We start from the raw sequence: 144,179 nt of genomic DNA on the forward strand, positions 1-144,179 counted from the left end.
ACCAGATAGATAATATTGTGGGGAAGGCGAAACAGAGACTGCGCTTTGCTGCCAGAACACTTAGAAGATGCGACAAACCCGCTAAAGAGACAGCCTATATTACACTTGCCCGTCCTTTGCTGAAATATTGCTGGGAGGTGTGGGATCCTTATCAGGTACGACTGACGGAGGACATCGAAAAAGTGCAAGGAAGGGCAGATCGTTTAGTGTTATCGTGCAATAGGGGCGAGAGTGTCACTGATTTGATACGCGAGTTGGGGTGGCAGTCACTGAAACATAGGCGGTTTTCTTTGCGGCGAGATCTATTTACGAAATTTCAATCACCAATTTTTTCTCCCGAACGCGAAAATATTTTGTTGACACCCACCTACGCAGGGAGAAATGATCATCATAATAAAATAAGTCAAATCAGAGCTCGAACGGAAAGATTTAGGTGTTCCTTTTTCCCACGCGCTATTCGAGAGTGGAATGGTAGAGAAATAGTATGAAAATGTTTCGATGAACCCTCTCCCAGTCACTTAAGTGTGAACTGCAGAGTAACCTTGTAGACGTAGATGTAGACCAAATCATAGAGATTTCATAACAACTTTCAAACATACACTGATAATAATTGCTGAGGTAATGATAAATGACGTAAAGTAATTTGTGACCTCATAAAGACCAAGTTTGACGCGTTGAGAAGTTCTTTTCGTCACTAAAGGGCAGTTTTCTGCTTCTTGGACGCCATATTGATATGAGGTGATTTGGTAGAAAATGCCAATAGATGGAAGATGCCACAATGTTGATATTTCCGCCAATATCCAATGGATGGTGAAACTATTCATTACCCTTTGTTATTGAGAGGGTACTGTCTGCGCGAAGAAGAAAGGTGACCGCATTTATCCATTAAAGACAAAGTAATCGGAGAACGTATTGAGTTAAATAGTGGTAAGTATGCAGCTTATCGTTCTGTTCTTGTTAATACTAACGATTTTAGATGTTTGCGTTTTGACCGTGATTATAATGGGTGTATGGAGACCGCACTGTGTGGCTTCCAGATAGTAGCATTAGTCATTTCTAATGGAGGTTATGTTGAAGAAAATGTAGGTTGCATCTCCCCGTATAAAACGGGTGAAGTACCTAGTGTGTAAAGCTTTAATTTACCTTTAGGGTAGCCTACCATGAATCATCAATACGGGAGAAAAATAAATAGAGCTTCATAGTCAGAAGCTTATCTCTACTGGCTGTAAAGATATCATAATAGGAAGATGACCTTGTGGGATGTATCGAATTTCTACCCAATACCATACAAAAACCTGAAATGAAGAATGGAATGCAAAATTTTCAGTAAAGATCGACCAGGCCCTGCGGTTAAAAACATTATCATAAAATCAATAGTGGAGTCAAGTTTGTAGTTACTACAGGCGCTAGAATTCTAGCAACAACAAAATACTAATCTTAATTTATAATGGAAACTTCTTCAGAACATCTTGATGATGAAAATGAAAGCAAACTTGTGGACTATATCCGACGATTGCAAGATACTGGATATTCACCTTCTCTAAAATTACTTCGGCAGTTGAGATAACCATTTGCAGAGAAAAATGGAATACCTAACGTATTCAATAATTTAAGTATAATGGCAGTCTATGACCGGCTGAACATATTCTTGCAAAGGAATGCGCAGGGTTTATCCCTCGTAAGAGGGTTGGGAACGTGTCAAAAAAAGATAAAGAACGATTTTTCCGTCTCCTGACATACCATCCAGAAGAACAAGTCGTTTCAACAGCGTGTGACAAATTAGACCACGGACGAGTGTAGGCTTCAGCTGAACAACGGATCCAGAGAAGAGTCAGCAGTGAAAGGTTCCAAATACGTTCAACGTGTAATGTCTGTAGAAAAAGGTGAAACCATAACCGCAATTCCTTGCTGCAATGCCGAAGGAAAATTCCTTGCACCCTACTGCATATTTATAGCGAAAAGGAAGAACCTCAATTTGAAGACAGTATGACTCCACTTTCCCAAATCGAAATGAATAACAGATTTGCATACATGAATACGGATGTGTTTAGAAATGGTTCAACAATAACTTTCTGAGGTGGCTAAATCATTGATGTAGCACCATCCTAAGTATTTCATTCATGTTTTTATGCTCCCCAAGTCTGTTAACAAAATGAATTTGTAACTGATGGGTTCCTTTAATAATTCGTATTACTAATTGCAAAATGCATATTTAATTGCACACGTTGCCTACGGTCAAGTTTGAAATTGAATTAGCTGTTGACTTCGATCTTTGAGAAGCTATATTTTTCCCATTTATTTGGCACAGCGGTTTAGCAGAGAGAGAGTAGGCGGAGGGACACGAGCTTTTAAGTGGTCTTCCGGGACGGCGCAGCAACCACCCTTGCTGGTTAACACGACTGGAGACAATGCGCCGTGCGGCTGGAAAGTGCTCCTGCGAAGTCACGTTGCCTACGTGGAGCAGTGTCTCTTTTACTTGACGCTGGACCCGCAAGACACGGCGTCTCAACGGCGTCTCTGGAACGCAGTTGGGCAGACGGTTAGCTTCTGCCCGAGCCCCCACCCACAAAATAAACGAAGAGCCTCACTACTGCTGGCACTTTGTCGAAATCTTGGAATTTCATTGGGGCGGTGGTCGCAATCTCGGCAAAACTTGGCTAGCCTTCAAACATCCGATTCCAACCACATCAGAAATTTAGGCCAAAATCCACCCAACACCAGAAGCAAATTTCCCATAATGACAAGATTTAGGACTTACCATATTCCTTAAAGCCAACACCAAACCTATACATACATCACAACTCCAACACAACATCATCAGCTAAACACTTAAAATTAGGGTCCATCCATTCCATCGTTTGGCTACCGTCATCGTGAGACATATGGCGGGGATCAAATCTGATCCGATCCTTCGCATACAGGGGTAAGCGACCCATCAGACCACCTAGAGACTGGACAGCTCTCGGAATCATTACCGTCATTGGTGGATGGCTTGTTGCTTTTCCAAAACTTGGGACAGAAGTTAGTGGTTCAATTTAGAAGCACTCTGCCCCCTGCCTCCAGAGACAACGTACTTGCTGACATCCTCGCGGACCGCATGCGCGAAGATGGCCCAGTACGCCACTAACTGCAGCTCACATTTTCACATTTGGTGAGATTCGGCAAGCAATGCGTTTCCGTGAGTTGTTCCGTCAACTGATGGGCGCACTTAGCTGTTTGATTTGCTGGATGCACCTTGCGTCAGTAAACAGCATTTGTTCTTCTGAGTTCACTTCTGATTAACACTTTCTGGTATGCTTTTCACATTCACTATTGGCGATATTCATTAAGCGATCCTAAAATTGGTACCGAGTTCGGAAGTATACATAACTGTTCCCTACCTTGGCATTGATTGCTATCTTGTTGAAGGTCTCCCACTTGAATGCGTGTTAAGGGAAACAAACAGCGTCTTTTATAAGTGTGCATTTTCATTTAATAATTAGATGCCTCCCTTAACTAAAATTTGCTGTCGTTTAGTGGTTGACATGTGTAATTCACACATGACTATTAACTTGTAAAGGTTGGCGTACCCCTGTCAAATTCAGACTTAATAAGATGTTATCAGCTGCGCAACTGTTTATCACCATTCAAAAGTGAATTCGCATGACTACATAGGGATATTAACTCAGTTTTACGATCATGGGGACTTTAATTTTGCATTTCAGGGGTACGCCCGCCACACAACCACAAACAATCCACCTAGCAACTTCATTCCTTTGAGGAATCTGGCAAACTATTGCTGATTCTGTAAGGCCACAGATTACACTGTTCTGGAGTCAGTCTTCTAGATTTTGCAGCTGAGAATCACATTATTCTCTTCTGCCTACATATCTATGCTATCCAATAACTATAACCCGTAGATCAGGCCTTCTTCAAGCTCTTAAAAATATTTTGGCAACAGGCTATCAACAGTTGTGTTCACAACCGTCCAGGCCGCAAAGTCGCTCGTCTGTAGTTTGGAAAACTGTTGAGTTCTGCAAGGAATGTTGCTGCAGCTGTGAATAATGTCATTCCTGCATTTTGAGCCTGTGAGATTTATCCATATCACACATCTAAAATCCCAGACCACGCATTTGCAGCACCCAACATAACAACTGGCAATACAGTTGATACACAATTGGAAATGCAGCAAATGTAACACCGACATGCAATGTAGAGCAATGTAGTAATTTTCCTGTACCATACACAAGCCATGTTTCAATGCCTACTTCTATCCCACCACCAACTACACTGAAAGCAGCGGAAGCTATATGCAGTGCAGGACTATCCATAAGTCTTGAAGGACAATTTAATAAATGCTCTTTTGATGACATAAGTCCTGTTCCTAAAGCTTCGGCATGTAGGCCAACCAACGCAAATTTGGCAGGTTATAACGAGCAGTCCCAAAAGAAGACAAAGCACAAAAAAGGTCAAAACGCCGTATTCTGCTAAGGAAGAAGTAGAGACTGCCAAGCAATTCATCTTCAAGCAGTGAGAAATCTTCGCATCTGAGTAACACAAGAAGAGAGAATGGCAGCGATGATGGTATTTGTCTTCCCAGTAAGTGTTCCTTTTATGACAAAATGGACCTAAGCGTGACTGGACCCAATACACCAGATGTAAGAAGTAGTTACATGAGGACTGTAGAAATTGGAGTGACTATTGAAATATTTTTAAAACAAGGATCAAATCAAATGGTTCAAATGGCTCTGAGCACTATGGGACTTAACTTCTGAGGTCATTAGTCCCCTATAACTTAGAACTACTTAAACCTAACTAACATAAGGACATCATACACATCCATGCCCGAGGCAGGATTCGAACCTGCGACCGTAGCGGTCGTGCGGTTCCAGACTGTAGCGCATAGAACCGCTCGGTCACCCCGGTCGGCAAAACATGCATCACATAGCACTGAACAGCAAATGAAAGTATTAATGTAGCAATAACCAATTGCAAACTGACAGACTGTTCTTGTTTGTATTTCTCATGTCGTTGTTGTTGTGGTCTTCAGTTCTGAGACTGGTTTGATGCAGCTCTCCATGCTACTCTATCCTGTGCAAGCTTCTTCAGCTCCCAGTACCTACTGCAACCTACATCCTTCTGAATCTGCTTAGTGTATTCATCTCTTGGTCTCCCTCTACGATTTTTACCCTCCACGCTGCCCTCCAATATTAAACTGGTGATCCCTTGATGCCTCAGAACATGTCCTACCAACCGATCCCTTCTTCTAGTCAAGTTGTGCCACAAACTTCTCTTCTCCCCAATCCTATTATCCTATTCAATACCACCTCATTAGTTATATGATCTACCCATCTAATCTTCAGCATTCTTCTGTAGCACCACGTTTCGAAAGCTTCTATTCTCTTCTTGTCTAAAATATTTATCGTCCACGTTTCACTTCCATACATGGCTACACTCCATACAAATACTTTCAGAAACGACTTCCTGACACTTAGGTCTATACTAGATGTTAACAAATTTCTCTTCTTCGGAAACGCTTTCCTTGCCATTTCCAGTCTACATTGTATGTCCTCTCTACTCCGACCATCATCAGTTATTTTGCTCCCCAAATAGCAAAACCCCTTTCCTACATTAAGCATCTCATTTCCTAATCTAATTCCCTCTGCAACACCCTACTTAATTCGACTACTTTCCATTATTCTCGTTTTGCTTTTGTTGATCTTCATCTTATATCCTCCTTTCAAGACACTATCCATTCCGTTCAACTGCTCTTCCAAGTCTTTTGCTGTCTCTGACAGAATTACAATGTCATCGGCGAACCTCAAACTTTTCATTTCTTCTCCATGGATTTTAATTCCTACTCCGAATTTTTCTTTTGTTTCCTTTATTGTTTGCTCAATATACAGACTGAATAACATCGGGGAGAGGCTACAACCCTGTCTTACTCCCTTCCCAACCACTGCTTCCCTTTCATCTCCCTCGACTCTTATAACTGCCATCTGGTTTCTGTACAAATTGTAAATAGCCTTTCGCTCCCTGTATTTCACCCCTGCCACCTTCAGAATTTGAAAGAGAGTATTCCAGTCAACATTGTCAAAAGCTTTCTCTAAGTCTACAAATGCTAGAAATGTAGATTTGCCTTTCCTTAATCTATCTTCTAAGATAAGTCGTAGGATCAGTATTGCCTCACGTGTTCCAATATTTCTACGGAATCCAAACTGATCTTCCCCGAGGTTGGCTTCTACCAGTGTTTTCATTCGTCTGTAAAGAATTCGCGTTAGTATTTTGCAGCTGTGACTTACTAAACTGATAGTTCGGTAATTTTCACATCTGTCAACACCTGCTTTCTTTGGGATTGGAATTATTATATTCTTCTTGAAGTCTGAGGGTATTTCGCCTGTCTCATACATCTTGCTCACCAGATGGTAGAGTTTTGTCAGGACTGGCTCTCCAAGGCTGTCAGTAGTTCTAATGGAATGTTGTCTACTCCCGGGGCCTTGTTTCGACTCAGGTCTTTCAGTGCTCTGTCAAACTCTTCACGCAGTATCTTATCTCCCATTTCATCTTCATCTACATCCTCTTCCATTTCAATAATATTGTCCTCAAGTACATCACTCTTGTATAGACCCTCTATATACTCCTTCCACCTTTCTGCTTTCCCTTCTTTGCTTAGAACTGAGTTGCCACTGAGCTCTTGATATTCATACAAGTCGTTCTCTTATCTCCAAAGGTCTCTTTAATTTTCCTGTAGGCGGTATCTATCTTACCCCTAGTGAGATAGGCCTCTACATCCTTACATTTATCCTCTAGCCATCCCTGCCTAGCCATTTTGCACTTCCTGTCGATCTCATTTTTGAGACATTTGTATTCCTTTTTGCCTGCTTCATTTACTGCATTTTTATATTTTCTCCTTTCATCAATTAAATTCAATATTTCTTCTGTTACCCAAGGATTTCTACCATCCCTCGTCTTTTTACCTACTTGGTCCTCTGCTGCCTTCACTACTTCATCCCTCAAAGCTACCCATTCTTCTTTTACTGTATTTCATTCCCCCATTCCTGTCAGTTGTTCCCTTAGGCTATCCCTGAAACTCTGTACAACCTCTGGTGCGTTCAGTTTATCGAGGTCCCATCTCCTTTTTTGCAGTTTCTTCAGTTTTAATCTACAGTTCATAAACAATGTGGTCGGAGTCCACATCTGCCCCTGGAAATGTCTTACAGTTTAAAACCTGGTTCCTAGATCTCTGTATTACCATTATATAATCTATCTGAAACCTGTCAGTATCTCCAGGCTTCTTCCATGTATACAACCTTCTTTCATGATTCTTGAACTAAGTGTTAGCTATGATTAAGTTGTGCTCTGTGCAAAATTCTACCAGGCGGCTTCCTCTTTCATTTCTTACCCCCATCCATATTCACCTACTACGTATCCTTCTCTCCCTTTTCCTACAACCGAATTCCAGTCACCCATGACTATTAAATTTTCGTCTTCCTTCACTCTCTGAATAATTTCTTTTATTTCATCATACATTTGTTCAATGTCTTCGTCATCTGCAGAGCTAGTTGGCATATTAAACTGTATTACTGTAGTAGGCGTGGGCTTCGTGTCTATCTTGGCTACAATAATGCATTCACTATGCTGTTTCTATTAGCTTACCCGCACTCCAAATTTTTTATTCATTATTAAACCTACTCCTGCATTACCCCTATTTGATTTTGTATTTATTACCCTGTATTCACCTGACCAAAAGTCTTGTTCTTCCTGCCACCGAACTTCACTAATTTCCACTATATCTACCTTTAACCTATCCATTTCCCATTTTAAATTTTCGAACCTACCTGCCCGATTCAGCGATCTGACGTTCCACGCTGCGATCCGTAGAACGCCAGTTTTCCTTCTCCTGATATTTCTCATAGTCAAAATAAATTAGTTTTGCTGAGTTATACTTAACTGCTTTGCAAAATTTGTTTGTTTTACACAGATGCATCTTCCCCAGTACAGTGGCATCTTACGCAGACATCAATGGAAAAATGCCAGCTGAGCAATGCTTCCAGTATCACAGTGTATCTATCATTTATTCATATATTTGCTGTTTATACTTCCAGTGCACTTAAATACAGGATCACGCTACAACACAAACGGAATTTCAAGTTTTTTGGATGGGTGGTTCAACCGTTACGGAAGAAAACTCCTGAACTATGGTGTCTTCCCCCGACGTAACCTTAAGTTTGGCAACCATTATTTTTCTTAATCAAATAAGAGTACTAGTTGCATTTTTATTTTGGATCAGCAAGATCTGTATCATCCAACAAGTCAATTTTCCAGTGAGCATCGAAACAGCATTGATAAACAAGGTACAGTAGAATAAACGATATGAAAAAGAAAATAGCAAGAAACATCATCAAACCAAGCATAGTAAAATAAATGACGTATAATAACTCGTCCACAAACATCATCAAAACATTACAGTAAAATAAATGATGTAGTATAGTAACTCGCCCATAATTTAAGAAAGTAACTTGTGCGACATGAACTTACGAGTTTGTTACGTGGGAGTTAACAGAGAAACTGGTGAGACATGTGAAGAAGCAGTGCAGAGCGATAAACAGATTGCACAGTGTAAGTTTAAATTATAATCTGAAGATATCAACAACAAAAACAAAAACTATCTTTTTAGGAAAGATGACTAATTTCCAGTATCTGGGATAGGATAAGTTTTGAAGAAGAGGAAGACAAAAATAAGAAAATTAACTCCTGTTAACATATATGTGGCTTGATAAATGGAACAAGAAGAAGTAAAACCAGAAGAGAAACCCAACTAAAATTCTGTAAGTCATAGCACTACTCACAGTACTGTATGGAGCAGAAAGTTGGACATTTAAGGTTAAAAGACTTACGACAATTTGAAACATCAGAAATTAAGTTCCTTAGATCTGTGATAAGTTTCACGAGGGAAGACATAAGAAAAGACCTAGGAGTAAAGCCATTAAATGGAAAAGTAATCCTAACGAAGGACTGGAAAGAGTAGATACTGCATATTTCACTTCAGAGAATCCCTCGACAAACGATTGAATATAATCCCATTGGAAGAGGGAATGTGAGAAACTCTAATTAGAGATGGTGTGGCCGGTACAGGCCATAAGACTTAACTGGGTTCGCAGAAGAAGAAGAAGAAGATGATGATGATGATGAAGAAAGAAGATGGGGGTTTTATAACTTATTATTTCAGTACCATACTAGAACGCATTCTACTATCAGAAGAACAAAGTGAAGTTGCATCACAGGTTCTTGTTCTAAGTTATTGCTGTCAGACCTTTATTTTTGTCATATAAATATCCACGAACTTCACCAAAAACTAGAATTCGTGGATTCAAAAAAGAAGCTTAAGGCAAACAGATCACTCTGTATCGTTGACACGAAGACAGTAAATATCCGAAATTAGTGTTCAAATCAGCAATAAAAACGACGAGGGTAGTCGTCGAAACATCATGACTCGAAGATCAATCACTGATTCTAATCTGGCTGGATGCCCAAATTTCACCTACTAGACATTGCATTGACGTGATTGTGGTGTCACTTTGTTCGTCAGCTCTTAGAGTAGTATCGAAATATAACGAAACGTTCGTAGTAAGAATGATTCTTCGGTATCTGTGAAGTCAAATGAAAACACAAGACGGCTAGTAACAAATGTCAATGATCTTTCACCGTTTTAAAGTATTTTTCCATTGGAATCAGAACCTAAAGCGACAGATTCTGAACGTATCGCTTTAAAAATAAGAGAACAGATGCGTCGAACACGCCATTGTAAAACAACAGTTTCTTTTCGAATTACGTGTTTCATGATGTATTTGCATAACATAAACAAACGATGTTCATCCAAACTTACGCTCTCCAAATTCTGTTGGGATATATTTGGCTGTAAATGTTCAATCATAATATAAGGCAGTAGATTGGAATCGTAGTATCAATCCTTGGATTTGCCTAAAGATATTTATGGAAACAGTGGGAACTTTTCGCTAGTATCTAAACCCAGACCCTACCGAAAATAGACTGTACTGCTGCTTTACATTTCCTGCATTAACATAAGCACAACTGCCAATCATTTCACTTAGTTACATTACAATTACGTTACAGCTGCTAATTCATTCGCTGTTATAACGCTTTCGCCAGCGTTACCTGTCCTAAATGCGAATTACCCGTTACTGTTAACCTACTGATTCTACACTACTGGCCATTAAAATTGCTACACCAAGAAGAAATACAGATGATAAACGGGTATTCATTGGACAAATATTTTATACCAGAACTGACATGTAATTAATTACATTTTCACTCAATTTGGGTGCATAGATCCTGAGAAATCAGTACCCAGAACAACCACCTCTGGCCGTAATAACGGCCTTGATACGCCTGGGCATTGAGTCAAACAGAGCTTGGATGGCGTGTACAGGTACAGCTGCCAATGCAGCTTCAACACGATACCACACTTCATCAAGAGTAGTGACTGGCGTATTGTGACGAGCCAGTTGTTCGGCCACCATTGACCAGACGTTTTCAATTTGGGAGAGGTCTGGAGAATGTGCTGGCCAGGGCAGCAGTCGAACATTTTCTGTATCCAGAAAGGCCCGGACATGACCTACAACATGCGGTCGTGCATTATCCTGCTGAAATGTAGGGTTTAGCAGGGATCGAATGAAGGGTAGAGCCACGGGTCGTAACACATCTGACATGTAACGTCCACTGTTCAAAGTGCTGTCAATGCGAACAAGAGGTAACCGAGACGTATAACTAATGGCACCCCATACCATCACGCCGGGTGATACGCCAGTATGGCGACGACGAATACACGCTTCCAATGTGCGTTCACCGCGATGTCGCCAAACACGGATGCGACCATCATGATGCTGTAAAAAGAACCTGGATTCGTCCGAAAAAATGACGTTTTGCCATTCGTGCACACAGGTTCGTCGTAGAGTGCACCATCGCAGGAGCTCCTGTCTGTGATGCAGCGTCAAGGGTAACCGCAGCCATGGTCTCCGAGCTGATAGTCCATGCTGCTGCTAACGGCCGGCCGGAGTGGCCGTGCGGCTCTAGGCGCTACAGTCTGGAGCCGAGAGACCGCTACGGTCGCAGGTTCGAATCCTGCCTCGGGCATGGATGTGTGTGATGTCCTTAGGTTAGTTAGGTTTAAATAGTTCTAAGTTCTAGGCGACTGATGACCTCAGAAGTTAAGTCGCATAGTGCTCAGAGCCACTTGAACCATTTTGCTGCTAACGTCGTCGAACCGTCCGTGCAGATGGTTGTTGTCTTGCAAACGTCCCCTTCTGTTGACTCAGGGATCGAGACGTGGCTGCACGATCCGTTACAGCCATGCGGATAAGATGCCTGTCATCTCGACTGCTAGTGATACGAGGTCGTTGGGATCCAGCACGGCGTTCCGTATTACCCCCCTGAACCCGCCGATTCCATATTCTGCTAACAGTCATTGGATCTCGATCAACGCGAGCGGCAGTGTCGCGATACGATAAACCACAATCGCGATAGGCTACAATCCGACCTTTATCAAAGTCGGAAACGTGATGGTACGCATTTCTCCTCCTTACACGAGGCATCACAACAACTTTTCACCAGGAAAGGCCGCTCAACTGCTGTTTGTGTGTGAGAAATCCGTTGGAAACTTTCCTTATGTCAGCACGTTGTAGGTGTCGCCACCGGCGCCAACCTTGTGTGAATGCTCTGGTAAGCTAATCATTTGCATATCACAGCATCTTCCTCCTGTCGGTTAAATTTCGTGTCTGTAACACGTCATCTTCGTGGTGTAGCAATTTTAATGGGCAGTAGTGTAAAATAACTGTAGCAATTACAGATTAGCCTTTCTGTACGTAGTAAATAAATGCGTTACTGAACTAATTCGGGTTTGTCATACTTGACGCTGGAATTAAAACCGATATTTCCATCTATAATCTGTCCATAACTCAGCTGCCGACGGAAAAACAATTTTCTTGTTATTCCTTAATCAATTAAGCAACAGTATGAAATGTACGAGGACATGCTGGAAAGTAATATCTCCGAATATTTTATGTGAAAACTGTTAAAGGTTTTTAGGTAAAAGAAACGTTATTAGCATCCTACATATTTATTCTTCATGTCCACATATTTATTTGTGCATATTGTCACCCTGGTGACGAACACATTTCTGCCAACAAGCAACCAGTTTGTTGATACAGTCGCTGTAAAATGTTTGAATTTGTTGGTGGAACCACAACCTCATCTCTGCTTCCACCTCTTCAGCACTACCAAAGCGAAGTGCAGGAAGCTGTTCTTTCAGTTTTGGAAACAGATGAAAATCGGATGGTGCCAAGTCGGAGGGTAAGGAGGATGATCGATAACAATGAACCCAAGGCGTCTGATTGTTGCAGATGTTACAGCGCTCATGTGTGATCTGGCATTGTCACGCTGAAGGAGAGGGTGCTCCGCGTGTAGACGACCTCTCCGAATCCGAAATTCGATTACAGCACGCTGTGTCTCACGCACCGCTAGGTTACACGCTACAATTAGCAGCCGTCTACATGCAGATGGCTGCAAATGTGAAGACATAAAGAATAAAGGTGTGGAAAGATAATAACATCTGTTTTATTGAAAATGTTTTAAAGGTTTTCACATTAAAAAATCAGAGGCATTACTTTCCAGCACGTCCTCTTTTAAAAGATAAACATTTGCCTTCAGTCATAATGTTGGTTTTAACAAAAAAAAAAGTACGTTTCGAGCATGGACGTCCATCTTCAGTGGATTAAGGTACTGGACATCAAGGCGAGCCTTCAGCGCTCAACATGCACCTTGTTATATTATACAAGGGTGGTCCATTGATCGTGACCGGGCCAAATATCTCACGAAATAAGCATAAACGAAAAAACTACAAAGAACGAAACTTGTCTAGCTTGAAGGGGGAAACCAGATGGCGCTATGGTTGGGCCGCTGGATGGCGCTGCCATAGGTCAAACCGATATCAACTGCGATTTTTCAAATACGAACCACCATTTTTTATTACATATTCGTGTAGTACGTAAAGAAATATGAATGTTGTAGCTGGACCACTTTTTTCGCTTTGTGCTAGATGGTGCTGTAATAGTCACAAACGTATAAGTACGTGGAATCAGCCGGCCGCGGTGGTCTCGCGGTTCTAGGCGCGCAGTCCGGAACCGTGCGACTGCTACGGTCGCAGGTTCGAATTCTGCCTCGGGCATGGATGTGAGTGATGTCCTTAGGTTAGTTAGGTTTAAGTAGTTCTAAGTTCTAGGGGACTGATGACCACAGCTGTTAAGTCCCATAGTGCTCAGAGCCATTTGAACCATTTTTACGTGGAATCACTTAACATGCCGCCAGTGCGAACGGTATTTGCTTCGTGATACATTATCCGTGTTAAAATAGACCGTTTACCAACTGCGGAAAGGGTCGATATCGTGTTGATGAATGGCTATTGTGATCAAAATGCCCAACGGGCGTGTGCTATGTATCCTGGACGACATCATCCAAGTGTCCGGACCGTTCGCCTGATAGTTACGTTACTGGAAACAGGAAATGTTCAGCCACATGTGAAACGTCAGCCACGACCTGCAACAAATGATGATGCCCAAGTAGGTGTTTTAGCTGCCGTCGCGGCTAATCCGCACATCACTAGCAGACACATTGCGCGAGAATCGGGAATCTCAAAAACGTCGGTGTTGAGAATGTTACACCAACATTGATTGCGCCCGTACCATATTTCTATGCACCAGGAATTGCATGGCGACGACTTTGAACGTTGTGTACAGTTCTGCCACTGGACACAAGAGAAATTACGGGACGGTGACAGATTTTTTGCACGCCTTCTATTTAGCGACGAAGCGTCATTCAACAGCGGTAACGTAAACCGGCATAATATGCCCTATTGGGCAACGGAAAATCCACGATGGCTGCGACAAGTGGAACATCAGCGACCTTGGGTTAATGTATGGTGCGGCATTATGGGAGGAAGGATAATTGGCCCCCATTTTATCGATGGCAATCTAAATGGTGCGATGTATGCTGATTTCCTACGCACTGTTCTACCGATGTTACTACAAGATGTTTCACTGCATGACAGAATAGCGATGTACTTCCAACATGATGGATGTCCGGCACATAGCTCGCGTGCGGTTGAAGCGGTATTGAATAACATATTTCATGACCATACCATGGCCCGCACGTTCACCGGATCTGACGTCCCCGGATTTCTTTCTGTGGGGAAAGTTGAAAGATATTTGCTATCGTGATCCACCGACAACGCCTGACAACATGCGTCAGCGCATTGTCAATGCATGTGCGAACATTACGGAAGGCGAACTACTCGCTGTTGAGAGGAATGTCGTTACACATATTGCCAAATGCATTGAGGTTGACGGATATCATTTTGAGCATTTGTTGCATTTATGTGGTATTTACAGGTAATCACGCTGTAACAGCATGCGTTCTGAGAAATGATAAGTCCACAAAGGTATATGTATCACATTGGAACAACCGAAATAAAATGTTCAAACGTACCTACGTTCTGCATTTTATTTTTAAAAAACCTACGTGTTACCAATGTTCGTCTAAAATTGTGAGCCATATGTTTGTGACTATTACAGCGCCATTTATCACAAAGCGAAGAAAGTGGTCCAACTAAAACATTCATATTTCTTTACGCACCACACGAATATGGTTAACGCACGTGCCTAATAAGCAGGAGATTCCATGTTCAAATCCCGTTCCGGGGCACATTTTCGCTCGTCGCCGCTGATGCTGCGCTAAGTCCTCATTCAGCTGATATCAGTAGTGTTTCCCTTTCCTTCCTCCCCCTCCCCCTCCTCCTATGGTTTATATAATAAGTAATCGATCATCTGTAACTTTCTGTGTCAGCCCGCACCATTGCTCGGAGACTAGAAACAGCTGGCCTAGGGAGTTCCTATTCCATCCGTAGGCTGCTGTCAACACCGCAACACAAACGGCTGCGTTTGTAGTGACACCGTGAGTGGGGAGCATGGTGTGCTAATGAATGAAGTCGCGTTTTGCCCAGTTCTGAACGACCGCATGTGACCACAGTGCCGGCCGGAGTGGCCGAGCGGTTGTAGGCGCTGCAGTGTGGAACCGCGCGACCGCTACGGTCGCAGGTTCGAATCCTGCCTTGAGCATGGATGTGTGTGATGTCCTTAGGTTAGTTAGGTTTAAGTGGTTCTAAGTTCTAGGGGACTGATGACTGTAGATGTCCTGTCCCATAGTGCTCAGAGCCATTTGAACGATTTGACCACAGTTGGCGTCATGGCGTGAGGAGCCATTGGGTATAACTTCAGGTGACAGATGGTAATGATTGAGGGAACTCTGACGAGACAACGGTACGTCACGGACATCTTCCATCGTGATGTGTCACTGCTAATGTGACAATATGGTGGTGCCACTTTCCAGCACGACACCAGTAATCCATACGTAGGACTTGTCTCTAAGAAATGACTGCGTGCAGTTGAGGTACTACTGTGACTAGTAAGATCGTTAGGTGTGTGATCAATAGAACAAGTGTGCGACCAGCTCGAACGACACCTCTCTCCCAGTGTCAGTACCCAGGGTATGAAGGACCAGATACAGTTGTTGGCCAGCTTGCTCCAGGAGAGGATACAACGGCCTTATGACACCCTTCCGGAGCGAGTCAGTGCGTGCGTCCAGGACAGAGGGAGTGCATCGTCACGTTCGTAAGTAGGCTCATACTATCTAAGTTTTTCGAAATCTGACTCTATATTGTAATCACAAAAATAACAACACATACCCTCTCAACTGTTGAAGTTACATTTCGTTTGCTCCTGCCCTTTAGTTTTCTCCTTTAAGTTTTTTGTCAGGCAAGGGAAGCATACCTGGAGAAAGTTGTGGAGAAACTTATTGAGGCTGTTTTCAGGGCTAGATGTGGTGAGAGACACGGTACTAAAGTGATGTCTCCTGGGAGTGAATAATTTGCCGTCCGGTGTGCTCGCGTTTTGCGTGACTTATAGGGTGAGAGGAGAGGAGTGTGCTGACCGAGGCGGCGCCGGCGAGCACCCTGACGGCCATGAAGAGGTAGACGTCGGCGCGCGCGGCCAGCGGGCTGAGCAGCGTGAGCACGCCGCTGAGGAAGACGCCGGGCCCGCACACGTGGCGGCCGCCGTACCGCTCCGCCAGGTAGCCGCCCGGCAGCTGCATCGCCACGTAGCCGTAGTAGTAGGACGACAGCACGTAGCCCTGCATCGTCTCGTCCCACGCGAACTCGCCCTCCTGCGTCACAGCAAACAGAGGCAGCTCCAGAGGAAATCCTCAAAGTGCAGGACAGTTGTAATCAAAGAGCACCTACTGTCGGCTGTAATTATCGTATGACAGCGAAGTTAATGACATGTGGCAGTGCAGTGGGTCTAATATCTCTGGCAGACGCACGTCCACGAAGCTCTCTTCAGTTGAGTGATTAGTATCGAATTAATTTAGTTAATATTACATTTTAGACTAGTGCATTTACTTCTTCGCTAGGCTACCTATTGAGGGTTTCGCTTTTCTGTGCGCATTTAGATAGAAAAGAAAGTATTTCGTAAAGGCCAATAACCGTTAGTTTCATTTACATTTTAGGCGTAAATTTCGAGCAAGTGTAGATCTTTATTTTTTTGACAAGACTTAGCGGTTCAAAGTTAAATTAAATCGTGTCTTTCATATAGAGTTTAGGTAAGCAATTAAAACTTTCGAAGGTAAGTTTAAAAGTTTGTTTACATTAGCGTTTAGTTACGTGTTAGTACGTACTACGAAACTTCAGTGCTCTTGTGCCAAGTTATTCTCTGCTTTCCTATACATTTTTTGTAAATTTTTGCATAAATTTTTCTATCAAACCATGTGTGACAAATGTGGTGGTTGCCGCAGCAATCTGAAGGAGGGAGTGTTCTGTGAAAACTGTAGGTTATGGTTTCATTGGGTTGAATGTAGCGGCGAGGAAACGGGGGTAGTTAATGAGGCTCTTCCATGGCAATGTGGATTGTATAGAAAGGACAGAAAAATCGCTGAACGGAGGCAAAAATTTGTGCCCTTAAGGCTGAATTAGAAAACGTGAATTTTTAATTACGTAGGCTACGGGGAGAAAAGGAGACGGGGTGCTAGGAAAAGGTAGCAAGCAAAGGGCGAAAATGGGAAAGTGTTGAAAAACTTTAGAAATTCAGCTAGTAAATCGGTTTGGCTTGCTATCTGAAGTAGTAGAGGAAAGGCCTCATCAAGATGTAGTTGAATCTAGGTTGAAGCAGAATATTAGCTTAAAGGAAAAAGACAGGTCGGGATAAAATCGGAGTAGGAAAAGATGAATTCTGCTTCTAGGTAGCAGTCATGGGAGGTGTGTTGGTCAGCAGCTTCAGGAGAAATTAGGTCACAAGTTCTGTAAAACCAAGTGCTAGACTTAGCCAGGTGACTGAGAACTTGCACTACTGGCCATTAAAATTGCTACACCAAGAAGAAATGCAGATGATAAAAGGGGATTCATTGAACAAATATACTAGAACTGACATGTGATTACATTTTCACGCAATTTGGGTGCACAGATCCTGAGAAATCAGTACCCAGAACAACCATCGCTGGCCGTAATAACGGCATTGATACGCCTGGGCATTGAGTCAAACAGCGTGTACAGGTACAGCTGCCCATGCAGCTTCAGCACGATACCACAGTTCATCAAGAGTAGTGACTGGCGTATTGTGATGAGCCAATTGCTCGGCCACCATTGACCAGACGTTTTCAATTGGTGAGAGATCTGGAGAATGTGCTGGCCAGGGCAGCAGTCGAACATTTTCTGTATTCAGAAAGGCCGGTACAGGACCTGCAACATAACGGTCGTGCATTATCCTTCTGAAATGTAGGGTTTCGCAGGGATCGAATGAAGGGTAGAGCCACGGGTCGTAACACAACAACGTTTCACCAGGCAACGCCGGTCAACTGCTGGTTGTGTATGAGAAATCGGTTGGAAACTTTCCTCATGTCAATACGTTGTAGGTGTCGCCACCGACGCCAACCTTGTTTGAATGCTCTGAAAAGCTAATCATTTGCATATCACAGCATCTTCTTCCTGTCGGTTAAATTTAGCGTCTGTAGCACGTCACCTTCGTGGTGTAGCAATTTTAATGACCAGTAGTGTGTTAAAAGCTTCCATTAACACATATCATGACTTTAGCGTATTTGAGGTTCACATTTTAAGAGACACTATTCTGAAAAACAAGACCACTCGTTATATTATTATTATTATTATTATTATTATTATTATTATTATTATTTGGAGACCTTCAAAACAACTCTATTTTAGTTAGAGTTCCAGCAATCAATAGCTTTCTCAAAGTCACTGACAACATTACAACTACACACCACAGTTGGGATACAAATGATTTTTAGTTTGTGTCCTGAAGTAATTATGTGAACAGTGTAGTCGAGAGTTAATTGTACCAAAAGAGCAGAGAGTAGCTCTCTTTTATCTGACAGCACGTTTTATAAATCAAGGCCAATACAACATTGGTAGGAATTATCGTATTTTCCATTAAAAAGTCTTGTTTCAAATGTTACAGTTTTTCGTACATGAGGGTTCAAAGTAATTTTGTATTATGTAAAAGACCTCTTTCCACCTGGAAGATATTCATCCTCCCCCGCCACCGCTTTCTCACGCTGTTTATTTGACCCACTATTATATGTCATTTAGCAGCATGATTTTGATTTTCTGCTCCTTCTCAGCAAACTCAGTGTTCCAACGCAATTGCTGAAATCTCCGTCATATGGAATTCAAATGGCGAAAAATATGAAAATGAAGTAGTCCAGCAACACAGAAACGTTTACTCGGACTGACAGCAGCCTGAAGATCTTGCAGATCTATATAAACAGCAGTTGAAGTTGCTGAAGTTTGTCGTTAAAGAGCGCCTGGAATGGAGTCTAGAAAAGGTAATAGGTAACTGGACACATAAATTGCCTTGTGGGCGTTTCTTCTGTAGGCAAAGCAATGAAAACTTCAAATACTAAAGTGATGTAACAAGTGGAAGTGTGTTTCTTTCTTCTGGAGACTTTTCGACTACGTAGCCAACAAAGGACAATGTGAAACGCTGTGATTTCGAGGGATACTTCTGATATCTAATATCTCATGGCATTCCGTATGCAATAAGATATCCTCTGGTATAAACAAATATCGTTATAAATGTTATCAAAGTTGCATTATTTCCCGTATAGGAAAGATATCACGACACTCAGTAAAAACTGGCAGCCCAAATGTTATTATTAAGTGTACGAAGTCAGGTTTCAGTTACGTAGAGTTATTACACTTGATACTTAAGAAAACTCTCAGTGTATAATTTAATGTGCGACGTGAAGACACAGACTTTCACTTATAACGGAAATTAAATCCAGTATTTTACACGTAAAACGGCTAAATAATTTCACTTTTTTTAGACACAGCCTCTACACAAGGTTTAATTTTGGGTAAGAGTATCAAGATCTGATAACGCTGAAATGACGCTATCGCAGGAATGTAGCAAGTACTCGATACAAACAGCTGTGTCATTACGAGAACCTTTTGTGAACAAGAGAAGCAGGTCAATCTATGCGTTTCCATTAGGAAAAAAGGAAACTGAATCGAACAATAAGAAATAATTGGAGAGCGTAAAAGACGAGGTAGAGCTGGTTTGCGACTCAGGGCACCACTTATGGAAGAGCTGCAGGAACGTCTTGGTTTGGATTTTCCAGCTTTTTTAAAACATGTTTACCTTTCAACCATCAACTGCAAAAGACAGTTTTAAGCTAAAACATGATTACTCCGTAAGAATCATTTCGTCAGAGTAAAAATTTTCCTGGCGAATTAATGCCAGAGCAAAAACATCGACAGTAAGCTAATATAAAACGTACCAACGTAGTCTTAAAGTGTTACCTACTTGACTTTGTGAGTCTTCCGTATCCCCACCTCCTGGACATGTTCCTTCCGGGGCAGTGAAGTTACTTTCCATTACCAAAAGCTTCTCTTCATTAGCATTTTCGTCCGTTTTCACCATTGCAACAATGGCTACAGAAAGATTGGCTTTCATGGTGAACTGGAGAGAAATGGCGCAGAATCCCATTATGGCAAGAATATATCTTGCAGGGACACATTCGAAAATTTCTGAAAACAAAGATGAATACAGTTCAGTTCAGTTTATAGGGTAGTGGGTCTAAAACAGAAGTATGAGTAATAAATTATGCTGAATAACAAGACGGATGAACTTTATCATAAACGATTTTGAAGGTTTTATAAAAATGATCAAATACGTGATAGTTTGTCGCATCTGTGGTAAACGAGTAAAATTCTAGATGGTAGCGTCAGTTTTTAAAGCTATTAAAGAATAATACCGTCTGAGGTGTTTGACCTGGATCCGACGGTAGTGGGGTGCCTAATGGCTCGTTGTGTACTCCGTCTAAATGTGCCTATGTGGCTAGTTTAAATAAATGAATGTAATGCGGCTGTCAGATTAATGTTACTCGATGATCCCTCTGAAAACGTAACCGCTCACATTAATCACAACAGTATTCACTAAATGCTCCTTGATGAAAAGGCATTGGTTCGATCCTTGTTGCAGGATGAACAGCGGTCCTGAGACCGTGAATTAATTCCAGATATGTAAGATGGGGTGCAACAAGCAATTATTTTGGTTGTTCATACTAAAGAATTTAAGAACATAAGAAGCATTCAAAAATCATACACATTCTCAATGAATTTGTATTGACACAGAATTTAGGTTGAACCAATGTGGATTTTTTCGGCTGTAATTCACAATGAAATACCTGGTAGAGAGTTCATCGAACCACCTTCAAGCTACTTCTCTACCGTTCCATTCTCCACGAGCGCTCGCGAAAAAACGAACACTTAAATCTTTCCGCGTGAACTCTGATTTCTCTTGTTTTTTACGCTATTTATTTCTATGTAGGTGGGCACAATCAAAATATTTTCGCATTCGGAGTAAGTTAGTGATTGAAATTTCGTGAAAAGATCCTGCCATAACGAAAAAGTCTTTCTTCTAACGATTGCTACCCCAACTTACGTATTATATATGTGATACTATCTCCTCTATTTTCCAGTAATAAAAACAAACTGCCCTTCCTGAAATTTCTTGATGTCCTCCGTCAATACTTTCTGATGCAGATCCCGTACAGAGCAGTAATGTTCCAGAAGAGGGCAGACAAGCATAGTCAAGGTAGTCCCTTTAGTAGACCAGTTGGATCTTCTAACAAATGAGTGACACAGACATCGTGCTTGAGCCGACGGTTGTTCTTCGCTTGTCACGAGAATTTCACGTCATCGGATTAAATCTTCACCTGGTGACGGCCATCTGCCGCACGTAAAAGCCCGAAGCCACGTCACATCTTCTGCGACTTCTATTAGTGATAATAAAATAAATTCGAACAAACGCTATGTTGAGGTTAATGCTGTTATCGGTTTATATTTCGTCACCATACAGTACACATCTACGTATTCACGTTAGTTATTCTTAAATACGTGGCATTGTCTGTAGAATGTGGTGGTAAATAAATCAACTTGAAGTAGCTGTGAAGATAAAATATTACAGGAGCTATCAATATTTCTGAAAGTAAATAGATATGAGAAACATTGTCATTATAGCGTCATAGTTATTTGATACGACGATTGCTGACTTTGAAGAGGGAAATGACTGTAATGGTGAATATCATCACAATACTACCAGTGGTACCAGCATCTCTGATCGCTGAAATACTCGACGGAATATGGTTTCATGTGACTGCTTTTAAAGAATATTGTTAACTCTACTGAAAAGCAAATGAAAACAATTCATCTACTCATAACTGAAAATACTTACAAATTTAAAATCATTTAATTTCAATTTGATTGGCTGCGCAAATATCCAGTGTGTCGAGGTGAGCCCTCTATTATGCAAAATCGCTAATTGTCTAGGCAACGCGATAATCAACTGTTGAATTACAACTTTCATGCGTATTTCTAACAAGAAGTCTTAATACGCTAGCGCCTTTATGTTCTCTGAAGGAGAGGAACCTGCAAACTGAAGAACATAACAATTTTGTGGTGAACACGTAGCTGTATATGGTCAACATTTTTTTAAATATTTTCCATGGAACGAAGTATGTGAACGCTACGTAACTTAACACACTACAGCTTTCAGAGCACAAGCCGTGATGAGAGGAGCGCACAGCATCCCGTCGAGCGTGGGAGAAATAAAAGAAACAACTGTGCCAGATTCTTGCTACGCGCGGGGAGTGTACCTTGATGCTGACACATGGTCTGCTACGGCGACAATTACGTCATAGTGCGTGGACAACGGACAAGGCGTCGGAAGCAGAGGCTCATCCTTTTAGGAGAAGGATGTGCAGGGAGTGGACGACCGGCAGAAGTGCACGCTTGAACATAAATTCAGACGCTATCCACGCCTGCAGGTGGGCTGTTGTAAATAACCACGAACGGCACCTGTGCGATGTCCTCAATACGTTGTGTCAGTCATCGACAGGGCAATGTCTGTGGTGCTATGGGAGCATTATTCGGAGCCTAGTGAATTCGAATGTGGTTAAGTTGTTGTTCTTCGTATGGTGGCTGCTTACGTAACCACGGTCGCCGATGTGTTTGATGTTAAAAAAAAAAAAAATGGCGCTAAGCACTATGGGACTTGACGTCTGAGGTCATCAGTCCCCTAGACTTAGAACCACTTAAACCTAACCAACCTAAGGACATCACACACATCCATGCCCGAGGCAGGATTCGAATCTGCGACTGTAGCAGCAGCGCGGTTCCGGACTGAAGCACCTAGAACCGCTCGGTCACAACGTCCGGCTGATGTTTCAAGATGCACCGTATCGAAGATTTATACCGCATGCAGGAAAAGCGAAAGAAGACATTCCACTACGTCACAACGAGAACTAAAGTGTCCTTTGAGCGACTGTGACAGACGTTCATTTACCAGGTTTATGAAAAAAATAAGAGGACGACAACCGCAAAATTCGCTGCAGAACTGAATGTCGCACTCGTGAACCCTGTCAGCACCCAACCAACGCGAAGGGACCTCGATAAACAGGCGATTGCAGAGCGAGCTGTAATTCAAAAACCACTAATCGATGAAACAATTGCCCACAACCAGAAAATGTGAGGCAGAAGCCATAAAACCTGGACGATGGAGCAATAGAAGAACGTCATTTGGTCGGATGAGTTGTGTTTCAGACTGTTTACAACTTCTGGCTGATGATATGGGTAGCCATATAGTGATATTCCATGGGCCCCCTTATTACTCTGCGGCGTCGCATTACTGCCAAGGATTATGTGACCGTTTTGAACGATCAGGTCCCTCCCATGGTAAAATGGTGATGCTGTGTTTGAAGAAGACCAGGCCCCCGTTCATCGTCCAGGACTGGTTTTGTGAGCACGAATATGAATTGTCACATCTCCTCTCGGTACCACGATCATCAGATCACAATATTATTGAGCCTTTGTGGTCCACTTTTGAGAGAAGAGTGTGTGATCATCATCCACCTCCATCCTCGTTATCTGAAATTTCCACTGTTTTGCAGGGATAACGGTATAAGATTGCCTTGATAACCATACAGGACCTGTATTTATCCATTCCGAGGCGACTGGAGGATGCTTTACCAGCGAGTTTCTACATCATATTAGCCATAGCAACGAGTTTTTGGTGTTTCCATATTTTTGTCCAGTCTTTGTATGACACGTCTCCTCTTTAATACTGCCCGTCTATATAAGCTCCCTCTTGTTCCAACACCAAAAGCGTAGGCCTTTTTTTGGCAGTTAGCTTCAGAGCGTAACCTGTAGCAGCTTCTTCCGTGCTGTCAAACCAACTGGTATTGTAACAAGCTTCTTCCTCAGGAGTGACAGATGAATTTGTGTCTGAAAGTTTCCTGGTAAGGCTGATTTTACACAAGGCTTGGCGACCATTCTCTACTCCGCCGAGTTTCAACGTAACGGGCTCGCTCCTACTTCCTATCCCAAGAAGGAAACCGTCCCGATATGCAATTCATAGGCCACGAGTCGCCAAACGTGCACCATACTGTTTCTGCTATCTCTCTCGGTCACATTGTTGACTAACATAAAGCTATATCCACAAATAAATAACACTGTCTTGCTACCACACGATACATTCGTATCATTACAAATAACGGGGAACATAGCCCTGTCTGGTCGTACTGATGTATGTCTTACGCTGTTCCCGTAAATTGCTTCAGACGACCACCGGGATGTTTCCTCCGTCATGCTATGGACGTTGCCTTTTCCGAACTTTTGCCTAAGATGTCCAGTGATCTGTCTATAACGACGTTAACGACGCTGACCTCGCTTTCGAGTCGAGTGAGGTATCGTAGCCATCAGCGCTCGTCAAAGAATGACACTGGTGTTGTTCACAGTGACTGCTGTCCTAGATTTATAGCGCTTTTCCGTTTACATTTAGTTCATGTGTTGCGACAGAGTTTACGGCAACAGCTCTACCCATTATTTGCAAAGTTTTAGGTTATCTTTTCCCATTGAAATTGTTGCAGAGATTATGGATTTTTAATAACCAGTCTGGTGTTTGTTGACTGTCCATAACACATACCACAGTACGATATAGATTTTTTCATTTTTCCTGTACTTCCTTTTACCCTTGTTTTCTGCTTACTGTTCTAGGTACAATGGAAGATTTATTTTAAGATGAGTTTTGTAAGTTTATTTCTTGGGGTAATTTTGATTCCGTTTACGTCATAATTTTGCTATTAACGAAACTGTTATTTTTATTTTTTCTGATGCTGCGTGTTCCCGCGTGTATTAACATGTTATCCAAAATTATTTTCCGTGAACAGAAGCCCGTGAAATGCTAATTTTGAATAAAATTTTAAATCGATGTACACGGAATTTTGGAAATGTAGTGCTGAGAGGTATGTGTTGAGTTGAAGAAACATACCGATATGGCCGCGCGGTTCTGGCGCTGCAGTCTGGAACCGCGAGACCGCTACGGTCGCAGGTTCGAATCCTGCCTCGGGCATGGATGTGTGTGATGTCCTTAGGTTAGTTAGGTTTAACTAGTTCTAAGTTATAGGGGACTAATGACCTCAGCAGTTGAGTCCCACAGTGCTCAGAGCCAAACATACCGATAGGTCGACAGAGAAAAACACCAAGTAGTCTGGAGCGAAGACAGAAGGTGATTGTTGTGTGCTTGAGTACAATCATACTGTGTTAATGGCAGATGATCAATAATCGTTTGATCGATGGTACGTTTTTATGATTTTCGTCGTGTATCGTGGACAAGAAACTAATGATCATACGCGTTACTTCCTTTTCTCATACGCAACTACCACTTGGCACTATGATGGCAGATCACCAAGCCGTGTAAATACTGTACGGATGTACTTTTTATTGTAGATAGCACGGAATGTTTAGTGGGTATCGCGAATATTAAACCGAAAATATAGTATGCCATTTCCCATCGTAAAATGTTATTCAACGTATTAATATTTAATCACTATGTAATTAATGTGAATGTACGGTGATAACTGTGCACAGTACTTACTGTTTGTGTGTATGGCGTATTGTCAAAACAAACTACAAATATATTAATGTACTTTCTTATTATGGAATGTGGTACTGAGTGGTGAACGAACGGCAAACCGTAAATTCAGAACTTTGGCTATTAACGGCTAACAAATGTTATGACGTTGCATATACACGGCACAGTCACATTAATGTTAGCACCGCCTATGTTCAGCGTAAAAGTGCAATAGCCACTCACATACGGCAGGTGGCAGCGCTAGGGTGCTAATTGTAATGGAAGACACTGATATGTCGCGAAAAATGCACATCGGATCAAAAAAGTTATAATTTCAATTAGTTTGTCTCCGAGGGGGGACTTCCAATGATACCACACTCGACCCGCCACGCCACCGCGTGTGTTGATAGCGCACGACAACTTTGAAATCTCTAAGGGGAACCCCCCTTTTTAATGTAGATTACGATTCCACCGCAAAATCTACAAAAGTTTTGTCTCAAGCATATTCTTCGTTTCGCCTGTGGTTATGGAGATTGGCACCATGAAGTTCTTGATACAGTGGCTCTTGGTATGGATGATACTTATGACGATGCAGGATTGTGGCAGTACTATCTACGGACATACCGGAATCGCTGCCATCAGACAAAAAGGCGTTCACAAGCTTGTAAAAAAAGGAACGATAGCGTGCTATGTATGGAAAATGCCCGACATACAAGACAACAGCAGCCTCAACATTTCTCCAGCATTTTCTTTAAATCAATGTCATTTCAAGTTTTTCTTCTGTGGTTGCAATTCATTGTCCACTTGCACGTCCGTTCTTTAAATGACAGATAGGTGTGTAGGCAATAAACACTGTGCAAGTATTGTAATGTTTAGAACCCCTGTCTGTTCTACGTTTGGATGGTACGTGAGCGCGGGTCGCAGTGCACTGCCCGATACGTCGTAGTTCGTTATACACCCACGGTGACGTGTAGAGTAGTCCCCTGTTCGACATATCGGAGGAATACAACGTTGCGAATGGGGTTTCCAATTAGAAGTTATGAAATGCTGGCCTGTCCTACCCTCGTAGCATAGAGGCGGTGTCCTATGTGGCATTGGATATTCAAATGCCGTTGAGTAGCGCGTGAAAGGTGAACATATATTGGTGGACTGGACTTTTATTTGCGGATAGTTTCAGAATGAGTGGAAATGAAATGAGCGTATGGCATCGTTGGCCAGGAGGCCCCATCTGGGGAAGCTCGGCCGCGAAGTGCAAGTCTTATTTCAGTCGACGCCGCATTGAGCGACTTGGGCGCCGGTTATGAGGATGAAATCATGATAAGGACAAAACCACACCCAGTCCCCGTGCGGAGAAAGTGGAAATTTCATGTTACGAGAGCGAAGCAGTCGCGTGTGACATCTTTGGAATAGTCGACTTACGACTGTGACAGTAGTATCTCTGAACTTAGTGTATCTTTGGGTCATTTGTAGAGCGTCAAGCATAGAGTAAGCTGGCAGAACTTGTAGCGTAATGGTTATTGGAGGAAGATTTTTGCTGAAAAACGTGGTTAGGAATTATTAATCTAATGGAAGGACTTGCAGACGCAACATTTACGGAACCGAAAAAATGGATTTGCATTATGGATATGTTTTTAAGGTAATAATTTTTTTGTTGGTGCGTACTGATAATGTTATCAATTCTTGGAACAGAACAGTCCACGTTCCCACCTCCGTTTAGATCATTTCAGTTTAATTCATTTCAATTTGCATAATCGTTAAATCGTTGCCTTGCAAGACTTTTATAAAGAAAGTAAAGATTTTGGTTTTCTGTGAGTTTCATGTTCTTGTGAAATAAGTTTAATGTGTCATTATAATGAATGGACTAGTATTTTCATTTCAAGTAAGAAATTTTTTGTGGAAAAATCATCCCAATCTTTCTCCCAGTAGTTTAATTTTACTTAGCATATTTTAGCTGGCACGATTTCTTCGTACTGTGCTGTTACTGCTGATTCTGCTGTAATTTTGTTGGTTCTTTCGTTTGTCACCTCACTTTTATATTGCGCAAATTCTAAGCATTTTTTTGTAATACAGATTTTTAATGGGTCAGTGAGCAGTGTGTGCTTCATAGTGTTGCTACGTAATTTCAGTGTTGCAGTTTATCTGGCCAGCGCAAAGTTTGATTTTGGTAGTGGTTTTTTAGTAACAGTTTTGATTTAATTTCCAACACAGTGAACGCCAGTTAGTTTTGTCTTTATGTAAATGTGTGCACTGAGACACGCTGTTTGCAGTATTAGGCTAATATCAGTTCAACCTTTTTATAACATAGGACAGTACATTCAAATTTGAGTAGAAAGCAGGCAACATTTTAATGTTCATGAACGAACGAACGATCGGGTCAGAGCAAATAACTTTCAGTTGTCTGTCACTGCTTCGGGCTGTCGGCTGGCTCTTTTGGAAAGCACACAGATAATTTTTTTTCTCCTTTTTGCTACAGCTCAAAGCTCAGCGCATGTTTTATGTACTAATAATTTCATGTTTATTTCTCTACAGCTATGTTTTGTGTAATTTTTACGTGTGAAATTTTCTATATTTTCATGTTATTGGCGTGTATCGAATATTCATTACGTGTGGCAGATATTCGGTACGTGCAACGAAGTTCCATTACGTGTAAAAATTTGGCTACTGGAATACATTTTTAATGGGTCAGTGAGCAGTGTGTGCTTCATAGTGTTGCTGCCAGGAAGTTTCAATTTGACTACTCTTAGGCAATAGTTACGTCACGTTTTCAGTTGCTGCATTTTTTAGAAATTTATTCTGAGCGATAAATCGTATTACAGTTTTTTGGTAACGGGTGTCAATCTCAATTTGTTACAACAATGACTGCCAGACGCGCTTAGCACAGTCACGTACAGCAACAGAACCCGAAGCAACACAACGAAAGCATGTCATTTAACCCATTTAATAACGAACAGTTACTGTTTAGCATCTATATAGTAACCGACACGGAACGTGATCTGATTACGCCAAGTACACCTAAAATAGAATAAATTTCCGAAACGATAATTGTCAGACTGAACAAGAATCGCTAGGCGATAGGTCGGCAATTTATGGTATGCAAACCGATACGCAAACAGTGAAGAACACAGATACGGATATGCAGTTGAATAACACAGATTCAAGTTTTGCATCGTTAGTTTCGTAGATCGGACTATGTCACGATGTCGGACAATACGAATTCAGTTCAAAACGTGACATTGATGTTTCAAATGCTTCTGGCGCAGCTGAAACAGTCGCAAGTTGTCTGCGACAAGAATGAACAAGAGAACAGATCAAACAGTGACAAGGACAATGACCAGTGTAAACAGACACGAGAAAAGATGCAAAGCTTGTCAGGCGAACTCAGGGAATAAATAAGGAAAGATTTTCAACCAATGTTTGACAGTATTACTTACCAATAACAAGTTTTAGAAACCGACATTGAACAAACTAAAAACACACAAATAACTGACCACGGAGAAATATCGCTAAAATTACTGAGATCCCAACGAAATAGTTACCGAGGTCTAAGAGCACACCGCATTATTACAAGAAAATGTCAAATAAACTACTAAAAAATTAAAAACCTTCACTTACGATCAGAAGTATAGAAAGAACAAATAAGTAACATCTCCGAACAAATAGATTAACTACGCCCAAAATTGACAAATATGTCTGCTAACCGATGACACAGTGCCTGTGCACTTCGCGAGCACAGTCGAATACCAATGTTTGAAACATTTCAAGGAAAATCAGATAAAAATCAATAAACAACAAAAGAATGACATTGCAACAATACAATCATAACCTTCGCGTACTGAAGAAAAACTGAACAATACCGTAGACAAGAGTTTATTCGGAGACACAGGTCCATGCTATGAAAACCTAGACAACAATAGTAACTTACGGCGTTTGGGAGATTGCCAATGTGAACAGTTTCACATGTCAAGACTTGACAGAGAATTGAGTTGACTTTGCGCAACCGTGAAAACGATGCGCCAAGGCGCAAAGATACATTCGATTATAAACACATCCTCACTGTACAAGAGTTCATCCTGGGGCGCGGCTTGATCAATTTATCTATGCATTACCAACAGATTGGCCCTTGAACACAAGCTAGAATTTATGTGTGGATACCTAGAAAATGAATCATCAGTCAGAATGCTTATAAGAGATTTTTAACTTTATACTGGTCTACATCAAAGCAGGGTAGAATCAGACACAGTATAATCGTGTTGAACAACTTTGAACAATCAGAATTCTCAAGTTCAGTACACTATTTGGAGGACTTGGTACGGCGAAACCAACACCTGTGCCATCTGCTCGGCCCAGCTGAGTTCATTAGAATTTGCCTCACGAAAATACCTACCCATTTACGTCAAATAGTCTTGGCAAGCAGGTGTAAGGACAAATTAGAAAAATATTTGAACCATTTGCAAGAGTTGTAACTAGACAGTGCTCGTGCTCTAACAGGAAAATCAGCTGATCACAAGGTTGATAATTACGATTGCTCATAGTCACTACTTGAAAACAGGAACAACGGTGGATCATATAATTAATTTCATGGTAAAAAAAATCACAGACATCAGCCTTAAGACACGCAGGTCTGGCACCAAAACAACTACAAAAACAGGCGCAATTTCGGAAGCCACGATTCGAATTATTATTCCAGAAGTAAACATAGTTTTGGGAACAGTCATAAATATAGTAACAACCACAATAATAATGACAGACATTCATTCAATCAACAGTGTAATCAGGTGGGTCAAAACAACACTTGGCATAACCATTAAAGTACAGGCAACAAGAAATATCAGAAGAACAGTCAGCAAACCAAGTCTATATAGTAGAAATCTGAGAGATCGTCACCACAACGGCAGGTAGAGATAGTCGAAGTTAGATCACCGACACCCAATGACAGTCAGCGACAGGGTAAAGAGAATAAACAATGACTTCAGGTCCTGGCAACAGAAGGCAGAAGACAGTAAACAGAAGACTCTGCTGCCATAACTGTTCGACGATATTAGCGCATGCTGCTCCAGGAAAACGAAGCTGGGCAAAACAAACTGCACAGCCTGTAACTAACATTTGCATTGCTAATAATAATTTTACCGCAATGACAGGTAACGCAATATCAGTTATCAGAGGGTCAGCATACGAGATGCATTCAAGTTCTAAGGCCTCCGATTTTTTTTCTCCAGACTGGAAAGAGATAGAAACATGCGCAAGGTTTTAAAATGAGGCCGCGTTCATTGTCAATACGTCCCAGAGATGGCAGCACCATACGGCAGATGGAATTTTACCGCCAGCGGCGAGAATGAGAACTGTGTTAAATACTTAAAATGGCGACGATTTCCATACTTGAACAGCGTGCAATCATTCGTTTTCTGAATTTGCGTGGTGTGAAACCAATTGAAATACATCGACAGTTGAAGGAGATATGTGGTGATAGAGTTATGGATGTGTCGAAAGTGCATTCGTAGGTGCAACAGTTCAATGAAGGCAGAACATCGTGTGACAACAAACCGAAACAACCTCGGGCTCACACAAGCCGGTCTGACGACATGATCGAGAAAGTGGAGAGAATTGTTTTGGGGGATCGCCAAATGACTGTTGAACAGATCGCCTCCAGAGTTGGCATTTCTGTGGGTTCTGTGCACACAATGCTGCATGACGACCTGAAAATGCGAAAAGTGTCATCCAGGTGGGTGCCACGAATGCTGACGGACGACCACATGGCTGCCCGTGTGGCATGTTGCCAAGCAATGTTGACGCGCAACGACAGCATGAATGGGACTTTCTTTTCGTCGGTTGTGACAATGGATGAGATGTGGATGCCATTTTTCAATCCAGAAACAAAGCACCAGTCAGCTCAATGGAAGCACACAGATCCACCGCCACCAAAAAAATTTTGGGTAACCTCCAGTGCTGAAAAAATGATGGTGTCCATGTTCTGGGACAGCGAGGGCGTAATCCTTACCCATTGCGATCCAAAGGGCACTACGGTAACAGGTGCATCCTACGAAAATGTTTTGAAGAACAAATTCCTTTCTGCACTGCAACAAAAACGTCCGGGAAGGGCTGCGCATGTGCTGTTTTACCAAGACAACGCACCTGCTCATCGAGCTAACGTTACGCAACAGTTTCTTCGTGATAACAACTTTGAAGTGATTCCTCATGCTCCCTACTCACCTGACCTGGCTCCTAGTGACTTTTGGATTTTTCCAACAATGACAGACACTCTCCGTGGCCGCACATTCACCAGCCGTGCTGCTATTGCCTCAGCGATTTGCCAGTGGTCAAAACAGACTCCTAAAGAAGCCTTCGCCGGAGGGCGATTACGTCGAGAAGTAACGCCAGTTTCATCGATTTCGGGTGAGTAGTTAATTAGAAAAAAAATCGGAGACCTTAGAACTTGAATGCACCTCATATTATAAATGCACAAAAACAACACTTTTCCCAACACTACCTCTAGAGGAAATTACATTGAAGGTGCCATTTCGAGAAAAACTGCTGATGTTGAACAGGAGACCTTTCTGGAATCTACTTATCAGGGATATAATTTTGTATGAACTTTCTCATTGTGCCTTAGGTTTCTACTCAAATAACTTTAGGTGTCAGTTTCTTTAATCAATAAAAAGCGACAATGAACTTTAATGATGCAGAAATTAATCTAACAATTTTGGGTCAACATGTCGTTTTAAAATTTGAAGATTGGTTAAGTTCACAAGAAGAAGAGATCATCCGCCTATGTTTCCTGTATAATGATGCTCATCCGATTCTGTTGACAGTAATACAGCTTATCGTTGTATAAACAACGACAGTTACGATCGGGTAATCAATTTATGTACACTAATCAAGCGGAAGATCGAGTAAACAGAGAATTGTGATGAACAAATCAGTAAAGAACTTAGCGAAATTTTACGAGAATATGTAGTAGCGACTACACATAGATGCGGCTCCATCAGGGGATTTCAATACCAGTTTCAAGATAGAGAGCACAAGAAATTCTGTGTCAGACCTTATGTGATACCGGTTCATTACCGAGAAAAGGCGTAGTCTGAGATACAGTCGATGTTAGAAAACTGTGTTATTGAGCCATCTGTTGATTGCACATTGTTAAAAAAAAGAGTTGGTTAAATTAGATTGGTCCTGGACTCATGTCAGGTCAGTTGTATCATTCTTCTGGAAACAGACAGACCCCATACACTTGATGAATTGTTACAACATTTCTATGGCATAAAAGTATTGTCTTCTGCAGATTTATACTCCAGTTTTTGGCAATTAGAGTTACATCCTGACTGCAGGAAATACACAGCCTTTGTATGCTTTGCAACATTTTACCAGTTCTGTAAATTGTCTTTTGGTTTAAATATTTCATCAGCAGCATTTATTCATGGACTAAACATTATTCTTCTAGACCATCTAAAGGGACATCACCACATACATCGATGATATTTTGATAGCAGAACCAAGTTGGTCAACAGATTAGAAAATCTTAGAAAACTTGTTGGACATTTTTTTGGATTCTGGTTTGACAGTAAACTTAGAAAAATCACATTTCATTAAGACAAGTGTAAAATTTTTAGGCCATATCATTTCACCAGATGATATTGCACGTGACCCTGAAAAACTAGAAGCAATCAGAGCAATCCCACTACCTACAACTAAAAGAAATGTCAGACGATTTTTAGGGGTAGTAAATTTTTACCATAGATTTTTAAATTGAAAATTTTGATTACACCAACATCATGTTGTTTGATAGGCAAAAACACCTTTGGACACTGAAATGATCAAGCACAATTAGAGTTCAGTACACTGAAAGAGGCACTGCTCACTACACCTATCTTAGGTCATCTTGACCTCTCAAAAGATTTCTGCTTATCTACAGATTCTTCCAAAATAGGACTCAGAGCTCATCTTTTCCAAGAGCACATTGAGAATGGAATCATTGTCCTTGTAAGAGAATAATCTCGCTATCTTTTACATTCCAGGAAAAGACAACATCATTGTTCATGTTTTATCTTGTACCCCAATTGGTTTAGCTGATAACAACACAGATATTTTGCAGGACTCTAATTTTAGCTTGCATTCTCTACAAAAAGTAGCTTTCGAAAATTTTATCTCAAATTCATTACTCGATATAGCAGAGGAACAAAATAAAGATTCCATTTGGAATGATGTTAAAGAAAAATGGGAAGCCACGAGAAATGCAGCTATCAGACAGTTTATTTGGTCAGAAACAGTATACTCGTTAAATGTAGCACTGTAAATGGTCCACTCTGGGTGATGTGTATTTCAGAGGAATTTCTCAAAAAGTTGATATGGTACTCGCACTTAAGATACACACATTTCGGATTATGAAAGACCACATGCTATTTTAAAAACATTGAGAAAAGACTATGAATAGCGCCTGCAAAGTGTAAACTCTGTCAGAAAGCCAAACCTTCTAACATCTCACACAGTTCCCCACTGTTTCCAATCATACCATCCAAGCTAAAACAATTACCAGGCTTAGATTTACTGGGACCGCTAGTCAGATCCAGAAACGTTTTTTCTTACATTTTCGTCGCAGTGGAGTTGACGTCTGAATTTGTATCACCCGTTTTCGTAAGGCTACAGCTAAAACAGTGCCCAAAGCTTTCATTAAGAACTTTTACACCATGTAAGACATGTTGACAAGAACATGTCAGATAACAGTCCTCAGTTACAACACAGTGTCTGGCTATGTAAATTGATGTTATAAAAGATGGGGCCAATATTTATTTAATTACATTCTCCGCATTCAGACGCATCAGAACTTATAATGAAAGAGATTAACAAGTTGTGCAGACTCAACTTCTTTGCCATCAATCTTAGTGTTAAGGGGATACGGAATCGGATTTTGGGTTAAAAAATCGAATTTTTTTTATTGGCGTATTATATTCTGCCATGTTTCCTCTTTAAAATGACGTATCATACATAGCTCTACTACAATTATAACTATTTTATTTTTATATATTTGTGAGATCGGGTATTGCGCTTTAGTTATACACGTCTCTCGTGGCTGACCATGAACTTTTTGGCAGTACCTTTAAAGTGACATGAATTCAAATATCCCGGTTTCCAGCGACTATTTATACACTAGTTTCCCGAAAATGTTTCTCTCTGGTTTCCTCAAGTTACTCTTTGACTTTGTGGCGGGACTGTTTTGTAAACAGTGTGATATAAGAAAGTAGTTGTTGTTGAGTTATTTCGTATTTAGTGCTTCATTTTTCGCAGTGAAAATGCCTAGAGCTAAAGCAAAAGTATTTGAAAAGCATGTGAACTGGCAAAAGAAAAGAAATAATGATTCATTAGCAAAGCAAAGCAGTTCATCATCATCACTGTTGGAAAATGTGAATCCACTTATTACTGATTTGCCGAACGAACTTACACCAAATGAAAACAGTGCTTCTCATAAAAAACTAAGAGATTTGGAAGAGAAATATAATTTACTTGATAGAGGGAATGAAGTTTTTGAACTCATTGATACGAATATATTGTGTGAAGCTCTTGAAAACAGTTTGTGCTGCAAAAAATGTCATGGAAACGTTTCTCTGAAAGTAGAATCCCATGTTGGCCTGGCTGCCCAGTTTAATTTAATATGCAGTGTTTGTAAATACAGCTGTAAGTTTCCAAGTTCGGTTTCAGTAACTGTAAATAATGGATACAAGAAAACTGAACTTTATAGTGTAAATATTAGGTTAGTTTATGGATTGCGAGCAATTGGTAAGGGCAAAGCAACTGGTGATATGCTATGTGGTGTTCTAAATCTTCCAAGTGCACCTTCAAAGTTTGAAGCTTACAATTATGTACTAGGATCTGCAGTTGAAGATGTAGCACAGAAGTCAATGCAGGTTGCTGTGGAAGAAGCAGTGGAAGAAAATGACGGCAGTCGTGACCTCACAGTGGCGTTTGATGGCACGTGGCAGAAAAGGGGCCACACCTCCAACAATGGTGTTGTAACAGCAACTAGTGTTGATACTGGCAAGGTTATTGATGTTGCAATAATGTCTAAATACTGTAGGTGCACAGGCAGGCTGAAAAATGAACACAGTGATGACTGTATTGCTAATTATTATGGTAGTAGTGGTGGCATGGAGGTTGCTGGGGTGAAGAAAATTTTTCATCGCTCTTCACAGTGGTATAATGTTCGCTATGTCAAATATCTGGGAGATGGTGACTCTAAAGCATTCAAAGAAGTTTTGGAAAGCAAACCATATGGGAACAGTGTAAATATAAGCAAACTTGAATGTATAGGACATGTGCAGAAGAGAATGGGTGCCAGGCTGAGAAGGTTAAAATCAGTTATGAAAGGGAAAAAACTAGATGATGGGAAAACCTTGGATGGCAGAGGAAGATTGACTGATTCCATAATAGACCACATTCAGAACTGCTATGGCCTTGCAATCAGGCAAAATACAGGCAATCTTGAAGAAATGAGGAGAGCTATATGGGCTTTATATTTCCACACCGCATCCACGGATGAGCATCCACAACATGGTTTGTGCCCCAAAGGTGAAAACAGCTGGTGTAAACACAATAGGGGACTAACAACAGGAGAGAAATACATTCACCACCACAGTCTACCATCAGCCATCATGGCAGAAATAAAGCCCATTTTCAGAGATCTGGCTGACAGAAGTCTTCTGATGAAATGTCTTCACGGAAAAACGCAGAACCCCAACGAGTGCTTGAATAGTGTGATATGGCATCGTCTCCCAAAAACAGTGTTTGTCGGAATTAATACACTACATTTTGGTGTGTATGATGCTGTGGCAACCTTCAATCTTGGAAATATAACTAAATGCCAGGTCCTTCAAAAGTTGGGTATGTGTGTTGGTTCCCGTACGGTACGTGCTATGTTCTTTTTAGATCAGCACAGACTAAGGCATGCTGATAATATAATCAAGACATTAGTGAAAAAAGCAAGACAGGTGCAGAGGGGTGCCAAAAGAAGACTTGAAGATGATTATGAAGACTGTGAAGGGGGTATTAGCTACGGATCAGGAATGTTTTAATCTTCTTTCTCCGTTTCCCGTAAGTTTACTTTTTACTTCATCTAGGAACATTATCTCAAGTACTGGTCAACCTAGAAGTCTGAAATTTTTATGACGTAGTGACATAGGTCCCTATTACATACTGAAACAACGATTTTTTAATTACTTGATTTACAAAAGACTTAGGGGTGATAGTCTAGTAAAAAGCGATGGAAAAAATTTACTTAAAAATAAATGTACAATATCTCTGTAAGAAAATACTTTGACAATAAACTGTTGTTTCAGTATTGTTGTAACATATGAATGCACATACAGTAAAATTTTTACCTCTCTGTCTCCAGTAGTTTGTGAGAAAATGTTCCCTATAGTAGGCATATATTAACATTGCGGGGATAGGTGATTCCGTATCCCCTTAAAGAACCAATAGCCACCAGACAAAATTAAAGAATTCATTACAGAAAATTATGGGTCAAAGATATCATACAACTATCCTTAACAAGTATTGCAAATACAGCTGAAAAACACAGGAAATCTCATATTATGAAGCCACAATTCATAAAATCCCATGTAGGACAAAAAGTGTTGATCAGATCTCTTCCGATATCTTGTAAAGGTAAGACTCTCAGCCAGAAATTCTTCCTTCTCTACAATAGACCCTACAGAATTAAAAGAATTGTGCACAAGAATGCAATCGAAGTTGAAACACTACGCACACGAAAATCCAAACGAATGCGCCATGTATCTCACATAAAGCGATTTGTTGAGTAAATATTATGTTGGTGATACATAATGCTGTAGACAGTGATACGTCGAGAATGTTATGTACCTCATTAGGCATGCAATGAAATTTTGTTTTCTACTAAGTTGGTATGTGGTAAACAAGTATATTGAAAGTGTTGCATACAATTCTATAAAATATGTAAGGTAACAACAGTAAACATTGTTCAAGTTTCTTAGTTTTGAGAAGAGTGGAAGTGGTACTGTAAGTGATTTTCTTCGTAAGCAGCTAACAATGCAGCTTTTCTTATCTGCCAATTTATGAAAACTAAGCAGAGAATAAGCACTGTATCGGAACAGTAATGAAGTTTCATGAGATATGAGGTTACTTGTGCATTAAAGCCTTTGGTTCTATGTTTTGATGACACTGTGATGAAGTTTATGATATGTAGCCTGATGATGTATGTTGGTGGTATTTGAGGTAATGTGAATACGTATTGGTTGGGGATTCTGTTTTCTGTTGACACATGTGGAAGGAAGTGTGGTACATTTAGTAGGTTGCAAGCTAGGGAATGAGTAAGTGTTGATGTCATATGAACTGCTAGCTATACTTGAACAATATGAAATGATTTATTCACTGCTGGCCGGAGTGGCCGAGCGGTTCTAGGCGCTACAGTCTGGAACCGCGCAACCGCTACGGTCGCAGGTTCGAATCCTGTCTCTGGTATGGATGTGTGTGATGTCCTTAGGTTAGTTAGGTTTAAGTAGTTCTAAGTTCTAGGGGACTGATGACCTCAGAAGTTAAGTCCCATAGTGCTCAGAGCCATTTGAACCGCTTGATTTACTCACTCTGCATGAAAATTTTTGCTTGAACACCTGAAAGACTTGATGTATGAGTTAGTGAAATGTTAGATGGAATATGGTTTGGCACTTAGTTGTTTTTACTGACCAGCAGTACCACATTTCTTATAAATATCCTGTGTGCATGACAGCAGCAGATATTCCTTAGATACTTTTGTAAACTTAAAAAACTTTAACCTTTTCTGTTCACCAGACGACTTGGAAGTTCATGATGAGGAACTTTACTGAATAATGTTTACATTCTGAAAGATCATTGGGAGACACTTACTCGAAAACCTTGAGAATGGAAATTGTCACAAAGAAAAAAAAAGAGAAAAATTCTTGTAACTACTAACAGTCCTTTTCAGCAAACATTTTTAACTTACTATATAACACATATTTAGTATAAGCAGTACCACAGTACACCCATCTCCACAGCTAAGCTAGTGTAGATAACCCTATAGTTATGTTTTTTTAGGTTTCAATGTCATCTTTCTTCACCTTACAGGCAGATTGATTCATGTTGGTATGCAATACATTCTGCACTGGTTAAACCAATTTTTGCTTGGATGTGATATACTGCTGTATGTGTTATAACAACTTACTTTTCTATGATTTTGTGTTTTCGATCCTTATTTGTGTGTAATTGCATTAGTGATGAACTTTCTTTAAGATGTCATGTTGTATAGCAAGTGGTTGTAATTAAACTTTCCCTATTTAAAACGTGGTGGCACGGAAACTAATTAATGTATTACTACCAAACTTGGTATCATTAATGACAAGGGCTTGGGGAAGAGAAGTAATGCAGAATCAATTCAACTGAAAAGCTTTTAATGTGCGACTGCTACGGTACTTCATACCATTACATTCATACTAGTACATACCGGTACCATAAGTGCTACGAAAGGGGCTCAGTATGGCGCCCATAAGTGTCCACAAGAGTCTGGAAGCGCAGGATTGGTTTCTGCACAGTAGAACGTATCATGTCTGTAGGTGTGCTGGCCATCTCTCTTGATATGGTGCGCTTCAGATCAGAACATGCGTGAATGTTCACCTGGTAAACCCTGTCCTTCAGGTAACCCCTCAACCAGAAATCACAGGAAGTGACATCAGGTGACTGTGCAGGCCAAGCATTTAGAAACTATCGACTGATGACTCGATTGTTTCCAACTGTGTTTCGGAGAAGCAGATTTACTTGACGAGCGATGTGGGGTGGCGTCCCATCTTGCATGAAAACTGTAGAGTTCAGTGCGTCTCTCTCCTATAGGGTGGGTATCATCCTATAGGGTGGGTATCACATGCTGGTGAAGCATATCGCAGTAACGCTGGCCAGTCACACTGCACGTCTTTGGTCTTTGATCGCCAACCAGTTCAAAAAAGAATGGGCCAATGATGAACGTAGCCGTGAAGCCACACCATACAGTGACACGTCCACCATACAGTGGAGATTCAAGCACAATAACTGGAAGTGAAGATCCCCACACTTGGCCATTTTGTGTGTTCACCTCTCCTGTCAGAGAAAAATGAGCTTCATCTGCCAATAGGATGGTCCAGGGACAGCCCTCATCAACTTTGATCCTTAAGAGAAAGTGGAGAGTCGTTGTGCATCCTGTGGTGCAAGCTGCTGTACAGTATGGCTTTTGTACAGATACCATTTGAGAATGGTTTGAAGCGCCTTCCATACAGTCGACCATGGGATGTTCAACTGTCGTGACATAGCACGCACACTGCCTGACGATTGAGTATTGCGCGCAGCGTTGTCTGCCATAGCAACATCGAATTCATCAACCACCTGTGGTGCGACCCGCTGTCGGCCTCTTCCCAGAGTGACGCCCAGTTCTCCACTTTATTCGAACTTCTTCATCTTGCACAGTATAACCGATGGAGAAAGAGGACCATTCTGTAATCCTTTCAACCGGCGCTATTCTCGAGGTGCAGCTGCAGCATTTCTGTTGTTTTGATAATAGAGTTTGACCAATAATATCCTGCTCTTTTTGTCCAAGCTCATGTTGACACTTTAACAAGTGCACTGCAACTGGCCGGACTTGTGAGGCTATGAATCACGATGATTGATCACGGCGTGGTCATGGGTGGAACTGGAGAGTGGTGCTGTGACACATGGAAATCATGCACCCCATACTCTGGACATTAATACTACCAAGTTTGGTACTTGTACAGTAATTAGTTTCTGTGTTATAACATGTTAAATAAGGAAATTTTAATCATAAGCACCCTGTAGTTTGCTTGGCGCTTCTTTTGCTTGTAGTTAAATGCTTTGCATTTTTTCTTTTTTGTGTGAATGATGTGACGTGCTACTCTGAATTTAGCGTGATCCCCATACTTTAAGTAATAGATATAAGGTAGAAACTCATGAGTTAGCAATACGTTACTAGAGGTATATATTAAGATGATGGTTAATCATGGTTGAGAAAATAAGAGTTAAAGAAATGATCTGAAGTAATGTTGTGAGATGGAAGGTTTTATAAAAGATTATGGTTTTACATGAGGTGATTAATTGAGAAGTGCGCAGTTGAGAAAGAAGGGTTTGAGTTTATGGTTTTAATAATGTGGGTATCCTGAAGTTTAGATATGTAGTTTGAGCAATATTTGAGGTATAATTAGAGTACTGTGGAGTTATGTGATTGAAAGATAAAACTTTAGAAAAATGCAAGTGATGAGTAAGAAATTGTGGATGTTAGTTCTCGAGAATTAGTTGAAGAATGGAAATTATTTGAGGAGTTTTTGAAGTAGGGATGATGAAATGCGTATTTGATGCATGCGTGGGGATGTTTAACAATTTTGGGTGAACATGACTTGTTGACATATGACTATGACAGCTCCCTTTTCACTTCCCTAATCACACGAGCATAAATCCAAAGCAGACATCTGAAATTTTAAAGTAATGATAATTTTGGTACAAAGAATATATGTCTCTAGTGATAGTTATATTTTTTTGGTTTTCATGGCTTAAATGTAAAGATGCCAATTTCTAATATGTTTTCGACTTCTTGAAAACACACATGAATTTGTTCTTGTTACACTGCTCTGCTTCTTAATTTTTAGGTTTCTTATTTGTATGTTATGTGATTTCTTTCCTTGTTCAGTACGTAATATCCTTTACTTTATTATGAACAGCTCATTCCGACTGTTTGAATTTTCGTGATTATCTACAAATTGCATTCGTGTATATGTCATGTTTTATGTAATTTCTTATATATTTTTATGTAAATCTTTTTTGTGGATATACTTCTGTGTCATGTAAAAAGATTGTACATTTTCATACTTTGTAATATTTTTGCAAGTGCCAGGGATAAAACAATTAGTGCGCACTGTTCTCAGATTAGGTATAACTTTGTGTTTGGTTAGTGACTGAGGGAATGTGTCGTTATCCTAACTGTGATTTTCTGTGCATCACTTAGCTTTTTCTCCAATATGTGACATTAGCAGGCAAGAGACAGTTTACTTGTCAGCCAAAAACCTCAGTTGTTATTGCAAGAGCAAATACACACAGCATTTCAACGAGTATAGGCCGGGGCAGGGAGCGCTATGGTCTGGGGAATGTTTTCGTGTCATTCCCTGGGTGATGTCATGATTCTTGAAGGCACAATGAGCCAATACAAATACGCATCTATCTCTGGGGAACATATCCACCCGAACATGAGATTTGTTTCCGCCTGCCACGTGCCATCTGCAAGTGGGACGGTGCAATGTGTCACACAGCTCACAGTGCACGTGCGTCGTCAAAGAGCTCCAGAATAAGTTTACCATACCCCCTCGACCACCAAACTTCCCAGATCTAAACCCAATCGGGAATCTGTGGGACCACCTCGATTGGATTGTTCGCTCCGTGAATCCTCAACCGACAAACAGCGTAGTTGGCCATGGTACTGGAGTCAGTGTGACTCCACGTCCCTTCCAGAACCTCACCTCCTCTCTTCCTGCACATCTTGCAGCGGTCCGCGCTGCAGAAGGTGGGTATTCAGGCTTTTGACAGGTGGTCACATTAATGTGACTGGATGGTGTATCACGTGTTAATTGAATGAAGCATATTTTACCTGCGTCGCCGCACGTAGACACGCTAATTGAGAGGATTTTACAAACATCGTGCATTCCTGTAGCATCCACGAACGGGCGGCTACGATCAAGAGGATCAGTAAGATTACGACAATTACTGGACTGCACGCTCAGGAATTGTGGACATCTACAACGAAGCCAACAACAGCTAACAAGGGGAGGCCACGACGTTTGGAACGCAGATTTACTTCAAACTTCGTATACTCTTAGTACTCCATTTGGACAACAAAATGTGTAAGCAGTAGCGCGTACTTCTCAATCGTTACTGAGAAAATCGCAAGATAATTTATGTCGTCAAATATATACCTGTGCGTGGCCGTTTTTACCAGGAAGCGGCGGCAGCCGAGTGGGTAGCGTTCAAGCCACGTAATCGCTGGAACGAATCCCGTTCGTCAGTTTTTTTTTTATTTTTAACACAGTCATTTCCTTTACTATTTATATTATAATTGATGTAATGGGAAAAATACGTGTAATCGGATGAACTTTTATTACATTTACAATGTTATTTGGCAGTCTAATTCAGAGGCGGATGACTAAGATCCTGAGGTCATGAGGTCAGAGCAGCCCATATGAAAACGTAATGGAAATTCTCAGGGAACTTAAGAGGGTATCGTTGAAAGTAAAACGACGTTAATGTCGCGAAACCCTATGTGGTAGATATGGAAGCACTTTCTTTAAGAAGAATGTGCCGCTGTTATGCTGGTACCACAGTACAGGGTGATTGAAACAGGAAGGCCGGTGGGGTGGCCGAGCGGTTCTAGGCGCAACAGTCTGGAACCGCGCGACCGCTAAGGTCGCAGGTTCGAATCCTGCCTCGAGCATGGATGTGTGTGATGTCCTTAGGTTAGTTATGTTTAAGTAGTTCTAAGTTCTAGGGGACTGATGACCTCAGCAGTTAAGTCCCATAGTGCTCAGAGCCAATTTGAAACACATTTCAGTTGATCATTACAGACAATCTGTGACATAAAAACACGTTGCGCATGTCACTGGACAGAGGAAGTACATCATATGTACTCGCAATTGCGAATATGGACAACCATCAGCTGCAGAACAGAATGACGACAATGGAAATTTGTGCCGGACCGGGACTCGAACCCGAATTTCCATTTTATCGCGAGCGGTCGTCTTACCATTTGGCTATACCTGCACGAGTCACAGCCAGCCACAAATGTCGTCAACCATGCGTCTACAACTTGTACTCGTACATCCATTATGCATATTCCCGTACATGTGAGACATTTTACTTGAAAGTCGTTTGCCCGGTGCCGACGGATAAATATCACGCATGCATGCGCACATGTCCTAAGGAACTTCGCATCGTAATTCAGAATAACACAGACACTGCAGTACAGAACCGGATAGAGGGAGATTCAAGGTTTTATGTTCGCACAGGCACTATACCATGCTCTCAAGATGAGCACCATGAGTTGTTCGAGAAAAGCTGAAACGGAAGTCCATTTCATTCTACACGCGAATCAACGTATCCATCTTTATTGAATCGACAATTTCAACAAATCGATGTTTTAGCTCTTGAAGAGTAGCTGCGATAGGCGGGACAAAACTGCATCTTTTATGTACCCTCACAGAAAAAAATCGCATGATGTGAGGTCTGGTGACCTGGGAGGCCAAAAGCAATGAACATAATCTTGTGGTCCACCTCTTCCAATCCAACTTTGTGCAATGGTTGTGTTAAGATAACGCCGCACCTCAAGGTGAAAGTGAGGCGGGGAGACGCCACGCATAAAAAGGAAACCACTGGAATCTTCGTGAAGTTGAGAACATAATCAATTTTGCGGCATGTCCAGGTATGACATTCGTGTCACAGTTTCCTCCGCAAAAAAGAAAGGTCCATAAACTTTATGAATAGAAACGGCACAAAAAACATTAAGTTTCTGTGAGTCTGTGTTAAGTTCGACTACGACACCAGAATTTTATAACCCCCAAATTCTTACTTTATGGCGGTTTACTTCAACCGACAGATGAAACGTCCATTCGTCAGAAAAGATAAGTCATTGGAAAAAAATCCTAAAGAAATGAAATGCAAAATTCATTCCTCCTTTTATCTTTGCCGGGACGTTACTCCTGCAGTAGCTGCAACTTGTAAGGCTTCATATTTAGGCGTCGTTTCAGGACTCGTCACACTGTTGTTTCAGGAAGCTGAAGTTCTCAAAAATCAAATGGCTCTAAGCACTATGGGACTTCACATCTGAGGTCATCAGTCCCTAGACTTACAAGGGAACCACCCCATCGCACCCCCCCTCAGATTTAGTTATAAGTTGGCACAGTGGATAGGCCTTGAAAAACTGAACACACATCAATTGCGAAAACAGGAAGAAGTTATGTGGAACTGTGAAAAAATAAGCAAAATATACAAACTGAGTAGTTCATGGTAGCATATAGAACATCAAGGATAGCAGGATCGGAGGAGAGCCATGGTCTCGTGGTAACGTGGACAGCTGCGGAACGAAAGGTCCTTGGTTCAAATCTTCCGTTGAGTGGAAATTTTTATTTTTTATTTTCAGTTTATGTGACAAACTCTTATGTTTTCATCACTTTTTTGGGAGTGATTATCACATCCACAAGAAAACCTAAATCGGGAAAGGTAGAAGAATCGCCAAGTGTACAAATTAGGTGGGTCGACAACATATTCCTGTCATGTGGTGCACATGCCGTCACCAGTATCGTATAGAATATATCAGATGTGTTTTCCTGTGGAGGAATAGGTTGACCTATGACCTTGCGATCAAATGTTTTCGGTTCCCATTGGAGAGGCACGTCCTTTCGTCTACTAGTCGCACGGTTTTGCGATGCGGTCGCAAAACACAGACACTAAACTTATTACAGTGAACAGAGACGTCAATGAACGAACGGACAGATAATAACTATGCAAAAATAAATAAAGTAAAATTTTCACTCCAGGGCAGATTTGAACCAAGGACCTCTCGTTCAGCAGCTGCTCACGCTACCACGTGACCACGGCGCCCCTGAGCTTACATTTCTGCATGATGTTGCCTATGTGGCCCATGGACTACTCATTTTGTATATTTTGCTTATTTTTTCACAGTTCCACACAACTTCTTCCTGTTTTCTCAGTTAATCTGTGTTCAGTTTATCAAGGCCTATCCTCTGTGCCAACTTATAACTAAATCTGAGGGGGGTGCGATGGGGAGGTTCCCTTGTTAGAACTACTTAAACCTAGCTAACCTAAGGACATCACACACATCCATGCCTAGGGTAGGATTCGAACCTGCGACCGTAGCAGCAGCGCGCCTAGAACTGCTCGGCCAGAACGCGTCTCAGATACACTCGACACTTACATCAGACGTGCTTGGCCGACCAGTGCTCGTTCCTTGTATATGCAACCAACTTCCAAAAATTTTGAATGCCGGTCATAAATCTGCTTGTGCAGAGGCGGCTTATTGATGAATCGACGACGGAATGCACTTGCACTTGAACAATGAATTGACCTGGCTGAAATACCAACATAGAAAATGATTTCTCCTATGGTACAGTCTCCATGTTGCTGCAAATAGTCAACAGCACAGCGTTGTCAAAACTTTGATACTTTGCCTGTCGTGTAAGATGCACTGTGCAGTGGCTTGCGGAATATGTCTATCTAGATTTAGATATAGATATAGAATATAAGACTGTAGTGAAATACAGGGATACTTGCGGAGGATCGGCGATAAGCACACGCGCTGGGAGTTCACCCTTAGAGCAAATTAACGTATTGCGCATAAACGGGAAAAAGAGGTCCTTTTTCATTCGATTACACTGCTGATCTCGGAAAAGCAGATTCCAGGGCGATATTAATTAGAAGAGTCTTAAGGAAATGTAACTTGTCTATGAAAGAAGTGGCTTTTCATGGAGAAAACTGTCAGAATTTAGAATGAAAAACTGAAACTATCCGAAGTATCGCCACTCGTGCTAGGGAGAAGAAACAAAGGTTTTGCAATAATCTGCCTAGCACTTGGGGATCATTTTGTCACGTTTGCTGAAAGCAGGAGAGATGCAGCAGTGCATACACAAGATGGAAAAAGCGTATGGTGTAACAAAGAACACCTACAACAAAAATTGCTTACCAAAGAGACTTAAAGCATTAGACCACAGTAATAAAACCAGAGTGCTTGTATTCTAGTGAATGTCTACCATTAATTTTAAGCTTGATAAATTATTATCAGCATTAGAGAGAAGAATTATACGGAAAATGTCAGATCTTCAGAAAAATGCAGCATCTTGAATATTAAGAAGTAACGATGAAATTTATCAGAACATAAAGAACGTACCAGATGGGACGTGGTGGCTCTCTGGGAATGGACCCTTGTCCACTGTTTTGATCTTTGATCGTAGGTTGCGACTCGAGTGCGAGGTGGCGCTATGGTGGGAACAAAAAGGGTCACTGGAGAGAGGTGAGGACGGAACGAGCTTAGCGAGTGCCTCGCAAAGTGGTCGTGGATCAGGCCAGCGTCAGCAGTTCTTGCGGCGTGTTGTGGACAAGCCGAGGAGCCCAGGCGCTTGGGGGTCGGTGACGGTTGTTGCTGTCTGAACCTGGTTCATTTATTTACCAGTTGGAGAAATTTTGCTGTCAAACGTGGGCCCTGGAAATGTTTTAAGCCTTTAAGGTGATTTTACTATGCTTACGTTGTTTTATTTGAGCATGTTTTCTGGCGTCTATATCCGCAGGTATGTTTACCCTGAAGTTGTTTTAAGTGCAATTTGCTGTTTGCTCCTGATATCTGAATTCATAATTTATTGCGCGGATCGGTATTTCAAGTTTTTCGTAACAGAATATGATAGTTTCACTGGCACTGTTCCCTTGAAAACCTGTGAAAATTGAAGGTATTTGTTATTTTGTCCTCTATCGGACCTGGCGTTTGGTCTGTTCCAGGCAGTACTGTGTATTGCATAGCAGAGGTCGTATTCGACAGCCTTGTTATTCCGTCAGATATTTTCTGCAGAGTTTTAAGTGTTGCCTCTCCACCGGATAAGGAATGACTGCAAGAAAGATTTATAACTGGATATTTGATGAACTAGTTTTATGACAATTTAGATATGGTTTTAACTGAACATTTTAAGATATATATTTTTTATACACTTGATTTGGCTGCCGCTCCACATGTGTTCTTAATTTATATTTTGTTCACTCGGTTGAAATTGTGTCGCCGCACAGGGGTTCCTTGCGGTGTTTTGAGCTTAGTTCTGTTACTTTGATTTGGTGTGCACGCAGTTGTGGAATTCGTAATTTAATATTTACTGATGCGTGTTCTAAATTTACGCTAAACTCAACTGGTTGTGGGCCTTTTACTGCTGTGCGCGGGCGTTAGTGTTCGAGCCTGTTTGGGGCTTGTGATAATTATTTCGCACGCCCGTAGACTATCGGTACACAGTTTGTCCCTCCGGCGGCCGACGAGCGGTTGTGCTTAGCGAGGCATTACCTTTGTCTACCGTTGTGAGCGATGGTGTTGTCGGAGCCGACTTCGTGCGCGGAATTCGTATACCATATAAGTTGTATTCGTCTCGTACTGCTCCCCAAAGTGTTTTACACAATTCTGGAGTGTTTGCTGTAATAGCTTGTGCCCTCCAAGCAGTCATTAACAGGGTTTTAATTCTGCATATGACTTTCTCTTCGTGTTGTATATTGATACTGGTAATTTTTTACTGCTTTTGTATTTTTACATTTATAAAAGAAAAAATGATCATATGTAAACTCTTTCCTGAAAATGTTGGTGAGCATAAAGAATTCACCTGCGGTATTCACTAAGAATATGATGGTCTCTTTTCCCCGCTAATAGCGATTATCACGTATTGTTAAAATTATTTTAATAAACAGTAGTTGTGATCCCCTAATTTTCCTGGAGAGAGGTCTCGCCCTTTATTTAAGTAATCTTGATCTTTCTGCGGGTAATTTATTATGAGTACGTAACTTCAGAAGTTTTCCTTGCGTATTTCTTCTTCTACTAATTTTCGGGTGTACAGCCAGATGCCGTCGACATTGTCACGCTGTTTCGGCCCAGAGACGTCTGGCCATCTTCAGGTGAAAAGACAACTACTGAAGAGCCCAGTTGTATTCACGGTATTTTTGCCGAATCTTGCGCATGTGAAATGTGCTGGAATCCTGGCGTCTTTTCGGCGTATGCGCGGGACAGCCGAGCTGTGTGTGCTGCCCTCGGTAGTAGAACCGAGAGATGATCTCATCATTAAGTATCGAAAGACCCCGTCGATTTCACTGTGACTCTCCCCCAATTCCGCTGTGACTGGATAATTTTAACTGTCCAGTCACAGCTGAATCGACGAGGTTGTTCGATACTCAATGATCACATCATTTCTCAGTTCCACCACCGAGGACAGCACACATAAGCCGGCTGTCCCGCGCATAACACCACCTGACGTAGCTGCCGAAAGACACCAACACATTTCGCATGCACGAGATTCGGTACAAATACCGTGAATGCAACTGGTAGTTTTCTGTTTTCTACTCATCTGAAAATGGCCGGGCGTCTTTGGGCCGAAATGTCACAGAATGTCGACGGGATCCGGTGGCACACCCGAAAGTTATTAGAAGATAATAGTATGGTTGCCGCTCTTTGAGGCTTGTTAACTACTGTAAATAAATTTTGGGAATTCATTATTCGTTCGATCCTTCGTTAATTGTAAAAGTTGTTGTTAATTGTTTCATGTCATATGAAGTGTTGCTTATTGATCTCTTGCCCACAAAGGGGTTGTTGTTAAAGTAATTCTGAAACTTTTTATGAATAAATCATTTCGTGTGCAACAAATGGTGAATGACGATCCAAAACCCTGGGGTCCAGTCCTTCCATTAAAATCCTTATTGGCGATTTTGGGGCGCACCATTACACCACAAACAATACAGAAGAGGAGGTTACTATTTTTGGGCGTATATGCAGAATGGATGACAATAGACACTCCAAGAAAAGCTTCAAATATTTTAGAGAAGAGAAATTAACAGCATCCTGGATTTCTTATGTTAGGAGAGACTTGGAAAACAATAGCATAAGAGGAGAAGAAGTAGTGGACAGAGAGATTTTTATGGAAAAATATTTAAAACTGGAAGGATTCCAAGATAGGAGGGAAAAGAAAAGTGGCACTAAATGGCCAGAAGACAGAGCAGAAAAAAAACAGTGAAACAATGAAGGAATACTGGAAGAAAAGGAAAGAAAAACGAGGGATTAAGAATTCAAGAAGATTTAAAAGAACTGGCTTTGAAACAGTCGTTAGGTCTATTCTTGACTTCTGCTCGTCAGTCTGGAACCGTTACCAGTTTATATTAACATAAGCAATGGAGAAGTTCCAATGAAGAGCGGCGTGTTTCGTGACGGATACGTTCAAAAACCACGAGAGCCTTAAGGATATACCCAACAAATCCTTAAGGCAGTCGCTACAAGAGAGGCGTTGTACATTAGACAGGTTTACCATTAAAATTCCAAGAGTGTATGTGACTAAATGTCGGGTGATGTATTACTCCCTCCCACACACGACTCGAAAGAAGACAACAACGAGAAGATGAGAAATGAAAGCTCGTTCGCAAATATAACATGGGTGAGGGGAAAATGATACTGTTATCGTAGGTGATCTCTGCAACAGACAGAAAGGTGACTTACAGAGTAGATGTAGATGTAGTTCACTACTTGTGAACAGGCTGTAGTATCGTCGTTCATTGTTTCCAGTATGCTTAATTCAGAAATATAATAGTGTCTCAAAATTCTAATTGTTCTTAACTTTGTTCCTTAACACACTCTTGCTTAATAAGCACGTTTGGTACGCAATACAGCAGAGGCATGGATTCGAAAAATACTTGGTAGGCTTCGAGAAGTATGTGGCACAGATGACTTTGCACATGTCACGTAATTTCAGTGAATTACGGGCCTCTGATTTGTGGGCGAGAAGCTGGAGCCTGAAAGTGTTCCAGATGTGTCTCATCAGGTTAATTTCAGGAGAATTTGGTGGCAACACATCAACACGAGTTCACTACCGTGCTTCTCAAACTACTGTCTGTTGGTAAACTCATGAGCGAGCAATGCTCTTGCTGATGGAAGTGGCCTTTCCTAATTCTCGCCTTGTGACATGGACGGTTATCCGGCCGGATGGTGCCACCGCCGTCTGGGAAGGTATCAGACGTGAAGGGATGCAGGTGGTCCCTAATGATGTTCATACTGTCCAGGGCTGTCATGGGGCCGCCGATTACCACCACAGGTCCCATGGAACGCTAGATTAACGTGCTCCATAATATGTTCTGTGACGAAGTGTGGACGTCCAACATCTTGTCACCTACTCATGGTTTCACTGTTGTTCAGCAACTTTTCTTGTAGCTCATGACAATATCACTCGAACAGCAGACCAGTTTCGTAGTTTTCTGGATGCCAAGCACAGGACCATAACAATCTTCCCTCTCTCAAAGTCTCTTATGCCAGTGGATTTCCCCATTTGTGGCTTGTTTCGGTGGCAGAATGATTACTCTGGCTCCTGTCGATTTCGTCCCATTAAGAAGCATGTGTTGAGCTCTGTCTGCCTGGAAGTCCTGAACCTAGCCAAAAATCTAGTCCGCTAGTTGGTAACATATTTTTTCCTAGCTGAAAGAGCAGAACTGTATTGACTGTCCTGCGGAAGTCAAGGAACACTGTGTTAACTTGCGTTTGCAAGCTCCTCATTGATTTACATATTGGTGGTTTTTGGTCCCCAAAAAACTTCGTAATGCAGGAGCATTAAATATTTTCCATAATTCGACAACATACTGACGTCATCGGCATAGTTCTGTGATTGCATCTATTGCATGACCCTTCTTGAAAAAATGGTAACGACTTGCATTTCTCCCAATGTCTTGGTAGCGTTGGCTGTTGCAGCTACCTATGGTGAACTGCTGCTAGAAGGAGAACAAATTGTTTCACTTGATCTTTGTGTAATCGCACAGATATCCTATCAGATCAGGGCGGCCAAGAATTCGGCTCGCTATCCAAGTCCTGGCACGAGTGCCATAGTGCTTGACCTCAATGCACATATCCCTTACTGCCACCGCACGCCCTCGGAGTGCCAGGAGGGGGAAAATGGGGAAACAGTGAACACGCCACATTTAAATGGCAGTGCAGTTGCACTGCATGCGACTTGGTTTTATATTTCAGATTCATTAACAGTATATATCACAAACAAAACAAATTTTCATTGTTATTTGATTATTTTTGATACTCTGAAGCAATAACATAATTTTTATATGATACAAATAGTCAACATATGGTCAGATGCAGACAATTTCACTCATTTGCGCACTCACTTAATCATGAATTATTTAGTTTCATAATCGAAAAATTGTCTGTAGCAGACATATGTTGACAGAAATATTGTAGCACTTTTGCAACCTCATTTTGGAGACGTGGAAACTCGGCTTGAGGAAAGCACAATTTCACGGATAATGATTTGTCTTTAAAACGGAAATTTACTTAGCAGGTCAGTCAGCACATGCACAGGAGTGCTTTTAACTGGAACGGCAAATAGTCTCGAAAACAAATGTAATAAAACAATAAACTGGTAGCCAAGATCGCAGGAATTCTTTTTATTGCATGATTACCCGTTTTGGCGAAACTAAAGCCGCCATCATCGGATCTTAGGACACATACAGGTTACAACGTCAAGGCAAACAATGGTGATATTAATAGTTACCTATAACACGCAGGCCTTACAAAATTATCGTAAGTAGCACATAGGCGCTCAAAAGAGATGACATTATAAACGTTAAGTGTCTCGAGCATCACATACAAGCGCTTGTATGTGACGGAGACAACGCAATGGGATCCTATGTATATTGGCAAAAAGAGCTTATGCAATCTCAGAACCAGATAGTTTGGTTCAAGAACTGGATCACCTAAAAGCTGTGTTCAAGCAGAATGGTTATACCGAAAATCAGATCCGTCGTGCTCTGCAGATTGAATCATTGCAGTAACCAACAAAAGATACAAGCAATTTGGTGGCAGTCCTACCTTTCACGGGAAGCGTACCTTCAAAAATAGGAAGAATTTTAAAGATATTTGTTATCAAAAGTGTATTCCGTTCGCCAGCTAAAACTAGAGCTCTGCTGGGCTCAGTGAAGGATGATTTGGGTTTGAGGAAGCCCAATGTCTAAAAAATTCTCTGGCATTGCAGAAAGCCTATATTACACAAACGATTTGTGCGGTCTAGGATCGATACCTGGAGCAAAATCGCCACGCCAGAAAAATCTACAGTTGGCGAACATTGTCTTACTGAAGGACATAAAGTGTTGTACGATGAGACAAGCGGTTGGCCCTGAGTCGCATTATTGGGACTATGTACTGAAAGAGGCTATTGAAATCCGACTACCTGACACAGTATTATAAACAAAGATAAGGAGTATCCTTTAAGTAAGAGTTGGAACCCTGTTTTGTTTGACATTAAAAAAACAACGGTCTCTGTTTCGGTCATCAAAAACTGTCAATAGTGTTTGATTTCGATTTATTGTTTGCACGAGTTTTCACCGCCGATGCGCGGTTGTGCCTTGCTCTAGAAGGCTGTTAACTTCACGCACGCGCCGTGGGCCTACAGGTCATGTATAACGGAGCCGCGGCGGTGCGTTTGATTTCAGTTCCGGCGAGTTACTACGACGGCTTACTCACCTGAAGATGTCGACCAGCTGGACCGCCGAAATATTGTGTCAAATGAGGTTGTCTTCCGGCTGAAGACCCAACATTAATGTCATCAGTTACTACGCCGGGAAAGTTTACGAAGCTACGCTGTTACGTTGTTCCAACTATTCTAACTCGTACAATCCAGAGCGATAAAACGTATCAGTCCACGCTTTTGTGGTGGCAGTGTGCGGTTGCGCCAGTTGTGTGTACATTCAGGTGCCAACCTAGCGAACGCCAATTTGAAACAGTTGTATTAAGTGTCGAATCCCATTGAGGACAGTGCATGTGTTTGTATGAAGTTTTACTTCAGAATGGTCCATATCATCGTCGACTGACGCACATCTTTCTACTCCCGAAAAATCCTGTAGAAGAATTAGGTCCTCCTTATTGTAAGTCCCATATAATTCGCATCCGCCTCCGTAGCCGACGTCGCTAGCATACGCCTGCGTCATGGCACTCGACGCGGACGTAAGCTTCTTCGAATCCATGTGGAGGAAAATTGTCACTGCCAGCGTAGAGCCGGTGAGGGACGGAGAGGTGTTTATGTGAAGTTTCTGATCACCAGTCTTACCGCCAATGTTCTGGATTAAACTCCAAACATCTCCGTAATGTCTCATAAAGTAGGGTGGTTTGACGTTATTGATGTGATCCGCCCGTCGGATATGTACGCTAAGCTCAACGGTCCTCTTAGTGCTGTTTAGTGCCGTCCGGTGTGGCCGAGCGGTTCTAGGCGCTTCAGGCTGGAACCGCGCGACCGCTACGGTCACGGGTTCGAATCCTGCCTCGGGCATGGATGTGTGTGATGTCCTTAGGTTAGTTAAGTTTAAGTAGTTTTAAGTTCTAGGGGACTGATGACCTCAGATGTAAAGTCCCGTAGTGCTCAGAGCCATTTGAACCATTCGAAGTGCTGTTTAGGCTATGTGCACCCATGTTCTATCATCTCCCTTCCCGTCATCCATAATAAGGCAAACCCAATGTCACACTCTACCAGCACGCAACAGAGTCATGTACAAGACCCATTGCAGGATTTCTGCATCACTTCTCTACGCTCATTCCCTGAGTGTTGGACTGTTTTGACTTCGAATTCATACAGTACGCGCTGCAAATCCGACAATTCTGTCCTGCACTTCCGTTACTTCCCCCGCTGTCCGTTAAAACCCCAAAGGGGATATCTCTATAGTATGGATAACGGTAATGAGTGTTTTTGATCTGTAGTGTTATGTATTTGTTATTTTGGATAAGTACACAAAGAAAGGGAAGAAGAAGAGGAGGAAACTCGATGCCACAAGTAAACTACTCCTCTCGTATAGCACCTAGAGCATCCAGTCTTAATGTCTACATCCGACGGACAGATCACCCATCATTTCACCTGCAAACTTCGCCAGTTTCAAGATTCTCCACAACTAATGGTTTTCGATTTTTTAAGTACCCTGTTGAGGAAGGTAAGTAGATGGGCAAAAAGAGCATTGATGATGTGTATCGCTGAAAAGTTTTGACGAGAAATATAACACATCTGGCTGTTATCTATCCGAAGACGTTATTATCGCTCCAGCAGTCATTCACAGCACTGTATTAAATTATTGAAGGTTGTTATTGGAAAATAATGAAAGGATAATAGTGTACTGAATATTCTGTAATTCTAATAGCTGACAGCATCCATCATGATCACTATTTACAGCATGCGCTTCTACTTAACTCGTAACCTATTTTGTTAGGTTGTACTCACGCTTCATAGCTGCCACAGCGCACCGCACGCCACTTTCCCGTCTTAAGACTGCCTGACAACCCGTCGGCTATCTTATCGCTTAATAAGGCTGTGTTGTCAAGGTGGCTCTAAGCCGCTAATGCGCTCAACAAGGCGACAATAGCTTAGACTATAGCGGATTTTTGTAGAGAAACAGTAACGCCACGTAGCTATCACAAATGGATCGCATAGAAATGTAAGAGGTTCCTTTAACCACTTGGATTCTATGAACGGTAGAATCCAGATTTTTTGCCTGCTCTTTTAATGGTGTCCCCGACCTTTTTTCAGTGACACAACTTAGAGAGGACACATTTTAATACATGATGTAACCTAGTAATAGCGTTTCATCATTCATTAATTTGAAGGTCTTTTGCGTACTGACAGTAGACTGTGATCCCCAAGCAAATTCCAAAAGAGAGAGAAAAAAGAATGAAGACAATTATGGCATTAGGTGCGGAGCACAAGCACGAATTGTTTTCAAAAAATGTTCAAATGTGTGTGAAATCTTACGGGACTTAACTGCTAAGGTCATCAGTCCCTAAGCTTACACACTACTTAACCTAAATTATCCTAAGGAAAAACACACACACCCATGCCCGAGGGTCCACCTCCGGGACCAGCCGCACAGTCCATGACTGAAGCGCCCCTAGACCGCTCGGCTAATCCCGCGCGGCCGAATTGTTTTCCAGGATGTGGAAGGGAATCGGCTGTGTCCTTTCATAGGAACCACGGCGGAATTTGCATGGAGCGATTTAGCGATATCACGGAAGACCTAAAACTGAAAGGCTGGACGGAGACTTGAATTACCGTCCTCCTGAATGCGGGTTCAGTGTGCTACCCATTGCGCCACCCCACTCGCTCATATAAATGCTGCACCCTGCCCATATAATACAAATCGCGTTCTTACGTGGATTTCTCACCCGTGATGTATGCCAGTGAGGTAGCATCTTCTGTTACTGGAATGGCTGTAATTACCTCAATCCTGTATTGTTTCTTTCCGTGTCTTTCATTACTACGAGGAGCATTCAATAAGTAATGTAACATTTATTTTCTGAAAGCAGGTTGATTTTTTTTTCTGGATTCCAGTACACCATATTATTCCCCGCTCTTTTGGCCAAAAACCCCTATTTTTCAACACAATCTCACTTCAATCCGACGCCCTTACGCCACTTTACTAGGAGGGCCTGTATGCCCGCATGGTGCCACACTACTAGTAGACATCGGAGCCAACGTCTGGCTGCATCAATAATCTTCCTATCATCCATGTCGTGCTTCTCGTGGAGTGCATCCTTCATTGGGTCATACAGATGGAAGTCGGAAGGTGCGACATCCGGGCTGTAGGGTGGATGAGGCACAACTGGTAGATGAGAGTGTCAGCACTACTAACAGAGACGTCTAGTTGAGCATCGCGGCGTTTGATTGTGATCCGTCGATCACCTCGGCTGAGAGTGTCCACACGTTACAACATTGTAAGAGTCACAAGTGTGTAGTGGGGGACGCGGAAGATCGGACAGGTTTGCGTGATCTTGATGATGATGACGACGACGACGGACGCCTCGCCCAACGACTTACCGTGCTTTTGTTTACTGCCAGATCTCCGTAGATTTCTGCAAGCGCCTATGAATATCTCCAATGCTCTGATTTTCCACCAAACGGCAGTTCTCTGCTTGGAACCCACCTTCGTTACAGACGCCATTTTGAAGACTACGTACAGCGCGGCCACCTATCGAAACTATAGGGGCAGAAGCAGGAATATTCCACGATGTCCCACAGTACATTATGCATTTTTCAATCGAAATCGACCGAGGAAAAAAATGTGTTGCATCATATAGAACGCCGCTCGTACATACAGTGCGGAGTAGAAAGTCACTTTGTGGACATCGTTTGAATCACATTTCTTTCTTTGTGGCTTGAGTATCAGACTGGGATTGTGTTTCAGGGAATGATTCTGTACAAATTTACACACTATCAGGCAAGGTTAACATAACAATGTATCGTTTAACACTCATTCGGTCTATGGAAGGCATCGTATAACCTGAACATTAAGTTGCAATTTCATTCCAGAACAAATTGGAGTATTTGTACTAGTCTTTACCTTATTCCCTCTGTAGTCTGCAAGTATTATATTTTTGCCAAATGCTGTGATATGTTACTATAATCTGTTATCAGCTGATACATGCCCTGCATGTCAGTATACAACCTCTCTCTGTCTCTCTTTATCTTAATTTTTTTTAAATAATTGTGAGATGTAACTCAGTATCTGCAAAATCGGTATTGCATCCATGGTGTGTACAACCAAATCAAATAAGAGAACAAAAAAAATCAATTTTATGCCAGATCTAAACACCATACGCTGTATATGCTTCACGCCAACCCCCGACCTTCGGTGCCAACAACTACAGAAGTGGTCCATCACAGTCGCCACAAAAATCATAACTACCCTAAGGTAAATTTGCATTCTTGATCAGATTATATCGAATTCGGAAGCTCAGTCACGGCCCTGTAGACTCTGCCTGTAATTTCTGTGTTTCCGAAGTATCAGAAAGTTCCTCAGTGGCATCGATAATATTTTTAAACCACTGATACACAGACTTAACAGCACTCCATCGTATATCTGAAAGTCTTGTAACTTTAACTCCCATGTTTTTCAGAAGGCTCGACCAACTATGGTTAAAAGCTGAATAAAACACGAACAAACATTCTAAGGCTCTCAAAAAAGTCACATATGATGGAAGTGTCATTTCCTGTTTCAGTAATTTTGCCGCCCCATGTGAAAAATTTAAGCGCAACCCCCGCCCCCCTCCCTTCCCACTCTTCTCATCAACTCCTTGCACTTTCATAAAACAAACAGCACGACGTACTTAAATAACCCAAAACTAAAATTAATGACAAGCATATGTTTACATGTTTACCTTATATTGCAGATATTTTTCTTGCTTTGGCATCAAAAGACTCCTATATGACTTCTTTGAAATCTATACAGCTAGTTCACGTTCAGTTGACACACAGCCGAGCCTGGCCCATTGTTGATTTCAGATACGTTTTAATCAGTTTAAACCTCTTTCTTCACTTACCACTGTCACCGGCTATATTAGCAAAATACTTAAGGGTAACTTACGTTGGTTGCAAAACCATACTGTTTTGAGTTTCAAAGCTTCAGGTGTTGTAGTACCAAGTTTTACCAACACTGAGACTATTTTAAGTCCACCTTCAAAATCGATAACGCTATGCCCTTAGCGTGTCAATGACTAAAACAGTCGCGCAGTTTGGAATACTATCACTTAGAACGTCACTTACGACTAATGTAGCTAAAAAATCGAAAAGCTCCATGTGCCTTCTAAGCTGTTGAAATCTCGCATTGAGAGCACTTTATTTAAACAGTCAGTACTTTAAAGAAAATATATTTTGCGCTGCATTTCTGAATCTTCAATTCTCTCAGCCTCTTGTTCAGTCTCTTTCGTATCTGCGTTCTGCTACCTACAGTTGGGTTTCCTGTATCGAGTCGAGTTGCCAGTTCCTTACCGTGTAGTAGGCAATCTTGGAATTTGAGGTCCTCCCTGCAGTTTGTGAAATACTCTGTTGTTTTTCAGACTAAGTCAGTAGCTATCGATATATCTCTGGTAATACTGAAACATCGTACGATATCACCACTGAACAAAGAAACGTAAAATCACGAATAAGATTTGTAAAAATGCTAGCCTCATGTGTAGCCATTCTGTCCGTTATTTTCGTCGTCGGTTATTTCAACCAGTGGATCATAGACCTGTGTGATATTTAAGAGAGGCGACTGCGGCAGTCCTTCTTATGCTCAGCAGCTTCACCGACCATTCACGACTGCCCAGCTTGGAGTACATGCTAAAACAGAAACAAATTTTTCTCACCAAACAAAAGAATAAAACAGTTTATCTGGATACGTTTGCAGCATCATTTACAACTAGATTTAGGGAATGATTACTGGAGGGAACATAAAATGGCTTAGGAAGTAAATCTAAACTCCATTTTTGCTTTCGTAAGTTCTTGCCTTTCATGAACCGTTATCATGCCCTTGGCCCCCTCGTGTCCTCTATAGGTACTGTCATTTCCTCTAGCTGTTTTAAGACTACCTCTGTAAGCCCGGGGGCAGATGTATCTCTTACAGATACAAAGCCAAGAAAGTGTTTATTAATACAGTGTGTCCCTAATTAAAGAACCAGTTTGATGGCATCAAATTTGAAAACTACATTATTGACGCAGGGGGAAACGTCATAGGAAACAGAAACATTAAACGAGCTTTTACCAATAGGTGGCACTGTAAGCGTCTCAGCGTAAATGTGGTCTGCTTCAACTGATAGATTAGTTGTAATACGACGGCTGTGGCTGTTCGGCAGCCAACGGTTGTGGTACTGTTAGTTTTTTTAACCCATCCACCACGGCAATGTCGTACCACATCGGATGGGTAAAAATCAGTTTTTAATTGTACTGCGACGAAAAACTGCAAGAAAAGCAAAATGACATCGGTTTCTAATTGTCGTGAGACTGGCTCTAGACATGTTCAACGTGCTGTCTGCCGTTTTCTCCCACAAGTTTAAATCGAGAAGCATGTTCCACAACAGATCAGAGTGTCTCAGGGGTCACGTTCAGATTGCGTTGGCAATGCATGCCTTCAGTTTGGCTAGGTTCGTAGCTGAATACAGCATCATTCAGATAACCCCACAGCCAGAAGTCACACGGATTAGAATCAGGTGGTCCGGATGTCCAGGCTGTAGGGAATTGACGGCTGATAATTCTAGCATTTTCCGAAATGCAGCACCCGCTTCACTGGCTGTGCAATGTGCGCAGGACTGCCATCTTGCATAAAAATGATCCTGCCCACCGATACACGCCGTTGAAGGTTTGGAATGACGCCGGTACGGAAAAACTGTCATAGCGTTTACCAGTGACGTACATGTAACAGAACTCTTCGAAAAAATGTTGTCCTGCGATAAACAATGCCGTCAATCCGCATCACACAGTCACCTTTGCAGAATAAAGTGGTACCGTTTGATGTGCGTGCGGGTTTTCCGTTGTCAGTATTCTGCATATCTACGTACTGACATGTCCCTTAGAGATAGAAATGAGTCTCGTTTGGTCAAGAAATGTTCCATGGCCATTCATTGTCGACTTCCATGAGAGCAAGAAATTACAGTGCGAACGTTTGTCTTGCTGGCAGGTCAGCAGGAGCAACTCCTGAAAATGAATGACTTTGTATGGATAGAATGCAGGATGTTTCGTAGGATTTTATGCACCGTGCTTGCAGCTGTATCCAACATTCGAGCAATTCCCCCAGCACTACAGGTTAGCACATCACCGCTCGACTCCTCCTGGAATGCTGTGGCCACATCTTCAACTGCTTTCCTCCCTCTGACACACTGCACTTCAAAAGAACGTGTCTTTTAGAATTTTTTAACCATTTTCTCCAGGCTCTTAGCAGACACCGGAACAATGCTTTTCATACCCTTGAGCCTTGCCTGTCCGCAACTTCTGCAGGGCTACTGGCGCACAGTCACGTTCTTGAAAAAGAGCTTTCCAGCAGCGCATGATCCTTCGTGGAGACAGTCCCGTTGGGCGTCTCAGACGCAAACTCAGGAACAGCCGTCTGCCGTGCGTCTGTTTGTGTGCATATTGTACCGTTTACAGTGCCAGCTATTGGTCAAATTTTAGTTGATTGTTTTTTGTTCCATGTCGTTTCCCCCTGTGTGAATAATGTGCTGTTCAAATTTGACGTCATTCTGGGCAGTGGTTCTCGTTCGACAACGTTTTGAAACTGGAACTTTACTTATGGACACCCTGTATTTATATCACACGTATCAACATCACTAGAATTCATATTAACGGAATACTGTGTTACTGCCATCAGTTCAACACCAGAAATATGTGGTATACAGTCAAAAACTATACTATAGTTTTTAGCAGCTTTCAATAAAGACAATATTTTATTTATAATTTCTTGATGGAGAATGTAAATTGTTTCTTTTGAAATTTTTTCCCGGACAGTGACGAACATATTTTCACCACGAGCTATTCTCCTTATTTGCCCACCTAAAACTCAATCAAATTTTTAAAATAATTAAACCAGCTTTAAGAAATACACACTGTTGAGAGTAAAAAGTTTGTCGGAAATCTTCTTAAGGAAGACATTGCCTTCCAAATAATCCATAATTGCTGTAAGGCAACAGAATGCACTTTTCCAATGCTGGATTTCCGCATTTAATATCTGCAGAGTTCCTGCATCGACAGTATTGCCATATTATAATCTTCTGAAGAGCTCCAGCCACTTTTTGTGCTATTTATTATAAGTGCACTTGGAACCTACCGTGGCTAGCTAATGTCTCGGAAATGTAACGCCAGTTAATGTAACCACCTCAAGTAAGTATTATTTTAATGTTCGAAAGTAGCATAAACAGAAAACAAGTCCTGCACTTTTTGAATAAAAAAAAGTTTAATTGTAATTTTTAGAAGCGACATTGTAATGATCCTTACGATTCCTCTAAAATTCAATTATTTTTTCTGGGAGACCTCTGTGACTAAGTTGTCCCAAGAAAATAGTCTATTTTGTCGGGCCATTTTGCGGGATCAGAATCAACTACATAACTGATGATTTGAGTGTGACATGTGCAGCCAACAGACTGAACTGGAACAGTTTTGTATTCGTTAGAGAGCTCGCACATTCTTAACCTTTGATGCTGAAAATACATCTTCACCTACCGAAGATTTATCCTGATTTACGTCTACATCTGCATTCGTGCATGGCTCATCTTGATCAAAATTTTCTTCAAGTTGAAATAATGTGTCTAATGAAAATTTCAGTTTCGTTTTCACATTTTCTATTAAAGCTCACCTTTTTCCTATACTGACTGCCTGCGAGGTACTTTTTTCTGCCACGAGACATTGTAAGAGTTTATAACATCCGCAATATGCCTAATGAAAACAGGTCACGTCACAGTGAGAAAGCTTCTTCACATTAAAGCACTAATCCCCGGACACTGTCAGCTGAGTGTACAAAAATTAACGTTTAACACTGTCGTTGCTGTCGTCTTTCTTGGACAGCCTACAACAGGAATGGTAAGAGCAGTGGCAGAATCTTTATCACCTACATTGGGGTGACAAAAGTCATGGGATACCACCTAATATTGTGTCGGAGATGATTTTGCCCGACGTAGCGCAGAAGCTCGACATGGTATGGACTCAATTAGTCATTGGAAGTCCCCTGTGGAAATACTGATCCAAAATGTCTCTATAGCCGTCCATAACTGCCGAAATGTTCCGGTACAAGAGTTTGTGCACGAACTGACCTCTCGATTAGGTCCCAAAAAATGTTCGATGGGATTGACGTCGGGAGATCTGGGTGGCCGAATCATTCGAACGAATTGTCTACTATGTTCTTCGAACCAATTGCGAACAGTTGTGACCTGGTGACATTGCACATTGCCATCCACAAAGATTCCATCATTGTTTTGGAAGATGAAGTCCATGAATGGCTGCAAGTGGTCTCCAAGTAGCCGAACATACCATTTCCCGTCAGTGATCCGATCAGTTGGACCAGAGTGCGCAGTCCATACAATTTAAACACGCCCACACCATTACTGAGCCACCACCAGTGTACACGGTGCCTTGTTGACAACTTGGGTCCACGGCTTCGTACCATCAGCTCTTACCAACTGACATCGGGACTCACCTGACCAGGCCACGGTTCTCCACTCGTCTGGAGTCCAACTGATACGGCTATGAGCCCAAGACAGGCGATGTCGTGCAAAGGCACTCGCATCGGTTGTCTCCTGCCACAGCACATTAACGCCAAGTTTCCCCGCACTGGGGAACATACGTTTATCGCACCTCCCACACTGATTTATGCTGTTATTTCAAGCAATGTTGCTCGTATGATAGCACTGACAACTACGCCAACGAGATTGCTCTCCTGGGTAAGTGAGTACTGTCGGACACTGCAGCCCATTGTGAGAGGTAATGCCTGAAATTTCGTATTCTCTGCACAGTCCTGACACTGTGAACTTCGGAATATTGAATTCCCTAACGATTTCCGAAGTGGAATGCCCCATACGACTAGCCGCGTTCAAAATCTGATAATTCCCGTCGTGCGGCCACAGTCATGTCGGAAACCATTTCACGTGAGTCATATGAGTAGAAATGAGCTACTACCACCATCTGTATGTGTGCATATCGCTATCCAATGACTTCTGTCACCCCAGTGTAGACGATTTTTGTACAAAATTAATAAATAAAAATATATTGTGTGTGGCAAATGAAATACGTTTCTGACAAGCATAGCTCGTAGGGATAGTTCGACCGCTATATCACACCTCACTCGCTACTTAGACATTAGTGTAGTTCATTAACAAACAAAAGAAGCGATCACTGTTTCTGTACAATGAAACCGCTAGCCGTAGGGCAGCGTATCCAGTGCGTGCGCAGTTAAGTTCGGTTCTTTTCAGCACTCAATAGATACCAATTTGCCGCGCGAGCATTGTTGCGATCGGGTTACTGCTATAGGTGTGTGTAGGGTTGCTACATGGGCACTGTTACAGTGTGTAAACTTTTAGATGGCAGACCTCTCCCTAGTCCTGAAACGGTAGAAGTCGGTAAACTTCGGGAGGCTTCGGTAGGCACGCAGTTTCGACTGCTGCCAACATTACGTAGCTGACTGTGTTGTACACGGTAGCCATTGTCGTCTGCTTCGTTATTGTTTTGCGCTGTACTGTTCTGCGTGTTTTTATTGTGCAGTTGTGTTAAACATTATCCAAATCAGTGAAGAGGCAGTTGCTGGCCCATCTCGGGAGTCGCCAACAACCCCTACCGGTAGGCCTACGGTTAGAAGGAAACCAGTATTGCGTAGCGATGCTCGCAAAATTATATTGCGTGTGATTGAATCATGCAAAAGGGAAAGGGAGCAGAAAAAATTGCTTCACCCCATTTACAAATCTTCAGTGATACCTGATACATACACAGGAGAAAGCATGCGTAGCAATGGAAGATTCAAAGAGTTTTCCAAGAATCATCCTGGCGTATCACCACAAACACCTGGCAAGAAAAGGTGAGTTTCCATTTCCGCGAACAAAATGTCTGAAATGGAAACGCACATTCATTTTTATATATGGATATTGACAGTTACGTTATACTATGTGACCTGTTTAAGTATATTTAAATTTTATAATTAATAGTCCCCCCCTCATGAACCATGGACCTTGCCGTTGGTGGGGAGGCTTGCGTGCCTCAGCGATACAGATAGCCGCACCGTAGGTGCAACCACAACGAAGGGGTATCTGTTTAGAGACCAGACAAACGTGTGGTTCCTGAAGAGGGGCAGCAGCCTTTTCAGTAGTTGCAGGGGCAACAGTCTGGATGATTGACTGATCTGGCCTTGTAACAATAACCAAAACGGCCTTGCTGTGCTGGTACTGCGAACGGCTGAAAGCAAGGGGAAACTACAGCCGTAATTTTTCCCGAGGGCATGCAGCTTTACTGTATGATTAAATGATGATGGCGTCCTCTTGGGTAAAATATTCCGGAGGTAAAATAGTCCCCCATTCGGATCTCCGGGCGGGGACTACTCAAGAGGATGTCGTTATCAGGAGAAAGAAAACTGGCGTTCTACGGATCGGAGCGTGGAATGTCAGATCCCTTAATCGGGCAAGTAGGTTAGAAAATTTAAAAAGGGAAATGGATAGGCTACAGTTAGATATAGTGGGAATTAGTGTAGTTCGGTGGCAGGAGGAACAAGACTTCTGGTCAGGTGACTACTGGGTTATAAACACAAAATCAAATAGGGGTAAAGCAAGAGTAGGTTTAATAATGAATAGGAAAATAGGTATGCGGGTAAGCTACTACAAACAGCATAGTGAACGCAATATTGTGGCCAAGATAGATACGAAGCCCACACCTACTACAGTAGTACAAGTTTATATGCCAACTAGCTCTGCAGATGACGAAGAAATTCAAGAAATGCATGATGAAATAAAAGAAATTACTCAGATAGGGAAGGGAGACGAAAATTTAATAGTCATGGGTGACTGGAATTCGAGTGTAGGAAAAGGAAGAGAAGGAAACGTAGTAGGGTAATATGGATTGGGGCTAAGAAATGAAAGAGGAAGCCGCCTGGTAGAATTTTGCGCAGAGCACAACATAATCGTAGCTAACACTTAGTTTAAGAATCATGAAAGAAGATTGTATACATGGAAGAACCCTGGAGATACTAAAAGGTATCAGATAGATTATATAATGGTAAGACAGAGATTTAGGAACCAGGTTTTAAATTGTAAGACATTTCCAGGGGCAGATGTGGACTCTGACCACAATCTATTGGTTATGACTAGTAGATTAAAACTGAAGAAACTGCAAAAAGATGGGAATTTAAGGAGATGGGACCTGGATAAACTGAAAGAACCAGAGGTTGTACAGAGTTTCAGGGAGAGCATAAGGGAACAATTGACAGGAATGGGGGAAAGAAATACAGTAGAAGAAGAATGGGTAGCTTTGAGGGATGAAGTAGTGAAGGCAGCAGAGGATCAAGTAGGTAAAAAGACAAGGGCTAGTAGAAATCCTTGAGTAACAGAAGAAATATTGAATTTAATTGATGAAAGGAGAAAATATAAAAATGCAGTAAATGAAGCAGGCAAAAAGGAATACAAACGTCTCAAAAATGAGATCGACAGGAAGTGCAAAATGGCTAAGCAGGGATGGCCAGAGGACAAATGTAAGGATGTAGAGGCTTATCTCACTAGGGGTAAGATAGATACTGCCTACAGGAAAATTAAGGAGACCTTTGGAGATAAGAGAACGACTTGTATGAATATCAAGAGCTCAGATGGAAACCCAGTTCTAAGCAAAGAAGGGAAAGCAGAAAGGTGGAAGGAGTATAGAGAGGGTCTATACAAGGGCGATGTACTTGAGGACAATATTATGGAAATGGAAGAGGATGTAGATGAAGATGAAATGGGAGATACGATACTGCGTGAAGAGTTTGACAGAGCACTGAAAGACCTGAGTCGAAACAAGGCCCCCGGAGTAGACAACATTCCATTGGAACTACTGACGGCCCTGGGAGAGCCAGTCCTGACAAAACTCTACCATCTGGTGAGAAAGATGTATGAAACAGGCGAAATACCCTCAGACTTCAAGAAGAATATAATAATTCCAATCCCAAAGATAACAGGTGTTGACAGGTGTGAAAATTACCGAACTATCAGTTTAATAAGTCACAGCTGCAAAATACTAATACGAATTCTTTACAGACGAATAGAAAAACTAGTAGGAGCCAACCTCGGGGAACATCAGTTTGGATTCCGTAGAAACACTGGAACACGTGAGGCAATACTGACCTTACGACTTATATTAGAAGAAAGATTAAGGAAAGGCAAACCTACGTTTCTAGCTTTTGTAGACTTAGATAAAGCTTTTGACAATGTTGACTGGAATACTCTCTTTCAAATTCTAAAGGTGGCAGGGGTAAAATACAGGGAGCGAAAGGCTATTTACAATTTGTACAGAAACCAGATGGCAGTTATAAGAGTCGAGGGACATGAAAGGGATGCAGTGGTTGGGAGGGGAGTAAGACAGGGTTGTAGCCTCTCCCCGAGGTTGTTCAATCTGTATATTGAGCAAGCAGTAAAGGAAACATAAGTAAAATTCGGAGTAGGTATTAAAATCCATGGAGAAGAAATAAAAACTTTGAGGTTCGCCGATGACATTGTAATTCTGTCAGAGACAGCAAAGGACTTGGAAGAGCAGTTGAATGGAATGGACAGTGTCTTGAAAGGAGGATATAAGATGAACATCAACAAAAGCAAAACGAGGATAATGGAATGTAGTCGAATTAAGTTGGGTGATGCTGAGGGAATTAGATTAGGAAATGAGACACTTAAAGTAGTAAAGGAGTTTTGCTATTTGGGGAGCAAAATAACTGATGATGGTCGAAGTAGAGAGGATATAAAATGTAGACTGACAATGGCAAGGAAAGCGTTTCTGAAGAAGAGAAATTTGTTAACATCGAGTATAGATTTAAGTGTCAGGAAGTCATTTCTGAAAGTATTTGTATGGAGTGTAGCCTTGTATGGAAGTGAAACATGGACTATAAATAGTTTGGACAAGAAGAGAATAGAAGCTTTCGAAATGTGGTGCTACAGAAGAATGCTGAAGATTAGATGGGTAGATCGCATAACTAATGAGGAAGTATTGAACAGGATTGGGGAGAAGAGAAGTTTGTGGCACAACTTGACCAGAAGAAGGGATCGGTTGGTAGGACATGTTCTGAGGCATCAAGGGATCACCAATTTAGTATTGGAGGGCAGCGTGGAGGGTAAAAATCGTAGAGGGAGACCAAGAGATGAATACACTAAGCAGGTTCAGAAGGATGTAGGTTGCAGTAAGTACTGGGAGATGAAGAAGCTTGCACAGGATAGAGTAGCATGGAGAGCTGCATCAAACCAGTCTCAGGACTGAAGACCACAACAACAATTAATAGTTTAACATTGCGGGGAATGAAATAAAATTAAAAAAAAATTGCGAGCAGTGGGAATCGAACCCAGGTCCGCTGCATGACAAGAATTTCCTTTTTTTATTAATCTCATTTTGTTTGCTTTTGTTCGTTGCATCTGCTCGGGGCGGACGTCGTAAGACATCCGTTTAAGTTCGTTGTTGATCGATTAACTCAGTTTTTTTTTTATTATTACAGAGCGCAGCTATCGCTCTGACCGAACACGCTGAGCTACCGTGCTACGCATGCTACAGTGACCTGACTGTTGAAACATTGTCCATTACACTTTTCGGGCGTTTGGAGAACTCACCAAAATTTCAGCGCAATCGGGTGAATGGTTTGTGAGCGCATAGTAGACAAACATACATACATTAATTTTTATATATGTAGTTTTTAATGTACATGACGATTCCAGTTTCGTTTACGAACAACATTTAAAGCGAGTTTTCTTCCAAGCCTTTCGTCTGCTTTCGTGTAAGCATGACGCGTAATTTGTAGTGCCAGCGCTGCAACTGGTAGGCGTGTCTTGTCCCCTCTCCCCCCTCCCATCGGCTCCTCGCCCCTCGCCAGCCACTGCTTGCTTCCTCCTCTCCCCGCACTCCCCTCACAACTCTTCCGTCTTACAGTTAACACACTGTATGTCATATGCTGACGTTAATCATTTTTACTCTATAATAAAGCTGACGTATGCGCACTCTGAAATAAAGGGAGTCTAAGTAGCGACGTGAGACAAATAATACGGCCAAGATGATAAATTATCAGTCCGCACATTGTACATTCTGGCAACGCTGTAGGCTGCAACAGTTCCTGGAGACAGTCTCGTCTTCTGTTCAAGTGGTTATGCTATGTCTACGCTCGTGGTTTAGCAGTAAACAGCGCGTTTTCTAAATGCAACGTCTCGCGGGCGAAATCGCTCGTTGTCTAAACTTTTTTATAGAGTCTTCGGGTGAATGCGTATCTCCTGAGTGTAATGGTAGCACAGCTACGTTGTCTTTCACTTTCTGACACACCGGTGATGATAGTTCCGTCCAATAACATTTTTGCGGCAGATTTCTCGTCAGACTGCCTTCGAACGGCCCATGCGTCAGGCATCTCCAGGACTCATACATGGCTTGGACTCGGCAGCAGCTGCCGCGGCGGAGCTGCGCCCTCTCCCTGTGTCTACAGCGTCAGCTACCCGTCATCGGTTTTGAGGGTAGAAAATGCTTTACTGTTTGCTGAGTGATGCTCCACAAAAAAACCTATGATTTGCATTTCACGCTCAATAGAAATGGTGGCAAACGACCCGTTTTTGTATGATGAGTATTGTATTACACTAATATGCAAAACACGAGTGTGGCTCCAAATTAATGTTATAGTTTGTGACCCAATCAGAAGGCCTCACTACGTTGTTTAATTTTATTATTCATGCCCCATACCTCTTTCTTATAAAATGTGAAATTTTCCGCCAGGAATTCGTAATTTTTCCTCAAGCCATAGTAAGTATCTGTGGTGTAATGAGTTTTACCGACATTGTTTGATTTCTTACGGTAAAGGTACGCTATAAACCGTGTGAATACATTTACTCTACAGTAACGCAAGCACACTGCACATTTTGAGGTCTACGTATGGGTTCACGGAGAACTTGATATTGATCGAAAGTAATACTGACGGTATTAAATCAGATTTATATCTACAAAATTGGTTTTGAAGCTCCCGAAAGTGGTAGGAAATTTCTAGCTCCAGTGTGAGCAAATGTCTACAGGTGTGCCTAATGGCTGTTACACTAATCTAGCACAGAGAAATTATAGTCACTTCAGAACTATTCACTTTACATTTAGGTCCTAAATGACGAACAGAAAACAAATTTGTGTCGTTGACGGTCGAGTCGAATTTCTTCAGAGATATTTGTATAATAAAGAGGCTTGGTATTCACAAAGCAGACATCTATGATCATTAACACAGCTTACTGAGTCGATGTTGGAATAAGACTTAATGTGTACAGGGTTTTCTTCAGATTTTATAAAGGAATTTCTTCTGGCAATTTGCAGCTCCATTTTAAATAAAAAGGAAAAAATAAAACACCTTGGAGAGGCTTCGTCCCGCCATAGCCCTCCGGAACGTACGTCTCATACCAGACGAGTGTAACCCCAAATGTTTGCGTTGTAGAGTAATTGTGGTGTACGTGTACATGGAGACAGTGTTTGCACAGCAATCGCTGACAGTGTAACTGAGGCCGAATAAGGGAAATCAGCCTGCATTCGCCGAGGCAGATGGAAAACCAACTTAAAAAAAATCCACAGACCGGCCGGCACACCGAAACTCTACACTAATCTGCTGGGCGGATTCGTGCCGGGATCGACACGCCTTCCCGCTCGGGAAGAAGCGCGTTAGACCGCGCGGCTAACCGGTCGGGCAAGAAGAAACATAGTTAACTAATTATTCGATGCCACTCAGCGATCAATTCATTTGAGGATTCAGAAAAAGAAGAAGCTGAAAATTATGTTCATTAACACAGAAACTGAAACTAAATGCGAACAGAGCACAGTTTTGCACCTTCGAGTGTTTTTCACCTTGAGATCAGTCGCAGGAGAGGGTATGCACTGTTCATTGCTTTCGTATTCCCCTCTTGTTCGATCCCTAAATGATGAAAAGAATTTCAAATCCATCTCACAGATGATTCCGATGAAACAGACCACAATGCTTCCTCCCACGACGTACTGGATCGAGGTCGCCAGAAGGCTTACGAAATGGATTCGAAATCTAATGTGACAAGTGAAACAAGCACTTGATTAACCGGAATTTCCATGTTAGTCTACGTAGATGTACAAAATTAAGACAAGAAGAAACCCTAATTTGTCCATTGACATAACTAATTTGACAAGAGCAGAATAAAATTAACAAGCATAGGTGTAAAACTACATCCAGCACCTGAGACAATGGTAAACCATGGTCTCGGTCAAAAATTCGTAGCTAGCAGTAGCAGTGGCAGAGTCCACAGTACCTATTCGATTGTCGAGCTTAAACTGTGACATGAATTCATCTGTCGTCATGGTGTTAAATCCATGCATGCTGTCAAAGATGATACAAAAACGGTACCAAGTTTTTAGATCATTTACAGTCTTTTCCATGACAATTTCGCTAAAAAATGAGATACATTTATTTTGTTTGGTTGGGGATAAATAGCTTGTAAATCTTTTTTTCCACTGTGATTGAGTGGACTGTTCTAATTTCATTAAGTGTTCTCCGAATACAGCATCGTATTTAGATAAGTCTGATTAGCTGCAGAAAATTTTCTTTGCTTTCCGCTAGCGTGTGCTCTCTGTGGTCGCGGAATGGAAAATTTTCTTCAGCCAAAAACATAGTGACATCTAGCAGTCTTCTTACAATATCTTGTGGCGAAACAGGCGCTGTAAAATTTGAGACATGCAGAGCCGAGCGCGGTGGCCGAGGGTTCTAGGCGCTTCAGTCTGGAACGGCGCGACCGCTACGGAAGCAGGTTCGAATTCTGCCTCGGGCATGGATGTGTGTAATTAGTAGGTTAGGTTTAAGTAGTTCTAAGTTCTAGGGGACTGATGACCTCAGATGTTAAGTCCCATAGTGCTCAGAGCCATTTGAACCATTTGCAGAGGCGAGCTAATGTGCCGGGACTTAACCCAGTTCACTGCTACTAGCGCTACATCATAACGCGCCTGTGCGTAGCGTACAAAGTTTTGCGCCGTAATCTAAATGGTTCAAATGGCTCTGAGCAGTATGGGACTTAACATCTGAGGTCATCAGTCCCCTACAACTTAGAACTACTTAAACCTAACTAACCTAAGGACATCACACACATCCATGCCCGAGGCAGGATTCGAACCTGCGACCGTAGCACTCGCGCGGTTCCAGGCTGTAGCGCCTAGAACCACTTGGCCACTCCGGCCGGCACCACTTGATTACATCCATTAAATAATGAAGATATAACAAGTTTCAAGACTTTGATGTAAATAACAATCAATACAAAGTCTCAAAGATCTAGTTCAGAAGTCATGTTCTATTGTCAGTTCCCTTCAAAAAAATCCTGCCGACAAAGTTTAAATGCAATCGCGCTAAAACTTTTTCTGTGATTACAGCCAACTTAACTCCATTCATACAAAAATTACGAAGATTGTAAATTGATTCACGGCAGGGTTACTAAATAATACGTGTTTGTGAAAGCTACCTGGGCATACAACAGCCTGGACGGATGCTGCTACCTGGACATACAGCAGATGACGGCAGATGTTCCCTTCTGCCGTCCGCTGCTCCCGTACATAAATACGGTCCGAGAGGCAGTAAGAGACACGAGAAGGCGATGTGAACGCGAGCAAACCGTGCAGCGCGCACACAAGGGGGGGTCGATCGCCAGCCGGCGGTGTCTGCTCCGCCGCCGGTCCCATCGGCCACTCCTCTTACGACGACTTGGCATCAGCAGATTGACATTGCAGGGAGACGACACAGGCTGTGGAAATGGTTTATGACGGTACAACGTTTCACTCGGGCGGAGCTGTGCAACCACCTGGCGCCGCGGCAAGAGAACAACAACACACACACACACACACACACACACACACACACACACACACACACGAACAGCCGCTTTTACCGGTAAACAAGAGCGTTCGCGGGAACCGTCGGCAACGCGCATAATTGAAACCTTCACGGACGAAGAAAACTCGTACCCTCCACGTGGTAGCGTCCTTCACGACGAACCTGACGTCGAACAGGCTAGGACAACCACCCTGGAATTCGGCGAGAACGTCGAATTGATGAACCAAGAACCACTGGAAAGAGATATCAGCGTTGCAGAAACGGATGATATCGTCCTAGCGTGACACGAACGGCACTATCGGAGAAACTCGCAAGAAGACGCCAAACCTCGGAAACAACGAGCTGACACGATTGATACCACCAATAGGTTCGCACCTATTACCCCCAGAGATGACAACAAGGACGACTCCACTCAGACACGGAAACTCGAACTAGGAACGTCGGAGCAACAAACCGCTGCTGCATCCGACGCAGCAATACAAAAATGTGTTCCACCAGTGACTGTTTATTATACTAGCCAGTAAGTGGAACTGAATAATGCGCTACAACAGCAACTCTCCGGAACCCTGAAGGCCATCTTCCAGACGGACCGAATTAAATACCATTTCGAGTCCTTTGAGGATCAAAGAAAGGCTCTTAAATTTTTTGAAACCTACGACTTGCCACACTTCACACACCAACCACAGGAGGAAAAGGAACTTTGTAAGCTACCGCTTCTGTTTTGCTCTTTTCTGCTGATGGTCAAGCCTGAGAGCCGAACGTATAAGTGGAAAATTTTGCACAACGGATTTTATAACGCTAATTTGTCGCCCTGACACTTATACGCTCTCCAGAAGGGTAAGCTTATCCTTTGCTCAATATGTGACGTTAACTTGTTGTATGCAAATCTTATTAGTTTCTAACCATATCCTCAGTATACGCTAGAATGTTCAGATGTGCTGACCTACAAACACTGCCTCCTCCGGGTGGTTGCAAACATGAAATACACAAATAAGGACATAATAAAATGACAAAGGAAAATACTAGCTATGAAATGATACACTCAGTAGTGTTAAATTCTTTACTCTTCTGCAAGTCACTCTATTCAAGATAACACAGTACGAGCAACATTATAGTTCTGCCTATTCACATTTGGTAATCGCTCTGTCTGGCACTGTCCTGTGATATATAATCGCGGTCGTTAATTCAAGCGCGGAATACTGACATCAGCTATGGCAATTGCAATTATATTTAGAACTACACTCGCGACTAGCAACGTGAAGCCTCAGCATAGAGCGAAAAAGAGACGTGATCAGCAATTTACTTTACTTCCCTCGCACGACCACTAAAGTGATCTGACGCTTATCGCTGCAAAGGTTCTCGGCTCAGAGAGATAACATAAATTCTACTTCACCAAAAGCTTCCGTGGGCACCTCCACGGCTACCGTGGAACACCAGACGATCCTCAGGCTCTCGCTACAAGTACTCTGTCCCAGTAACGAGGTCGCACACCTCACCAGGACCAACCTCTCTCCTCGACGCTCCAGGAACAAGTCTTTCTCAGTCGCTACGCTTTTTCGTAGCTCCTGTTCCTTTTTATTCCCCCTTTTAATGTGTGTGGCCAATCATGTTGCTGGAAGGCGTTAGTTTCCGAGCGCCGACCAATCTCATTTTTGCAACCGACTGAAGCTTCTAGATACTTCCAGACTGTTCCAGAAGCTTCCGCTCCGGCCGTTGGGAAAACCACCTACACGTCGCCATGCGTTTTGTGAGCGAGCCCTTGTGTCTTCTCCTTGTCCTCGGTCACGTGGCTCCCGCTAAGCCGCGGTCCACCCGCCTGGGGTTTCCAGAGTAGCTTACGGGCGCTGTTGTCTTCAGCTCTCAGGCCTGCCTGCTACGCTTGTGTCTTTCCCGTTCTCCTGCCAGCCTCCCGTCTCCGTCCGCTTCACTATCGCCCAACGTGCAGATATTCTGCTACAAATTAAGATCCCTAGCCGATGTCAATATCGTTAATGGTTTCCTGTCTCGATGTTTATACTTCCGGAGTGGTAGTTGTAATGTCGCTCAAAATGATGCCACCTTACAACTTAAGGTGGTGATCACAGAACGTCAACTCCATGAACATTAAGTGAAAAAGGATTCCCCCACGCCAGGGTACATCACCTACTGTCAGCCTCCCTAAGGCAAAAAACAACCATAAAAACTACAAAATCCGTTATCTTATCTTCACGAGACTGCGCATTGAAGATTATCGGTCCAAGAATGGGCCAACACAGTGCAAAAACTGTCAACGCTTCGAGCATACGGCAAATTATTGCTGGCTGCCACCCCGCTGCGTAAAATGCGTTGGAGACCATCGAACCAAGGACTGCAGCCTGCGCTGCACCTCCAAAGCAAAATGTGCTAACTGTGATAAAGACCACTGCGCCTCATGGTGCGGCTGCGAAAAATACCAGGCACTCCTACGGAAATAAAAAGTTCAGCCGCAACAGCAGGACAACAAACCGACGGTGAAGATCGTCCACCAATCGACAACGCCAGCGACGACCAGCAAGACGGGCTGTCAGGCACCAGCACAACAGCCATCCGGACAGCCCCAAATGTCAGCTTACCTTACAGAGGACTCCGAGACGATCGGATTTCACGATCCTATGCAGACATACTGTCGCCTAGGAGACAAACTTGCAACATCTGTTTCCAGCTCTACAGCCACCCTACGCACCTTGACAGACATCGCAGTCCTACTTATGCAACTTCAACAAAAACTGGCAGCAATCCTCATGCTAGTGGAGGGAATAATCAAAGCGTTCACTGCTCCTTAAGGAATGGCAGCAGAACAAGAGACCTTCGAAACTGCATTTGGAATGACAACGGCAAAGACGTAAACAAACTGAACGGAACTAATTTGTTACTCGGCACAGGTTGTGTATAGTTCTGATATCGGAAACGCACCTGACGGAGATGGCTAGTTTCAAATTACGTATCATGCATGGTTATAGGATCGACTGGATTGGACAACGAGGTGGCAGAACTGCAGTATTCGTCAAAAACACCATACGACGTCATCAGGAGGATCTACCGTCACAGGAATCACTGGGAGCCACAACGACTACAATCTTCACGGCGATTGAATACATAACTCTGGTGGTGGCATATATTAGCCCCAAGAAACAGTTGATGGCCAGAGATCTCCATGCTGTCTTCGACCTATTCAGTAAGGTCTTGCTGTGAGGAGACCTTAACTCCAAACATGGGGGCTTGGCATTCAAGGAGGGCCATCCGAAAGCGACAGCTGCTCTACGATGTAGAGAATGACCAAGTCACCATCTATGGGCTACGGGAGCTGACACGTATCCCTGATTTGGCCGTCCAGGAGGCTGACTTTCTCGATATAGCGATTGTTAAAAATATCGCTGCAAATCTACAGCTCAAGAGCATCCAGGACCTGTCATCTGATCATCTACCAGTTCTCAGACTTCTCGAGGATGGCATACTCCCAATACCACCTCCAAGCTCCAGAGCTGTTAACTGTGATCTCTTTTCGACATATCTTAACAATAACGTCCGACCGACCCCAAGCAGTCTCTACAGTTCCAGAAATTGACATCGCTGAGGCAACCTTGACAACTAAAATCCAACGGGCAACAAGAAATGCAGCAACTGATATCTTTCGTCGAGAGCGTCAATTTAAAACAATCCTTCATCTCAACGAAATCAAGCATCGCCGGAATAAGCACAGAAAACGATGGTAACGATACAGACATCATGAAAATAGACGGCTGATGCATCGTTTGTCCCGGAAGCTACGTCGCCAAGCTGAAGAATGGCGCCAAGACACCTGAGAAACAAACACAGACGAAATGTTCCTCCAGACTAGAAAAGAGTTGCAACTTGTCAGGGCACTACGCCAGCCGAGACCATCAATACGCGGACCTGGCCGTCTCTCATACGACTCGCTTGGCCAAGCTGAATTACGAGGGCTATTCGGAATGTAAGGAACGATAGACCGCGAAATGGAAACCACAGTCAAAATCAAAACTGTTATTTGCAACAGTTAGCTACAACTTCCAGCTACTTATCTCCATAGTCGCCGATCCGACTTCGACGTTTTATCGTAGTGTTGTACCAACTTTCCAACACCCTCGTTATAGAAGGCAGCCGCCAGTGCTTTCCACCAATTCTCTACGCTGGCCTACAGCTCACTGTCTGTGCCAAAATCTTGTTTCCATAGACAGCGGTTCATGTGAGCAGAGATGAAACTCAGAGGGAGACAATTATGGTCTGTATTGTGGGTAATCAAACATTTCCAATTGAAAAAGATGCAGGAGCATCTTCATTGCCCCTGCAGAATGCAGCTGAGGATTGTTTTGAAGAAGAAAACCCACTACAGTTATGTAATATTGGCTGCATAGCTTCAGGCGAAATTGCTCACTAGCCCCTCGTACTTGGCGGGAGGCACTATTGTTATAGGTATCTTTATGTACTCCCTGTGTGCTCAGAACTAAAAAGAACGACGTAACGCGGTCGACGGGCATACTAAAGACACTGCCCAACACACCTGTGCAAAACTTCATCGGATTCTCACTGTGGTTTCCATTTCGCGACCGATCGTTCCTTACTTTCTGAATAACCCTTGTCTATGCCGATGTATATGAACACCACATGACAGCTGCGCCCCTACAGGATGCAGAGGACGCAAGGGAAGAGGACCGTATCTGACAGCCAATCCCCAACTTTCGCCAACTCCCCACACAACAGAGTCCTGTTCTTAGCACTCCGGCTGAAGATGAAAAACTCATCAGGAAGGCGAACAACTCGGCGCCTGACAAGGACTCTGATCAACGCCGATCTTAAGGCCTTCGTTCTTTTAACTCATCAGCTGCTTACTCAAGCGCTACTTCCCTGCAGACTGGAAGATGGTGAAGACGATTCCTATTTCCAAAAGAGGAAAAAATCCCACGTTGCCAGAAACCTACACACTCGGCAAAATATTGGAAAAAGTGCTGCTACAGCGTCTCAAAGACTATCTGGAAGAAAATAACATCATCTGCCAAGAGCAGTTTGGCTTCCATCCACAGTTATCGGCGGAACTTCAGCTGCTTCGGATCACGGAAGCCATACAATTCAGCCTGAACAGACGAAGCTCCACAGTTGGAGTTTTCCTAGATATCGAAAAGGCATACCTGACAAGCTTATGTTCAAACGTGTCGATCAAACCCTTCTCCCCAATTGTTACATCAAGCTGATTGATAGCTTTCTGCAGGACGGGCGTCAGTTTGTACAAATAGATGGGAAGAAGTCATCACTGGAAACTGTCCCAGCTGGCATCTCACAGGGAGCGGTGATATCACAATGCCCGTTTAATTTGTATATTAACGACATTCCCACCATTCAATACGTCACCGCCAGTATGTACGCCGATGACACGGCCTTCCTAACCTCTGGAAGGATCTTCAAACAACTTGTCAACAGAATGCAGCGACAACTTGACGTCACCGTACTAGAGATGGGCAAAGTCGTTCATCCTTGGGACTAGTTCATTTGTGATCGCTCTTTTTTGGGAACCGTTCATTTTTGCTCGTTCATCGTTCATTGTGCTTGGTATATGGTCCTTAGGAAAAGTTGAAAATTAGTAGCATAGGTGACTGAAGATGGAAGGTGCCAAGAGGGGGCACTTGCCTCTCCTCTGGAGTACAGAGCTTTTATTCATATCAGAATGCTCACACACTTGTAATTTTCGTGATTCTGCAAAACATCTCATTTAGCCAACTACAGCGTTATGTGGCTGATCGCAGTGAAATAATATAAGGTGGCGCACGAAAATCCGGCCCCGAGTACAGATTGCTCGCCAATTACGCAGGATTTGTTGACCGCTACGAGCAGAATAAATAAATATGTAATAATTAGGCAGTGAAGAAATGACAAATAAGCTAATGCAAACAACTTCGAAACAATAGATGGCGAGTGGTAAGCGACAGTAAGCAGTCTAGTTCCCTGGGCCGATTTTTTGTGCGCCACCCTGTACCACTGAAATAATATTATAGAAGTTATCACGCGGACTGCATTTGGTTTAAGTCGGTATGCTTTCCATAACAATGAACGTGCTCTTTTACCTTGGATCAAAAAAAGACGGAAAATGGCCACTCGTGTGTGCCGTGCCGGTTTCCTTTGCATGTGTAATAACAAAAAAATCTTGCCTTTTTACAAATATTTCTTCTGCTGTTTATCGAAATAGTGAAGTAAGCTGATATGCCATCTTGTTATCTGAAAAGATGTATGTATTACATACCACGTAATTTTATGAAATTTACGTAATTATAAAATACATTTTAATTACCGGTCATGGACGTTGAATAGAATACGAAAAGAACCAGAAGTTCAGAGTTCAAAAAAGGTTTGAAACAGATCTAGAATGGGCGTGCGCAGCGAACGAAACAAACAACTCTATGCTGAACTATGAGCAGTCGGCAGTGGAACTGCGACGAATGGCCACGCGGAGGAGGACGAGTCCGGCCGAGCAAGACCGAGACAGATGCCAGCGGGACCGAGGCAGGAACGAGACCGGCCGACGTGCCGTTGCGGGAACGAGACCGACCGTTTCCCTTTCCCGGGAACTACAAGTAGACAGCCGCGACCGAAGTGAACTATGAAAGACCGTTCCTTAGAATTCGTTCATCACTCTTTCCGTTCGTCTTGATGAACCGATCCTTTGGACCCGTTAGTTCGCGTACGGCCCATCTCTAGTCCATACCCTGTGAAGTACAGCGTCGACGCTCTAACTGTTTCGTACGAACAATCCTCCAGTGTCCTTGGTAACTGCAGCACTTCCTTTTGCAAAGCTTTAGGGATCAACACATGTGACTGTCTACTGTCATTCTGAATAAGAATCACACCTTTCTGTATAACGAGGCTATGCTGACATGCAAAGTATCGGCGCACAACAGAGTTCTTTATGCTGTGCAAGGAATGAGGTCAATATGTGCGAGTATGTTAGCGAAACGTTCAATTCTGAATAGCTTCAGTGGCCTTTGCAATTTTTCTATAGTTCAGTGGAAAAGATTGAAGCAATTCAGAATCCTGAGTATTGGTGTGACAGCAAGATGCAGCAGAAGCTTCAAAGTCTGTATCACGACCAATTGGAAGACGTGAAAGTGGGCCGCATTACACAATCTCGTACTGATATTGAGACAACAACAAAGCCCATATTTACAATTTTTGCGCAGTTCGTACAGGAACCGGTTTCGTCGTATGAAACAAGGCCTGCAAAGGCTTGTGATCCGTTACTAAGTACAATTTTCTGCCATAGAAATAGAGTTGGAATTTGGTGACACCATACACAATAGCCAAAGCCTCTTTCTATTTTGTGAACAGTTACACAGGTCTTTGGACAACACTTTTGATGCGAAAGCAATAGCCCTGTCTTTATCACCAATTCTGTGTGAAAGCACTGCACCGATTCCGTAAGAGGAAGAGTCAACTTGCAATACAACTGGTTTGTCAGGATCAAAGTGAACTAAACATCGATCATTGGACAATGCATCTTTAAGTTTTTGAAAAGCTACTTGGCGCTCATCTGTCCAAACAAAGGGGATATTCTTACGACGCAAGTGATGCAATGGCGCTGCGATTTGTGCAGCATTCGGTCTGAACCGAATATAATAGTTCATTTTCCCTAAAAGTGACCGCAATTCTGTGACATTGCGAGGAACTGGCAATTCTCGTATGGCTAACAAATGCGATTGACAAGGATGTACACCTTGACTATTTATGACATGACCAAGATACTGCGCCTCAGGTTTTTAAAAGAAACACACTTGTCCAGTCTACACTTTAGTCCTGCATCGGATAACACACAAAACAAAGCACGCAAATCTGCAATATGATCTTCAGGTGTTCAACCTGCTACTACAGTATCGTCCAAATAGCTTTTTAAGTTCAGCAGTGACTTTGTCCCCTAATGTAGTGGGACAGTTCTGGCACGGAAAAATTTTGGCTGAGCATTGCCATTTAGAGTAACATGTGCAACAAAATTGTTAGTCTTGCCTAAATCTTCAGAAAAGAATTCCAGGAATTCTGTCAGCAAGCTACACCGTCTTTTGCATTGAATGCAGTCACTGACAACACGTTGTCTTGAATTTCAAAGCCAAACAAATCAAATGAATCAAGACCAAATATGTTCTCACAATCCCATGATTGTAGCATCATAAAAGTCACTGTTCACGTATGCGAGAGACACATTTTCCGAGAATGGGAATGTCTTGTCAATTATAAGCCATCAGGTGCATGCTAGTTTTAGACAGGCATGGGGAGCCTAACATTTCATATGTATGATACTGTAATAGAGGCACCCGTGTCCAACTGAAATTTCACGTGTTTCCCACAAAGAAGTAAATGAACAAAAAGTTTGTTGGACTGCCGTAGCACTGAAGAAACTGCTTGCTTGTTAGTTTTGCTAATGCCTGTTGCAGACTTCCAATATACTGCATTAGTGTCATGGGCCTTATAACTAGATTTTTAGGAGTGGGCCGAATTCTTATGTTTGTTCCGTTGTAAACGTACGGATTGAACATGTGCTTTCTTGCCACAAGAATATCTATGTTCATGTTGGGAGGGGCAGTCTTGGCGATTGTGCCATAAATAACACCGAGGGCATGACTTAATTCTGTTCATCTGTGTAGCCGCCTGTTTAGCGAGCTGCTTACGAGGCATGGAGAGTTGTTTCTGTGGCGTGGCGAGCACAAGCTGCCGCAGCCGAATGAGCCAGTCGCAAACAAGGAACTCAGTCCAACAAATTGCTGGCTACTCACATTTATCGGCCGACAGGGCACCTGAATTGTACTGATCTAGAAAATGGTTCAAATGGCTCTGAGCACTATGCGACTTAACTTCGGAGGTCATCAGTCGCCTAGAACTTAGAACTAATTAAACCTAACTAACCTAAGGACATCACACACATCCATGCCCGAGGCAGGATTCGAACCTGCGACCGTAGCGGTCGCTCGGTTCCAGACTGTAGCGCCTAGAACCGCACGGCCACTCCGACCGGCGTACTGATCTAGTATTTGTACTATTTGCTGAAATGATGGATCATACTGTTTCAAAATCTGTTCTCTGAGTTTGACATCAGTTACATTGTGCATGATTGCATCACACAACATAGCATCTGAATATAAAGCACCACAAGCACATCTGAATATGCATTTCCTCGTCATACCCTGCAAATCTGTTACCTAGTTGCGATAAGTTTGCTCTGATCATTTTTTACAATTGAACTGATACCTAGCTGCTACCACATTTTCTTGTTGGTCACAATAGTTAGTGAATGTACAACCTGATCCACGAAAGTTCACTTGGAGTGGCATTAGGGAATTGATTTTGGATTAGTCTGAACACTGCACTGCCTACCGTGGACAATAGATAGGGAAGTTTCGCACTACCTGGTATGTTGTAAGCAATTACGTGGGCTTCGAACTGTTGCAATCACTCGAGCCATTTCTCTTCTTGTTCAGGAAACTGGCGAAAGAGACTGTTAAAGCAAGTAAACACCCCTACACCTCTACAAAACAGAGACAAGAGAATTAAGGCGGAAGAAAAACACAAAAGAAAATTCTGTGGCCGCGAGGCGCGGTTCTTTTTTTCTGTTGAATCCTTGTAATCAATTTTTGTATCCTGCCTATCGTCTAATATAGGGTGCCTAGGAAACTGTTTTCTTGGATTGGTAGACAACAATTCAATCAAATCATATTAATGGAGTTTATTACAGTAAGTTAAATTGACAATACTTTGCATACTCACAAAGGTGTGTCACAAGCAAATGGCGTCATGCAATTAATCAATGTCCATCGGTATATACAAATTCAAGGCAAGCGGAACGATACAGTTCATAAGTCACTTCTGTAGAGTTTGTATGAAGGCTTGTCTTCTACTCCTCCCGCGGCTGTTTTTTTTTTTTTTTTCTTTATTGTAATTTTAATCACCTCATACAGGCCGGCTGTCTGCAGCATATTACGCTGCTCTTTAACCTTAAGTGGCACAATAATATGAAATATAGGTGACACAGACAATACAATAAAAACGGCGGGCAAAAAATGTAGATACAAAAAACAATAAACATGAAGCCGTTCACGCTGGACAAGAAAAAACTTGTTGACACGGCGCACATAACACGGACGACTGCGACGGCACACGTGAACAGTGGAGGCGTGACGGCGAAAGAACACTAAACACAAAACGAAGGCACACACACGAGACACTGATGGCGATGATCTCCGGCGCGCGAAAGTCCACTGAGCGTGTACGAGTCCGGGGACCTGCCAAGAGAGGAGGAGGGGGGGGGGGGGAGAAGGAGAGGGGAGAGCAGAGATGCCATGGGCAGGGGAGATAGGGGGAAGGGAGGAAGGGGGAGGGGAAGCCCGGGGGAAGAGGGGAGGAGGAGAGGGGATGGGGGGAAAAGGAAAGAGAAGGGAGGGGAAGGGAGGGTGGGTGCCTAAAGGAAAGGACACAGGAAGTGGGGGGGGAGGATCAAAGTTGATAGGAGGGGTAGATAGAGGGGAGGAGGACATCGTCAGGGAGGGGGAGCTGGCAGAAGCCACCTTGGAAGAGGGTAAGAAGGGTGGAGAGATGGAGACCGGGTGGGACAGACCGGGTGGGACGTGGGAATACAGGCACGGCACTGGGCGGGAGTGGGAGAGGATGGGCGAGACAAGCGGGTGAGGAGGATTGAGTTTACGGTAGGTGTACAGGATCTGTATCCTTTCAAGGAAAAGGAGGAGGTGGGGAAACGGAATGAGATTGTACAGGATCCACGTGGGGGAGGGAAGATGGATGCGATAGGCGAGGCGGAGAGCATGGTGTTCAAGGATTTGAAGGGATTTATAAAAGGTAGGGGGGGCGGAGATCCAGGCCGGATGGGCATAACAAAGGATAGGGCGGATGAGGGATTTATAGGTGTGGAGTATGGTGGAGGGGTCCAGACCCCAAATACGGCCAGAAAGGAGCTTGAGGAGCGTGCCTTGGCTTGGATTGTCCAGAGATGGGGGGTCCAGGAGAGTCGACGATCGAGGGTGACGCCAAGGTACTTCAGGGTGGGGGTGAGGGGGATAGGATGGCCATAGATGGTGAGATATAAATCAAGGAGGCGGAAGGAATGGGTGGTTTTGTCTACAATGATCGCCTGGGTTTTGGAGGGATTGACCTTGAGCAACCACTGGTTGCACCAAGCGGTGAACTGGTCAAGATGGGATTGGAGAAGGTGTTGGGAGCGCTGCAGGGTGGGGGCAAGGGCAAGGAAGGCGGTGTCATCGGCAAACTGGAGAAGGTGGATGGGGGGTGACGGCGGCAGCATGTCCGCCATATATAAAAGGTACAGAAGGGGAGGGAGGACGGAGCCTTGGGGGCACACTGGCGGAGGGAAAAACGGTGTAGGGGGGTCCAGGATGGTGATGTAGGGAGGACGGTGGGAGAGAAAGGAGCTGATCGGAAGGATGTAGTTAATGGGAAGGGCGAAGGTTTGGAGTTTGAAGAGGAGATCGGAATGCCATACGCGGTCATAAGCACGTTCGAGGTCCAGGGAGAGGAAGATTGTGGAGCGACGGGAATTAAGCTGTTCAGAAAGGAGATGAGTGAGGTGAAGGAGAAGGTCGTCAGAAGAGAAGGATGGCCGAAAGCCACACTGGGTAACGGGAAGGAGGTGGTGCTGGTGGAGATGCTGGTGGATGCAGTGGGTGAGGATAGATTCCAGGACCTTGCTGAAGACCGAGGTAAGGCCGATGGGATGGTAGGAGGAGACGGCAGACAGCGGTTTACCAGGCTTAAGGAACATCAGGATACGGGAGTTTTCCACAGGTCAGGGTAGTAACCGGTGGACAGGACTACATTGTAGAGGCTGGCCAGGGTGGAGAGGAAAGAGACAGGAGCTTCACAAAGGTGATGGTAGGTGACACGATCATGACCAGGAGCGGTGTTGCGTTTCGTGCGGAGTGTAGCAATGAGATCCTGTGGAGTGATAGGGGCATTTAGTTCTGTGTGTGCAATGTTGTCCAAGTACTGGAAACCAGGTGCGAGGGGAGGGACAAAGGTGTCAGTTCGATCACGGACATCCGGGAAGAGGGTTGGTTGGTTGTTTTGGGGAAGGAGACCAGACAGTGAGGTCCTCGGTCTCATCGGATTAGGGAAGGATGGGGAAGGAAGTCGGCCGTGCCCTTTGAAAGGAACCATCCCGGCATTTGCCTGGAGCGATTTAGGGAAATCACGGAAAACCTAAATCAGGATGGCCGGACGTGGGATTGAACCGTCGTCCTCCCGAATGAGAAGAGGGAGTAATCGAACTGGGGATCATCGGGGACGGAAAAGACATCGGAGAGGTAAGAGGCAAAGTGATTGGCCTTACTAAGGGTGTCAGGGAAGGGGTGATCAGCATGGAGAAGAGGATAGTAGGGGGAGGGTTTAGTTCCGGTAAGGTGACAGAAGGCTGACCAGAACTTGGACAAGTTTATAGGTAGGGTGCATGTCTGTCGCCAGTCCCGGCATTTCTTAGCCACGAGCAAATTTCGAATGTGTTGCTGGAGTTGCCGATGGCGTCAGAATGTGACCAGGTCACGCATGTGGAGAAAGGCACGATAGAGACGGCGGGATTCATGGAGAAGGAGTACGGCCTGTGGGGGTAAGGTAGGGCGGTGGGGGTGGATGGCGACAGTAGGGACGTGGGCCTCCACGGCCTCAGACAAGGTCTGCTGGAGAAAGGAGGCAGCTTGGGTTACAACATCAGGGTGGAGGTAGGTGAAGCGGTGGCTATCGACCTGGGTGGAGAGGGTATCCCGGTAGGCATTCTAGTTGGCACGCGAATAGTCATGGACGTACTTTGGGGGAGGGTCATTACGAGGGTCGGGGCGAGGGCGACGACCGCCTGAAATGGTGAGGAGGACAGGGAGATGGTCGCTACCAATAGGCTCCAGGACATCCACCGTTATGCGGCCAAGGAGGTTAGGGGAGGAAAAGATAACATCGGGAGTGGAGTTGGATTCGGGATGGGTGTGCTGGGGGATGGGGATGAGGTCGCCTTGAAGGGAGGAGAGGAATAGATGCCACTGCCGTAATTGGGTGGCGGAACGACTATGGATGTTGAGGTCGGCGGCGATCACGTAGGAGGAGAAGGTACGGTCAATGTGGGAGAGGAAGTCGAAGGGAATAGGGACGTTAGGGCGGACATAGATGCTGGCGCAGGTGACGGTAAGGCCGGGGAAGTAGAGACTAAGGATCAGGTGTTTGGTGGGGTCGGGAAGGAGAGGTTGGAGCCGAACTGGGATCTGGCGGTGGTGACCAATGGCAACTCCACCACGCGCAATCGGGAGAGGATTATCAGAGCAGTGAAGGAGGTAGGGCGACATGTGGATGGTGTGGTGGGGTTGGAGGAAAGTTTCATTGAGGAGGAAGGCACCCATGTGGTGGGTGGCAAGGGTGTGCAGGAAGAGGTTCTTGTTGGCGGGAAGGGAGCAGATGTTGTTGAAAAGGATACGGTGCTGTTGCACCATGACAGGGATTTAGAAAAGAGTGTCAAGACGGGAGAAGGTGAAATGGCTTGGTTGTTGGAGTAGGTAGCATACATTTTTAAGTGGAAAATGGAACGGGTGGCGAGGGAGACCTGTTGGAGGGTTTGAGGGCGCTGGAAAGGGTGAACGTTTTGTAGGACAATGGTGAGGAACCTGATTATATTCTCAGCGGTGTGGGGGGGACGAAGGGAATTGCCAGAAGGGGTGGGGGCGTCCAGAGGACGTACAGGGACGGTGAGTTCAGGAGTGGTGGGAGGGGGTTGGGCTTTACACTTTTGGAGTAGGTGGGATGGGGGAGATTGCAGGTATTACAGGAGGGAAGGGATTGAAGGTTAGGGCACTGCTGGAGGAAGTGCGCTTGCCTACAATGCGGGCAGGTGGGGGCGTCACAGCACTCAGTTGTTGGGTGTGTGTTATAGCGCAGACACCTCTGGCAGCGCAGAGATTGAGGAGGGGAACGGGAGGGTCGACCTTATAGCGCTGGTTGAAGAGGAGGGCACCCTCCTTCAGGAGACGGTCAATGGAGGGGGCATCCTCGGAGAAAACCCACATAAGGTGGGTGGGACTGGCCGAGTTGAAAATGCGGCGGACCGCCCGCACCTCCAGCGTGGGATGCGCCTTGAGCTCCACCAACACCTCCTCCTCCGTGATTGATGGACTGAGCTGAGTGATCACGGCGGTGAGGGTTGGCGGGCGACACAGGGGTTGGGGTTGGCGGGTAGGAGATGGAGAAGGAGCAGGGGTGAGGGAGGCATTGGGGCCAAAACGGGTGATAGTGAGGCACGAGACGATGTCAGTATGGAGGGTTGGGCTGGAGGAGGAGATGAGAATGGAATCCTGTCTGGGAGTGAGGAGAGAGATGGGGGCACCAGGGAAGTGTTGGTGGACGAGGAGGGAGAGATTTCGGGGCTCGAGAAGGGAAGGATTGGGACGGGAGAAGAGGTATTTGTATAGGGAGGGGGGAGGAGGAGGAGGAGGAGGAGGCGGAGGGAGCAGGGTCAGGCGGGGAGACATCCATGGCATCCTGGGGGGGCGGGAAGGAGGATGGGGCGGGGCCTTTTTGGGAGCAGAGGAGGTTGTGGTGCCACTAGGGCGTTTAACAGCGGCAGAAGGGTGGGTGGTGACATGAGGGACAGGTGCTATAGGGAGGTGGCGGGAAGGGGCAGGTCCCGGCGTGGATGCAGCAGTCGGCGCCAGAGATGGTGATGGTGAAGGCGGCGGCGACGGTGGTGGCGGTGATGGCGAAGGCGATGGGGAGAATTGGGCATGGGCAGTGGCCCGACAGGCCACCACCCTAACTGGAACTGCAGTGACAGGCTGGGGGAGTGGGGGGAAAGGATCAGAGGGAGAGGAGCAGGAGGAAGAAGCTGGAGAGGGGGCGACAAAGAGTGAGGGCGAAGGGAAAGTGGGAAGAGGAGGGATGGAAAGAGGGGGGGTGTGACTGGGCACACCATGTAATGGTGGTGGTGGCGGCGGAGGGGGAAGTATAAACTATGGCTGTGGTGGTAGTGGTGGTGGGGCTGACATGAAGACAGGGATAAACAAAAATGCACAGGACGAAAAGGAAAGGAAAAAACTGGGGACAGACGAAGACGAGGATGAAGACGAAGACGGATGAAGACCGGAGTCCCACACTGCTGGTGCTGGCGCTGGCGCTGGCGACGGCTGGCAGGAATGCCGCAGCTGCTGCTGCTGCTGCTGCTGCGGACGGGACTGGGGCCGCTGCTGCTGCTGCTGAGGTGCTGGCTGGCTTGACTGCTGCTGCTGGAGGGCTGGCTGGCTGGACCACTGCTGCTGGCTGGACTGCTGCTGCCGGCTGGACTGCTGCTGCTGGTTGGGACCGCTGCTGCTGGCCGGGACCGCTGCTGTTGCTGCTGCTGCTGCTTGGCTGGACCGCTGCTGCTCGGCTAGACCGCTGCTGCTCGGCTGGCTGGCTGGCTGGCTGGCAGGCTGGCTGGCACCTGAAAACCTAGCGCTTCGATTAGTGCTGGAATGGCACAATCGAAGGGCGGAATGCTTGCGGAGTACCACCAGAGATGTCCCGCGGCTAGGTAGCGCGGCGCTTATATTCTCTTCGTATAGAGGCCGCTCCTGTCTTGGTGTCATCCTAGTCAGTGTACTATTGTCTGACGTTGTCTCGCAGCCCTCTCTGCTCTTCCATTCTTTACAGTCATGCCGGCGCTTGTCGTTACGCCGTAACAGTTAGACCAGTTCTTTCCTCCTCATGTTTTTGTTGGTCTTCCTACAGCTGCTGAGTTGATGACTTTCCTCATCTGAAATAACTTCATTCTCTCTAATAATATGGAATATATGGCTATTACCAAACTCTTCCGTGTGTCTTTTTTCTGGCGTTCATATTATAAATGACACGTGAGTTTAATGCGCGAACGTTTAAAGATTTCGCTTCCCGAGTCTTTTACACGATTAACTGAATGAATGTTTAAGAACACTTCAAAGACGAGCTGACTGCATAAATTAACCATCAAATGCACTCCTGTATATACCTTAAATATTTGCAAATAAAAATTTCTGTATTCTACTGCAGCAACCCCCTCTTATTCAAAATTTCTTTGGATATTTAGGCAAATACTGCTTAAATGAGTAACGTGCCTAAAATTTAATGCATTACTCATCAATCGCCAAATTTTCTGTAGGGAATATTCCTTCATGTACTTTTTTCCTATTATGATCAGAAATTCATCTTATATTCACGTACTTAATATGTAAATACTAAATGAAACCGCTATCTGACGTTACAACTACAATAAATGATCAACACATATTCTATTTCCTTGTAATTTCAATGTCTGATTTTTACAGTCTACGTACATAAAAGGCGGTGGGGTGCCCGTGGTCTAGGGGTAGCGTCTTTGATTCATAATCAAAATGTCTTCGGTCCCGGGTTCGATCCCCGCCACTCCCTAAATTTTGATAAATAATCAGCATTGGCGGCCGAAGACTCCCGGCATAAGAAGTCAGCCTCATTCTGCCAACGGCCTTGTCAAAGAGGGCGGAGGAGCGGATAGAGGTTCAGGGCACTCTCTTGTCCTAGGGGTGGTAAATTGCCCCTAAAGGCGGAAGAATCAGCAATGATCAACGACATGAGGATGCAGAAGGCAATGGAAACCACTGCATTAAAGACACGTAACGTGTATCCACAGGACATGTGGCCTGTATTTGAAGAAGTGTCATGCTGATCTCTCCACTGGCAAAAGATTCCGGAATAGTCCCCCATTCGGATCTCCGGGAGGGGACTGCCAAGGGGGAGGTTACCATGAGAAAAAGGTTGAATAATCTACGAAAGGATAACGTTCTACGAGTCAGGGCGTGGAATGTCAGAAGCTTCAATGTGGTAGGGGAACTAGAAAATCTGAAAAGGGAAATGCAAAGGCTCAATCTAGATGTAGTAGGGGTCAGTGAAGTGAAGTGGAAGGAAGACAAGGATTTCTGGTCAGATGAGTATCGGGTAATATCAACAGCAGCAGAAAATGGTATAACAGGTGTAGGATTCGTTATGAATAGGAAGATAGGGCAGAGGGTGTGTTACTGTGAACAGTTCAGTGACCGGGTTGTTCTAATCAGAATCGACAGCAGACCAACACCGACAACGATGGTTCAGCTATACATGCCGACGTCGCAAGCTGAAGATGAACAGATAGAGAAAGTGTATGAGGATATTGAAAGGGTAATGCAGTATGTAAAGGGGGACGAAAATCTAATAGTCATGGGCGACTGGAATGCAGTTGTAGGGGAAGGAGTAGAAGAAAAGGTTACAGGAGAATATGGGCTTGGGACAAGGAATGAAAGAGGAGAAAGACTAATTGGCTCAAATGGTTCAAATGGTTCTGAGCACTATGCGACTTAACTTCTGAGGTGATCAGTCGCCTAGAACTTAGAACTAATTAAACCTAACTAACCTAAAGACATCACACACATCCATGCCCGAGGCAGGATTCGAACCTGCGACCGGAGCTGTCGCTCGGCTCCAGACTGTAGCGCCTAGAACCAAACGGCCACTCTGGCCGGCCAAAGACTAATTGAGTTCTGTAACAAGTTTCAGCTAGTAATAGCGAATACCCTGTTCAAGAATCACAAGAGGAGGAGGTATACTTGGAAAAGGCCGGGAGATACGGGAAGATTCCAATTAGATTACATCATGGTCAGACAGAGATTCCGAAATCAGATACTGGATTGTAAGGCGTACCCAGGAGCAGATATAGACTCAGATCGCAATATAGTAGTGATGAAGAGTAGGCTGAAGTTCAAGACATTAGTCAGGAAGAACCAATACGCAAAGAAGTGGGATACGAAAGTACTAAGGAATGACGAGATACGTTTTAAGTTCTCTAACGCTGTAGATACAACAATAAGGAATAGCGCAGTAGGCAGTACAGTTGAAGAGGAATGGACATCTCTAAAAAGGGCCATCACAGAAGTTGGGAAGGAAAACATAGGTACAAAGTAGGTAGCTGCGAAGAAACCATGGGTAACAGAAGAAATACTTCAGTTGATTGATGAAAGGAGGAAGTACAAACATGTTCCGGGAAAATCAGGAATACAGAACTACAAGTCGCTGAGGAATGAAATAAATAGGAAGTGCAGGGAAGCTAAGACGAAATGGCTGCAGGAAAAATGTGAAGACATCGAAAAAGATATGATTGTCGGAAGGACAGACTCAGCATACAGGAAAGTCAAAACAACCTTTGGTGACATTAAAAGCAACGGTGGTAACATTAAGAGTGCAACGGGAATTCCACTGTTAAATGCAGAGGAGAGAGCAGATAGGTGGAAAGCATACATTGAAAGCCTCTATGAGGGTGAAGATTTGTCTGATGTGATAGAAGAAGAAACAGGAGTCGATTTAGAAGAGATAGGGGATCCAGTATTAGAATCGGAATTTAAAAAGCTTTGGAGGACTTACGGTCAAATAAGGCAGAAGGGATAGATAACATTCCATCAGAATTTCTAAAATCATTGGGGGAAGTGGCAACAAAACGACTATTCACGTTGGTGTGTAGAATATATGAGTCTGGCGATATACGGTCTGACTTTCGGAAAAGCATCATCCACGCAATTCCGAAGACGGCAAGAGCTGAAAGTGCGAGAATTATCGCACAATCAGCTTAACAGCTCATGCATCGAAGCTGCTTAAAAGAATAATATACAGAAGAATGGAAAAGAAAATTGAGAATGCGCTAGGTGACGATCAGTTTGGCTTTAGGAAAAGTAAAGGGACGAGAGAGGCAATTCTGACGTTATGGCTAATAATGGAAGCAAGGCTAAAGAAAAATCAAGACACTTTCATAGGATTTGTCGACCTGGAAAAAGCGTTCGACAATATAAAATGGTGCAAGCTGTTCGAGATTCTGAAAAAAGTAGGGGTAAGCTATAGGGAGAGACGGGTCACATACAATATGTACAACAACCAAGAGGAAATAATAAGAGTGGACAATCAAGAACGAAGTGCTCGTATTAAGAAGGGTGTAAGACAATGCTGTAGCCTTTCGCCCCTACCCTTCAATATGTACATCGAGGAAGCAATGATGGAAATAAAAGAAAGGTTCAGGAGCGGAATTAAAATACAAGGGGAAAGGATATCAATGATACGATTCGCTGATGACATTGCTATCCTGAGTGAAAGTGAAGAAGAATTAAATGATCTGCTGAACGGAATGAACGGTCTAATAAGTACACAGTATTGTTTGAGAGTAAATCGGAGAAAGACGAAGGTAATGAGAAGTAGTAGAAATGAGAACAGCGAGAAACTTAACATCAGGATTGATGGTCACGAAATCAATGAAGTTAAGGCATTCTGCTACCTAGGCAGTAAAATAACCATTGACGGACGGTGCAAGGAGGACATCAAAAGCAGACTCGCTATGGCAAAAAAGGCATTTCTGGCCAAGAGAAGTCTACTAATATCAAATACCGGCCTTAATTTGAGGAAGAAATTTCTGAGGATGTACGTCTGGAGCACAGCATTGTATGGTAGTGAAACATGGACTGTGGGAAAACCGGAACAGAAGAGAATCGAAGCATTTGAGATGTGGTGCTATAGACGAATGTTGAAAATTAGGTGGACTGATAAGGTAAGGAATGAGGATGTTCTACGCAGAATCGGAGAGGTAAGGAATATGTGGAAAACACTGATAAGGAGAAGAGACAGGATGATAGGACATCTGCTAAGACATGAGGGAATAACTTCCATGGTACTAGAGGGAGCTGTAGAGGGCAAAAACTGTAGAGGAAGACAGAGATTGGAATACGTCAAGCAAATAATTGAGGACGTAGGTTACAAGTGCTACTCTGAGATGAAGAGGTTAGCACAGGAAAGGAATTCGTGGCGGGCCGCATCAAACCAGTCAGTAGACTGATGACCAAAAAAAAAAACAACATAAAAGGCGATGCTCCGACTGACTGACTCTTCATAGTCCAGCCGAAACTTGAAATTTATAGAGGGTGTTCATCTTATACTGCAGGTGCCGTTTATGAAGGGATGTTTTGAAATTCCATGTCTAAGGGGGTGAAATAGGGGATGAAAAGTTTTTATTGAGAATGTGTCACTATTAAGGCAATTTTGAAACTAAACCTAAGGAAACTGGCATATGATTTCTCAGTCAAAAATAAATACATGTTTCACCATTTTTGAGAATTTAAAATTTAACCAGAGGGGGTAAAATAAAGGGTTAAAGTTTTTTTGAAAATAAATCATTATTAAAGAACTACCGAAGCATTTTTAAAACCAACTCTATGAAAACTAGTGTTTCACATCTTGGTTACGAACAAAATAATACATGCTTCACTGTTTTCGAAAATTCGACTCCTATGGGGGTGATATAGTTGATGAAAATTTTTATGGAAATATTTCATTAGGCAAGCATTTTTACAGCTAAATCCTTGGAAATTCGTATTTGGTCTCTCGGTTAGAAATTTTTAAAAAAATCGCGTTTCACCGTTCTTGGAAATTCAACTCCTTAGGGGGTGAAATAGGACCAGACTGATTCACTGCCTCATCATCGCCCAGCCCAAACCGCTAACAGAAACTTTAAATTTGGAGAAGGTGTTGATCTTATACTATAGGCGTAGTTTAAGAGAGGATTTTTCGAAATTCCACTCCTCAGGGGATGAAAGCCTTTTGGATATATGTCGCTATTAAGGCAGTTTAAAGCTAGAACTAGGAAAATGGTATTTGGTTTCTCGATCAGAAATAAACACACACGTGTTCCAGCAGTTTTGGAAATTCGACCATTAAGGGGGTAAAATAGTGGGTGAAAGTTTTTTGAAAATAAATCATTATTAAAGAACTACTAAAACATTTTTAAAGCTACATCTCTGAAAACTGGTATGTCTTCTAGGTTAGAAATAAAAAATACGTGTTTCGGTGCTTTTGGAACTTCAGCCCCCTTAAGGTAGTGAGATAAGTAATTAAAGGTTTTATGAAATTATTTCGTGATTAAAACATTTTTGAAGCTAAATCTATTAAAATTTATATATCACTTCTCAATTAGATATAAATAAATATGTGTTAGGGGACGAAAGTTTCTAAGAACATACGGCCACAAGAAAACAAAAGTATAACAAAAACCTTGGAGTCCAGCTATGAGAATCACATTCTGGTTAGAAGTGCATTCGTAAAAGACCATGCTTCTATGGCCTTAATTAGCGTGAAAAATTTAGAAAGTGTTGCAGTTTGTGAACAACGTAAAAATGTGATTAAAGAAAAAGAAAAAAAAAAACGCGTGGGGTCTATTCAATCTACGCGAGTGAAGCAGCGGGCGCTAAGCTAGTATACAATATAACGTACAAAACTGGCAGCTACGGCGAAAAAAAAAGAGATGTAGTTTTGTGCTAGACTTGTTTTACAGTTGGGTCCAACTTTCCAAATCTGAGCACTAGGTTTCCATGAAAGAATGTGATAATAATATTGTTTTTATTTATTTATTTTTAGCAAGGTTCTTTGGCTAAACGGCTACTTGTTTCATTTTGTTTTATGGTAGAGATCAGGAAACGGTAGCCATTATTCACAGTAACCGTTTCTACACCAAAAGTGACAGTAATATCTGAAAAAGTACTGTATCCTATTCACTTCCTTCAATCGTATCACGTTCAAGCTCATCACACATCATCTTAATCATCATCGTCGCAAGGTAATTCCGCAAAAGTTTTCTGGCATTTTGCATGGAGAGAAGAGACATCTTTGTCACCTTCATTATGATTTAGAGAAAAAAAATTATATACAAAAACTATTCGTAAATAATTCCATTTAATTATGTATAAATGAATGGAAAGTAACAATATTATAAAAAGGATAGTTGCTACTCAGCATAGAGCGCAGATGCTGAGTTGCAGATAGGCACAACAAAAAGACTGTCGTAAAGTAAGCTTTCGGCCAACAAGGCCTTTGTCAAAAATAGACAACAGATACACAGACACACACGCGCACGCAAACGCAACTCATACACATATGACCACAGTCTCCAGCGGCTGAAGCCAGACTCAATACAGATGAACGACGGTTGCAGAGTTGTCTACGGGAGAACAGACGTGCAACCGTTGAGCAACTGACCACCCATATGAACCAAGGGCTACCAACAGTGTCTCCTCAACGAACGTTCAACTAACGTTTCCGCATAGGGGCCTCCGCAGCGGGCACCTTGTTCATGGACACATGCTGACTGCTGTCCATCGGCAACGAAGGCTGGTATGTATACACCAGTAACGAAACTGGACGACAACTGAGTGGTGAGAGGTTGCGTTTTCACATGAATCATGTTTTATACTTCAACGGACATGAGGCCATTAGCGTGTACGCCCCTGCAACAATCGTCGGAATGGTCCAGGCGGGAGGAGGGAACGCTATACAGGGTGTCCCACTCAAACATTCCTGATTTCAAGGACCCAGGAGAGATAAACCACAGTAGATACGACAGTGAAAAATGCACCACATAGCAGAGCATCTCAAAGAATTTATATTCCCGCGTTAGAAGTGCCAAGTTCAAATGGTTCAAATGGTTCTGAGCACTATGGGACTTAACATTTATGGTCATTAGTCCATCCTCAGTTCGTACGGGCGGTTGGTGGAATTGGTGAAGGCGGAAAGCCTCGCTCGCGGGTGGAATCAGAGCTAACTATTTGTAGTATCGTTCCCAGAACCGATCGCGGTCCTCTGGTTTGGAGCCGAGTGGAAGGCTTAAACCAGAGGCTCAGACGATTCTGCGGAGATCTGGGGTGCAAATTTCTCGACCTCCGCTATCGGGTGGAGAAATGTAGGGTCCCCCTGAATAGGTCAGGCGTGCACTACACGTCGGAAGCGGCTACGAGGGTAGCGGAGTACGTGTGGAGTGCACATGGGGGTTTTTTAGGTTAGAGAATTCCCTCCCTAGGCCCGACAAGACGCCTCCTGAGACGCGGCAGGGTAGGAGTAGGCAAAATGCAAAAGGGAATAACAATATTAATGTGCTAATAGTAAACTGCAGGAGCGTCTATAGAAAGGTCCCAGAACTGCTCTCATTAATAAACGGTCACAACGCCCATATAGTACTAGGGACAGAAAGTTGGCTAAAACCAGACGTAAACAGTAATGAAATCCTACTCAGATTGGAATGTATACCGCAGATACAGGCTGGACAGTGAAGGGGGAGGCGTGTTTATAGCGATAAGAAGTGCAACAGTATCGAAGGAAATTGGCGGAGATCCGAAATGCGAAATAATTTGGGTGAAGGTCACGGTTAAAGCAGGCTCAGACATGGTAATTGGATGTCTTTATAGGCCCCCTGGCTCAGCAGCTGTTGTGGCTGAGCACCTGAAGGATAATTTGGAAAATATTACGAGTAGATTTCCCCACCATGTTATAGTTCTGGGTGGAGATTTTAATTTGCCGGATATAGACTGGGAGACTCTAACGTTCATAACGGGTGGCAGGGACAAAGAATCCAGTGAAATTTTTTTAAGTGCTTTATCTGAAAACTACCTTGAGCAGTTAAACAGAGAACCGACTCGTGGCGATAACATATTAGACCTTCTGGTGACAAACAAACCTGCACTATTTTAAACAGTTATGAAACGTCCCCTTTGAACAATTATACATGACTGTGCTTAAACTGACACACAATATTTTGTTAGCGCAACGCAATCTGACTTTCAAAATTCCCTACAAAAGAATGGCCCTGACTAACATTAAACTATACCTTTCACAAATCACTTACCTCACAAAAATCTTCGCTGCTCAAGCTACTGCAATACAGCAAGCGCCACTACTGCCAGCTAAATAAAAGATTCAAACTATGGAAGGCACTAACTACTGATAGGGATAGTTAGCAAATGAAAGATATTAATAGAGAACAAACAATGTATTTACCTTGATATCATCATATATAAATATAGCAGTTCATGACAAATTTCAAAACTCCGCCATCTCTCTCCCCACATCCACCACTGCTGGCGGCTCACCTCCAACTGCGCAACGCTACGCGCTGTTCACAGCCAGCTGCCTAACACTACAATGGCTGACAACAATGCAAACTAGCCACAGACTGCACACAGCACAGCCAGTGATTTTCATACAGAGGTGGCGTTACCAATAAAAAAACCTAAACAGCCTACTTACACAGTTAACGCAGAACAGGGAATCAGCGATCATAAAGCGGTTACGGCATCGATGATTTCAGCCGTAAATAGAAATATTAAAAAAGGTAGGAAGATTTTTCTGTTTAGCAAAAGTGACAAAAAGCAGATTACAGAGTACCTGACGGCTCAACACAAAAGTTTTGTCTCAAGTACAGATAGTGTTGAGGATCAGTGGACAAAGTTCAAAACCATCGTACAATATGCGTTAGATGAGTATGTGCCAAGCAAGATCGTAAGAGATAGAAAAGAGCCACCATGGTACAACAACCGAGTTAGAAAACTGCTGCGGAAGCAAAGGGAACTTCACAGCAAACATAAACATAGCCAAAGCCTTGCAGACAAACAAAAATCACGCGAAGCGAAATGTAATTTGAAGAAGGCCAGCGAGAGGCGTTCAGTGAATTAGAAAGTAAAGTTCTATGTACTGACTTGGCAGAAAATCCTAAGAAATTCTGGTCTTATGTCAAAGCGGTAGGTGGATCAAAACAAAATGTCCAGACACTCTGTGACCAAAATGGTACTGAAACAGAGAATGACAGACTAAAGGCCGAAATACTAAATGTCTTTTTCCAAAGCTGTTTCACAGAGGAAGACTGCACTGTAGTTCCTGCTCTAGATTGTCGAACAGATGACAAAATGGTAGATATCAAAATAGACGACAGAGGGATAGAGAAACAATTAAAATCGCTCAAAAGAGGAAAGGCCGCTGGACCTGATGGGATACCAGTTCTATTTTACACAGAGTACGCGAAGGAACTTGCCCCCCTTCTTGCAGCGGTGTACCGTAGGTCTCTAGAAGAGCGTAGGATTGGAAAAGGGCACAGGTCATCCCCGTTTTCAAGAAGGGACGTCGAACAGATGTGCAGAACTATAGACCTATATCTCTAACGTCGATCAGTTGTAGAATTTTGGAACACGTATTACGTTCGAGTATAATGACTTTCCTGGAGACTAGAAATCTACTCTGTAGGAATCAGCATGGGTTTCGAAAAAGACGGTCGTGTGAAACCCAGCTCGCGCTATTCGTCCACGAGACTCAGAGGGCAATAGACACGGGTTCACAGGTAGATGACGTGTTTCTTGACTTCCGCAAGGCGTTCGATACAGTTCCCCACAGTCGTTTAATGAACAAAGTAAGAGCATATGGACTATCAGACCAATTGTGTGATTGGATTGAGGAGTTCCTAGATAACAGAACGCAGCATGTCATTCTCAATGGAGAGAAGTCTTCTGAAGTAAGAGTGATTTCAGGTGTGCCACAGGGGAGTGTCATGGGACCGTTGCTGTTCATAATATACATAAATGACCTGGCGGATGACATAGGAAGTTCACTGAGGCTTTTTGTAGATGATGCTGTGGTGTATCGAGAGGTTGTAACAATGGAAAATTGTACTGAAATGCAGGAGGATCTGCAGCGAATTGACGCATGGTGCAGGGAATGGCAATTGAATCTGAATGTAGACAAGTGTAATGTGCTGCGAATACATAGAAAGATAGATTCCTTATCATTTAGCAACAAAATAGCAGGTCAGCAACTGGAAGCAGGTAATTCCATAAATTATCTGGGAATATGCATTAGGAGTGATTTAAAATGGATAAAGTTGATCGTCGGTAAAGCAGATGCCAGACTGAGATTCATTGGAAGAATCCTAAGGAAATGCAATCCGAAAACAAAGGAAGTAGGTTACGGTACGCTTGTTCGCCCACTGCTTGAATACTGTTCAGCGGTGTGGGATCCGTACCAGATAGGGTTGATAGAAGAGATAGGGAAGATCCAACAGAGAGCAGCGCGCTTCGTTACAGGATCATTTAGTAATCGCGAAAGCGTTACGGAGATGATAGATAACTCCAGTGGAAGACTCTGCAGGAGAGACGCTCAGTAGCTCGGTACGGGCTTTTGTTGAAGTTTCGAGAACATACCTTCACCGAAGAGTCCAGCAGTATATTGCTCCCTCCTACGTATATCTCGCGAAGAGACCATGAGGATAAAATCAGAGAGATTAGAGCCCACACAGAAGCATACAGACAATCCTTCTTTCCACGAACAATACGAGACTGGAATAGAAGGGAGAACCGATAGAGGTACTCAGGGTACCCTCCGCCACACACCGTCAGGTGGCTTGCGGAGTATGGATGTAGATGTAGATGTAGAACCTAAGGACATCACACAACACCCAGTCATCACGAGGCAGAGAAAATCCCTGAGCCCGCCGGGAATCGAACCCGGGCGCGGGAAGAGAGAACAGCTGCGGACAAGTGCCAAGTATCGTCGCCAGAGTGCAACATGGTCGCATGAAGTGAAAATGGCGACTCCACAGCAGTGCGCGTAAGCAGTAGTGTGGTTGGCAGAAACAAAATCGACGATTACTGTGCAAAGAAATTATCGTCGTGTGTATGAATGTGATCGAGCTTATGTGAAAACAATTAAGGTATGGTATAGAAGTTTCTGGCAACAGGAAGTGTTCTGAAACAGTCTGGCGGTGCACGTTACGGATTTTCAGAAGAGAGAGTGGGGGACATCAGACAAACGTTTCTCAGAAGCCCACGTAAGTCAACTCGTCAAGCATCGAGACAACTTGATGTACCTCTATCAACATTGCATCTTGTAGTTAACCAGCGTCTTCGTATGTGTGCTTACAAAGTGCAAATTCTGCAACATCTGACGCCGAACGCCAAACCACGCCGACAACAATTTGCTGCAGATATGCTGCAGTGTGCTGATATGGATGCCAGCTTCCTGGAAAGATGTTTCTTCTCAGATGAGACAACCTTTCATCTATCAGGAAGGGTTAATAGGCATAATGACCGGATTTGGGGTTCGAAAAATCCGCACATTGTCATTGAATATGTTCGTGATAGCCCTAAACTAAATGTTTGGTGTGGGCTAATGCACGACAGGATTGTTGGACCATTCTTCTTTGCAGAACAAACAGTGAATCAGTCAATGTATCTGGACATGTTGCAGCAGTTTGTGTATCCTCTGATACAAGACTTCGTTGGATCGGACACGGAGGACCCATTGCTGGCCACCATGTTCACCCGACATTACGCCGCTTCATTTCTTCATGTGGGGAATCGTGAAAAACAGCGTGTATGCGACCGAAGTGGACGATATTACTACGTTGCTACATAGTATCACTAATGCGATTGCAACAATATCAGAGGAAATGCTACAAAGAACTTGGCAATAAATTGAATATAGACTCGATACTCTTCGTGCCACAAATGGTTCACGTGTAGAGGTGTATTGATGATAAATAAATGAATTCTTTGAGATGCTCTACAATGTGGTGCTTTTTTCATTGTCGTATCTACTGTGTTTTTTTTTATCCTGGGTCTTTGAAATCAGGGAGGTTTGAGCGGGACACCCTGTAGTTTGGGGAACTACTTGTAGCATTCCCAGTGTGATCTCGTCGTTCTGGAAAGCATAGTGGGTGAAAGCAAGTATGCATCTATCCTTGGGGACCATGTCCACCCCTACATGTAGTTTGTTTTCCCTTGGGACGATGGCACCTAGCAGCAGTACAGTGCAAAATGTCACACACCTTTCAGGGTACATGCCTAGTTCGAAGAGCACCAGGATGAGTTTACAGTACATCCCTGACCACCAAACTCCCGTATTTAAACCCAGTCTAGAGATCTATGGGGCCACCTCGATCGGGCTGCTTATGCGATGCATCCTCAGCCTAGCGCAGCTGACCACGCCATTGAAGTCGGCGTGGCTCCACATCCCTGTCGGTACCTGACACAACCTCAGTGACTCTCTTCCTGCACGTCCGTGCTGCAAAAAGTGGTTATTCAGGCTTTTAACAGATGGTCATATTAATAATCATTATGTTTGCATTGCGTAGGCCTAATCAGAAAATGTGAAGTAGTTCTGCAAAGAGCGCCGCATCCAAGAACGCGGCATCGCAGAATTTAACAACCGTGTCTTGTGAACACGAGTTCTTTAACTCCAAGGAGCTGGTTCTCTGTGCAGGCCCCATCCTCTGGCGAGAAAGCACAACGAAACAGAGTGTCATATCAGATCTTATGCAAAACAACATGGCTTAAACGTGTATCACGGCGATTAGCGAAGAAATTTGATGCTTAGCGCTTGTCACAATTTCAATCGCGCTAGAACAACAAAATACATAACGCATAAGCAAGGCCTGCCCGAAGTGGCCTTTCGACAGAAAACGCATGAGCAGTGAAGCTGAAGAACAATGGTAGAGCATACGTTTGTGTTTTCGAGGATTCATCTTAAATCAGTGGTCGCCGCCAATCTGCATGCGGCCCGATTCAATTATTCGCGCTGCCCACGGTTGTCAGCGGTATTTTAACAGGTGCGTCTGAAAAGCTTAGTGAATGGTCTCGCAAAATCAAGGAAACAAGAGCTACAAACAAAATACTTTTACTGGCCTTCAAAGTAATCACCATTAGCTACATCACCCTTCCAGCATCGCGAATTAAACTCTTGGAAACTCTCGACAAACGCTTCTTGTGGAATCGCTCGAAACACCGAACTCACTCGAAATTTCAGCGAAGCATAAGCCTTTAAGAGCAGAAAGAAAAAGAAGTCTGCAGAATAAGGGCGGTGTTATGGACAGTCGCATTGCGTTCAGCGAGAAAGCTGAGCACACTGGTGCTGCGGATATCCAGCTACGAGTGACAAATGTGCTTCAAGGGACGCCATAAGAAGCGTTTGCTGACAGTTTCCAGTAGCTTTACAACCGGCGTCATAAATGTGCTCCAGTTAAAGGCGGTTATTCTGAATGCAAGTAAAGGTATTTTGTTTGTAAATCTTGTGTTCTTTATTTTCTATGATCTTTCACCGAAATAACATGCATCTAGCAACTAACAGCCTAACTGAGAAACGACAACTAATATTAAGAGGCTCTTAAGACATAGTTTTCCTACTCAGTAATAAAGAAAATACAGAGGAAGTAATATTTTAAGATGAGCTTAATTTTAATTCACGTTAATGAATTCAGCCGTGAGCTACCTACAGATGGCAGCTTACCAAAAGGGGAAGAGGGGTAAGTATCGCCGCACTGCTGGTTAGAGGATGTGAGAGGGGGAATCTTTTATTATTGCTCTTCCAGCGGGGACAACTCAAAGGTTTGCACGAATTGTACCGATCAGCTGCTATGGTGTAAATTTTGATAAGTATGAGTACAATTATGTTATTAATCAATGGTCCATTCACACAGACCACACAGCACTGCTTCGTCAGGCAAATAGAGTGTCACAACTGTGTAGCCTAAGGTGGCTGCAGACTGAAACAAGGAACAGTCGACACGAACTGTTCTGAATGGTGCCAGCTTTTAACGTTCAGTACCTGGGGGCCGCTGCCTAACTTTTCGCTCCCTTCTACAGCTAGTCTGTTGGGAACTCATAACATACCAGTTTATGTAGGTCACCAATTAATAACAACATCGGTACATATGTGGCCCGAGGTGCCGCCTCATGACGTCAGTATTGGCTCTTGAGCAAAGGAATTTGCTCCCACTGACTTAGATGAACAGATTATGGCCGTCTATAAGCACAACTCCTGCAGTACTGTTACTCACCACAGAAAACTTAATTTTGGATTTTTGTTTTACTTGCACAGCAGATTGTGCCAGTCGAAACATGGGAGCAGCAAAAGTACTGGATGCAGGTAGAAATGAAGAGAATTACATAGTTCAAAGGAACATATATCCCCTTCACCTTTTTTGCTTGCTGTCTGCACCGTTGCGACTCACTCCAGCCCTCTTACGGCAGAAATCGGTAAAGACCGGAAGCCTTCGTTCAAATAGCATATTTACTTCAGCACCCGCTCTTTTACCTTTCAATCCCTACAATACCGCAGTGAAGTACCATCAGGAACGGCACTGTTGGGCTTGAGCGAACTGTGTAGATGACAGCTGTGTGATTCAAGCGTACTTAAAGCCACATAAACCATGTCACCGATAGAAGTCTGAAGGGTAGGAGTTGCTTCTTTATTACGTGTTGGTGCACAGCCGCGACCTCAAGGACATTCGGGACACGGTATTCCAATTACCGTACCAAAGGCACGCAACTGAAAACATGGCCCACATGCAGAAAGCGCCACACGTTACGTCAACGTGCGGCAACGCTCTCGTAACAAGCCGTGACAGCAATGCGTCAACCAGCGCTGCATTCCTTCGTTGCCAGACAACCAATCACAGGAGCCTTATTTACACACAGCGCCATGATCACTAGTAAAGCGCTTATTTCGATCACCGTTTTCAGTAAGACTACGTTACCATCTCATGATCTGCAAGGGATAGAACCAATGTGACAGCCAAGTCATCTATAACAGTGTACAAAATTAATTGTCCACTGTAACGAATTTTACCTCCTAAGAACTTTCGTACTTCGAAATGTTCGATTTCGTATAAATTCCGGCCTAATTTAGGTTAAATTTTATACTTACATCGTATAATCCACATCTAAAATTAATTTTGCATATATTTGATCACTAAAACACTATTTTTTTCGTAATATACTTTTATCATATCGATGCATTTAGCAATGCAGATCTTAACTAAGAAAATTAGTAATCACAATGTTAACTTAAATGAGTCAAAAACCACATTATAGTGAAACCCATATTATTATGCTTTACTTTTCAAATAAACAAAATTTCTGTTTCCATTTTTAATATTTCTAATTTTATTATCCATAATTCGGTCGACAATTATAGAAAGACAGGAAGCTGATACTTTTTACGTTGTCAATATTTTCGATCTTAGTTATTATTTGTGAGGAGCATAAATATTTACAGAAATAATTATTTCCAAACAACATTATACCTGAAAAGTAATTTCAGTTAAGACAATCTAAATTCATTTGAACTACACGCTGTTCTAGAAGGATCTGGAAGCTATGTACATAATACTTATAGAAATTTTAGGCGCCAAAGCACCATAATAGTTTCAATTGTTTTCGAGACTGGTCACTCTTAACTATCAAGTTCTTTATATTGTGTTGAAATGTTGCTCAATGCATTTGCTTAACAAGTGGTGGTGTAGAAAGTGTCAAGAATTCTTGAATAAATACTGATGATGTCGACAACCAATAATATTCCATCGGCTTTTAGTGAAACAAAAAACTTTGGACCTTTTAATTGGGAACCATAAACAGTAACCAATACCTTATACAATGAAACAGCCATAGCAAGATACGTAACATTTAGCTGCTAATATGTTTCTGCCCTTATGAAATTATATAAATGTAGACAACACTATAATACATAGTTCAAAGTAGGATATTTACTTTCTGCGTATCGACGAGCATTTTGATAGTAAGGGACATGTAACATTATACCATACACTTGAAAAAGGAACATACCTTTTGCTCTGCATATTCATATGATCTGATCCATGTATCGTGTCTCATCATGAGCATGCATGTGAAGACCATGAAAATCACTGGGTATTGGTATGTGAAATTCAGAATAAACAGTTTGTACAAACATAAGGACAGTGAGCCGAATACAAATGCTCTTGCTCACGCAATGCAGAATACAGTCTGAAACTCAGAGTAAACGCAACAACTATCCCATAAGCCCTCCAGGTGGCCCTGTGGTAATACAATCTGGAATTGCTTTGTTTGGAACAAAGGAGTGAATATACAATACCAAGTACTTGGTAATATTCTAACTAAAAAAGAGCTTTCGAGAAACCATTATTTATATGCAAAGCATATGGAACAGCTGTGTTTACTCTGAATCTCAGGTTGTAGTCAACTGTCGTGTGAGCATTTGCATTCGGCGCACTACCCTTATGTTAGTACATATTGCTTATTTTAAATTTGACATGCCGATATCTAGAGATTTTCATGATCTTCACATGCATATTCATGATGTGACAGGAACATAGCACAGATGGAGGAGATAGTGTGAATTTGTATTGAATTTTGTTTTTACTGTCATTCCCACTTCAGACACTCAAATCATTTTAATACTAGATGACATACTGAAATTGTTATTTCTTAGGTAACTGAGATGTAAAAAAGGTACTATATGTGTGCGACCCAGCTCCGATGTAGGAGACGACCTGACTGCCCTAAGCAAATCAAGTTAAATACATAAATATAAGGTATGTCAGTTTTTCGAGTGTATGGGCAATTAATTTTGATCATTGTTATACTTGATTTGTAAACATATTACCCCGTCAGCTTAGTTCTATCCACTGCAGAGCCGAATGTGGTAATGTAGTATTACTGAAACCAAATAAAATAGTACTTTACTAGCGATCTTGGATTTTTGAAGTTTTTCTTCTAAGTTTAGTATACTGCAGATCGCCGCCATTCTGGCGCAATGTCAGGAATATATAACGCCCTTGGAACATGGAGGCCGTTGGTGGACGCAGGGACGCCCTGCCGTACGAGAGCACCCATCCGTAACTGCTGTAGCTTTTTGGAGTTACAAAGAGTTTACATGCTAACCTTTGTCATGCTGCAGCCGTTTTCACCTCCGACATATTCCCGTAGCCCTTCTCAATCTATCGTACCCACAATGCCGAAGTGGGAGAGCCATTTCCATTATGACTGCTGAAAGAACGGCTCTTCCTTCTCTCCATGGTGTTCATTGATTCCCCCACCCACTAAATATGTTACGTGGGCTATAAGACAGTGGAGAGATGACACCTTGTGTTTACAGCTGCAGGAAAGCAGATGGTAACACGGGGGTAGGAGAAGTCACGTTGCTCTGCCGATAAATTCTTAATCGTCAAACCATGTGGTGGTTGGAGACGAAATAGACGGAACGGTCGGGTCAGATCCGACCCGCTCCCTCTGCAGTGAGGTTTGTGTGGGTGTAGGTACATAATAAGCATTGCTATTGAATAATAAAGTTTACTGATAGTATGTTAAATTGATAAATGGTTCAAATGGCTCTGACCACTATGTGACTTAACTTCTGAGGTCATCAGTCCCCTATAACTTAGAACTACTTAAACCTAACTAACCTAAAGACACCACACACATCCATGCCCGAGGCAGGATTCGAACCTGCGACCGTAGCGGTCGCGCGGGTCCAGACTGTAGCGCCTAGAAGCGCTCGGCCACTACGGCCGGCTAAATTGATAAAACCCTTTTTGTAGACATAACATATAACCGCTAGCCTTAGGTGGCCGTCAAATCCAAATCAAAGCACCTACACAAAATGAAACACAATTCCTGTCTTTTTTGACAGAACTCAAAATAATATAGAGAAAAAAATGAAATGTTTCGAGAAACAAAAAGGAATATCATATATCTGTTTCTTCAATAGAATCATCAGTCACACACCTAACCCACAATAATGTTTTACGCTCACAATGTACGTATGAACTGCATTTGACACAAAGTTCTTTTCCCTTTCTGTCTTTCGAAGGATCATACACGTTACATCTTCTTCGTTCTACCTACAAATTCTGATTGTGTGTGACAGTGGATTGTTCCTCCTTTTTCCTAACATCTTGCCAATTGTCAAACAAAGAGCCCTCGAAATACGTACTTGGGTTGTGCATCCTTTCTTTCCATCACGGGTTTGGTCAAACACAGCTCCTGATTTCATAGGAACGTGGCCCGTGCATCTACTGGAAATGAATCTTGGTTCTTATTACATTTGAATAAAACGAAGTTGTTCACAGCTGTGGTGTCTAACAGTCCGAAGAAGTATCTCAATGCCCACCTTCCGGTTTTCCGTTTGGTAGTCTTGTCTTTGCGAAGTTGGTCCAACAGGTCCACTCCACCTTTTGTTAGGTTGCAGAATTCAACAATCTCTGACTTGCTTGACTCATCGCTTACTGTTGCACTGTGGTGCACTGTTGACATGAGGATGACATTTTTCAAATTTTTTTTTTAAAGGTGTGAAAGGAATCAACTTTTTGTTGTCTTGATAGAAGGACTTTACAGTGCCAGCTGGGACCGTTGACAACATAGATAGTGGCATCTCACGTTTACTTTTACATAGTGTACTGACTAGCGTTAAGTTCTCTCTACCAACTCATATGAGGTGAACCAGTCATCAGATGTCAATTTTCCATTGCTCCCTGTCACTGCGTCAGTAAGTCTAAGAACATATGAAGTCGGTATGGATACATCATCCTTCTTGTTTGTCTACTCTTTCCCAATACATGGGATGCCTGAAATGAGATCGAACGGCCGGCCGATATGACCAAGCGGTTCTAGGCGCTTCAGTCCGGAACCGCGCTGCTGCTACGGTCGCAGGTTCGAATCCTGCCTCGGGCATGGAAGTGTGTGATGTTCTTAGTTAGGTTTAAGTAGTTCTAAGTCTAGGGGGACTGATGACCTCAGATGTTAAGTCCCATAGCGCTCAAGAGCCATTTGAAATCGAACGTTCCGGCGTCACACAATGAAACTATTTTTAAACCATACTTATCAGGTTTTGATGGTATAAACATTCTGAAGGGACACCGACCACAGAAACTCAGTAACGATTCACCCATCGTCAAATACTCTGAAGGACTATAATACTGGAAACAATGACTTACAAAAGTATCTCATATTTCCCAAAACGCAGCACAGGTTTATCTTTAGCCTTTCTCAACTCCCTGGTAATTTTATCATCGTATCTCAAATTTTGAAAAAGGAATGTAAATCTCTTCTGTGACGTAACACAACGAAAAATCTTCGGCCCATGCATCTCAGAAAATCATATCATCTTGGCATAAGCCAGAATCTTTCAAGACATCATTCATGAACAAGAGAACAATGAAAGCTTTTATCTCAGTTGCGTCTATCGAAGGTAAAAATGACTGCTGTACATAAGCTTTGTGGGTTCTGTTTTGTAATTAATATGACGAACAATGTTTTCTATCGGTCATAAAAAGAGCAAATCATGTTTTTTTCGTCTGTAATCCCTCGCGCTTTCCCTTTAGGTGCACCTAGTGAGTGAAAATGAAATGTCGTGTGACTAGGGCCTCCCGTCGGGTAGACAGTTAGTGAGTAATCACTTTTGAAGAAAGGGATCGGGAATATTTTGAATGTAAAGACTTGTTGGTCCAAACTGTTTGCTCGTCCATACCTAATCAAAATTTCTATCTTCTTTTCTTTCTCCTTTACTACTGTACTTGTCACTCACATCATTGCAGTAGAAAACATCTTCTTCCGTATCACTGTTGGAAGGCTTCCACCGTCAGATTCTGGTCAGGGTCACCGCCCTCTTGGTCTGAAGGATCCTCCTGGCGACGTAACTCAGCAAGAACTGCCTCATGTGCGTGTAACAGCTGTTCCCAAGCCATTTTCGTGTATAAACTGTGAAAACATTCATAGTAGAATTAGTAACTTTACTTATGCAATCGGGTCAGATACGACCCAGGATAGACGTTGCTACGTGATACCTATAATCACTCAATAACCGTCACACGACTGGCTAGCCGCGCGGGATAGCCACGCGGTCGTGGGCGCCTAGCAACGGTTCGCGCGCCGCCCCCCGACGGAGGTTCGAGTCCTCCCTCGGGCACAGGTGTGTGTGTTGTCCTTAGCGTAAATTAGTTTAAGTTAGGTTAAGTAGTGTGTAAGCCTAGGGACCAGTGACCTCAGCAGTCTGGTCCCATAGGTACTTACCACCAATTTCCATTTTTCCACGACTGGCTAATAGGGTTCCTGACCGGCTCTACTTCCTGCACTGAGCGGATAGAGCAGTGCAGAGGAAAACTGAACAGTTAACTTGGATCCGATCTGCGCCGTACCTTTTCAGAGTTAAACTATCTTTCTGACTTTGATTTTTTTTTTCAATCAGGATTTATGCATCTTCTGTGTCTGCATCCTTTCGGGGGACTACCTCCCACGCCCTCGGTACGGCCACAGAATAGACAGTACACAGAGAGGAAAGCAGGGGGTGGCTCCGTTGATTTTTTTCAAGTCAAGCGTTGCGCTTGACGCCATATTGAAACCGAATAAATGCGAAATTATAGCTCCTTACTACTACGCTCGAAATGGATGTTATCACGAAACGAAAGTAATTTACAGACTAAATGAAAAAATTACGAATGGAAACGCTAGTGAAACAAGCTGTGTCAAATCTTTAAGTAAAAACTTATCACATTAGCTTTTAAATTCATTACCGTTCTCATGTGCAAGCTCTGAACTACCATTTCTTTTAGCTTCGTATGACAACGGGGCTACTTTATTTTGTAAATATCGGTTTTTTTCTTGCAGTAATTTTATTTTCCTTATTAATTTTTCTTTTCTGCAACTTTGTTCTGATAAATCAGTTTCACTTTCGACAGAAACAGTTGTTATGGGATACTCTGCAAGAGTTTCAGGGTGCTAATATTTTCATTAATGTTTTCAAGCTGAATGTAAGACATAGGTATTATTCATTTGCATGTCTGGATGAACAGTCATTACTAACGACTCACAGCCGTCAGAAATTAATTCGAAATAAATTGGCGTGTACCGATAGCCGAAGTGGTTAAGGCGACCGTTCGCAATAAGCGGGAAATCCGGTTCGATTCCGTTTTCGGCATAAATTTTCAAAGGTCACAATAGGCAGTATATCTATACCTAACACAGCTAATGCCAAGATATGCGCAGTCAGCGAATTACAGTCTGCTTTCGGCAGTGGTGAGGCGAGCACGCCTTGTTTGCGTCTCGCCTGTTGCGCTGCTTGCTAGCGAGCGCACATTTGTTTGCTTCGGCGTAGAGGCTTGTCTTCGTGTCCGAATTCACCGATCACCACGGCGTTTTGCACGCCGACCCACAATTAAATCAACGTTTCCTTTGGATCATGAACGACCAAAAGCGTACGAAGTTGAACGGTTCATACGGGACGAAATGCGTCTCCCGAAGCAAGATGTTCTCGGAATACAGTTTTCGTTCTCAGTGCTAGTGTGTACATAAAGCTAGAAAGAGACGAGCAATGCGCCGACGATGTGCGGCGCCATAGTAATGATCTCAAGCTCCGATATTCTGACGGGACTGTCGTGGTTAATCATGCTGTATTCGGCCTCCAGACGTTGAGGGTTTTCGAACTCCCGTTTGAGGTACCGTCGGACGTTGTGGTGACCGCCTTTAAACCTTCAAAAAGATTTCGGGTTTGCAACCGGTCGTCGTAAACTTCATTGCACGATATTTCGGCTGGACAACTGCCAGCCATCTTCAGGTGAGCCGAACAAGGACTGACGAAGACGTTCTCCGCTTCAGCTTATATAGTGCGCTGATAGTGCTGCCGCGCATGCGTTGCAATTGCGGAGACAGAAGGGCCACACCGACCAGCGGCAGCGCCCTCGCTGCTGGAACTGCAGTAATCAGCTGCCGTCGGTATTGTCGCTGGCCGCAGCTATCGAAGTCTTCTGGCGGCTTCGTCTCGAGCAAATTTCGGAGATGACGGGATTCCATGCGTTATTCAATTGGTAACCACTGCTACGGTTCATTAGATTTCCCGCAATGCGTATTTCAACCGATTCTTTGATAATGGAGTCCCAAAAAGTTTTTGCAGTGGCCAAAATCGAAGTTTTGACGTACTCCATTGAATGTCCGTTAGAAATACAATGTTCCGCAACTGCAGACTTACTGGGTTGCAGTAGGCGAGTGCAACGTTGGTGTTCTGTATAACCGTTGTCAGTTACGTTGCTGAAACGAGGAAGACGTTCGAAACCTACCGTGTCCTCAATGTTGTCCGTCATATCGAAACTGAATTACGAAAACTTGTCGTTCTTCCTTGGTCTGCAGGGCTGTCGTCATGTACAATGGCCAGCCGCTCACCTGTTCCGGTTGTGGCCGGAAGGGTATGTCCGTTCTGAATGTCTCCGACGTAGACTGGTTCATCGGAGACGTTGCTCTTCCTACGGCGCCTGCTATGTTACCTTTTATCTTAACGCTGCCGCGGCGGACTGGCTGCTGCGCCCACTCTGAATCAGTCAGCACCGGCGTCGACTCCTCTAGACGACGCTATGGACGTTTTGTCTGTTTCTCCCACACTGACGCCGGAGGCAGTACCAACAAGCGATGTCCTCCAGCAGACGCAAGCCGTCTGCCCCAGCCCCGTGGTTGTGGATCATGGAGCTATACCGACTTCCGCTTTTCTGCCGTCTGGCCACATATCGGACGACAACCGCCCGCCATCCGACACACGACAACATGTTGGAAGAGACAACGCCGTATCCCTTGTGATGACTGCCTCCATCGGATACAAAGTAAAGTTTTCTAAAAATTCGGTGCAATGGAATGGCGATGTTGAACCGGGATGCTGACACATAACTCACTCCACTCGATTACAGCCAAGAGAACTGCCGAGCTCGACGTACCCAGTCGGGTCATGGATAACCCTGAACAGTACTACGAGTCATAATTCCGCGAAACTTTAAAGGAAGAAAGTTCGAGACGAATTAGAACCATCTGTCACATTGGGATTAGACATTAAATTCTGTTTTCCGCGTTTCCGCTGTCGTGCTCCTACATATAACCACCTCATAGTTGTCCTTAAAATTAATTCCGTTCAAATTTTTATTGAATAAATTTGGTTCAGTTACTGTTCTTGTGTGGCTTTGCTTTTGCAATTTCTACCAAATGACAAGGAAGTTAATGTATTAGCGAAGCAAGGTGAAACTACAGGAATTGTTCTTGGTTTGAAATTACCATATACAGATTACTTAAGTGAAGTCAAGAGACATGGAAAACAGTAGTGGCAAGAGATGTGGAATGTGCCACAACAAATGAAAGGTGGATACAACACATTACAGCTTCAAATATCTATAAGCCGGTGGTTTATGAAGATGCCTTTGCCCTGGTCTAAGATTTCCATCGTCATCCGACTCCGCTTTAACCATGCCTCTTTTCCTCTATGTTCGTATGAAATCAACTTTTACGATTCCTCTCCATGTAAGTGTGAATCTGAGTCAGAATTTGATGTTAACTACTGTGTACAACTTCGTGCACAGCAGTAAGGAGGGGGGCTACAGAGTGGTGCAACAACTGTCGTCGTACGAAAGCTGGACTGGAGTAGATTAGTGAACAAGTAACACAGCAAACAGAAGAATTACTTAACTTACATTTCTCGAAACGTATGGAGACTCATTACAAATGATGCAACAAGAAATAGAGTCCAGCTATCAATGTCACTAGGAAGGAGCACGAAGGTGTCGTAACATAGAGGCTCCAAGCGCAAGTGGGTTGAGGGATGCCGCCGGCCGTCCTATATTGCGGTGGCAGAGGGCGCTTACAGCACAGAACTGCTTGGGGTGTAGCTCAGCGGACGCGCTCCATTGGGTCCGCCAGATCCCACGCGACAGCTATCAGCGTCAAACGGAAACATGCCAGTCCGTTACCACCTTGATATGCCGTGGCATGGTATCGATACACGATACCGCTTAGACCACATCTTTGTTTTCACGTTCCAAATTCGGCAATGAAGAGTCGGAATTTTTGAAGACTTTGATGAGTATGGGTTACCTCATCCTTCAACCAGCGTCTTCTCTTTTGATTTCTAAAGACGTTCGCCTGTATAAAGAGATTGTCGGTTTTCTTAAGAGTTCAGGGAAAATCTATAGGAATCACATTTATTTGCATCACTTATTATTTAATTTGAGAAGCAGTGTACTGATAACGTGAAAATATCTAGTTTACTTGTCATTCTATGTGTTCAACATGTGTTGTAGAAAAAACTGATGGCCTGACCGCTTCAGAGGATGTTAACAAGATAAGAAGGAACGCCGACAGCAGATTGCAGAGTTGCAGCTCAGGGACAAAATAAATCGAATAATTCCTGACGTAGTTGACAATGTAGCAGTTTGTGGGGCTGGTGTGAGTAATTGTGTTTTCAGTTTATAAGAACTCATTGGGAAAAACAAAACTGACATTCTACAGGTCGGTGACTGGGTGTTGTGTGCTGTCCTTAGGTTAGTTAGGTTTACGTAGTTCTAAGTTCTAGGGGACTGATGACCATAGATGTTAAGTCCCATAGTGCTCAGAGCCATTTTTTTTCTACAGGTCGGACCGTTGAATGTTAGATCCATTAATTTGGTAGGTAGGGTAAAGTACTTTAAAAGGCAAATAGACAGGTTGGAAATTATTGAAGGGCGCTGGCAAAAAGAAAAGCACTTTTTGTCAGTGAGTACAGGCTTACAAATACAAAATCAAAGAGGGGTTATGCAATGGTAAGTCTAATAATGAATAAGAAAACAGGAGCGCAGGTAAGCGACTACGAATAGCATACCGAACGCGTTATCGTAGCCAAGATAGATATAAAGGAGCACTCAGCGTAACTGTACAAGTTTATAAAACATCGAGCTCTGCAGAAATTGAAACAATGTATGATGAGATAAAATAAATTAGCAGACATTTAAGGGAGACGAAAATTTGATTGTGATGAGGAATTAATAGAATAATATACACTAGGGGAACCGAAGGAAAGAGGAACCCGCCTTGTAGAATTCTGCGCATACCATACCTAAACCATCGCTAAAACTTGGTTTAAGAATCGTGACATAAACCTTGAAACACTGAAAAATTTCAGACTGATTGCATAATGGTAAGACAGATATTTCGAAAACAGATTTAAACTGAAAACTACACTCCTGGAAATGGAAAAAAGAACACATTGACACCGGTGTGTCAGACCCACCATACTTGCTCCGGACACTGCGAGAGGGCTGTACAAGCAATGATCACACGCACGGCACAGCGGACACACCAGGAACCGCGGTGTTGGCCGTCGAATGGCGCTAGCTGCGCAGCATTTGTGCACCGCCGCCGTCAGTGTCAGCCAGTTTGCCGTGGCATACGGAGCTCCATCGCAGTCTTTAACACTGGTAGCATGCCGCGACAGCGTGGACGTGAACCGTATGTGCAGTTGACGGACTTTGAGCGAGGGCGTATAGTGGGCATGCGGGAGGCCGGGTGGACGTACCGCCGAATTACTCAACACGTGGGGCGTGAGGTCTCCACAGTACATCGATGTTGTCGCCAGTGGTCGGCGGAAGGTGCACGTGCCCGTCGACCTGGGACCGGACCGCAGCGACGCACGGATGCACGCCAAGACCGTAGGATCCTACGCAGTGCCGTAGGGGACCGCACCGCCACTTCCCAGCAAATTAGGGACACTGTTGCTCCTGGGGTATCGGCGAGGACCATTCGCAACCGTCTCCATGAAGCTGGGCTACGGTCCCGCACACCGTTAGGCCGTCTTCCGCTCACGCCCCAACATCGTGCAGCCCGCCTCCAGTGGTGTCGCGACAGGCGTGAATGGAGGGACGAATGGAGACGTGTCGTCTTCAGCGATGAGAGTCGCTTCTGCCTTGGTGCCAATGATGGTCGTATGCGTGTTTGGCGCCGTGCAGGTGAGCGCCACAATCAGGACTGCATACGACCGAGGCACACAGGGCCAACACCCGGCATCATGGTGTGGGGAGCGATCTCCTACACTGGCCGTACACCACTGGTGATCGTCGAGGGGACACTGAATAGTGCACGGTACATCCAAACCGTCATCGAACCCATCGTTCTACCATTCCTAGACCGGCAAGGGAACTTGCTGTTCCAACAGGACAATGCACGTCCGCATGTATCCCGTGCCACCCAACGTGCTCTAGAAGGTGTAAGTCAACTACCCTGGCCAGCAAGATCTCCGGATCTGTCCCCCATTGAGCATGTTTGGGACTGGATGAAGCGTCGTCTCACGCGGTCTGCGCGTCCAGCACGAACGCTGGTCCAACTGAGGCGCCAGGTGGAAATGGCGTGGCAAGCCGTTCCACAGGACTACATCCAGCATCTCAACGATCGTCTCCATGGGAGAATAGCAGCCTGCATTGCTGCGAAAGGTTGATATACACTGTACTAGTGCCGACATTGTGCATGCTCTGTTGCCTGTGTCTATGTGCCTGTGGTTCTGTCAGTGTGATCATGTGATGTATCTGACCCCAGGAATGTGTCATTTCTTTTCAAGTCTTATTTTACAAGGCAGTACATGAACTTTGTTTCCTTGGAACGGTGAGAGAAATTTTGCACTGCGTCTGGATTCCTATTAATTAGTTACCTGTTGCAACTAATTTCCGATGCGGACGGAAGTCTAGAACAGATATGAGATATACTCCTTATCACACTGCTGATGCAAAATCTCGAAAGACGATAACTTGTTTTCTTGAGGGTACCAGCCCATTGTTTCTCCTCTGATATGAATCTTTACTAAAGCCGGAAGTCTGGCGTATCATGTTGTAGGACTGACTGGCTAATCACGTAATTAATTAACATTATCATCTGAGCAAATCCATGACTTACGTGCTAGTGCCAGTGATCTGTATAATTACCAACTGAAAAACGTCCATCAACATCGTCGACGAATATTTCATTAATTGTTGGGTTCAATAAATAGAGCGCTACCCGTCTAACTTTTACTGTCGTTACTCTTAGCTTTCTGATTTCTTCGTCACCTTGAGTATCTTTCACCATGAGGAAAGCTTTCTCTCTTATAAACTCATACGTATGACGAACTAATTTGAGAGTATATCAGTAATGAAATGGGACATAAGAGAAAACAGGTTCACCTGAAATGACCAGTCAAAATAATATTTTCGTATTATTATTTATTACTGGAATACCAAGTAATCCTACAGGAAACAGTTGAACTCTAGAACCAGCGAAGGTTACAACTTGATAATATTCATATCACCTGCGCGTCAGTCGACCTGCACATGAGATCGTGATGTAACTTGTCAGTAGTCCAGTATCTGCTTGCTTTGTTGTTGTATTCAGTTCGAAGACTCGAGTCATGCCTCTCCACTCTACTCCATCCAGCGCCGCCGCGCGGGGTTAGCCGAGCGGTCTAAGGCGCTGCAGTCATGGACTGTGCGGCTGGTCCCGGCGGTGGTTCGAGTCCTCCCTCGGGCATGCGTGTGTGTGTGATGTCCTTAGGATAATTTAGGTTAAGTAGTGTGTAAGATTAGAGACTGATGACCTTAGTAGTTAAGTCCCATAAGATTTCACACACATTTGAACATCCAGTGCCAACCTTTTCATTTCCGAACAACTGCTGTAACCTACACCCATTTGAATCTGATTACTGTATTCATCCATTGGTCTCTGTCTACAATTTTTATCCCGCATAACTCCTTCCGATATCAAAATTGCGATTCCTTCGTGCCTCAGGATGAGTCTTATCAACTCACCCCTTCTTTTAGTCAAATTTTTTCCATCGGTTCCATTCAGTACCTCCTCTTTTATTTCTCAATCTTCGGTATTCTACTGTAGCACCACAATTCAAAATCCTCTATTCTCTTCTTGTCTGAACTGCATGTTGTCCATGTTTCAGTTCCATACAAGCTACATTGCAGGCAGAGCCCTTAGGAAAGGACATCCTAATACGTAAATCTATTCTAAATATTAACAAATTGCTCTTTTTCCATATTACTTTTCTTGTTATGGCCTGTCTACTTTTTATACCCTCTGTACTTATATCATCTTCAGTTATTTTGCTGACTAAATACAAAACTCGTTTATTACTTTTACTGTCTCATTTCCTAATTTAATTCCCTCACCGTCACCTGATTTAATTCCGCTAGATTCCAGCATTCTACTTTTACTTTTCTTGATGTTCATCTCATAATATCTTTTTAAGACATTATCCATTCAATTCTACTGTTTTTCCAAGTCCTTTGCTGCCTCTGGCAGAATTACAATGTCATCGGCAAACCTCAAAATTTTTATTTCTTCTCCCTAAACTTTTAACTCTCTCTCCAGATCCGCCCTTGGTTCCTTTTATAGCTCCCTCAAGGTACAGTTTGAATGACATTGCAGACAGGTTACAACGCAAACTTAATCCCTTCTCAGACATCACTTCCTTTCCACGTCGTTCAATTCTTACGCTTGCAGTCTGCTGGAGTCTGATTTCTGTACAAGTTGTAAATAGCCTTTCACCTCTGTATTTCATCCTTGCTACTTTCACAGTTTCAAAATGTATCTTCCAGTCAACATTACTAAAGGCTTTCCCTGCATCTACAAAATGTATAAACTTAGGTTTGCCTATTTTCACAGTATCGCCTCGCGTATTCCTACATTTCTCCGAAATCCTAGGTGTTCTTCCTCAATGTCGGCATCCACCAAATTTTCCATTCGTGTCACTATTTTAGAAAGATGATATGTTGTACTGGAGGTTTGATAATATTCACAGCCTTCAGCACCTGCCTTCTTTAGAACTGGGATTATTCCATTCCTCATGGACTCTGAGAGTATTTCGCGTCTTATCTTACACATCAGGTGAAAAGTTTTTTCGCGGCTGGCTCTCCCAAAGCTCTCAATAATTCTGTGGGAATGTCGTCTACTCGAGGGGCCTTGTTGCTACTTAAATGTTTCACTGCTCTGTCTAATTCTTCTCTTAGTATCGTATCTTCTGACTCATATCCTTTTTACATATTCCTTCGATCTTTCAGGTTTCCTATCTTTGCTTAGTACTTGTTTGTTACCCAAGCTCTTGATATTCATAGAGCTGCTTCTCTTTCCTCCAAAGCTTTCCTTAATTTTTCTGTAGGCGTTATCTATCCTTCCTCTGCTTATGCGTGCCCTTACATTCTTACATTTATCCTCTGCCATTCCTACTCTGCCATTTTGCATCTCCTGGCAATCCCATTTTTTGGACGTGTGTATTCCCGTTTGCCCGTTTCGTTTGCTGCATTTGCCTTCGCCAGTTAGATTCAATATGTAATACGTTATCCAAGGAATTCTACTGAGTTTTGTCTCTTTGGCTGCTTAATCCTCTGCTGCCCGCTTTATTTAATCTTTTAAAGCTACCCGTCCGTATTCTGTTGTATCCCTTTCCCCTGCTGCAATCAGTCGTTGTCTAATGCCTCACCTGAAACTCTTAACTACCTCTGATTCTTTCAGCTTAGCCAGGTTTCATCCAGTCAGTTTACTTTCTTGGTGCGATATCTTCAGTTTTTATCTGCTGTTCGTAACCAATAAATTATGGCCAGTCCACGTCCGCCCCCTGGAAATACACTCCTGGAAATTGAAATAAGGACACCGTCAATTCATTGTCCCAGGAAGGGGAAACTTTATTGACACATTCCTGGGGTCAGATACATCACATGATCACACTGACAGAACCACAGGCACATAGACACAGGCAACAGAGCATGCACAATGTCGGCACTAGTACAGTGTATATCAACCTTTCGCAGCAATGCAGGCTGCTATTCTCCCATGGAGACGATCGTTGAGATGCTGGATGTAGTCCTGTGGAACGGCTTGCCATGCCATTTCCACCTGGCGCCTCAGTTGGACCAGCGTTCGTGCTGGACGTGCAGACCGCGTGAGACGACGCTTCATCCAGTCCCAAACATGCTCAATGGGGGACAGATCCGGAGATCTTGCTGGCCAGGGTAGTTGACTTGCACCTTCTAGAGCACGTTGGGTGGCACGGGATACATGCGGACGTGCATTGTCCTGTTGGAACAGCAAGTTCCCTTGCCGGTCTAGGAATGGTAGAACGATGGGTTCGATGACGGTTTGGATGTACCGTGCACTATTCAGTGTCCCCTCGACGATCACCAGTGGTGTACGGCCAGTGTAGGAGATCGCTCCCCACACCATGATGCCGGGTGTTGGCCCTGTGTGCCTCGGTCGTATGCAGTCCTGATTGTGGCGCTCACCTGCACGGCGCCAAACACGCATACGACCATCATTGGCACCAAGGCAGAAGCGACTCTCATCGCTGAAGACGACACGTCTCCATTCGTCCCTCCATTCACGCCTGTCGCGACACCACTGGAGGCGGGCTGCACGATGTTGGGGCGTGAGCGGAAGACGGCCTAACGGTGTGCGGGACCGTAGCCCAGCTTCATGGAGACGGTTGCGAATGGTCCTCGCCGATACCCCAGGAGCAACAGTGTCCCTAATTTGCTGGGAAGTGGCGGTGCGGTCCCCTACGGCACTGCGTAGGATCCTACGGTCTTGGCGTGCATCCGTGCGTCGCTGCGGTCCGGTCCCAGGTCGACGGGCACGTGCACCTTCCGCCGACCACTGGCGACAACATCGATGTACTGTGGAGACCTCACGCCCCACGTGTTGAGTAATTCGGCGGTACGTCCACCCGGCCTCCCGCATGCCCACTATACGCCCTCGCTCAAAGTCCGTCAACTGCACATACGGTTCACGTCCACGCTGTCGCGGCATGCTACCAGTGTTAAAGACTGCGATGGAGCTCCGTATGCCACGGCAAACTGGCTGACACTGACGGCGGCGGTGCACAAATGCTGCGCAGCTAGCGCCATTCGACGGCCAACACCGCGGTTCCTGGTGTGTCCGCTGTGCCGTGCGTGTGATCATTGCTTGTACAGCCCTCTCGCAGTGTCCGGAGCAAGTATGGTGGGTCTGACACACCGTTGTCAATGTGTTCTTTTTTCCATTTCCAGGAGTGTATTTGGGTGGGCACATCATTACTTTGTACAAACTGTAATTTCAGAAATGTAGGGTAGGCTTAAGTCACGTGAACACACACAAAGTGAGCTGAACTAGTCAACTTACTGACATTGGCCATTATTCTCTTCACGAAGGTTGTTGAGCTTGAAGAGTTTCAGAGTACATACTATTTTCTTGGATCATTACACCGCGACACAATGCAAGCACGATGTATCAAACAGTATCCCTACTGCAGATTTTTACTGGTCTGGTGTACTTATTACTGCTGTATTTCTTTGTAAGAAGAACTGTATGTGTCACAACTACCCTTCCTATGGCCTTGAAGCACTAGAAACAATAAAATATTTTAAATTCGTAGCGCTAACATTAAATTCAGTGCTGAGCTGCGTGATAGGGAGGACACCCGCACTGTTTCCTCAGCATGGTGTTATTATTGGAGAAATAGCGGTGTCCATCGCCGACCTGTCAGTGAAATATCAAGTGTTGTGTATCGTATAAGTGACTGCGATGAGCACTTATGCAGTCGAAAATTGTTATACGAAGCGGATGAAACGAATGGAATAGTGATTCTAAACACCGGTGCTGATACGAACCCCGTTAGAATCAAGGGCCTACTTAACGTATTCACTCGACTGATGGATCACTATGAACAGTTCCACATATCGTCATTTAGTGACACGTAGCGAAAATAAATTTCCCGATAGATTAAAACCAGGTATCAGACTTGGACTCGAACCCAAATCTCAGTCGTTTGCAAAAAATAATGCCAATATCGGCTGGACTATCGAGTCGCCCCTCTGAATCAGCAATCTCGCGAGAAGGGATATCGCACGGAAACGTCCATCAGCTGTGTGTGTGAATGCCATCGGGAAACTTCCTGAAGGGATAAAAATGTATGTACCATAGACGTGCTGGAGGGCCAAATAAACTGATACACCTGCCTAATATCGCGTAGGGCCCCGGTGAGCACGCCGAAGTCCCGCGACCCGACTTGTCATGGACTCGACTAATGTCTAAAGTAGTGCTGCAGGAAACTGACACGATGAATCCCGCATAGCTATCCGTAAATCCGTAACAGTACGAGGGGGTGGAGATCTCCCTTGAACAGCACGTTTCAAGGCATCCCAGATATGCTCAATAATGTTCATGTCTGGGGAGTTTGTTGGACAGCGGAAGTGTTTAAACTCAGAAGAGTCTTCTTGGAGCCACTCTGTAGCAATTCTGAATGTGTGGGGTGTCGCATTGTCCTGCTGGAATTGCCCAAGACCGCCGGAATGCACAATGGGCATGAATGGATGCAGGTGATCAGCCAGGATGCTTACGTAAGTGTCACCTGTCAGAGATGTATCTAGACGTATCAGGAGTCCCATATCACTCCAACTAAACACGCCCCACACCATTACAGAGCCTGCACCAGCTTGAACAGTCCCCTGCTGACGTGTAGGGTCCATGGATTCATGAGGTTGTCTCCATACCCATGCACGTCCATCCGCCCGATACAATTTGAAACGAGACTCGTCCGACCAAGCAACTTGTTTCCAGTTATCAAAAGTGCACTGTCGGTGTTGACGGCCCAGGTGAGGCGTAAAGCTTTGTGTCGTGCAGTCATCAAGGGTACACGAATGGGCCTTCTGCCCCGAAAGCCCATATCGATGATGTTTCCTTGAATGGCTCGCACGCTGACACTTGTTGATGGCCCAGTATTTAAATCTGCAGCAATCTGCGGAAGAGTTGCACTTCTGACAAGTTGAATGATTCAATTCAGTCGTCGTTGGTCCCGTACTTCAAATGGTTCAAATGGCTCTGAGCACTATGAGACTTAACATCTGTGGTCATCAGTCCCCGAGAACTTAGAACTACTTAAACCTAACTAACCTAAGTACATCACACACATCCATGCCCGAGGCAGGATTCGAACCTGCGACCGTAGCGGTCACGCGGTTCCAGACTGAAGCGCCTAGAAACGCAGGGCCACACCGGCCGGCGGTCCCGTTCTTGCAGGACCTTTTTCCGGCTGCAGTGATGTCGGAGATTTGATGTTTTAACTGATTCCTGGTACTCACGGTACACTCGTAGAATGTTTGTACGGTAAAATCCCCACATCATCGCTACCTCAGAGAAGCTGTGTCCCATCGCTCGTACCCCGACTATAACACCACGTTCAAACACTTAAATCTTGATAACCTGCCATTGTAGCAGCAGTAACTGATCTAGGAACTGTGCCAGACACATGTTGTCTTATGTAGGTGTTTCCGACCGCAGCGCCGTACTCTGCCTGTTTACATATCTCTGTATTTGTATGCACATGCCTGCACCAGTTTCTTTGGCGCTTCAGTGTATAAAGCAGAGCCCTACACTATTTGGAAAAAAAGAGGCATTGCTAGAACTGAAGTTGTGAACACAAGTTATGAATTTGTATCTGATCATTTCTGTCGGTAAGAGAATACCCTAGGTTCGTGTCCCAGTAAGCACACACAGTGTTAAACTGTAAAGATAAAAACCAAAGACTTTTTGTGGAAAGACACAGTATGTAGCGAAGCTACCCGAATGCCCTTATAGTACCAGGAAACAGAGAGAGACAGCGACGTACAATTAATCTAGAAAATCGATTATAGATTCATCACGCTGAGATGGTGACGAGTTCATTGTTACTAAGCAGGGACCTATTAGCTGCGCAGTTAAAAAGTTCACTAACGAAACTAGTCAATTGAGTATCAAAACTAATTTTATGCGGCCAATAAACGCCGCCAACGCACGCCTCCATGGCTGACTATCGGGTGGAGGGGTTAAACATTTTTCCCGCTCGCCATTCAGTTTATATTAAACTCTCTCAAGATGGAGAGTTTTCTTAAAAGCTGGAGCCGTTGCTCTGAAATGTGACCAGAGGGGACACAAATCCAAAGAATTTGCGCCCAAACAGGCCCGACAACCTTAACTTCAAATGACCAAGATCCCTTCGTCGTTCTAAGGCAACAGGCACCGTTTGTGTCTCCTCACCATGTAATGTTGGCATCGTGGCACCTCTTCGCCTCTTGCGGAAACATACTGTGGTGTGTCGCCTGCAATAATAAAAGCACGGAGATCGGATCTCCGGCTGTCGGTAGTATCCAGTTGTTTGAAGATGTAGGACGTGTCTCTCCGTGAGCAGCCGCAACTTGAAAGTTACCGCCATCGTAGAACACGGTTGTCTCTCCATTGCCTTAGAAACAGAAATATGTTTGTGGCAGATAGCGGTCGAGTACCATGATAGACGGCCCAGATTCTCATCATCCCTCTACCTCCATAGCAAAAATTTAATATTGGCGTGGAGACAGATGCCTGAGGAAATCACAGAGCTGTTCCTCACTATGGCTCCACATGACGGAAGTTTCGTCGACGTACCTGTACCTGCATTTAGGTCTGTAGGGTGCCAAGACCAGCGCCTGTCTTTCGAAAAACCCCATCAAAAACAACTGGCAATTAACTGACCAAGCAGACTATCCATGAGGACGCCTTCCAGATATCGTAGTAAGTTTTAGTTTCTTCAACTTAGTGAAATGTCGCGAGTCGTTCCCATGTGTGGCTGAAGTAGAGAGGTGGAACACGCGGTGTGAGACCAATCACTAAAATTCGCCTACACACAAGTTCTCATAAATTTACAGAACACTGTCTGTGGAGTGCAGCGATCTGATGCTAACTTTGATTAAAACAGCAGTCGAGATTCCAATGACATTTGTTTAATATTACCGCTCTCGGCTTATGTTAAAGCCATCCTCAGATTTTTTAGACCCCTTATGGCTGGCGCTGGTGGCTCCTAGTTTCTTCAAGTGATACACTGTGTACGATCGTGGTATCACGCGAAGAACCGAGGAGAACGCTAGTTCTCCAAGTGGAGAGGACCTACCATGTCCGTTTCTTCAGAGAACCCATTGAAATCCGTAAGTATAGATTAAACAAGAAAGAAGAAAGCCTCAATATAAATAGACCCCGGTACCCCATGTAGCAACGAACGACCGTTGCAGGTAACGGTAGAGGAGCTACAGCGATATTGACGAGGGAAACACCACCCCCGGACGTTAGCAGGGAGAACACACATAAACTCTGACCTCGGGCCCGACTGCAGTCCGCTACCAGCAGTGGAGGCAAATCATTCAGAATTACAGCCACTCGTGCTGGGGAAACGTTAGAAAAATCATTAAATAAACGTCTGCCGGAGATCTTTATACAAAAGGCAACAGTCAATACGTCAACGGCCTATTTGTAGATTCGTGGATTATTCGAAAAGAAAAGGATTCGACAGTCGCTGAAGACAGAGGAGACTTTCGGATATAGGCTTCATTATTCTGAATAAAAGATTTGAAAAATTATCCAAACCATTGCTGTTTCCATGTGCAAATCACATCCTGCATTCTCAACCTTAGAGTGATATATCGATAAAGTACTGTGACTCGTGACATCTCCGACGCAGATGGACAGATTAATCTGTACACTGGTAGCTCCTTTTGATAAGCGACATATCTTCTTATTGTCGGCAGCGAATTAAAGATATAATCGTGTAATCTTTGAAGCGGTTGTTGATTGTGAGATTGTCGTAACACCCTCTTTATCATCGGTTGCGTATCTGATTGACAATCGACAAATTATGAAACGTGACAAGGCGTTCAGCACGTGAGTAGTCACACTCAAATCCCACTTCGAATGTGTTAATTTCGTTTCCCTTTTGTATCCGTGAACCACTCTAGCTAAATGATGGAGTGAGATCTTCAACAAGATTTCACATGTCTCTTCTTCCTGTGCTTCCCACTCTGAGGTAGTGGCTGTCCTCGAACGAATTTACTGTAGTTTGAAAGTAAGGAAGGCAATGGCAAACCACCTCCACTAGGACCTTGCCTAGTAAGGCGGCGCGGGGCTCCCGCGTCGTTCCCCTACGCTCTGTAAAGAAGTATGGGACTCATCATCATCATCATCATCATTGAAAGTAAGATCCTACGGGAAAAGAACATGAATATTAGCAAAAGAGAATATACACTATCTTATCAAAAGTATCTGGACACCAATTAATGGATATTAACACGGCAGGGATCCACCCTTTGCATCTATGACGGCTTTGCTGGGGGCACTTTCAACGAGCTGTCTGAATGTATGTGGAGTAATCGCAGCCCATACTGGCTCAACTGCCGAAAGGAGAGCTGGGGTCTGGAGCGTAGTCAACGTTCTTATTCATCTCAAAGGTGGTTCATTGCGTCCAGATCGGGACTCTGGGAAGGCCAGTCCATTCCAGGAATGTTACTGTCCGCAAACCATTGGCTTGTAGATGCTGCCTCACGGCAGGATGCATTGTCAAGCTGATACAATCATCGTCTCTGAACAACGCTGTGACATGTGTCCATATCCTTCCGCAATTAGCGTTTCCTTGAGCGCTATGGGGGAGCACACCCTAACCATGAAAACAACCCCAATACCATAACACCACCTCCTCCATACTTCACTGTTGGCACTACAATGATGGCAGGTAACGTTCTCCAAGCATTTGCCAAAGCCAAGCCCTTCCATCGGACTGTCACAGGGTGTAGCGTGACACATCGCTCCAAATCTTGCATTTCTAGTCAACCACTGCCCAGTGTCGTCGCTGTTTACACCATCTCAAGCATCTGACTACAAAAATGTGTGGCTTATGGGGATTTATATGACCATTCTTTCTAACTCTTTACATATAGTCATTATGTTAGCTGTCTGTTGGTAGCACTGTGAAACTCACGAGTGATTCTTTCCACTGATTTCATGTGAGTTTCTACAACACCCTTCCGCAGCGCTCAACAGTCCCTGTTAGTCAGTACGTAAGGTCTTCGTTTAGTTATCGTTGTCCCTTCACAATTCCACTTCACAATCACATCACCAACTGTCGACTTAGGCAGTTTTAGAAGGGCTGATGGATTTGTACTCAGGTGACGTTTAATGACTAGTTCACCTTCGAAGTCACTGAGCTGTGCTGATCAACGAATTTTACTCTTACTGTTTCTCTGCTGAGAACACAGTGCTGTACATGTGGGCTTTGGAGGAAGGCTTTACATTTTTCATGCTTGGAAGTTGCACACCCAGTGTTGTCTCAGGTTCTCGTTGAAGGAAGGCAGTCAGAGAATCTCATTAAGAGAGGCGAGTTCAACAAGGAGACGGGCAGTTTTTGTGGAAGTGAGTCGGTGGCCTGCTTCACGCTTCTGTGGGCAGAGCTGACACATGGCCTAGCTGAGGGCAGAGGATGCTGTGGTGTCACTGCTGTCCCCAGTGAATAATTATGAGATTTTTACCATTTCTGAATAAACATAAAAGGTTAAGAGCCCACGACGCCACCCCACCAGCATGAGAAGCACGATTGTTTTTGCTCCAAAATGTTGATCGTCCAATTGAATTGAGTCACCAACACCATGCTTGGTGCGAAGAAACTGACCAATCGTGTAGGCAGTGCTATAGGCCAGTAACACCCACGTGTCTGTTTAAAAGCATTTTGTACGGCAAGAGTGGGAAGTTTCTGCCGCTCCCCCGTTTTCTCATGAAATAAGGGATATTCTCGTCCTCGCATTGGCAACAGCACTGTGCCGCCCTCTCCATGTACAGTTTTTTGGAAGTAGACAGCTGAAGGCAGAGAACGAAGTTTCTTAGTTCTGGCCACTACACAGTTCATCTCCCAGCCTCAGTCTGTTGCTGATAGGTGTACGTTTTACTGATTTTCTGGAAATGTAGGTTCCACAATTTGCGTTAGTCTGCTCCATACTCTGAGCAGCTTGCTACTTACTTTAATTTCCCGTTTGATTATAATTTGTGATTTTGTATCATTAACTTTGAATACGGGAGATGTTCAGATAAAGATACCTTGCTCCGTTTTCTCCATGCAATCTTCCATATAATTTGGCACCTCCTAACAGTATTAATGTCATTTTTGTGTGAATTCAATCCAGATCATTTTGAAAATTACTCTTTGTTAACAACTTGTGGACTGTGCCCAGTAACTGGAACAAATAAAAACCTGTCACACTCAGAATGGTCCATCATAACAGACTGGCAATTCCTTGAACGGTCGCCACGTTTTTACTCGGCTGCGTGCGGGAAATGCAGTTACCGACCGACTCTAACGGCACGTGGATTTAAAAAGTAACACCAAAGCAGCCCTTCTAATATATACGTATTATTATTTAGTAAAGAAATAAAACAATCGCCGTTCCTGTGTGGCTACGTATTTAAACATGACAGTACAGTAACTGAAACTGCTTGCAGCAAAGCATTAGTGGTTAGTCTCACAGTTCGATGCATACATGTTCATCTGTACCACACACATTACATTAACGAAAGCAAAAGCAATTCTGCTAATTCCTAAGATACTGAAATATTGTTTGTTTTGCCTCTGTATTAAATGTTTGTGAGTGGGCTGAATTGCACGGAACGACTTTTTCGCATTATTTTCTTTTATTTTAACGATTTGACATTTTAGTATATGTGGTCAGGTGGTCGCTCTGTCTTTACGTCACCGTTTGACATAGGGAGAGCTGTAGTGGTCTGTGGCAAGGAGCTATTTGTGTTACAATCTTCTCACAAGAATTACTGCAAAAGTGACGTAATTTTGATGTCACATGCAATATCGACAATCGATGCGACAGGCGCCATATTGGTTTTGACATATTTAGACGTTTTGTATTATGCCGTTTCAAAGCAACGACGCATTGAAAATTTTTAATAAACGCGTCACCAATATCGTTAAATGTCAGTTAATAATGCGTCAACGATATAAGCCTTCAGAATACTATAATAACAAAGGCAGGACATTTAAACCACATGACTAAGCGTTAGCGTAACTGGTGTCATCTCTGCATAGTATCTATAATAACTTTGTTTCTCGATTGCTCTCGAAAATATTAAGGAATATAGATTAGTTATTAACAGTTCGGCCCTAAACATTGTTGTCTGACGTGAAACACGTCTGGACAAAGCCGCAGGCGACAAATAATTTCCTTGTTGTTGAGGCAGCCGTCACTCGCTTAAGCCGAATCGCATCGAAGACTTCTATTTATACGTCGTGCTTAGCGGTCGTTTGTGCTGCGAATGGTGGCCGGCTTTGCATCCATCAGGTGCTTCGTGGTGGGACTTTGTGGACCTTAGCATTCTTAGTGGATCTGGTAAAATTTCCGGGCTTGTAAGTGTTACATCTTACTAATCAAGTTTCCTTTGAGTTCGCTGAAGAAGCGGGTTTTCCGCTTCCCTCACGTTCACCATGTCTTCTGAATCTCTCAGAAAAAATGCATTAAGGTCTTCGTTTAACAAGAGTGCTCGTCATGTTCAACCTACCGCTTGGGAAATCCATGATTTGTTATATGATAACTTTGATATTTCAGGAGATAACACTGAATTTGGTAATTTCCAAGAATGACTGCCCATCAAACATGCTGGCCCCTAACGATATACGATGGTCGTTCAATAAGTAATGCCCCACACTTTTTTTTTTAAATAAAAACCATTAATATACATAGACAAACGTCCTTGATGGTGCTTCACGTTTGAAGTTTGTTGTGTGCGCCGGTGAAAATTCGTACCGTTCTGGAAGATGGCAGAGCCGTAGTTCAGCGTCAAAATGGCGTCTACATACGACTCAAGTTACAAGCAGCGTGCTGTTATTGAATTCTTGTATATAGAAAAAGGAGCCATGGTGAACATCCATAAACGTTTGTGTGCAGTGTATGGCGATGCTGCAGTTGAAAAGGAGTACAGTTGGGCGATGGATAAAGAAAGTTGCATGCAGCCTCAGGAAATGCTGAAACAGAGCTCCGTGATCAGCCACGCTCGGGACGTCCTGTCACAGCCACTGCTCCAAACATGCTGAATCGTGCGGATGCCATTATTCGTGCCGACCGGCGCATCACAACTTGACAATTGGCTCTACTTGTCGGTCAGCATTGAAAGTGCGCCTGCAATGATAGAGACTCTCGGATATTCAAAGAGGTGCTCACGATGGGTTCCACGAATGCTCACAACGGACCACAAGGTTCAAACAAAGGCAATTTTATCTGAACTGTTTGAGCGTTTGAGCCGACAGAGAGGCCTTTCTGTCACGGATCGTTAATGGGGACGAAAGCTGGATGCACCACTTCGCGCCGAAAATAAAAAGGCAGTTCAAAGAGTGGCATCATCCCCATTCACCTCAAAAGAAGAAATTCAAATGGTTGAAATGGCTCTGAGCACTATATGACTTAACTTCTGAGGTCATCAGTCCCCTAGAACTTAGAACTACTTAAACCTAACTGACCTAAGGACATCACACACATCCATGCCCGAGGCAGGATTCGAACCTACGACCGTAGCGGTCGCGCGGTTCCAGACTGTAGCGTCTAGAACCGCTCGGCCACTCCGGCCGGCGAAGAAATTCAATACAACGCCCTCTGCTGGTGTAGTCATGGTGACAGTCTTCTGGGATTGTGATGGCATCATTCTCGTGGATGTGATCCCACGAGGGTCAACCATCGATTCAGCGGCATACGTGAAGGCACTGAATAAACTCAAGAACCGTTTCCGACGTGTTCAATAGGACAAGAATCCAGCAGAAATCTTTCTCCAACACGACAATGCACGCCCAAACACACGTCTGAGAACTCGGAAACACATCGCCAGATTGGGTTGGACATCATTGCTTCATCCACCCTACAGTCTAGACCTGGCACCCTCGGACTTCCATCTCTTTGAGCCGCTTAAAGATTCTCTACGGGGAACACACTTTAAAGATGACGGGAATGTCAGTCATGCAGTGAAAACATGGCAACGCCTAAAGGGACAGAGCTTTTACCAGCAGGGAATACATGGTCTTCCACAACGTTGGCGTACGCCCATAGAACGTGATGGAGTCTACGTAGAAACATAGGACATGGACAAGACATGTTGATGTATATTGTCACTAAAATCTGACTCTTAACAATAAATATGCACTAAAGAAAAAAAAACGTGGGACATTACTTATTGAACGACCCTCATATATCGAACATGCGACTCTGTGTCGACTACACGACTCTGGTGGCGGGAGTTATGGATCCTGTTTACAGCGTTCACTAGAGCATCAACAAAAGACGGACGTTTACCAAGTTACAATTAATTTCAAATGGAAGTAGTAACATTACTTTACTCGTCAGCCACGTCTTCTTCATGTACGAGGGTAACCCAAAAGTAAGGTTCCTTATTTTTTTATAAGTACATAGACCTGTTTATTTCTACAATGGTTTACATCAGTTTAGAGCTTGAACATTTAGCTATTTTTCGACATTATCACCATTTCTGTCGATGCATTTTTGTAGATGCTGTAGCTGTTTTTGTACGCTCATGTCATACCAACTCGCCGCCAGCCCCGCGGCTTTGGCGAAGAAGGATGCCGCCACTGGCGTGATTGTTGCTTGGTCTCAGGTGTAAAGTGGTATGTCCAGGTTTCGTCACCCGTGAAAATTGAGTCCAGAAAGTTGTCCTGTTCGGCTGCAAGGCAATGCAGAAATGCGCGGGAAGCATCAGCTCGTTGTCGCATGTGTTCCTCAGTCAGCACACGTGGCACCCGCCTTGCGCACACCTTCCGGTAGTTCAATGTTTCCGTTAAAATTCTGTGAGCGGTGCTTCGGGAAACCTCAGGAACCGATATCCAGAGATCATCCAGGGTGATCCGCCGATCTTCACGCATGCTTTGCTCAACCTTCAACACTGTCTCCTCAGAAATTGATGGTCTCCCGCTCCTTTGTTCGTCGTGAATCTCGGTCCGACCAGCTGCAAACTCTCTACACTACTTACGAACATTTTTGACATCCATGCACGACTCACCATACACTTCCGTCAATTGGCGATGGATTTCAATCCGCGCAGTGCCCTTTGCGTTCAAAAATCGAATAACTGCACGCAATTCGCACTTGGCGGTAACATCCTACGGGAGCTCACCTCAACGGCTGCCAAGCCAAGACTGAGCTCCTCAGCGCGGCGTGCTCATGTTTACACACATCGCGTGAAGCACTCTTTATATCAGTGTGACCAACTGCCACACAAACAGAGTTCTGTACTTATGAAAAAATAGGAGACCTTACTTTTGGGATTACCTTCGTACTATTCCTCTTTTTTCCCCATATCCCGGATGCACTCTTGCTATGTTAGTCAGAAATATCGGGAGAGCATCTGGAGGGTCAATTTTTACCCCTCTCTTTTTATCGACGATTTCACGTGTTTCCACAAGCGTTCGGCATTCTGTGTAGGGAAAGACGAATCGTCCGATGACACAAACTCAACAAAATGATTCATAGTTCATCTTGAAATCCTATTTTCTTTAATGTGTTGTATAACACAAAGCCATCTGCTGTTTCTTTCGTGCCTGGCTACATAAAGTGCTTTATCAGAGGGCTTACGCTTTTTTTTCCCCCTTGAATAAACATGAACTTGCGATATTCTCTTTCAGTGCCGCCAAATACCCAAATATGCTCAACTACATTTTTCAACGGTCATCCTCTCTGGTATTTCCTAGTAGCTATATGCGATTCATCTGTTTCGAAAGCCTTGTTTTGCCCACCCACTGGAACAATCTCGTTCGTGACTATGTCATAACGGACTTCTCAGCAAAAATTGCAGTAGTCGCACACCTTGTTCGTCGACAATTGTGTTTCAGGAGCTGCTGCTTCTAACGTATAATCTCTCATCCAACAAGAAATTAAAATTACGCTCTTCTCAACGGTAACTCGGAACTGTCAAACCATGTGTTTTTTCTTAAAGATGTTCTCTTGTGCACTGGGCACAGTACAATTGTAAAAGAACATCAGCGCCCCCACCTTTTTTGCGAAGTTTCACGGAGTTAAGGCCATGACATCCTACAATATTACTACCATTCTCATTTGAAAGCAACCCGAAGTCCTAACAAAATTTCACACAATTTTCCACATTACATAACAGAGAGACTAGACTTTGCGTGTGACACTATACGCACTCGAAACTGTAACGCTTTCATTCATCGTTATTTACAACCGCAAACGATAAACTATGTCCCCCGGCAACGCACTAAACGTTCACCATAATTCGTGAGTCGTTTGGTCGACATAGAGCCGCACGTTTGATATATCTTTAGGGGCCCGCCCGAACTATACGCAATTATTCTTGCAAATTACTCTGAATTCACGCAGATTGATAGTGTTTGTTAAGTTGTTTAATGTTGTTTTGCTGGACAATATTTTAATGAAAACTCGGGTAGAGGTTGAACTCCGCAAACGTGATGATTCCGCTAGAATCATTGACATATCTAATGCAAACATGAACTGAAAACTGTTATAATTCTGAATCTTTTCCCGGAACTAGGAAATAATGATTTAGTACAGGTTTTTTTTTTTCAAAATACAGCCAGGTTAAACACCGAATTCGAAAGATGGTCCAGTGGGTACAACATTCAGTGTTATAATGCCTCAAAATCAGTGCAGATGTTCATAAATCTTGACCCCCCTTCCCCCACAAGGAAGTAAACAACAATTGATAGACGACGGAACTCAACAGGCTACAATGCAGCAACGACTGACAAGACTTCAACAGCTATAAATAAAAATGAAAACAATAAGCAAGGAAGCAAAGCGAAACACCCTTAGAAAATAATTCTCACTGTCACTGACGAACCAGCTGAGCACCCTGCTAGCGATACAGAGAAAAACACCGTCTACCGTAAGTCACTGAAACACCATAGTGAGTAAAATCGTCAAAGGTGAAGTTCAAACCAAACCTTACCGTGGTAGGCTATAAAATGAAGAATGAAGAGGAGAAAGCACAACACAAAAAACACAGGAAAGGTTGATACGGAAAGCGAATCCTAACAAAAAAAAAGAGCGCGTGAAGAAGCTAATATTAACTATCAGCTGCATGGAAAACAGAAGAGAACTCACGTTTATGGCGTTAAATATTTGTGGGATTAGAAACGAAAAGATGATGAACATTTTGGGGAAATTTCTTAAAACAAATGATAGTGATATTGTTTTCTTGCAACAAGTCGTCTTAGAACAAGTAAATTTCTTTCAGGCATACTCCTTTCAGAGTATTCTGACGCAATAGCTCCTTCAGTCCGGAACGGCGCAGCTGCTACGATCGCAAGTTCAAATCGTGCCTCGGGCATTGTGTGTGATGTCCTTAGGTTAGTTTGGTCAAGTAGTTCTAAGTTTAGGGGACTGATGACCTCAGATGTTAAGTCCGATAGTGCTTAGAGCCATTTGAACCATCTTCTTCTTTTTTTTTTTTCAATAGCTTCGTACTTAGCCATCATATACAGCCGCTCCCTCGACGTAGGATCCGTACCAAAAGACTGAAAAGTTGCACAGGTAACACCAATATTCAGTAAAGGTAGTAGGAGTAATGCACTAAATTACGGGCCCATATTAATAACGTCGATACGCAACATGATTTTGAAACATTATTGTGTTCGTACATTATGAATTACCTCGAAGAGAACAGGCTATAGACACACACTCAACACTGATTTAGAAAACATCGTTTTTGTGAATCATATCTAGCTCTTTATGCACACGAAATGTTGAATGCTACTGACAAGGGATTTCAAGTTGATTACGTATTTCTAGAGTTCCAAGAGGCCTTTGACACTACACCACACAAGCGGCTTGTGGTAAAATTGAGTGCTTGTGGAATATCGTCTCAGTTACGTTACTGGATTCGTGATTTCCTGTCAGAGAGGTCACAGTTCGTAGTAACTGACGGAAACTCGTCGATTAAAACAGAAGTGCTTACGTTCCCAAAGGTCGTGTTCCAGGCCCTTTGCTGTTCCTTATCCATATAAACGATTTAGGAGGCAATCTGAGCAGCCGTCTTAGGTTGTTTGTAGATGATGCTGCCGTTTATCGTCTATCGTTTATCAGTTGATTAAAACAAATTGCAAAACGATTTAGAAAAGATATCTGAATGATGCGAAAATTGGCAGTTGACCCTAAATAACGAAAAGTGTGAGGTCACCCACATGAGTGCTAAAAGGAATTCTTTAAACTTCGGTTACACGATAAATCAGTCAAATTTAAAGGCCGTTAATTCGACTAAATACCTAGGAATTACAATTATGAATAACTTAAACTGAAAGAACACATAGAAAATTTTGTGGGGAGAGCAAACCAAAGACTGCGTTTTATTGGTAGAATACTTGGAAAATGTAACAGATCTACTAAAGAGACTGCTTAGACTACGCTTTGTCCGTCCTCTTTTGGAGTATTGTTGCGCAATCTGGGATTCTTACCAGATAGTATTAACGGAGTACATCGAGAAAGTTCAAAGAAGAGTAACATGTTTTGTATTATTGCGACATAGGGGAGAGAGTGTCACGGACATGATACAAGATTTTGGATGGACACCGTTAAAACAAACGCGTTTTTCGTTGCCGAGGAAACTTTTCACTAAATTTCAGTCACCAACTTTCTCCTCCGAATGCGAAAAAAATTTTTTTTGGCGCCGACCTGAATTGGGAGAAAAGATCATTATAATAAAATACGGGAAATCAGAGGTAGCACGGAAAGATATAAGTGTTCGTTTTTTCCTCGCGCTGCTCGAGAGTGGAATAACACAGAATTATTGTAAAGGTGATTCGATGAACCCTCTGCCAGGCACTTACGTGTATCTATGTAGATGTACATGTAGACAGATAATGTATATAACTATGAATTATTGTGGGGTTACGTTCACATCCCACTACATGTTACAGTTTTCTCCTCTTAGCTTTGTTAACAGTTTCTGGGATTCTCTTTTGAATATAATACAAGTGTGTTCCGTGGTATTCGATGTTATTTACATTTCCTATTGATTAGAGATCGGAGAATGAAATAAATGTTTTGCTATTTGTGAGTGTGTGGTTAGCCATGAACCTAAGAGAACAGCTTTAATTGCTGCGACTGAAATGAGCATGAATAAAATTCATGTTCTTCCTTCTCACCAATATTTGGCTTTTTATTTCCGAATATGTGGTGTTTCCGAGTGTGTGGTTAGGCATGAGCGTAAGACGGCAGCATTAATTGCTACGACTGAAACGAGGAACAATAATATTTGTATTCTTTCTTGTCATGCCTGTCACAAGGTCGATAGCAATTCTTGCAGTTGTCGATGTTGCGTGTAACGTCAAAATAACATCAGTTTTTGAAAACGTCTTATGAGATGAGTGTTACCGAACTGCTTTTGTATGCCATTGACTGTGGATGTTGCCATCACTGATACGTGTTTCCACACTTTCAACTACTTGCGATCGTGTTCCCGAGGTGGAATGAGAATAACCAGAGCCGTCCAGAAAACAAAATTACTTTCATTTCAGACAGGCAAGCAACTTCTGTTTTTCCGGATGAAATATTCGTCGTTCAAGTCAATAACCACCAAGATTTGTAAATCTACTCCGGCCTCCGCGAGATGTATTTTCGATGAGTCGTTGTGGCTCTAACCACAATTTTTTGTCTACATACTTTTCGAAACACTAAGACATAAAAATCTTGATACATTTCAATCTTGTATAACTGCATCGTCAAAGGCGGCAAACAGCGGTAGAAGTGTATAACCGATGGTTTGAAAAGACATCATTCTGCAATATTCCACCCCATGCATATATTTTATACGTAATTCACACAACACATTTCATAACATTGTTTCCCTATAGAACAATGGTTCTCAGGCTGTGGGTAATTACCACATCAGTGATAAAATTGAGACAAGACATTTTAAGAGCGAGTAGGGGATACAGTAGAAATGACAGGGAAATAACGAATAGATCTGGAGACGGTAGAGTGCGTTGCGTACGCAGAGTTGAGAAATGAATGAACAATGTAGCTCACGTTTTTTACCTTCTGCAATTTAGCTGCACTGTTTTATACTATTAGCGAGACGCGATTTTAGCGGTGTGCAAACATTGTTGTGATTTCAGTATGACGACTGCATTTACTTCTGGTTTTGATCTCCTGTTAGTAACATAAAATTAGTACACTGATATTGTAACAAGTTGAGTGACGGTAGTATTAAATATCATTGGTTGGACTTACTAATGCCATATCACAGGTTTCACAAAGCAGGCGTATAATGAGGTTATCTTCACTTTCACTTTTACAGCGAACGACGGAAATTACAGTTCATAACCATTAAACAGGGAGACCTAGACATGAATACAGTTCTGAAGAGGCTTGCGCACGGTAGACTAGCGTGGAGCACAGCATGAAATCAGTCTTCGGCCTGAAGACCACAACAGTAACAATCGGTAAGACGATCACCTTGAGCCAAAATTTATTCTGCAATAACTGTTGTGAAAGCCTAAGTAACAAACTATCCCGGCCGATCCGACTTTCTGCATCAATGTTGAACGATTTTGATTTGCGTCAAGTGGAATCAGAAAAGGCATGCAACAGTATGCCGAGCTGTATCATATTTCCTTACAAAATAATTTATCACAATAATTATTTTCAACTTACAGCAAGCATTGCGCTACTCAAAGCAAACACAATACTGCTTGTACTTAAACGATTCTGAGATATTGTTTGGTCTCCCTCTGTATTAGAAGTTTGTTACCGGACTGAATAGCACGAAGTTACTTTTTTTTTAATGTATGTATTCGTATGATCGCTCTGTCGTTACGTCGCCGTTTGACACAAGGAGAGGTGAGAAGGTCTGTGGCAGAGGAGCTGCTTCTGTACGCCGTTGGTTGTGAATGTTGCAACCTCTTGATACGTGTTTCCACATTTTTAACTACTTGCGACTGTGTTCCCGAGGCGCAATGAAGAACCATAATAGAATTTTCAAACAACATGCAAAAAAAAAAAAAAAAATTACAAGCAACGAAGGACTTTGTCACCTCTTCACATTCCCCGACCATTAGGAGTTCTTCATAGAGTTTAAGAACATCAGTGCTATTTCCAGATTTTTCACTGGAACTGTCAAAAGAAGAAATGATAAAAGCAGCTGAGACTAGGTGCATTATCTTATTTTTTGTATCGTAAAATATCCTATAGAAAGCTGGAACTGATGTACTGTGAACAAGACCATAACTTACCAGCCTCGACGTTAACGGATGCAAGTAGTTCATAAAAATAAGGTTCTTAGCTTTAAAAAAATGACAATATTCTTTAAAAGGGAATGCGAAAATCTATGACAAATCGCAAGCTTATAACGGAGGATACTGTAACTTAGGTTGCCAGCAAACACGTGTACAGAAAACTGGTTTTTTGTGTACCACCGTCACTGCATCTTTCAGCCGCAAATGGCTCGGGGGGGCGGGGAGGGGGGGGGGGGGGGAGAGCGATTGTTGGTAAGTCTCCGCGAGATATACGTAATAGGGATCAAAAAAAAATAATAATAATAATGCGCAACGCGGAAGCAAACGCGTTTCTGTCATTTGCGCATTAAGACACAAGTATATTTTGCTACTTTCTTCGTTCTGTAGACATCGTCATGCACATGTTTTCACGCCCCCCCCCCCCCCCCCCATGTAATGGCGTTACGGAAATGTGTGAACTGGCTTTAACTGAAACAGTACAAACAGCTTGAACAGCTTGATCTCTATATGTACACTGATCAGCACTCTGCTTCCGTGGTGAAGGCGTTTTTGAAGTCTCTATGCTGATTCTATAAATCTTACGGTTGTTGAAAAGTTCTTTCTTCTGTTGCACATGGTGTGCTATCACTAACGCTACTACTACAAGGCATATTACACGATGGAAATATGTCGCTCTAAGCGCTTGTTTCCGCTTGTTTTAGCAGTTCGGAACACAAGTCCATAACATAATCAGCAAAAGCATATTTAGCATTTGTAACATCCGCAGCGTCTTTAGTACAGCATTTCGAAAGCCCATTCTCTTGCAGACTCGTACCGCATCAGTTTCTTTATTGTTGTGCTTGTGGGAATGCCAGCCAACAGCAGCTAAACCTTGCACTGTTTGCACCCACTCAAAACACTTTCACCTGCAAGTCACTCACTACGCAAAAGTAATTAAGCGATAACAACACCACTCAAAAAATCACACAGCCTTCACGGACCATGAGAGCTGCGATGAAATATCGACGTTCTGCGCAGTCTGGAGTACAAGAGAAAATAAAGATGCGCCGAAATATTCTAGAGTAACGTCCACGACTACAAAATGGAAAGCTACAGTGCCGATTCACGAAACTGATAAATCTAACTATAGTTGCTACGTCATTAGACGTAATTTATAAGTAATTTATCAACAAGGATACTGAAATGCAGTATCCAAACCTGCTAGTGTTTAAGTAGTACAAATTTGATCATCACGTAAATCGCTTTATAAAAAACAGTATGAAACATATCGTGAAATCCTTCAGTGAAACAGGTGAGTACTCCCAAAGCGTAAATTCACTTGCTATTAGTACTATTACTTTCACATGACTCACTCTGCTTACAGGGAAAAAATAGGGCAGAAATTATGAAAGGATGAGATAAATAGGTCAATGCATCACTGATCGAGAGTAACTTATTCAATATTTTTTTAAACTTACCACAGTCATTACAAATTACAAGTATAGCAAATACGAAAATTATATTTTATGACCAGCGGAAGTTATATTCGCTTGCAGACGTCTGCAAAGAGTGAGTCCATGTGTGTGCGACAAGGAACTAAAAGAGAAGACTATATGCATTACTGACAGCATCCACAATGTCTTAGAATTGCTTACAACAAAAAGAACAGCTCGAAATTTACGTCGACGTTTCGCGCCACCTCTTCTTTGGTCTTCCCAGATTCCTTGTTCCATTTTGTAAATTATCTTAAGAAATTTACGGGGATACGGATTCTTCCACTTTTTCCATTCGATGAAGCTGTTTCTGTAGTATTCCTCGATCTTGGTATTTACGAATATTACATAGTAGTAATTGCAGTAATGGTAGTGGTAGGAGGAAGTTTTAATCATCCGCGAATTACTTTTACAAAAACGTTGGACATGTACAGATTAAAATCAAAAAATAATTCATATATAGAGGCATTTAAATACTTATAGGTCGAACCTGACAAGTATGGGACACGTAATTAGCAGTAGCTTTGTAGCAAGAACCATTCCAGCATTTTCTGCTGTCATTTGAGAAAGCCACGAAAAACTTAAATAAGATGGCCGGATGGTGATAAGAGCCCCGATCCTACCAAATACAAGGCCAGTGTGTTAATATTTAGTGTTCCTCGCTGTCTTGTTTATACACTGATACAAATAATTTATTGCAAAAGGTAAAAAAACGTGAGCTACGTTGTTCATTCATTTCTCAACTCTGCATACGCAACGCACTCTACCACCTCCAAATCTATTCGTTACTTCCTTGTCATCTCTACTGTATCCCCTACTCGCTCGTAAAATGTCTTGTCTCAATTTTGTAAGATATACTCATCTTCGTAACTCTCACTATTATATAGTATATTTGGAGACTGCTATTGTTTTGCGAAAGTTCACTCTTATATCCGGTCTTTTTTCAAACTGAATGTACTGTGCCCCATACATATATTTTATACGTAATTCATACATTTCATAACAATGTTTCCCTATAGAACAATGGTTCCCAAGCTGTGGGTGATTACCACATCAGTGATAAAATGAAATTTTCTGAGGGGTAAAAAGCAAAAGGATTCGACTGTGTTTCAGTCACAAAGCTAAACTGTTTTTAGCAGATCATTACAATTATCACTGTTTCGAAAGACTGCAACACTGATTACATCAGTTACCAATAATTAAATTTTTTTCGGATACTAGCGTTAATGCGAGACACAATGAGGTGGACGCTACATGTTGTGAAACGAATGTATGAACAACATCTTCCTCACACTACACACACACTTTGAACTTCGTAGCATGCAACTGTGACATTAAAAGTGAGACACATACTTCACAGTGCTCAAATACCTCATGAATATGTTTCTCCGAGTTTTCGGTAGTTCCTCTAATGGATCAGCAATGGCTTGATTATTCATTTCGCAACAGTAAAACGAACTGTCAGCAGAATACTGTGGTAACTATGCAATGGCTACTACATTGATGTAGGGCCTACATGGTATTATTATTATTATTATTGACCGTGCTCGGGCACAAAGCATTAGTAGCCTGAAGTTTTCCAAGTTCTGCCAGTTCAGAAGTAAGTATAGTGCACACATTTAGAGTTGGTTGATTTTAAATATTGGTGCAGGAAACACGTGTCACTATGGAGAGGAGCTGAGCAGAGGAAACATGTTTTGTAGCAAGTGTCCACTTTCATTGTGGGTTGTCAGCTTTCTTTTCTGAGAAGGAATTGTGGGTAGCATTCGCAACGCACTAAGATTGCCTCATCATTTTATAAATAAAAGACGTTAGAAATAAGCAGTACCAATTGTCTCATTGACTCGTTACTTCGTAGTTTAGTGAAACATCTACAAAAAATAAGTATCAGTCATCTTTCGTCGTTTCCTGCAAAGAAATTTCTTTTTCATTCTAAAGTTAAGTCGGGCACTACTAATGTTGATGATGGTGGACCAGGGCGAGGGATGGAGGGCTAGCAGGCAATGTTAATTTCTGATTGGACTCAGGAGTAATGGTCTCAGAAAGGTCAGGAGCCACTAGTAAAGAAAGTGGTGCACTTATTTTAGTTCTAGAAATTTCATTCTGCAAGTCTAAAATAGTATATTTAATGTTGTATTGATCTTTGAAAGTCATCATCAGTCTCCTGCAGTATCCAGAAGTTATCAGCAGGTAGTAAAATAGCCTGTCTGTTGATGTAAATGCCATCTTTTATTATTTTCTATCATTTCTGGATGCTGATCCGTTTTTAGAAAAGTGGATGGTAATGGGCACCCTTATCTCATTTCTTTTTATTCTTTTTACCTCTTCATTTATAACAATTTTTGGTTTGGTCCATAGATTCTGTGTCGGTGATTTTTCGGGATACCCATTTGTTGTCATTATGGCCTACAGATAACACATCTTTAAATTCTCTAAAATATTTTTTGTCATTTGTGAAGCTATGTAATTCTTTAATTTATTAGCTGTTTTTTTTTTCGAATTTGTATTGAAGTATTTATTCACATAGCGACCTACCTAGCCTAAAACTGATATGATCATCCTCTAACCCACATTCATGCTAGTGCTTTCAGTGTCTTGTTTAAATAATATGAATGAAAACACACACAACGCTGGTGTAATATTTTTTATTGTTCTCTTGATATTGTTGATTCTGTACACACTTACCTTACAAACTGATTTCCTACTGTATTTATTTTTAACTCTAAATTTTAAATGTTTTCCTATCACCTATTGTTTCTGAAAAAGAGAAATATTTTCAACTATCTACTTCCTTTTTTTTTCGAGAAATGCAACATTTAGTGCTAGAATATTTAATCTGAACGAAAATAACAATAATCGTCTTTTGCCAATATTGTGTCTAATTAAGCAATTACGTCTAGATGCGAGGGAACAACAGCGGCCGAAGCAACGTAAGAGCAAGCGTCTGAACGACGTAATGACGTCAATTCGTCGACCGGACGCTAGATTCGGATCGCCGCATCGACGAGAGGATCGCAGACTCAAGGTCAGTTACCTGCTGCTGAAGGCCGCATCAAGGGCAGACTGTTGTTTTCCCGGGTCGTCTTATCACCGATTGGTTTACCATCATACAGAACATTTATATGAGTGTCTTAAGTTACTTTTTTTCTTTTTTACATTCAGATAGTTTCGCTCTCCCAAAATTACATACTCAAAATTTCTTTTGTGGAATATGAGTTGTCAATCAAATATGATTTCAATTTGAGTTTGAAATTAATTTTAGAGTCTGTTAAATTCTTTACATTACATGGTAGGTTGTGGAATATTTTTATGGCTGAATTCCTCACTCCTTTCTGTACTACACCAAGACTGAGTGTTAGTGTACTCGGCATGATTTATTCTGCTGCTTTCGAAGTATAGCTGGTTGCTGACGAGATACTTCACTAGGGTGTAAATGTACTGTGATGCTATTGTCAGTGTGCGCAATTGTTTAAAGAGCTGTCTACAAGAAGTTCACGAATGGGCGCCATATATTTTTACACGCCTGTGTGCAATAAACATCTTTTTTCCCTCAAGACGAGTAGCCCTGGTGTAGGATGGCATAAGACATCAGTGAAAAACAAGAAAAGGGACTAAAATTTTCAACATTTTAATCTCCACATGTGATATTATCCGTTACGCAGAAGTTGCACAGCTTAGTTTTAGTGAGATCCACAACATGTGACATCCACTTCAAGCTCTCATAAACATAAACAGCTAAGAAAGACTATTCTGTTTCATTTGTTGATAGACCCTCATGCGTTATTACTAAGGGTGTGGCTGGCCGATTGGGGTACATAACTGCATATATTGTGTTTCATGCAGATTCATTAATCGCCATTTTCTAGAGAACCAGTTATTAATTTCTTTGTAAAATGATATTTACATTTTCAGTTGTTGAAGTTTTCCAGTTAAAGTACGCTACATTAAGGGAAAATGTAGAAGATATTTTTAGCAAAATCTATTAACAACACTAAACAATGGCAACACCGCTGAGCGAAATCATTTGGTAATTATTAGATAAATGACCCTTGCTGACTCCACGAGTTCTATCTACGGGTAAGCCGCCGCACTACAATGGATTGCAGCATTTCAGTTGAAAGTAAATCACTAGTGAGCATGCATTAGAGATGTCTGCGTAACAGCAGAGTGATTATCCATCATAACCCGAAGGACAATCGCAACCAATGATCTGATCCACATCACCACGTTATGCACAGAAGTTGTTCGAAGTGTGCACCGGAATCAAAGTGATGTAGAGTGGACATGAAATCGGTTCCAGTTGACAGAGAGTTCGTCAGCTGCACAGAACGATCGATATATACGGCTTTTGAGTCAAAGGAATCTTGAGCTCACTGAACTTAACGATCGAAGAAGCTACGGGACGTCATGTATCGCATCAGACTGTTAGGAAGCGATTGCATTGTGCGAATCTCCATTCCCGACGACATCATGGACTCGGTTACGGATGGACAATAAATCATGCCGACTAGGCGCCCCGGGATCGGGTGTTATTTACGGACGAAACCCAGATGTGTTCGTAGCATGATAACAACAAACGACATGTTTGGAAGCAACACGGTAATATCGAGTGCCCCCAGTATTTTTCCCACATGTGCAACAAAGTCGTGGTGAAGTGATTTATGTGGTGGCACTGTGCATCCTTCGTAGTTGTTGAGGGTCTCATTGCTCTACGGTACACGGACGAGATTCTACCACCAAAAATGGGACTCTGTCGCCAACATTTAGGTGACAGTTTCATGTTGATGAATAATAACTCGTGTGTTGATCATGCTGTTCTCATGGACATGTTCTTTCAGAAAGCTAGATGTTTTAGTGTTATGACGTGTGTTCTACGAACGAATACTGTCTCAGTGCTAAGGCACAACGGCGATCTATCAAAAACGCATCTTTTTGGTATTGTTTGCGTATTAAATATCAACTAATGACGTATTTAGATACTGTCTTCAGACAGTGAATGTCATATAAGAAAGTCCAAATGCTATGTCGAAGCCGTAACGCAGCTCGTAGCGTCATGAGTTATGAAGAAAGAAATAACGAGTTCACATTCACCTCCTTCCAAATTTTTTTCCACGTTTCGTTTTCTGAAACATTGTGGGTCTTTCTGATTCATCTAATACAAGTATTATGTCAAAGTTCGATGTTTTTTATTATAAATAATGTATTCGCTGGGATTCTTGTTGCAAAGGCCAACGACTGAAATGTTTCCCCAGAGGTCAGATATCTTACCGTGACTGCTAGTCTACGTCTGAAAGTGAACAGGCTATACACAGGAAGCTTTTTCTATGAAACTCTCTGTAAAATGGACTGGCTCATGTTAGTATCTTGCCGGTCGATATCTTTTTCAGTGGTGAGCAAATCTCCTCTTCCATTCGAATGAAATTACGAAACGAATCTCGATGTTCAATCCTAAATGATGAAGTACGTTATTTCAGTGTGTTGGTGGTCAATGCGAAGTCGCTGTCTCTAGTAAGGGTGGATGTCCCTTCCGCGTCCACGTCAACGTTAACTGCCTCGTCCTGTGTGAGGACGGCTTTAGTACTAACCAGGGTGTGTCACTAGTGTTTCAAAACAGCTTCCTCATCTACGTTGGCAGACTGCACCCAGTCGTCTGTTTCCAGGTTTAGCATGCGTTTGTTGCAGATGGAGTATTACTCGCTAGTTGTCCAGGAACCATGCACTTAATGTACGGTGCAGTAAGATGCAGTACCTAGATAGTCGAACAAATCTACAGAGAAAACTGTCGCAACAGGCGCCATCTTAATTGGAAGAAATTTACCGCCGTTCATAGAAATTCACGACAAACTGTATAATTCGAAACGCAGAGAACTAGTAAATAGAGAACAAAGAATTGCACGCGCAACAGAAATTTAACACGTGATTTTCGAATGTATGGGAGCATATTTAGCAATAAACAGCCGCCAACGGGGAAAATGGTCATCCCGAATTATTCTCTTGAGTTCACGTTGTTGCTTTAAAGAGTAAGCTGTATGTGTCAATTAAAAACGAGATGTTCACTTTTTAGTTCCATATCTCAAGCAGTCAGTTTCAGGTCTTGTAGCATTTGTGTAGTTTCGACCCTGAAGGTTTGTGACACCCTGTTTGTGGATCACACCGCTGCGCAGACAAATGTGATCATGGGGTAGTAGTTGCATTAACCCTAGTGCGGGCATATTACGTTCACTTCAAGTGCGCCCATACCCCGTAACGAGCGAGGTGGCGTAGTGGTTAGCACATTGGACTCGCACTTGGGAGGACAACTGTGAAAACACGCGTCCGGCCATCCTGATTTAGGTTTTACGTCATTTCCTTGAAATCGCCTCAGGCAGATGTTGGGGCGGTTCCTTTGAAACGTATGGCCGATTTCCTTCCCCGTCCTTCCCTCAGCCGATGGCAACTGCAACATTTGTGTGAATGATTGGCTGCTTATTGCTACTGCTTTATCATTTATGACAGAAATTTGTATAACATCATACAGTGGTTACAAGTAGCATATAAGCTTATGCTTGACCATAGTTTCGTACATGATATGAAAGATAACTTGTTGCACTGGATTACTTTGCTTGCAAATTAATTGTTTTTCACCTCGGGTGAACCCATATTGCAGTTTCGCAGAGAACTATTGTTTGAGAATAATTAAAAAAAAATCATTACAAGAGATATGTCTTATTCTTTGCTCTTCCACAAATCTCACATCCACCTTTTTTCTACGTTGGTTGCTGTTGTATATACGTCTCTTGAACTTTCGATAAGATGTACTTTCACGATTTGAAAAGAAGGGTTCTTCATAAAAACTCGACGTGGATGTTTGTCGTTCTTCTCATTTACTTGAAAAAGCACCTGCGCATTTATACCAGCCAAGTTCAACAACGCGTACCCTATGTCCATTGATAATCTTCCTGTCATTCGTGTTACTGAATTCATATTGCACATTTGGTCGACAGTAGCAACCCATCCCTTTGTCTAATTATAATCTAGAATAATGTGATATTTCTTAGTGGCCTCATCTGCTGCTCCTTCATTGTTCATTGTGGAAATGAGTTCAACAGGTTTGTTACGTTTAAGCACATACGATACCATAATAATGTCTTTCTGGTATCCAAAAACTGCAGAACCGTTCTATTGGTTAAAAACTCAGGCGGATTTCTTTTTTATCCTTTCGTAAGGTTCCTAAAAAAGTGATTTCGTTTTTCAGCAGAGAGATAGCCAGCGGATAGCTATTATACCCATTATCGACTGTCAGATTTCTATTTGTGTCTTTTATCGCTCGATTAGTCTAAAGACAATGTCAAATGACCTATTAGAAACACAAAATGGTCCTTCTGGCTATTTGCTACAACATACCTCCTACAAACCAGTGTAGAATGGCACCGCACAGAGCAGATGCTGTATTTAGCTGGTTTGTTGGGACTGCATTGTATTGTTGAGACTGTATCATATGAAACTACACCGACCTCTGAATGCTTCTAGCTTCTCGTCAGTAGTAACAAATTCTCTAAGACTGTAA

General features: G+C 43.0%; 1 protein-coding gene across 1 annotated transcript; it reads right to left on the reverse strand.

The window, feature by feature from the left end:
- Window positions 1-1,323: 1,323 nt before the first annotated feature.
- On the reverse strand, window positions 1,324-54,604 carry LOC124594094 (sialin-like). Its single transcript, XM_047132445.1, has 4 exons — window positions 54,572-54,604; window positions 19,923-20,146; window positions 16,039-16,272; window positions 1,324-1,344 (listed from the first exon to the last, which is right to left on the reverse strand). Exons 1-4 carry the CDS (start codon window positions 54,576-54,578, stop codon window positions 1,324-1,326), a joined length of 486 nt encoding a protein of 161 aa, XP_046988401.1. The 5' UTR covers window positions 54,579-54,604.
- Window positions 54,605-144,179: the final 89,575 nt, after the last annotated feature.

Source organism: Schistocerca americana, chromosome 2 (assembly GCF_021461395.2).
Source record: "Schistocerca americana isolate TAMUIC-IGC-003095 chromosome 2, iqSchAmer2.1, whole genome shotgun sequence".
NCBI lineage: Eukaryota > Metazoa > Arthropoda > Insecta > Orthoptera > Acrididae > Schistocerca > Schistocerca americana.

Excerpts from the sequence above, each read along its gene's own strand:
- LOC124594094 (XM_047132445.1), bottom strand. Across the intron at positions 16,273-19,922 it reads CGGAAGACTCACAAAGTCAA|GAGGGCGAGTTCGCGTGGGA; the intron begins GTAGGTAACACT and ends GCTGTGACGCAG. Across the intron at positions 1,345-16,038 it reads TGCTCGCCGGCGCCGCCTCG|GGCCTGGTCGATCTTTACTG; the intron begins GTCAGCACACTC and ends TTTTAACCGCAG.